At 48.4% G+C, this 141873-nt stretch overlaps 4 protein-coding genes and 1 long non-coding RNA gene across 7 annotated transcripts in view; 2 read left to right on the top strand and 3 right to left on the bottom strand.

Moving 5' to 3' along the window:
- Nucleotides 1-5462: 5462 nt before the first annotated feature.
- On the bottom strand, nt 5463-36012 carry MNT (MAX network transcriptional repressor). Its single transcript, XM_058854361.1, has 6 exons — nt 35861-36012; nt 24937-25501; nt 22764-22805; nt 21968-22079; nt 8304-8496; nt 5463-6788 (listed from the first exon to the last, which is right to left on the bottom strand). Exons 1-6 carry the CDS (start codon nt 35931-35933, stop codon nt 6082-6084), a joined length of 1692 nt encoding a protein of 563 aa, XP_058710344.1. The 5' UTR covers nt 35934-36012; the 3' UTR covers nt 5463-6081.
- Nucleotides 36013-61951: 25939 nt separating this feature from the next.
- On the top strand, nt 61952-64929 carry LOC131587027 (uncharacterized). Its single transcript, XR_009279292.1, has 3 exons — nt 61952-62005; nt 63272-64220; nt 64328-64929. It is a non-coding gene; the product is annotated as an uncharacterized LOC131587027 (long non-coding RNA).
- A 7629-nt stretch (nt 64930-72558) lies between these two features.
- PAFAH1B1 (platelet activating factor acetylhydrolase 1b regulatory subunit 1) lies at nt 72559-98892 on the top strand. Its single transcript, XM_058854474.1, has 11 exons — nt 72559-72717; nt 86798-87006; nt 87423-87507; nt 88994-89068; nt 89927-90133; nt 90454-90622; nt 91507-91609; nt 92315-92543; nt 93937-94038; nt 94650-94806; nt 95368-98892. Exons 2-11 carry the CDS (start codon nt 86975-86977, stop codon nt 95439-95441), a joined length of 1233 nt encoding a protein of 410 aa, XP_058710457.1. The 5' UTR covers nt 72559-72717; nt 86798-86974; the 3' UTR covers nt 95442-98892.
- Nucleotides 98893-100534: 1642 nt separating this feature from the next.
- On the bottom strand, nt 100535-134163 carry CLUH (clustered mitochondria homolog). Of its 3 annotated transcripts, none has more exons than XM_058854472.1 (26): nt 133629-134163; nt 122525-122721; nt 120834-121005; nt 120529-120672; nt 120220-120347; nt 119433-119587; nt 118504-118629; nt 117486-117633; nt 116675-116767; nt 115734-116428; nt 114994-115211; nt 114461-114565; nt 112685-112785; nt 111162-111314; nt 110490-110552; nt 109637-109881; nt 108774-108858; nt 108167-108320; nt 107716-107855; nt 107525-107605; nt 106825-106950; nt 106272-106393; nt 104966-105059; nt 104073-104207; nt 102995-103068; nt 100535-102440 (listed from the first exon to the last, which is right to left on the bottom strand). In XM_058854472.1, exons 1-26 carry the CDS (start codon nt 134146-134148, stop codon nt 102272-102274), a joined length of 4443 nt encoding a protein of 1480 aa, XP_058710455.1. In that variant the 5' UTR covers nt 134149-134163; the 3' UTR covers nt 100535-102271. The 3 variants fall into 3 exon arrangements, with proteins under 3 accessions (XP_058710455.1, XP_058710456.1, XP_058710454.1); XM_058854473.1 differs by lacking the exon at nt 133629-134163 and adding an exon at nt 132753-132892; XM_058854471.1 differs by lacking the exon at nt 133629-134163 and adding an exon at nt 127061-128300.
- Nucleotides 134164-140991: 6828 nt separating this feature from the next.
- The window catches only part of CCDC92B (coiled-coil domain containing 92B), a 4477-nt gene continuing 3595 nt past the window's right edge, over nt 140992-141873 (bottom strand). Inside the window, exon 3 of the mRNA XM_058854737.1 lies at nt 140992-141647. Coding sequence (XP_058710720.1) covers nt 140992-141647 — 656 coding nt within the window. The remainder of the gene's footprint in view (nt 141648-141873) is intronic.

Here is a 141873-nt window from a genome sequence, read left to right as displayed (position 1 = left end):
AAGGCATTGCTTTTGGAACTGGGAAATCACAAAGTGAGGGATCTGCATGCAAAGCATAGGGAAGCAAATGCAGAAACCTGTTTCCGATTTCAGTGCATGTTTATTTCAGTTTTATATTTATTTCAGGCAAGTGCTTATTACATGGATATCATTCATGTTGGATACCTAAATTCTGGAGCATGAAGAGCCAGTATTGTACAGCTGAATAGTAAAAATACAATATGTACAAAATTAGTTGCTTTTTCACATAGCAGATGTATCCAAACACATAAAAATCTTTACAGTCTAGAGTTTGTCAATATTCAGTATTTCAGTAAATTGGTAACACAGTGACACGTCCTCACTGTAAACACAGACCGCACCTGCCCAGGTGAGCGTGACATGGGGGTCCTGTGAGGTGCAGGGGAGGGATGGGGGCTCCAGGCCAGCGACGGCAGCGACTGGGCTCAGTCAGCAGCTCCAGTGACGCATTCCTAACACGGGGAGCACAGCCAGCTAAAGTAAATAAATGCTTTAGGCAGGAGGGAGGGAGGTCACATGCAGTGACAGAGCAGGGGGTCCCTACTCCCACCACGGCTCCTCACCCAGCAATGCCCAGGCTGGGACCTGACCAGAAGCCAATACATCATTGGGTGGTTGCAGTCAGTCCCTGATTTCTCGCTCTGCCAAGCCCCACCACACTTTTGGCTCAGGGTGTTAAGGCGTATCCATAAGGCATTTGCACCGGGATCCCGCGGGCAGCACGCGGCCAGCGCGGCTCCGGCCGGAGCGTTCCCGACAGCCGGCACAGGCAGCACCGCAGCCAGCGCGGGCCTGTGCCTGCCACAGCAACACAGCCTCGGGGAGGATGGGCCTGCCTGCCAGCCAGCCAGGGAAAATCTCACAACAGAGATGCGCTGGGAGCCCGGGGCATTTCACTGGTGAGCCGTGGTGGCTTCTGCACCAGCGCTCCGTCACACTCAAATTCCTATTCACAGCACAAGGAATGTGGTGAGTCAATGGGCTTCATCCAGAGCTAGAGCAGAACCAGCCATGCTGTCCTGATGAGAAGCACCATGACATCCCACAGCCCATTCCCACCAAATCCCAGCATGGAACAGCCCTGTCCCACACTGACAGTGCAGGGACAGAGGCGAGTGGGGCCTTCCTTCGCTGTTCAGCAGCCCCAGGCAAGGAGTGAGCCAGCCTGAGAACAGCCAAACACAACCTCTGCCAAGACTGCACCCACCCAGTGCTGGGCTAGGGCTGGTGTTTTAATAGTTCAAGTTTGGATTATCAAGTTCTGTATAAAGGGACAGAAAGAAGCCATGACTGAGTCTATCCACAGCCTATTTTCCTTAACACTAAACATCCACTTCTAACAACTGATGTTTCACTCAAGGAGGAAATAACCTAAAGATAAGTGTTATAATCCATTTTAATCTGTCCCAAACGATAACAAGGGATGTAAAACAGGCCAGAAGTATGAGGGTTTTCCTCTCCACACGCCCATAGCTTTTAGAATCAAAATAAGACTGGAATGAACAACTGTTCAGAAAAAAACATGCCAAGTCTCAGAGGAGCCTCACCTGTGAGTGCTCAGAGCTGCTCACCTCCACACCAGCTCCATGAGCCTTCTGCAGCAGCCACGTATCTAACTAAGCTAATTAAGCAAGTGCCTGAACACCAAGACAGGCTGAGCCAAAGTCCTGTTCAGGTAAACAGAGGTCAACTGGTTCATCTGGCTAAGGCTGTTCACCCCACTGGGACACTGGATTCCCATCACAGAAAGCAAAAGGGCCAAACAAGCATGTCATCACATGGGGAAAAGGACACTTTCCCCCCCGACCCCTGGCACATAGGAGGTCTCCAGAGCCCCTTGTACCCACCCAACCTGGAACAGTTCTCTTTTTTCTTTAAATGCAAAAAACGCCCTCAGGATGCAAACCAGTCCAAAGAGACACAGGCTACATACAAAAACCAGACACAATAAGCCTTGCATTGCATGTCTACAAGAATCTACCAGGCGTGCGCACAGACAACCACACCGACACCGACACAGCAGCGACACCTCACCTCCACCTAAACCACCCAAAGGCATTTTTTTTGTTTCTTTTGTTACAGAAGGCCACTCTGAAATAAAACAAAGGAAAAAAAGACAAGGAGCCCAAGAGCAGCAGCAGCAGCCAGCTCAGTGGGATGAGGAATGCTCCGGCCATGCTGTGGATGCCTGGAGAGCAGAGGCCTCTGCAAAGGGCTGTTCCCTCTGTCCAGTTCTGCTCAAAAAACCAAAACCCAGCTGTGCCAGTGGCCAGGGGCCCAGTGGTGGCACTGGAGCCCTTCTGGCCGTCGGCACTCAACACTCAACCCCAGCACGGACAGACAGATGGACACACACACGTACGTGCTGAACAACCTCGACAGCAGCAGTTTGGCTCCAGCCCTCATTTCCCCACATGAAATGTGGGTGACCAGCTGCCCCCACGTGCCCCCAGGGACACACAGCCCCGCTGCCTCTCAGATCTCACGCAAGCAACTGCAGAGAACGTGGGAAATCAGATCACTTCCCTTCCTAAGATAAACTATACAGATCTGACTAATTTTTACTGGTGAGGTCAGGAATACATTCCTGTATCTGAAGTGTCAGCATTAAGAGCTCTTTTCAGGATCATTTTAAAGTAGCAGTTTGGGTTCTTTGCCCTCTGCCTGCACCTCTCTGGCAGAGGAGCTGGAAGTGGCTTTGGCAGGCGCCAGGGCTGCTGCGGGCAGGCTCAGCCCAGCATGAGGTTTCCCAGGGCACCAAGCCATGCTGGGGGTCTGTGCCCACACATCTGCCCAGCTGCAAACACCTCTGGCCGTGCTGGCTGAGCTCCAAGCACAGGTCCAGCTCCTGAGCAGCACTTGGCTGTCGGCAGCAGGACATGGAGCGTGCGGGCTGCAAGGGCACCTGCCCTCAGCAGAACCATCTCCACTGACCAACAGGCTCTGAGCCAGGTGTGACAGGACAGAAAATCCTCACAAACTACCATTTGCTATTCTATTGTTTTTCTATTATTTCTGTGGCATGGTTACAATAACTAATATTATTCAACAACAGAAGAGATTTCTTGTAAACTTCATATTTATTGATTTTTTTGGGGGGGGGACGACAAATCAGATCTTATGAATCCCCAAGTGTACATATATATTTATATATAGCTTTCTCCATAGGGAAAACATATATCAAAGGAGGAGAGACATTCCTAAAGTGCCCCTTGTCATACAGTACTGAATGGGATTTCTAAGAGCATCAGTGTAAATCCAAAGTTTCTGAGCAGGAATAACAGAGGTGGAAAAGGAAGGGCTGTGGCTGCTCTTCTTCCCACAGAACAGAGAGAAGTTCGCTGACTTTAAAAAACCGAAAAAAAAATCCCAAAGAAATGTTTCTGGTAGCCCTGAAAAAGGCAGACAATAACAGGGGTACACACAACATTTAGAGCAGCTCCCAGGCTAGCCAAGGGGGATGTTCCTAATGGGGAGACCAACATCCATGAAGCGAATCGGACAGACAGACAGCATGGCACAACTCCAAGGAGAAAGAAAAACTGGCCAAGACTGGGCAAGGCAGGGCCACCCTTGGATCTAAACCATACGGGAGCAGAAGATGAGGTCAGCAGCACCCCTGTCCTTACAGCACAGGCCAATAACCCAGCAGAAAGCTCATCTACCTGAGGCTCAGCCAATGCTCCTGCCCTCAGCCCATTCTCAACCTGGCCCCTCCCTCAATGAGGAGAATTCATTATTTTGTGAGTTGGAACAGTAAGAAAAGGCAGAAACACATGACCTCCCTCTCCTGACGCTGCTGCATACTCCTGAGGAGGGAGGTGACCTGGTTGCACACACTCAGAGCTCAGGAGTTTCTGATGAGAAGCTGACCTGATACCCAACCCTGTCTCAAATCCTGGCTCACAACAGCCTCCTTGGGAAAGGACCTGCAGGGACAAAGGACAACCAAGTCTTGGCAATCCTGGGAATCCCCCAGTGTTAACAGTGCACTAAATGAGAATAAACAATCTGCTTAAATGGGGTTTTAGGAAAAGAAATCCTTCAAGGTTTATCCATTCTGCAGAAGCTGTGCTGGCAGTACAGCCAAGAGCTTTCTGAACTCAAGGATGCATGAAAGAAAAATAGAACAAGTGGTAACTGGGGCTTTATAAACAGACTTCACACAATTCCCAGCAACACCTGCTCAAAAGGCACAATCACCCCCGACCTCCGAAGTAATTTCTGCTGCCTCCAGACCAGTTTTAAGTGGGGACAGTATGGAACAGGCAGATGTTCTCAATTACACCCCTGACACTCTTCACACCAGTCCTCAACAGGCTTATTAAGTTGTGCTAGAGTTAACAGGTGTTTTGGGCAGAGTATGGACGCTGTTTTCCTGCAGGACACCTCAGCCCCACACTGGATGCAGCCTGTAGCATGGTGAGGTGCTCAGCCACCCCCTCCTCCTCTCCCACAGCTCCTGGGTAGATGTGGGACCGTCCTCCCATCCTGCCCTAGGAGAATGGCTGCTGGCTACAGCAGCATTTTGCCTGCAGTAAGGACTGTGGAATACTTGTTTTAAAAAGAGAGGAAGACAGAATGGAGATCATTCACAGCAGTTACTACACACACAGTGCAAGGACCAGAACATTCAGCGAGCAGCACAACAGCATTCCTCCTCTCCTGGCTCTCTGGGATTTGCCACTGATCTCAGACAGGTCTGCCCCAACCACTGGGAAGGAGAACAGGAGGGTCCTGAGGGATGAGGGTTCTTTGGTGCACATCTCACTGTCAGACACAAGCTCTCACACTGATCTTCCTGCAGCAAACCCTTATCCTGCATAAGAAGAGACTGCTTCCTTGCCAAAGGGAACAAAGCTGCTTGAACTACCTGCACTCTGGAAGGGAACCACATCCCCTTTTATCCCTTTCCAAACCCACTGGCTCCCACACCAAAGCGTGCTCAGGACAGAACAAACTAACAAACATTAACCCATGCAGCAAATCTACCTCATTTCTCTTGGTCTTCTCGTCCCAGGTTCCATTCACCAGGCCACAGAAATGCCCTGCAAGCTGCCAGCACAATGTGCCTCTGCCAAACAACAAACCCAAGAAACCTGGGGTGGCTTGGACCGGCAGGAGGGACCCTGACCGGGGCCATGCCACGCACAGAGATCTGCAAAACCAATTATTGCATCAGTAAACCAAGCCAGACAAAATACAAATGCCCCCGAAAACATCCAAACAAAGCACTGCCAATCATTAAAATAATAAAAACCAGTATTTTTTTTGACATAACTATAAAAAATCAAGTAATTTATAAAATGGCAACAAACCAAGTCTGGTTGTGTATTCTTTTTCCTTTTATTAGACAGGACAGAGAATTTCCTTAAAATCCCATAACAAGTCACAGTGATTTTAGATGGTTTTTGAAATGTAATATATTGATGGGAAATACCTTTAATATGGTTTGACTCGTGGTTTGTTGTTGGGTTTTTTTTTGTCACTGTACTCTGGTCCACCAAACCATCTATCCTATAGTTTCTTATTTAGAGAGGACACTCTGTCTTCTTCCTCCAAAAATTAATTTTGTCTCATAATCCTGCAAAATAATCAACCTTACAAAAGGCCTTCAAATGTTATATTTATATATATATGTATATACATATATATATACACACACATACACACATATATATAAATATAGACTTCTATGATTTTTTTCCCATTCTACGCAATGTCTCAATAAAGAGATCAGCAATTTTTATTCTACAAAGAAGCAACACATAAGAGGGCAAAATTAAAGTCTTAAGAACATCATATCCATAGTTCACTCATTACACATAAAAGGAAAAAAAATCACCATGAACAACTGTCTTTGAAGTTTCTCAGATGAGCGGCTCTGAGCGCGGAGCGGCCCCGTCCCGGCGGCAGGCAGGCACCGGGCGGCTGGGACAGCCCAGCCCCACCACTCCCGGCATTCCCGTGCTTCCTCCCGCCGAGCCGCACGTGGTTGGAATGTATGGAGTTTCCTTAGGAAAGGTTCCCAACAAAGACCTCGCCACTGGACCGTCCCCTCTAGGCCAGTTTCAGCGTGCTCACCGGGAATGACGGCATGGTCACCATAGTCACTGGGTTTAGGACCGTCTGCCCGACCAGCTGCGGGTGATGGACAACTTGGGTTCCCACGGCTGGCTTGGCCATCACGGCCGGCTGGCCCAGGCTCGTGGTGCCGTTCACTTGCTGGTGCGAGATGGTGTGAGCGATGTGGCTCACAACGGGCTGGCTGACGGCCACGGGCTGGGGGTAGATGGGCAGCTGTGGGCCCAGGTGGGCCATGTGGTTGATGGTGGCTGGGTGCACAGTGATGTGGCCGATGGGCTGAGCAGCAGTGGTGAGTTGCACGGGGCTGGATGTAGAAGGTGCAATGTGAGCAATGTGCTTGGTCTGTGGACCCTGAATGACGTGGTTGACAGTCTGGATGACCGAGGCGTGGGTGGTGGCCGTGTGGGCGATAACAGTCGATTGCACGGTCGAGGCCGCCACGATGTGAGTCTGTGCAGGAACGATCGCCTGCGGCGGAACCAGTGCTTGTGTCTGGAGGGAGGGCTGGGCATGGGGCTTCTGCTGGATGGACACGTGTGGGGGCAGGACCGTGGGGAGGGGGGGAGCAGCACTGGGGGGGACGGCTTTCAGCAGCTCTGGGTGCTGGCGCTGGGTGAGTTTTGGTAATGAGTTCACTGGCCTGTCATCTTCCATATCTTCATCCATGTTGTCTTCACCCTCTGCAAAACATGAAAGGAAGAAACTCCCATAAAAAAGCAAGCAGAGCGTGAACTGGTCCAATGAGCCTCCCTAAAAGGCAGTATTGGCAGAAGAGTCGTGCAGGAGGCATCACTGAGCTACAGGCTGGTGGCACAGTGGCACGGCACAGCATGATGGCACGGCACAGCCCTCTCCTTGCTGCCTGTGGGCCAAGGACGTGGAGCCAGGCAGGTGTGAGAGCTCAAAGACCCAGCTACAGCAGGGTGCTCCCAACAGGCTGAGAGGTCTCACTGGGCAGGCAAGGGGAGCACCATGAGCAGAGGCTGACAGAATGCACTTGGCTGAGCTGAAGTGGGATCCTTCTGGGAAAAAGAACAGCGTTTCGTTTCCTGGCCAGTTGTTCCACCAATCAGCACCACTCCTTCTGCTCCCAGAGAAGGAAAGAAATAGCCATGGAGAAACATGGCAGCAAGTCTCTCATCTGGACTCTCAATGGACCCTTGTCCAGTCCAGGAATTAAGGAAGCAAAACAGGAACATACTAGCCCTGAGATCAGGAAGACAAGCCCAGCATCCTGCACTGCCTGTTCTAGTGCCAGCCATACAGCAAAGAATAAAAATCTCAGAAGACACAGAAGCAGCAGGAACACCAGAGACACTTCCCCTTCACTAGCTCTGGGCAGCAGCAGGTTGATGTGGCTGCTTTAACCAGAGGACACTGCAGAGGGAACAGCTGGCACTTCCAACGACAAAGCAATGCTACTCCCAACTTCCATCAGGCTATACCTGGAGCCTGCTCCTACGATCAGAGGTGATGAGCCTGAAAAAACTCAGGTTTTCCCTTCCCAGAACCTGCAATATCATCTGCCTGGCTTGCCAAGAGCAAATGCTAACTTGAAGGAACTGCTGTGAATGTTATGCACTGTTATAGCCTCCATGTCTCTGGAAAGCTCTATGTCCACAGACTGCCTATTCTTCCTGCTGCAGATCCCTGGTGTGGAAAGAAGCACACACTCTCCTATCTCACAGAAACTTCTCACTAGAACCACACGTCAGGTATCCATTAGTGTCATTTCATCTGCACTGTGGATCCTCCTCACGCAATGTGAAGACTCATTAAGTTGTTCACACACTCAGGTGATTCTCCCTACACCAAAACCTTCTTCTGTATGTGCTGAACACCCTCCCACATCCACACAAATACACCAGAATGCCCACTTCTAACGAGGAGGGCTGCAGAGCTGTGCAAGGAAAAAGCTAAGTTTGGAAAGCAGGGATTTATCTCCACAATGAGGTTGGATGTGCAAACCCACACTTTGTATCTACTCGACATCGATGCACAAGTTTCAGTTTACTTCACATGAGCAGCAGTGTGTTATTAACAACATCAATTATTACAAACACTCCAAAACCTTTTACTTTATTCTGAATGTAAAGAAACCCTGATGCCGCTAAATGAAGATCCCCACCACCCCAGTGTAGCTGTGTCAATGACCTTCTGTGATGATTACAAAAAAAGAGAAAAATTATGAGTACCTGATGCTGTCGAGGTAGATGCCTGGTCATCCTCTGGCTGAACTGTCTGTCGAATAATTCTGTCAATCTCCAAGACATCCATCCACTGGCTCAACTCGTTCTTCAGCTCTGCCAGGCGCTGCTGGGTAGCGATCTTCTCTCTCGCCAGCCGCTCCATCTCGTGCTCGTATTCCTTTTCCTTCCTCTTTAAAGTCTAAAGTCAGAGAAAAGAAAAATAAATATAATGAGAACAAAGACAAGAATAATCTACACTAATCTGGTCACTCCCATGTCCACAGCTCATTATTTTATATTGTCAGTTATGCTGGTGTAATATGTGTTCAGCTATATTTATACCTTCCAAATTGGGGCAGAAAGGGAAGGACAAGATCTGGCACATAATGTATTGTTCTAGTTGAAGGCTTTCTACTTTCTGAGGGAAAACTGATAAACCCCCAAAACTGAAATGCTCAGAAGGAAAGAAAAAGCCTAAGCGCTGATGAGCTTCTGAGCAACACACAACACACCCCACACCAAGAGCTCCTGACCTAGGGAGGATCCACATTACCATGGTGGATGGTAGAACCAACCACCCCCTGCATCACAGGGAAACTCCGAGGTCAAACAGGAAGGAAGGGAGCACGTTGTCCTCTCCTGCTAATGCCCCCTTGGCGCTGGGAACCGCCACATCCCATCCAGGTCAGGGGAGCTGCTGCATCGGTCAGCACAATACACAGAAATACCCTACACTGGCCAGCACTACTGCTGGGAAATACAAACCACACACACCTGAGGGGGATCAACTATTCCAAGGCCTGTTCTATGAGTTTTTAAGGCAGTGTAGCACTGCACACTGCACTGGGAGACTTGGTCCCCCAGCCCAGGGCCACATTTACTGCATGCAAAAAAGAGAAAAAATCAGGTGAAATCTGTAAAAATACATACAGACTGTCCATTTTCTGAAGTTAAGTTTCACCACTGGGAATTTAAATCCCACACGCTTCTGAAAATACCAGCCACACAGAGCCCACAAAGATACTCCTATTCTCTCGCTGCTGGCAAGCACTGAGCTCAAAAGCAAACCCCACACCTGGCAGAGGACCAGGCTCATGGTTTGCTTAACACATCTCTTTATTTCTCTCTCAGGTTCTCCAGAATGAGTACAATCAGAGCCTGTCCTCACACCTTTCAATAGTTCTGATGGTGTTGTAGCTCTCAGGTTTGCTGGGAAGGACCTTAAAGCCTGTTCAGCCAGCCTTTAATGCAGCCTAAGGCAACAAAGATTAGGGAGCTCCTGCCACTACCTTTGTCCTGGTAATAACAATAAAGGAAATATTTTTAAAAGAGCCAAACAATGTGTGTTAGCAGGGCACAACCACTGCAGGGTGACAATGGAGACAGCTCATCTCTCCCCAGATCAGCTAAAAGCTCCTCAAAACAGAGGGTTTTCAAACAAAGGGGGCAGTTCTTTCTCTCCTGCTGTTGCTCAAGCCAAAGCAGGCAGCAGATAGACCAACACCACAATCCCACTGCTCTGTCCTGGGCAAGCCCAGCAGACCTACAGTCACTGCAGGGAGGCAGCCATGGGGACAGCCAGGAAGGATGGCTGGGGACCCCTGGAATCCTGGCTCTGCACCAGTCCTGACCTGTAGCCCAGGGATTCCCACGAGGCTGAGGCCCAAATCCACAGGCTGGTTTTAAAGTCTCTTTTCTATCGAGTGCAGCCAAAGCATTTGACCTGACCCAGAAAAGTCATGTGCTGTGTGTGCTCTGATCCCCTTGCAAAGGGTCATGGTGGGACGAGCCATGCAGGGGAAGGTGAAGGTGACCAGGAAGGTGCATGCTCCTGGATCAGGTTTCAGCATGCGAGACTTGCATGTAACTTGTCTGAATGTCTTCTGCTCACCATGTCATCAGGAAAGGCAAGCAGAAGAAAGGCTGAGCTAAACCTGCTGTGCAAACATGAGCCCAGCCCCTCTCTGCAGCATCTCCCCAAAGCTGCTCTCCACGCAGTGCACGAGAGGACAGAACAGGAACAGCTCTCCAGGAGGAGCAGGCGCCAAGTCCCCGCAGCAGCCTCCGCACCCGCAGTGGGCACAGCACACGCATATTCAAGTAGATTTGGCTTCATTCCCTGCTCTGAGAGTACACTCCCAGCACTGGGGGAAAGCACTACCACCAAGTATGAGCAGGGCAGCTGGTAATTAGTTACAAACTTTTAATTACTGGGAAGGCAGGCAAACCCTTAGCAAGCACCAAGAGGAGTCTCCCAGCCAGGAGAGCCAGGGAGTTCACTATGTCACTCTGCAGGCACTCCACAGGCTCTGGGACGTGGCACTGGTCCAAGCTCAGCCCTGTGGGCTCTGCCTCCCTCAGTGCCAGCACTCTCAGCCCTTGACTGGGTGCCAGCTCCCGGCAGCCCCTCACTGGATCTGCATCTCCTCCCAGCCCCAGCATGGCTGGGCATTCTCCAAGGGGAGCTGCTGGGGAGGCTGGAGCAGCAGATGGACTGGAGGCACCGGTAATCTTTCAAAACCTATTCTTGGTAAAGACAGGTCTCCAGGCTGAGCCGCTCTGGCATAATAATGAACTGGGTGGGATTAACTGGAGCCCTCTTCCCTCTCCTTTGAGCTCCCCTCCAAGGGCTGCCCCACTCTGCAGGTATGCGTGGGTGCGGTGCCCCCAGGCTCCGCAGGGACTTCGAGTGTGCCCTGCACTGGGAGCTAAGCCTGGGACTTGCAGAAACGAGCACTCTTCGACGGACAGGGAGTAGGGACCCTTTGTGGCTCTCACCACGGCAGCCGGTGTGGATGGAGCAGCCACGCATCTCCCCGCGTGCCCCCCGACCATGGCACTGGCACCTCAGGGACACACAGCTCTCCGGCATCCACCTCCCGACAGATCATTTTCTGCAAATCATCCTGCCCACATCAGGTGCCAGGATTTCCCATCAGTCAACAGAAAGTCCAGTGACAGCCAGCCCTTAGTCATTGGGACTGTGGTCACTGACCTGCCCCTGCACATCAAAACCTTTAGATATACCCACTGATCCCCAGGATGTTCTCCTAAAACAGCAGTTTTTGTCAGCACTATCACCATGGATCTCATGCAATAAAAAACCAAACAATATAAAGTAATATTTAACACACAGACACTTTTCCCCAAAGCCAAGCCTTTGCAATTTTCCAGCAGAATGGGCATGTAATGGTAGCACTGAAAAGGGCAGAGGGGACCTTAAAACTACAAGTAACATAGTAATTGAGAATTAAATTTTTATAAAAAAAAATTCATACCGATGCCCAACGACCTTTCCTTTTAGTTGTGAAATTTCATTAAGGCAGAGGCCTGGGGTAGGGTTAGGAGCTGCCACCTGACCCACCTCCACAGCCACTGGCAAGGACCATGGCAAGGGTTCACATCTGGTGCTGGCACCTTGGATGACAGCTGCTTGCCAAGATCCTGAAGGACACACGTATAACCTGGCTCATGAAATACTGATCCTGTTTCTCCACAGCAGAAAAATCATTGAAGTTACTTGCATTCCTGTTTTCCCACTTCCTCAGGGAAAAGCCAGGCTGGGCTGGCCCAAGGAAGGCCAGGCACACCCCTCGAGCTCTGCTCTGTTTGCAGAGGGCAGCCCAAAGCTGGGGGTGGCACCTTACTGAGCCCACCCCATCCCACACTGCTCTCTGCAAGCATCAGGCTCCAGCACAGACCCTCCTTCTTACGTCTGTGTCTCCATCATTGTAACATTTCTTTTTTTCATGCTAAGCAGTTGGGAACCCTGGTTGCCCAGGCAACTGTTACACTGCAGTGTGAGGAACCTACAGGAGCTACGACTTCAGAACTCTTTTATGTTTTGCTCTTAAAAAAAATTGCACATGAGCATCACTTAAAAGAGTAGATCCTGGCCCAGCTAAAGTGGAAGCTCAGCTACCCTAGGAAGAAATCATGGATTTCCTCACACTCTTGTGAATCCATCTATGGTTTTTGATGCTTGGGAAGTATTGCAAATCAGCTCCTGGCTCTGATGAAACACCAGAACACTCTCAGCTCTGCTGAGCTGAAGCTGAGTGAGCCCTCTGCAGCAGAGCAAGGGCCTGTTCCTCCCCTGCCAGGCAGGGGCTGCTCCCTGTGCAGGTGGAAGCAGTGACAAGGACACAAGGGCAATGGTGAGTCCCTTCATCTTTTATTTAAACACCAGCAAACAAATTAAAATCCACATGTGGGTTTGCTTTTGCTCTCTTGGAGTATCTGATTTTCCTCCTTTACCTGTCAGCTCCTTGGCAGCCTTTATCGACCTGGAGTTTTGAAGCGAGACCAGACAGCTGCAGTGACAGCAAAGGCCTGACAATTCCAGTGGTAACTCTTCCCCACTTTGTGCCCACTATCCTGGCTGCTTTGGAGCCACTATTTGGTCCTTGTGTGCATCTCCCTGCTATTATTTGGTAAACAAACCATACACCAATTCCTGCTCTCCTTGTGTAGCAACAGTCATTTGTCACTGCAAAGAATTTTCCATTTTATAGTTGTCTGTAATTAAATTGCTCATTCTCATGTCAAGACTGGAAATAATGCCCCCAACGCCTTCCCTACGCCTGCCTCAGGAATCTTGCCAGCCCTGCGGCTGGCATTAGTGAGGTTTGAAAGGCCTTATTACACTGCTCCCCTCATAAACATTTTATTAGCAGTTTAAAAACACACTTTCAATTATGAGCTTTTCTAAAGTATATTTCAGCTCTTTTCTTCTCTTGCATGGCATTTGCTGATTGAAAAGACCTCATCAATGAGCAATCAGGAGAGCGATTTGCAATTTTGAGCCAGGTTCTTTAACTTTCTGCTCTGGGGATCACAGCTGGTGCCAGAGAGTGGGACATGCTGAGCCAGGGGGGTCCTGAGCTGCCACTGACCTGCAGGGCCTCCGGAACAGGCCAGACCAGCTGGTCAGGCTCTTCACTGCTGCACAGAACTTTGATTCCTATATGTAAGGATCCTATGTGTAATATCCTAGGAAAAGGATCTTATTCTCGCTGGGACTGCCATGGTGCAGGAGATTCACAGCAGGAGCAAGATTCCACCAGCCTGACTCCAAAATGTTCCAGCCAGGACCAGAGGGGTGCTGGGGAACAAGCTATCCCCACAGAGCCCCAAACAGAACCCAAATAACCCCAGCTGCCAAAATGCCACTGGCCAAGGCACCACGCTCACCTGTAGGATTTGGAGATTTTCCATCACTTCTATCAATTCTGGGCATTCCTACTTCAAATGGTGCTGAACTGTCTACGTTCCTCAGCTGCCACAAGCAGTTTGTCCACAGCACAGCACCGACACCAACCACACTCCCCAAGCTCACCCAAGCTGCTGTGATGCAGCAGGGCCTGCAGAGGGAAGGCGAGGAGCCAGTTCTCCCATCTCCAACCAGTGTCCCCAGCCTCTGCAGCCAGTTCTCCCATCTCCAACCAGTGTCCCCAGCCTCTGCAGCCAGTTCTCCCATCTCCAACCAGTGTCCCCAGCCTCTGCAGCCACTGCCAAGGTGACAGCCCTGCCAGACTCTGCCCTGCCCCTGCCCGCAGACCCAGGCCCACCCCCGTCGATGCCAACCAGCCCCTCTGTCTGCAAGAAGCAGCCGTGTGTGAACCCCGGCTGGTTGCCAGGGGAACCAAAGCCATGGTTTCCATGGCAACTGCTTCATTCTGCCAGCTTTCGGAGATGAGATCCCGCAGCGATGCCGGATGTGCTGGCCTGGTACCACCAACAGCAAAATACAGGTGGGGCACAAGGGCACCACCACAGCCTGACGTCACCGCTGTGCTGCAGCCACGCTGGCACTGCCACCACCCACAGCCACACAGCCTGTGCCACAGGAGCCTCTGCTCAGCACAGGACCACAGTCTCGCCTTCCCAAACACAAACTTTTTAACCCAAAGCCCAAAGACACTAACAGACCGTGCTCAGCACCAGGAGAATGGGGCGAGGGTCTCACCATGCCCAGTTCCCAGGGGCCTGCGAGAGGGGACAGCCTGTGTGCAAATGGCAAGGAGGCACAGGACAAGGTCTTCAGGCTCCCAGTGTTCACGCCCCAGCTTCAGCCTCCCAAGATCTCAAACTTCACACCAGGATCAAAAGGTACACCTGCAAGGTGAAGCAGAGACTGCCCCTCGCTCCCCATCAGTGTGACCCGTGCACCAGCAGCCAGGCCATGGGTGCTTGCCAGCAGCCTCGTGACCCAGCTCTCCCACGTGCTCCAGCCCGAGCGAGGACAGCAGCCAAGGAGCACTGCTGGCTGGGGAGGTGACCTCACTCTCACACAGGCTTGGGGGAAGGAGCCTGTCTGTGTTGCACTGCATGGGCTGCAACACATCACACAGGCTGCAATACATCATACAGGCTGCACTGCATGGGCTGCACTGTACCACACAGGCTGCACAGCACTTTTTGGGCAGGTCCCAGTGGGGTGGGCACCATTCACCACTGCTCAACCTGGCTGCCAGGGTAGGGATGAACTTCTAGACAGAAATACTTGCCAGAATAAGAAATCTGCCTGGAGCAGAGCAATCATGGAAAATGAGAACGTGCATTGGTATTTACATTTATCATTTCACATTGATAAGTGCACTTCAGGCTCCTGATAAAAAAAGACACCAGGCCATAATCTGTGATCAAAACTAGGGCTGGAACGTGGCTGTTTTCACCAACCTGTCAGAGTCAGCCTCCTGAAGCACCATGTGCTGGACAAAGTACAAACAGTCACTGGGGCAGAGGGGAGGAACAATCCAAATCAGGAAGACAAAAACTTAAATTCAAAAAAAATAAACAGTGAGCAAACAAAAAAAAAACCAACAAAAATTAAACAAAACAAAACAACAGCAAAAGACCCAAACAAACTCAAAAACAAACAAACAAAAAAAGATAGCAAACAACTGGAACCCACAGTACAACAAAGCAGGGAAAAGCTGAGCCATGCCCAGGCCAGTCACTGACCCCATGCTGGTTGCCATCAGGTAAGCAGATCTGGTTTAATTCCTTGATATGACTCACAAGGACACAAGAAATTCAATTTCAAAATAATTGAAGTATGACTTACAATCACTTGGTGTAAAGTTTAGTCACGTCTTTTGCTTTTCCTATTTTTATTTTTTAACCAGTCTCTGTTGTTAAGGAAACAAATGAGACATTTCTTACAATTCCAGTGGATTCCAGTGAATTCCACAGAAGACCCTGTGGTGTGTTTGTTACTTAGAAAATGATCCCAAACAAATTAAAATAACTTGCAAAATTAAAATTTCTGATTGTTTACTCTCAAATTTAATTCTGCAGCACTTAAATTTAAAAAAAAATTGAAATGAAAAAAATATTGCAGGAAATATGCTTTTGAGATTGTGTCATCATTTTCTGCAAACAGAAATGAAGCATGCTGAATCTCAAGAAGGGATTACTATTAACAACATGACTGCTGGATGCAGGACCCCAAAGCTCTTCTCCAGCCTTTGTGATGACGCATGGACAGCAGCTCCAGAGGGCAAGAGGCAGATTTATGCCTTGGAGCCACAGCCAGAGTTGTCTGCTGGGGATGAGAAGATTTCCAAGCAGACACATTATCCCTGCATCCACTTGCTGCAGTGCTTCCGTGTTTTCCTTACAGGCGTCTCAGAGCAGCTGCTGCAGGAGCCAAGGCAGAGTTCTGGACGGGTCCTGGGTGCAGCCTTCCCTCTGTTCCCATTCCTACACTAGGGCTCAGCCAACAGGCACAAGGCACAGGTAAGCTGCATGCCTGAAGGGACCCTGTGCAGGGAGCAGGGAAGTGAGGCCTTCTCTTGGAAGAGGACACCTCCCAAAACAGTTCTGGCAGATGGTGGCAGCCCCAAGAGCCAAGGGCTCTGACAGAACCACTCCCTCACACCACAGCAGCAGGTCTGAGGTCCTGGTGACTCAGGGAATGGTGGCATCCTCCTGCACCACCTCTCCTTCCTGTTTCCCCATCATCTAAGGAGATCAGTGCCACTTACATCCCAGCAGCTCCACCCATGGCCCACAGAGCACATCTGGGTCACCAGAGGACTTCTCTCCATCCATCTCCCTCATTGTCAGGGCCATGGTGGCAGCGGGAGGACACAAAACCCAGCTGTTAAACACACACCGACTCCAGCACCTGTGTGAGGACATGAGGCAGAACTGGGTGGAAACCTCAGTCTGTGCTGGAGGGCCTGGGTGTGCACTGCTGCTGGCACAGCAGCCCTGGCACTCACACTGCCCCTGCTGCTCACCAGGTTGGGCCAGGGCTGGAGCTCCTCTTCTGGCCTGAGTGGCTGCCTTTGCTTTGTTTGGGGCTTTTGCGGTGCTTCAAAGGCAGGCGACTTCTGCGGTGTCACACATAAAATAGAGCCCACACAACCAAGCTGTAATTAGCACTACTCTCATTAGGGCCCATCACTCTCCCCTCCCATGCCAGCTCTGACAGCAGGTGGCAACCAGAACAAGCAACAGCCCCCAAACACACAGCAGCATTCCCAAACCCTGTGCCATAACCCACTGACAGGCTGGTTTGGTTTTTACAACCCTGAGTGCTTCCTCAAACTACTACTTAGATGACAGCAGTGGAGCAGGTGTGGATTCTCTGACAATTACAAACACATTGACAGATTTACAGCTCCATTCACCCTTTCCAAACTCTCATGTACAAGTAATGAGTGAGATACTTTAAAAAAAACCAAACACCATCCCTCTTGGCAATGGTTAAGAAATACCTCCAATCACTCAACAAGGTCCAAATGCTGGACATTTTTAATCACTATTACAGGACATACTTTGTGGCCAAGCCTGCAAATAAAAATGCCCTGATGGCTCCCTGGATGAGCCTCCCTGCAGACAGGTCCTGCTGCAGCTGGAGGAACAGCAGGGAATTAAACACTGTTTTTCTGAAGGTCTTCTTTCTCATCACTTTCTGAAATCTACAGATGACACCACATTGCATGACCATAGCCTATGGATGCTGGAGGCCTTCATTACTGGCACTGAGACTCAGGCTAATTAGACAAGATAGAATCAGTAGATCAGGTCAGGTAAACAACATGAAGCAGCACAGCTTGGCATGTGAATGGTGCTCACATGAGGGAGGCACGGCAGGTACTGATGGACCCAACTCTTACCAGAAGAGTTTTACAAAAGGTGAGTATATTCACCTGATAGCTGGCAAAGAATAAGAAAGTAACAGTTACAGCCATCCTCATCAAGGTGGGGAACCTAACAGAATTCAACAGCACGGTTTGGTTTATGCGTTTTGATCAATAATCCAGTCACAACAGTGACTGATTGTAAATAAGTTCTGGTCTCTAACCACAACCATTGTCAGACCTGTGGGTTTGTGTCTGCAGTCCAGCACCTCCAGCACCAGGATGTGTCAAGGCTGCAGGGCCCTCTGCACCCATCAACATCCAAATCTCAAATCAAGCACTGCTATGGGATCCAAAAATCCACTGTTCTTGTTCTGGTCCTCTACATGCAGACAGGGATGATTGTGCTCAGGCACCAGTGAAATGACCAATAGATAAACTAAAAGACAAAGAGATACTGTGAATCTTAAAAGGAAAATTTAATCAACATAAAACTGGTATCTGGTCTGTCCATATGTCCACAAGATCAGCTTAAAAAGGGCTTCACAAAGGATTTTTACATGCACTACTTAGGCATCCTTGGATAGTACTTTGGATTCGTTCTACCCTGAAGGGCGTCAAATCTGTTAATTATTGTTGGCATGAATAGGAAACAATATCATTCTTAAGTGCACAACTGTTACTTCAGGCAGTTTGAGAAGCCAAGGGATAGGAGGCAAGGATAAACAATTTAAGCATCAAAAATGATTGGCAGTAGTGGTGAATACAGGTAAATCATAAGGAAATTTCACCCTTGTTGCCCCTTCCCAAGGTAGTAATGACCAATTTGCCATACTATAAATCCTCAGTTCAGCACAGCTATGTTTTGTCTCTAACACCACAAGCAGGGCTGCCAGAGGACTTCTGTGAACTTGCAAGCAAAGTCTGTTCCAGAAACAGCCAAAACTGCTCTGTAGGACCACAGAGCTGCCACCACAGCAGTCCCCAGTGCCTCTGCCATACCCAAGCAGCAAGTCCAGGGGTTGGGATCACAGTAATGCCTTGCTTCCACACCTTCCAAAGACATTTACTCTTTGCCTTTTGCATGCCCTGGGAAGCTCAGCTGCATCTCTGATTTTGAAAGCACATTGTTATTTAGTCAGCATTTCAGGTGTACTGGGGAAACTGGCCAACAAGCAGGACCTGCAGCACAGCCCAAGACTGATGGGTTGGGTTGGCTGTGTGCCAGATGTCCCAGTGTTACCTGGTGAGCAAATCACCTGGGTGTCATCTGACACTAAATGTACAATAGAAAATAACTCCTGAAATGGGAGGGCATTCAGGTGCCACAGCGACAGGCACAGTTTGAGAACAGAGTAGCAGCTTTGCTTAAGGGCTTCAGCTAGCTTCCAAAAAAGATGATTCCATTTCCTACAGGGAAGGAATCCTCCAGAGAGAATCAAATCCAGCCCAGCTGCATGGGCTGCGAGCCATGTCTGCCTTGTGCCAGGGCTCCCTGCTGCCCCTTCCCCGGCACAGGCAGGGTGCAGAGGGGCTCTGGGGAGGACAGGCCTGTCCTCTACCTGGGGACACTGCTCAGGAGCAAGCCAGGGGACATGGCTCTGCTCTCTCAAAGCAAACAGCATTTTATTCTCACTGTGTTTTTTTCCACATCGCTCCATGCATCTTACAAACTTCCCAGAGGTCTCCAGCACTTTCACTCAGGTTTTGTAGTCAGGAAAGTGAAGAACAAGAGCCAAGGCAGCCCATGTAACAAACAGACTTGGTTGGAGATGTGTGCTGGGGTCTGGAGCCTGGTCTGCTGCTGGACCTGCTGGGACACCCTCCTCAGCTGAGAGCTGCAGCACAACAGCCCACACTGCCTCAAGCTGAATCACCAGCTAAAGAGATTATTAACTTCCAGCTGCGTTGGGCCCCATTTCCTTTGTGCAACCGTGTGCTTAATTGCAAATTCTAATTTACTGCTGCAGAGCACAAGCCCAGGTCCAAGGATAAATTAAAATGACGGCTGTATGGGAAGTTCAGAATTTAACTTTCTAACTTACCTGATTTGATGCAGATACAAATATTTAAATCTAGCCAAGGAAACAAACAGCCTGTTTCTAAGAAGTTCCAGCTGGGAAGGGGGTAAAGAAGGATTTAGTAGGAAGAGAGGCTGCAACAATCAGCGTACTGTCACAGTCCCTGCAGGAGCAGAACAGCCGCTGTGCAGAGCTTTGGCCAGCGCTGTGCTCCTCCCCTGAGAAGCTCATTTGGATTTGAGTTTTTTTGGCTTTTTTTTCCCCTTTAGTGAAAAACTACTCTGCTATCCTGAAAGTAAGAGCTATTACTTTGAAATCTCTTTTGTAGAATTTCCCTGCTCTCTTTTGAAGGGAAACACCGAGCCTGTGAGTGAAACACACGGAGCCCGGCACATGATCAGTGGCCATCCTCACACTGATAGATGTTATTTTTGTTGAAACAGATCAAACCTAAATTCAAACTGCAGTAAAAAAAAAAATTTAAAAGTCGATTTTTGTTTCTGAATGCTGAAATTTCAAATCAGATTTCTAATAATCTGGGTTTTTTTCATACAAATACACAGGGCTCAAGTTTTTAGCACAATTGAATCCTGTGACTGAGTCACAGACTCTGGCGCTGCCAAGGGAAACAGCGCTCAGGATACTCCCTGAGCAGCTGCCAGAGAGGATGAGGAGGAGAAGGCAAGGAGGTTACACAACGTCACAGGCTGTGCCGTGTCACTGCCATGGGGCAGCGAGCCAGCCCTGCGCGGGCTCTGGGTCAGCGCCAGCACCGGCTCAGCCCCGCCGCGCCAGCGAGGCCTTGTGCTCGCCATGTGCTCCCCACACACATGTGGGTAAACGCTGCTGCGACCCAAGGTCACCCTGACCTCCTCCTCTGCCATGCCAGGCCAGCACCCACTGCAGGCCAGCTGACCAGCCACTCCTCCTGCTGCTGACCGATGAACAGCCATGGACAGCACCCTGACCCACAGACAGCCATGGACAGCACCCTGACCCACAGACAGCCATGGACAGCACCCTGACCCACAGACAGCAACAAACAGCACCCTGACCCACAGACAGCCATGGACAGCACCCTGACCCACAGACAGCCATAAACAGCACCCTGACCCACCGACAGCCATGGACAGCACCCTGACCCACAGACAGCAACAAACAGCACCCTGACCCACAGACAGCAACAAACAGCACCCTGACCCACAGACAGCAACAAACAGCACACTGACCCACAGACAGCCATAAACAGCACACTGACCCACAGACAGCCATAAACAGCACACTGACCCACAGACAGCCATAAACAGCACCCTGACCCACAGACAGCCACAGACAGCACCCTGACCCACAGACAGCAACAAACAGCACCCTGACCCACAGACAGCCATAAACAGCACACTGACCCACAGACAGCACCCTGACCCACGGATAGCCACAAACACCACTGACCCACAGACAGCCACAAACAGCATACTGACCCACAGACAGCACCCTAACCCATGGACAGCACCCTGACCCACGGACAGCCACAGGCAGGATTGCACCCCCCAGACTGGCCATCAGAGAGGTTCCTCCTGCAAACCACAACATCAGCCTGACAAAATCCAACGAAAGGCTCAGATCTTCTCTAAAGCCCATCAGGCTTTGATACAACCACACATCCAAAAACCACTTTTTTGAGCAACACGGAGAGTGGCTGGGTACAGTCAGCCCAAATCAAAGTCTCTCTGAGGGAAGTTGTTGGTGAAAACCAAGAGAAGGGCTGAACTGATCTAACTCTAAGGCATTACTGATTCTCCAAAACAAAGCTGAAGTGAGTAATCAATGTCCAGCCCTCCTAAACACCAGAGTGAAATGGTGTTTGAGAGTGACTGATGAAAAATGGGAAGTGAGAAAAAATTATGTTTTACTGTGGACAAGTCCACTGTGATCAATCCTCAGCATCATTTATTCAAATCAAAATATACAAGACATACATGCAGCAACTCTTTCAGTTTCCAGATGAATTTTAACTGCATTACGTGCTACTGATTTCACATTCACAGGGGACATGTAAAACTGTTTCTTTTGTGCCAACATTAACTACTTTCACAAACATTAAACAAGCAAACAGTAACACTTATTTCCCTCCAGCTATAAACACAACTGATTTTACCTGTGCTTTCTCCCAGACTCACTCCTGGTGGTGCCCCATCCACCTGCAGCTTCATGCTGCAACCTCAGATCCAGGCTTTCCTTGCCTCCAAGCAAATGACTTGCACTCACATGTCCATCTCATTAAAACTTTGAGATATACCCTATCTCTACAGAAATCTGTCTTTTGGTTAAGCAAACAGAAAACGTCCCCAAACCATACATATTAAAATTCACTTGAGCCCAAAAGGAGCAACTGAAGTTCACCCAGCCTGGATCTCTAAAATCATCTGAATTATCAGCTCCCTGCCATGACCACTGCTGGTAAGGATGATTTGTGGTTAGCTTGGAACCTCTAGAAGAGGAATTTCTCTCCCATTTTCCTCTGCACTGCCACGTCAGCCGTGGTCTCTGCACATACCTGGATGTATCGCAAGGCACTCCTGAGGACACTGAGGTTTGAGGTCTTCTTGTCATCTACGTTGGGGATGTTGCGCTTTAACGTCTCAAAGCACTCTTTCAAATGTGCACGTCTAAAGAAAACAGAGGTGGGTTGTCAGCTGCCAGGAGACACACCAGAAACCAATTCCACCAGAGGGGAGAGCTTAACTGGGGCCTCAATCCAGCAAAGCACCTGCACCTGTGCATAGCAGCCCCCAGCACAGCACGCTCACGGCTCAGCCAGCTCACCCCAGCAGAGACTGTGCCTGGGGTCTATCCTACTAGGAACGCTGTGCAGCCTTAAACAAAATATCTCATCTCACTGGACTGGTGCTTTCACTGTCACCATACTTCCAATTTAGCTAGTCAGGCTTATAGGAGTCTTGGGTCAGAAACTGATGTTTATTCTGTATTCGCATTATACACTGACCCCTGATTTGGGGTATTTTACTCCTTTTAAATCAAAAGAGAGTCATGCTGTTATGCACTGTTATTGCTTTTCAGGATCAGGGCTTTGCAGGGTGGTTGGGATGCAATGATGCAGTTAAACAGAACATATTGGGAAGCAAGAAATGCAGAACTGAGCTATAAGAATGCCAAGCAATACTGCAAGATTCACTAAAAGTCACTAAGCATTTTATTCAGGTTATCTGTTTAAAAAACAAGAAAACAAACAAACAAAAACCCGCCAAAGCCAAACAAATATTGACAGACAATAGGCAAAAAAAAGAGGGGAATTACAATTAAAAAACCCAAACCCCTGGCTTTCTACGCACCTGTTCTTCTCCAATTTATTATGTACTTCCCTGGTCCCAACCCTGTAACCCAAACAGAACAAAAATCAGCTCAGTGTCAGGTTGAAAACTCCTGCCTTGCACCTGTGCTTGCAGCAGTGTCTATATGTCAAGATGCAAAAGCAGCAGAGGTGTTCAGATATCACTGGTTTAACATTAAGTACATATGCATTTCTGCATATCCTGTTTCAAGACAAACTCCACACTTTACATGTGCATCAGATGAACTAAGCATTGTGGGCATAATGCACAGAAGATACAAATAGGTGTGATGTGTGTGTATATATGCAGACACAGCTACTACCAACAACAGCGAAAGACAGAGAGTATGAATTTTAAGTATTTGTTCAGACCCAGAGAGCCCAGATTCTGACCTGGGTCTGATCTATGCTTACATTCCAGTGGGAAAAGGTTTGTGCAGTTCCAAATTCAAGTGTATGGGATTGGGCCGACACTTCCAACTGCTTTGGGTTTTTACCGCGCATGAAACAACACAGCTGAGGATAAACATGGAATGAAGCAATACAGGAATTCTCCAGTCACTGCTCAAGGAAAACCCAGAGTGAGTTTCTGGTTTTGAGGTTTGAGTCCACCCACTCCCTGAATCAGACATATATTTTTAGGAAAAGCCCAACAAATACATGTTATCTCAGTATTTCTGTTACAACAGTGATAAGGTACATTAGCACATGTGGAGATCTCAAGTATCTTTCATATACTGTGCAAAGTAATTATTTGCCTTTGACTGAAAATACAGAACAGTGAGGTAATCATATTTAATAAATTGTCACAAATATTTGACAGCATTTTCCCATGAAACACAGGCTGAAAAAGACATCTTTTCTGTGCTTATGGAGCAATTCTGGGGGGACACAGAGGTGATGCTGTGCTCCACACTGGCACCACAGCCCCCCAGCTTCCAGGGGCCAAGCTCAGCCTGACAGCACAGCAGCAGTTTGTGGGTACACTCACAACCACCCCACAGCCCAGGCAGCCAAACCTGTGCAGCCTGCCCCAGTACCTCGGTGCCAGCAGAAACCTCCACAGCTCCCTGAACCCACACAATGTCAGTGACAGGGTCTCTTGATTAGTGCGCAGACTGACAGACCCTTCCTGCAGCAGACAGGCTCTGAAGATCCCAATCTTACTAGAGGAATTACACTGGCATTTTACCAAAGCCTTTATCTTCACAAACTCCTATCTGCATTACTTTTGCTGTTTCTTTCTATGCATCTTGGGATCGCTACATCCCAATGGACACTATGAACCTTTTTTCTGTTCACTGTACATCTCCTCCAGCCCCCATGGGATTCACACACCGTCTCCAACACCAGTGCCAAGAGACATCCCCCTGCTGCAGGCAGCCAGAATAGGCAGAGGCCTAGACAGCAAAGCCAGGAGGGAAGACTGAACAGATCCAGGTCACTTATGCTGCAGGAAAACTGAGGGGCCAAAGAAAACAGGTAAAACTGCAGTGAAGAAGGGAATGGTTTGTTCTCCCAGTCCACAAGCAGTAATACCAGACTCCCTGTTGGGATACTGTGGTCTGTAAACAACTACCTACAGAGAAGGCAAGGTCTCCAGCAGCCAAAGTCCTTAAGAACAAGCCAAACACTAACCTGGAGGAACATCAGAGCCGTAAGTCCTGTCAGAGCATGAGGGCAGACCAAATAGCCTTCAGCCCCTTCCAGATGCAAGATTCTGAGCAAGCAGGAGGCCCTTAGCACTTACAGCACTGAGAAACTGAAACAACAACTAGGGTGATCTCTGTCCTCAGAATAACATCTCCCAGATCCCATTCCAGTTTTCAAGAAAGCTCCCACAAGCAGCAGTGCACTTTGATTTCCCTGACCAGTATAAGCAGAGATCTTTTGCCGAATATAACAAGATACCACTTGAGATCAGACAGGCAGTGCTGGGACTTGCTTCCTAACACAGTATTGGCCAAGAAAAAAAAAAAATTATACAGAATTTTACAGTGTGGAGCAAGGGAGGAAAATAAAAACCTGTCAAACTAAAAAACCTCCACAGCCATTAAATATCCATAGGTCTCAATGTTTCTGATCTGATAACACTTTGCACGAGCAGCATCCGCTCTGGAGAGATGCAGCTTTGCTTGGTCCCTCCTGGACACATCCCCACACAGTGCACTCACCCTCCAATTCTCTTCTTGAGCTCGATGGGTTTCATGTCGTCTGCCGGCGCCAGCTTGAGAGCACCGAGCGGCGCAGGCGCAGCTGCCGGGTGCTGCAGGGGCTGGATGGGCTGTGGGACCACATGGTGCTGGGAGATGGCCAGCACCGGTGCCGTGTAGTGCTGCAGCTGCTTGGGGCTGCCCGCCGGCGGGGTCGCGGCTTTCCCGTCCGGCAGGTGTGGGCCCGGTGGCCGCTGGATCACTGGTGCCACCGACGGCGCCTCCTTGGGCACCCCGGGACTGCTCACCAGGGGCTGGTGGCGTTGCACAAGCGGTGGCGACAGGGCGGTCTGGGCTGCTTGCTGGGGGGAACTGGTGACAACAGGGATGGGAATGACTGAAATGGGAGCTGCCAGGGGTGGGGGTGGCAGGGGCACCGGGCCCGGCGGGGAGATGGGCACCAGCAGTTCGCTCCGGGGCTCCTCTGGGGATAGGGCGCTGTTGGCCCGGGGCACGCTGGCCTTGCCTGCCTTCTTCTGCTCCTGCTCCCTCTCCAGGCAGAGCTTCTCATGCTTCTCATTCTCCTCTGAAAGAGAAACACGCACAGTGAGCAATGGCACTTCCCTGACCTTCCCTGGGTGCAGCCAACAACCAGCACAGGGCAGGATCCTTAAGTTAAAATACCCTGGTTTTATACTCTCCTGAGTAAATCCCAGCTCAGTGGACACTGCACTGATACAAACGCATCAGGGCACCTCTTTACTGCTGTGGATTTTAATCAAATTCTTACACTTGGCTTTGATGTGTGTACGTTCCTATATGTTTTTAGAACACCACACAGAGTAAATGAAATCTGTGTGGCCGGACTAGCAAAATAAACCTCATCAAACGCAATCCAGGTCTCTGGCTTTAATTGCGTGAAAATGGCACAAACAGAATTTATTTATACAAGTCCTGTGGCGCCAGTGGCCCTGGCATCTAGACATCGTGCAGCCTTAATCAAATATCTCCAAACCCACCATCGGTAAGGCTCAGCAGTTCCTGCTCCTGACAACCTCTCAGAAGCCGCAACGAAAAGTGGTGCAGCAACCTCTTCACAGTAACATACAAATATTTGGAAAATAAAGCCTTATTTTATCAAGGGAGGGATGCAGACAGTTGGGTGTTCTGTATTATATAGTCACCAATATCAGGTAATTCAGAGGAAGCTCTAAGAAACATTCCAACCAAGCCTCTCCCAGGAGAAGCTTGGGCTCAACTGAAACACTGAAGTCAGAATGTGTATTTAGAAAATTAGAGAGAAGAGCACGTATACTGCCACCTGGAATTACCAGGTTATCCTGGTAATACCCCAGCGATCTTCAAGAGAATCTGTATGGAACATAACAAGTGGAACAAGGGCAAAGGGCCCCACCAAGCACAGAGCTGCTCAGCCCTTGCCATCCCCGAGGGGCCCTGACACTACTGGCATACTTTCTAACCCATCTCTTGATTTTGAGGAGCGTAGTGCAAAAACTACAAAGAGCAACAAAGGGAACAAAACTTTTATTCCAGATTCTGAATGCCCTTTGGTACGTGTGACTGCACAGCAACACCGACCCAGATTCAGCTGACACAATTTCCTGAAGTTCAGCTGCAGCAACAGCCCAAACACACCCCAACCTCCCTCAGGAGCGCAGGAGCCAGCTCAAGCAGCCAGCTGCCAAGGTAAACACTGTCCTGAGCCCACACATGGAGAACCCACCCTCTGGATCAAGCTCTAGCACTGGGGCTGCAGCCCCAGTCTCTGACCCTGCAGCACTCACAAAAGCACCACATGAAATTCTGTCATGAGGAAGGATTTCACATCCATACAGCCCTCTTCCCAGGGCTGCCCGAGACTCAAATCCAAAGTTTTCATTCAACTTCTGCAGCACAATTAGGGGGTGAGTGAGCAAAAGATCTGATTCCAGAACAGGAGGGAGGTTGCTTAAACAGCAGCTGAACCTTAAAGCTGCATTTCTCTGTATCTTCTCAAAATATTTCAGGGTATTATCAACAGTTTCTTAAAGAAAGAAGTGAAGCAGCACAGGGTGACAAAACCTCCAGCAGGAATCCCCTGATGCAAACACAAATCTTAGCTACTGACAATTTTGGAGTGGTTCAGTTGAACAACATTAATAACTAATAAAGAAAAGCCCTTTGTCTGCAGATCTTTTGCTCCACTTTGCTGCTGGTTTGCAGCCAGAGCTAGTGCAATGGCCCTGGCACAGGGTGCAGGAGGAAACCCAGCCCCGAGGACCTGCTGACTCACGGTGTTCCCTGAGCACGTCCAGCCTCAGGGACAGAGAGCACGGCCAGAGGCTGACCAGCACCGCCTTCCCAGGCACACACCACACCAAAGCCCACACAGCTTCCATCCAGGCTTCACACTGCACTGAGACTGAGAGGAGGGAACAGCAAAGGAGTCATTAATGGGAAGCCCCGGCAGTGCCAGGGTCTGGTGAGGACAGCAGGACCTGCCCAAGCTGCTGGAGGTGGCACTGCCACAGTGGAGCAGAGCATCCAGCCAGGACACCCGAGATGTGCACCTGCGGGAGCAGGAGTGGCATGGAACTCTACCATCAGCAACACTCATCAGGAGAGGGAGAGAACAGGGAAGCAAGGTTAGAGCAGGCATTACTGATCAGAAGTATTTATATAAATGTCTCTGGAAGCAGGTGCAGCCCTCAGGTTGCTGACAACCTGCCAGCAAGGCCTTTGGTGTTGCTCCCTTGAGCTAAAGAGTTTATTTCAAGGCTCACTGAAGAGCCACTCTCCTCTTGGGTCTGACTTACCTACAGGTGGAAAGGATCCATGCTCTCAGCCCCAGGAAAAGGACTGGAGGGCCCTGAGCCACCTCTTTGGACAGAAACTCTTCCACTGGGTGGTGAAGATCTGTCTCCTGCTTGCTTTGCACTCACACCCTGCACACAAACCAAAGACATCCTTTGAAGAAAGTCCCCCAAGCTCTATGTTTTCCCATATGAAAGAAGCTCACCCGTGTTTGGTCACATACAGTTCAAGGACGGGTGATCAGCACGCTGTGTGCTCAGACGTGCCAGACGCATGCAAGGCTCATTCCTTCCCTTGTGGCACACTCAGCACAGGAGCTCCTGCAAGCCCATACACAGAAAGCAGCCAAGGCTCAGGGCATCTCCTTGGGCAAGAGGATAACTGAATCCAGAGGCGCACCTCAAAATTACGTGTAATTTCCACTCACTCTTCACACTCTTATCGAGGGGACTGAAGATAGAACAAACCATGAGAGTGAACCAGTCCTGAGAACCCCGGGGGGTCTGAACCACAGCCCAAGCATGAGGGGTCCTGGAATCCCACCCTGCCCACACCACTCTGCTTGCCAGCAGGTTCACATGGCAAGAGCAGGCACCCCAGGTCCCTGGCCATGCCACCTGGGCAGTGACAGCAACACCGGCTGCCATGGGACAATAGCAAATCCTGTCCTGGGAGGACACAGAAACAGGGTCTGCACCCCTGTCCGGCAGTCTGGTGCTATTTTAGGGCCTTGATGGTCCAGGAGTACACAGTACCAGGCACTCTTTGTTACCTAATAATCTGCTGCATTTAAATATATCTTGTCCCTTTTGCCTGCCCTGGAAATGCCACCCATCTGTCACAGGCACTGCTGCCAGCACCACCCAGGAAGCAGCGGGCAGAGCTGCATACACCCTCAGGCTGGCAGCGTGGGCCTGCAGCAGCCAGGACATGACCGGAGCTGCCAGAACCATGCTGGAGGAGCAGGCCTTAAGGGACCTCAGTGCCCTTTGAGTGCTCCTACCTTTCACTAGAAACACTGTCAGTAAGAAGAGTTTATCAAGAGTATGTGCCTTTGCATAGCCAAGCATCCTACCTCTGTGTGTGCTCAGTGGAGAACATCTCTAACTCCAGGAACAGTGAGGCAGTTCTGTGCTGTCATTTTCTGAATGGTCTGAAGTGCTTTTCTGAATCATTCAACACTTCTGGGAGCTTATCCTGCATACCTAGAACTGCTACATCCCTGGAGAGGAGTGCCCCAGGTCTCACACCGGATATGCAGGAGTGTCACCCTAAGGAGTCACTCCAGGCACCTACCAGGAAAGTGCTGGGTACAGAGTCTCCAGGTATTTACTATTCCCAAGGCTGCCCTGGAGGGGGGCAGTCATGCCAAGAAGAAGGGCAGGCTGGAGCCTGGAGGTTGGTTTCTGCTTCTGCAGGTCCCTGGCTCTGCAGGGGAGAACCAGGAAGGGGGATGTAAGAACAGTCAGCAGAACTGGAGCCCAGCAAAGCTCAGCATCAGCCAAGCAAGCTCTGAGTCACAGCAAATGCTGCTGACACCAGAGGCTGCAGCACATAGCCACAGGCACTTCCAGCCCCTTGGAACAAGCTTGCGGGACTGAGAATCCTTTGAAATCAGGAACCTTTTCTGACTCCTGAATTTTGGCTGACAACAGCACAAGCCCCACTTTTCTCTCCCATCTTAGCTAAAACTTCAGTTTGGCATCCACCCCTTGGCACCATTGTTTCCTCACCAGCAACGCAGCTTCCCAAAGCCCTCAGGGCTCCTGCCATGCCCTCAGCAGAGAGCTGGCTTCCAGGCATGCTGCCACTTCCACACACTGCTGCTCTCAGTGCTGTGTCCAGACTGCAGCCTGAAACCAAACCGTGTCCCCTCCTCCTCACACGCACTGGGCCTTACCAACACCTCACAGACCAATTCAACTGTATTTTAGGAGCGCACTGTTTAGAAGTTCACAATACACTCCAGAGGACCAAGAGCTAAGCCAGTCTACCTGGGGTCAGTTTCAGGGGTTCAGAGACCCCTACCCCCACCTGACACTGTCCCTGCTGGGTGACCTTGCCGCACTGCCACTGCTGTCACATGCTCACAGCTAATGTGCAGATTGGGTCACCATTCACTGCTAACAACCACAATACTCACATCTCCACCTTCTCAGCCAGAGGATGATACCTGTATATCATATCTCTAAAGGCAAAGGAAAATCAGCTGTTATGTGAGCTACTCCTCCTTAACACCAACCAGTACAGACCATTAGTGAAACCAGTGACCTTGGTATCCAAACCTGAAATCAGTTAAGAAAAATGACAAGGTGATCCTCGTGCCTGATAAGATCTAGGGAGCACACACTTTATTAGTACTTTATGGAAACACATGGTTTACAAGGAAACATTTACTTTCAACAAAACCATCACAGCTTCTGGAACACAGTAGGGAAAGACCCTCAAGAAATCTTGAAGTAGTTCATCTTCTAAGCCCCAAAGAAGAATCAGTGATAACAAAATTAATACCTGGCAGACATTTCTAAAAACAGCTTCTCCAGTCTCTACAGATAATTTACACTATGCTTTAATAAGCTATTCCAGTACTTAAATTAAATCCTGAATCAGCTCCAGAGTAATTTTAGCTGCATTTTAGTTACAACCAACTCTTTGTGGACAGAAGAAAGAAAGAAAGGATGAGGATTTAGCAGCACTACAAAGGAAAACAGATCAAAACTGCTAAAAAAATAAAACCATCATGAAGAGCCTCATGTCTGCAGAAACCCCAGGACCATCACATTGCCAGGATGCTGAGCATGCCACTGCCATGGCTGCAGCAGCACAGCCTGGCGGGCTGGAGGGATGTACAACTCCAGTTGTAACTTTTTGTGGAATTTGGGATAAAGTACAGGAAAGCACTGGCTCTGACAGGCCAAGTGGGCACCAACAGCACATGCTGACTCTGCCCTACCATCCAAGGACCTTCACCTGGGCGACCAAGCAGGTGAGATGTCCTAGACAAGACAGGCCTGTTCTTTTCCACCAGGCATTGGCATCTGGGAGACAGAGAGACAAAGTAATGCACTCTGACAGAAAGCATGTATTTCTGTCAGCTCAACAGCTTCTGTGTCACAGTTCAGAGCAAAAAGTGGCAGGACCCAACCCACCTGCTCCCACGCACATGAGGACACTACTGTCCCTGCTTCTGGCCCAGAGACAGAGGAACATGATGTGCCTAAAACATACAGGTTGGAAAAGAACAATAAGCATGAATTAACTTAATAAACATTATTATAAACAAACAGTATTATAAATAATATACATAAACTATGTATCCTTAAAACAGACCAAAAAGGCCGCAGATGCGCCCTCAGAAGAAACTGAGACCCGACTGCATCCATTGATGGCAAGTGCTCTGGAAGCTGCTTTGTGTCATGTGTTACAGCTCACATGTTACACAGCCTGCACAGTGTGTGTGTTACACAGCCTGCACAGTGTGTGTTACACAGCCTGCACACACAGTGTGTGTTACACAGCCTGCACAGTGTGTGTTATACAGCCTGCACACACAGTGTGTGTTACACAGCCTGCACAGTGTGTGTGTTACACAGCCTGCACAGTGTGTTACACAGCCAGCACACAGTGTGTTACACAGCCTGCAGTGTGTGTTACACAGCCTGCACACACAGTGTGTGTGTTACATAGCCTGTACACAGTGTGTGTTACACAGCCTGCACAGTGTGTGTGTTATACAGCCAGCACACAGTGTGTGTGTTACACAGCCTGCACAGTGTGTGTGTTATACAGCCAGCACACACAGTGTGTGTTACACAGCCTGTACACAGTGTGTGTTACACAGCCTGCACAGTGTGTGTGTTACACATCCTGCACAGTGTGTGTGTTACACAGCCAGCACACACAGTGTGTGTTACACAGCCTGTACACAGTGTGTGTTACACAGCCTGCACAGTGTGTGTTACACAGCCTGCACAGTGTGTGTGTTACACAGCCTGCACAGTGTGTGTGTTACATAGCCTGCACAGTGTGTGTTACACAGCCTGCACAGTGTGTGTTATACAGCCTGCACACAGTGTGTTACACAGCCAGCACACACAGTGTGTGTTACACAGCCTGCACAGTGTGTGTTACACAGCCTGTACACAGTGTGTGTTACACAGCCTGTACACAGTGTGTGTTACACAGCCTGCACAGTGTGTGTGTTACACAGCCAGCACACACAGTGTGTGTTACACAGCCTGTACACAGTGTGTGTTACACAGCCTGCACAGTGTGTGTTATACAGCCTGCACACAGTGTGTTACACAGCCAGCACACACAGTGTGTGTTACACAGCCTGCACACACAGTGTGTGTTACACAGCCAGCACACACAGTGTGTGTTACACAGCCTGCACACACAGTGTGTGTTACACAGCCTGCACAGTGTGTGTGTTACACAGCCTGCACACACAGTGTGTGTTACACAGCCAGCACACACAGTGTGTGTTACACAGCCTGCACACAGTGTGTTACACAGCCAGCACACACAGTGTGTGTTACACAGCCAGCACACACAGTGTGTGTTACACGGCCTGCACACACAGTGTGTGTTACACAGCCTGCACAGTGTGTGTTACACAGCCTGCACAGTGTGTGTGTTACACAGCCTGCACACACAGTGTGTGTTACACAGCCTGCACACACAGTGTGTTACACAACCAGCACACACAGTGTGTGTTACACAACCAGCACACACAGTGTGTGTTACACAGCCTGCACAGTGTGTGTTACACAGCCTGCACAGTGTGTGTGTTACACAGCCTGCACACACAGTGTGTGTTACACAGCCTGCACACACAGTGTGTTACACAACCAGCACACACAGTGTGTGTTACACAACCAGCACACACAGTGTGTGTTACACAGCCTGCACAGTGTGTGTTACACAGCCTGCACACACAGTGTGTGTGTTACACAGCTTGCACACACAGTGTGTGTGTGTTACACAGCCTGCACACACAGTGTGTGTTACACAGCCTGCACAGTGTGCTATACAGTCTGTACACACAGTGTGTGTGTTATACAGCATGCACACACACTCATGCTGCCTGTTACACAGCCTGCAAGGGAGCACAGACAGGTGAAATGAGTTCAGTGAATCATGGCAAAACTGGATCTGGCAGATAACAGCCAGCCTCTTAGGTAAGCATGTTTGCTCCAGGTAACATTCCTCAATCCTGTGATGAGAACAAGGGTTCACTACTGCACCTTCATCCCAGGGCTGCACCAGGAGTTGTTTCTACAGGCTGCTCACTCTAGCCAGCTTTCTTCTGAAGGAAATGAATGGAAATGTGCAATTACCATTTAGAACCCTAATTCCATATTTGAAAAAGAGAGAAGAATCAAGGGTATCTCCCCATCAAAACAGGGAGTCACCACCATCACCTGAACTGGCTGCATCAATATCCCTGAAATCCCATGACAATTATCCTTGCCACCCCCAAAATTCAGACATTGCTGTGTCACAGAGCAAGGCTCTTCCTAAAGTCAAAGTCTAATTGTCAGAATAAGCATGTCACTATGGCACTGTTGTCCTTGGAACTGCAGTGCAGTTCTCCTGTACCTGGAAGCCTCTGGAAATAGATAAACTCACACAGTGTGTTGGGAGGTGCTTTAACCACCCTGAAAGAAACCCAGGCAGGCGTGCTGCCTATAGAAGCCAGTGGGGCCAAGGCTGAGGCCACACACCCCCGGAGATGCTCAGGACCTGTGTGTCCAGCCTCGTGAGGCAGAAGCCAGAGGCGGACAAAAAGCCCTACAAAGTTTCTGGAGATGCATTCCAACATTATACTGATGAGATCTGTTGAAAGACAACAGTGAGAGACCACACTGAGCACAGCACTGAGACACTGCCCAGCCAAGGATGCTGGGTCTGAGCAGGCTCTCCCCCTCACCTACTGGCACAAGGAAGGTGGCCCCAACACCAAAGGAAACGTTTTTGGCTACCACACATGGTTATCACTGCCAGGCAATTAAGCATTCCCAAATGGCAGGCAGGTGAGAGGGAAAAGCCCAGAACTGTGCTTCCTGCAGGGTCACTGCCTGCAGCACTCAGGAAAGGAATGGTGTGAATGAACTGTGCAGCATCGAGAGAGCAGCAAACACAAGCTGGACAGTCACAGATGAGTATATATGGAAAAAACCCTAAGAAAACAAGTATCAGTTACTTTCAATTATAAAGAAATTTGTTTTTCTTAGATCATGAAACATTCTTGGATTAACCTAAATTCAAAGAAACCAGCACTCTCTAATTCAAGTCATATGTCTCTGGAGCTTGCACATAACAGAGAAGGAACCCCAGGCTATGGGTCTGTGCCCATGTAAATGAGTGTTTACATGCCTGGGAGGCACATGCTTACAGCAAAAGGGTTACAGCAGCAGCAGGCACTGCTGTCAGCTGCAGACTCAGCAGCCCTTAGATGAGTTCAGTATATATTTTTTAATGCTGTTCCCAAAATGGATTGATTTTTCAGGCCATACTGAACCCCTGGAGTTCCACAGTGTAATAGTGTAGCACAGACCCTAACACTTTTCAGAACACAAGATTTCAGGGGGCAGAAGAGGAAGAAGGCAAGGCAAGGAAGCCAACCCAGTCCTTACTCATTACTCCCCAGTTTTTCCCAGTTGTTCCTCTGTTTGTGCTCTCCTCTGACATCTTCCTGCCACCCAAAGGTCACTGCAGTGCTCCTCCCTCCCGTGCCACAGTCTTCCTGGTGTTCAGACTTCCCTGAAGTGGCCACGTTTGCACTGACGCTGCTGGTCCTGCCACCAGCCCAGCCCTTACGTGTCTGTGCAGCACACACGCTGACTGTGCCCCCCAGCAGCACCCGGAGCCCGGGGCACGCTCATGGCAGCAGCTCCGCCTGCAGCGGCCTTTGTGTAACACCACATCCCCACACATCCCTGTGAGCTGCTCCCGCAGCTGAGAAACCTGCATAAAGTCTTGTCTTTGCTGTGTTACCCTGCCCATATACCCTGCTCAGCAGTAATTCCTGCCTCAGAAGTTGTCCAGTACAACAAGCCAGGCCCCTCCTGCTCCTCTGTGACCCAGATCGCAGCCGGTCGGACCCATTCACGAGATGCTCCCAACAGCGCGGGGCAGGCGGGTGGCAGTGGAAGTTATGTCCCGGCAGCAGGGGACAAACCAACAGCCTGTAGAGGTCGAGCCCCGGGTGTTTTACTGCTGTACACTGAGCACAGCCGCCACCTGTAAGGCCGGAGCGGGTACCAGCGCAGGGCTGACGGTGCCAAGGGGACTGTTCCGGCTGGGAAACAGCACCGGAGCTGTCACCCACCCGGCGGTGAGCGCGGACCGGGCGGCCCCTGCCGTCTGCAAATCCTGGGGTGTGCTCCGGGCTCGGGAATCCTCCCGGCCCTGCGCGGCCCCTCATCAGCGCATCCCCCGTCTGCTGCGTGACTCATCACCGACACAATGGGCGGCGGCACAAAGCGCCTCTCCCGCGGCTCCGCCCGAGTCTCCGCGCCGGGGCCGCCACGGGAGCGGGGCCTGCGCCGCTGTCCTGCAGCTAGGCCCGGGCGGCAGCCCCTCCGCGCCCGGCGCTGCTGCGCGGCCCCCGGGGCACGGATCGCCGCTGCCGGAGGGCCGGAACCGCCGCACCGCCAGGGCGGCGCGGGGGGAGCGGGGCCAGCGGGCGAGGGGCGGCTCCGCCGGGGGCACCGCGGGGCTCCCCCGTCCCTTCCCGGCGCCCCGGGCGGGCCCCGCAGCCCTGGAGGGGCCCGCGCGGGGCGGGGCCGCGCGCACGTGGTGGCGGGCGGGGCCGAGCGAGTGACGCGCCAGGCCCCGCCCTCCCGCCGGCCGGGGACACGCAGCGCGCGGGGCGGGGGCGGGAGCGGGGCCCGCCGGGGCAGCCCCGCCCGCACTGAGCCCCCGTCGCGCTGTCCCCGAATCCCCCCCGTGCCCTGACACTGCCCCGCCCGGCCCGAGCTTCCCCGGGCCGGATCCCGCCGGCAGCGCAAAGCCCGCGCCGCTGCACCCCCCCAACGCTTCCTGGTGCCACTGCCCGCGTAGCCCCCGGCCAGCCGGGGCTGTCAGGCGCGGCCCCGCGAGGCGCGGGCGGCTGGTCACTCACCACGTGCGGTCTGCTGCTGCTGCGCCTGCCACTCCAGGAACCGCGCCGCCTCCAGCAGCGTCTCGATGCTCATGGCGCGGGCCCGGCCGCCGCCGCCGCCGCCGCCGCCGCCCGGAGCGCGGGCCCGCCCCGCCCGCGCCGCCCCGGGCTCGCCCCGCCGGCCGCAGCGCTGGCGACAAGATGGCGGGTGGCAACAGAAACACAACAGGCGGGCGCTGGCGCGGCCCCGCTACTACGCGGCGGGCGGCGCCAAGACGTGGAGTGGAGTTAGGGGCGCCGCCCGGACGGGACGGGGCGCGGCGGGACGCGGCGGCCGGCCCGGGCTGGGGACGCGCGGACTCGGCCCCGCAGCGCCGCCGGTGGCGCGGGACGGGCGCCGCCCGGGCCGGGGACGCGCGGACTCGGCCGCGGAGAGCCGCCGGTAGCGCGGGGCGGGCAGGCCCCGGGACGGGCAATGGGCGCGAGACGCGGCGGCAGCTACTCCGGTCCGGCGATGGCGTAATCCGGGCGCCGCGTTTTGCGGGCGGCGCTCCCCCCGCAGTGCGCTCGCGGCCCGGGGCGCGCTGTCAGCGCGCGCGGACCAATGGGCGCGCAGCACAACACGCGTGCTGCCCTCCACATGGGCGCCCCGCGCCGCCGCGCGCCTTAAAGGGGCCGCGCTCGCCGCACCCCGCGCACGTGCGGGCCTGGCGCCTCCGGCGGGTCTTCCCCGGGCCAGCACCGACAGCACCGACAGCACCGACAGCACCGACAACACCGACAACACCGACAGCACCGTGCCGAACGCGTGGCCCGGGGCAGCGGCCGCTGCGCGATCCGGGCCCCGCCCGGCACGGCGCGTCCGCGGGATGGACTCGGCCCCGCTGTGCCCCCGCAGGGCTCCCAAGTTTGGCCCATCCTTGCAGAAACTTCCCGAGCTGTCCCGGGCACGGGCTGCGGCTCCGTGCGGCCGAGGGCGCTGTCGTGTCCTACCCCGGGGACTGCGTCGGGAAGGGAAAAGTCGAACCCTTTTTATGGATAACAGCAGGGAAAAAGGGGAGCCCGTTGGAAACGGTCAGCACACGCAGTGCCTGCTTCCCGGGAAACACCTCACACTGCCGCTGCCTACGCTCAACTTGAGCAACGTTTTCCTTTATACGGCCCCTTTGTCAGTAGCTTGCAAAACTAAGTTGAACTTCAATTATCCACAAGGAAATTTTCCAGTCTAAGTATCTACCTCTGATTGACTTCTGGTTTTTGGAAAATAGACTGGTTAGAAAAAACAGTGCTTCTCATGGAAGGAATGAGATTGAAAAACCCACAGATTTTCATTTGAGAATTTTCATTCAACCTAGAAACATTAAGGAATTTACCAACTGGAAACTACCCTGAGGAATGGCCACTGAAGGGGGCAAGCCCAAATCCTTGTGAGATGGCCTGTACTGGTTTGTGGAGCTTGGGGCTGACTCTAAAGGTGCTTCTGTTTCCCACCACCCATGCTGGGCAGTCAGGACGATATCTCGTCCTTGTTCAGCGTGTGACTGGCGACCTCATGCACTGCACGTTCATCTGATCCTCCTCTGCAGATGCAAGGAGTCATTTCCTCTTGGGCTTTGCCATGAACTCATCCCTGCGTTATCAGAATTCCTCACAACAATAATGAGGGTAGTGTCATCATGCATGAGCAGAAGATGTAGACAACTATGAGCAGAAGAGGTAGCTAAAATGGAGATGTAAATGAAGTCTGGCCAAAAGAACTCACCTGGGGTGCCTTTGGGCATGTGTAGCTCATGGAGGGACAAGCTCATTTCTCATGGAACTTTTCAGCTGCTTTCCAATCATCTCTGCAAACTGCCTCACCAGCTCCTCCCAGCTCCCGCAATGAATGAAGTTTACCACCAGGAATGCGTTCCATCAGCCAGCCCAGTTCCCCAGAGCAGCCACCCGGGCTGTGTGCTGAGCTCACAGCAGCAGGAGCATCACTGAGCGTCACACAATGCACGTGGCCTTAGGGAGCTCAGTAAGAGCTACTCTAGGGCTGACTGAATCTGACTTCTCTGAGTTCTTCCCTTTGTAGCCTGGACATATTCAGGTGTATTTTGCATGTGTTATGTGTGACTGTATATGTCAGATTCAAAAACCGTGTTGTCTGATGCCAGCAGAGGAGCTGAGGATGGCCCAACACCTGGCAAACATAGGTGCATGCTGCAGGACTGTCACTCCACAGGGCTTAGACTGCTCAGCTGGCACTTCAAAACGCTGGACATCCTGACAACAAGGTGCTTTGGACTTCTGTCAGAGGGGAGCACACAGCTGGGACAAGCGCTTTGCAGTCCAAGCTTCTGGTGTCAGCTGCAGTGTTGCAGAGCAGATCTGTGTATGCAAGTGCAAGGTGCAGTGGCCGCAGGTTCCATCTCCAAGCAGCTCTCTCTGTGATCCTACAAACCATTGGGGTTTACAGTGCTCTTCTAGACAGACTTGGTTTGAAGAAGGAATTGCTATTCTGCCATCAGACTTGCTGTACGAACTGCACCTCCTACCCCAAGCCCTGCCTGCAGTGCTACAGCCCAGAGACCTGCTGGCCCTGCACCCTGCAAGGGCTGCACACCCTGGGGTTTTAGTGGGTGAGACAAAAGTCCCAAACAAGACAACAAATTGAGTCGTTAGAGGAGGTTATGAAGCATGGTAGAGGCAGGGCTCTGACTCACTGAGGGTGCTTGATTGAACACAGCTTTTGAAAGAAATGTTTTCAGGTGCCATACAATAGTTTAGTCCTGTGCTGGGTTAATTCTAAAACATTCCTCCTTCTGCCTGCTCACATCTTTTGCAACACTAATCTCCAAGGAGAGTTGTTTGTTTTGAAACCTTGAGCTCTGTGGGCTCTTGATTGCTAAGCTGGCTCCTAGCTTTGGCAGTTCACAGTGGAAATCAGTGTCATTAAACATTCATATCTGAGCAATGTTTCCTGATTAAATTTATTTATTGCAAATTTTTGGACCTGGCTGATGGAGAAGCTTGGGTACACATCTAGAATCCATCGACTGTATATTCCTCTGCCTCTGGAGGGCTTCATGGAAGGGATTTTGCTGAATCATTTGACACTGTTACTGGGGACAGGGATAAACCAGAATACTTACATTACCGGAATATGTTATCTGAGTTGACTTTGTGAACACTTTAGGGACAGTGTTTAAAACTTTGCATATGTGTTAGAAGTACCAAGAGGTCCAATTACTACCCCATTATATTCCACAGTTGGGAAGAGCAGGCACTGGGCTACCTCCACAGCCCTGCCAGACGCAGACCTCAGGGGCTCAGGACACCAAGAGGCAGAGTGGCTTGGTCTGAAGTCAGAGCTGTCCTTCCCCTCAGGCTGCCCAGCCTCGAGGAATCTGCTCGGGGTTATGCTGGTTCTCCTCACCTGGGCTACTCCTGACAACGACCCATGGACAGGAATCTCTTCTTGAGAAAGAGATTCACTCCTGAGCAGGTGGCACTGCAGGTGGCACTGCTGGAGCTGCCACACCCAGCCCTGCACTGGGTACAGGGGCCTATTCAGTTTCCATCTGTGGTTTTAAAACTTTCAGTCGAACCCTTTGACTGATTTTTTTTTATCTTCTCTAAATATTAGATGTAACTTATGAGAATTTAGACCTGGAGTTGTCGCTCCATTGGGAATGGCGAGAGGCACAACACAGACTATTGTGGGTTGAACAGGAGAGAGCCTAAGGTTTATTACCTCAGATCTTCTTTTATAGACCGATATGCAAAAGTACAGAAAGTTAAAACTCTTATTGGTTAGTGAACTAACACATCACCATCATTGGTCAGTGGGATACACCACACCTCGACCTTCTCTTGCAAGAAAACAAGAAACTGACAAACAGCATCTGCAAGGCTGTCTCACCTATCTCTGAGGATTATTTAATTCCTCCTTGTGATTTCCCAGGCCACTTTCTCAGGTGAGACTGAGAAAGTTATGTGGCCTGCTATTCCACAGGCACTGTGCTCCCTGCTTTTGCTCAGTTAGCATCCATACGGAGTCACTGGATATATGACTGCCTAACGCTTTGTCTCCTGCTTAAATACTTTGTTGCTCAGGGCCTAAATTACGACTGAACATAAATGATTAAATGAATGTTAATTCTCCCTTTTCAGGCTTCACACTAAATAAGAAATCCCCCCAACTGTGCTGACATGAAAGCAGGAGTTTATCTCAATATTTTCATTCTGAAATTCAAGCACTGAATGCAGAAAAATCCACAAGGGTGAAAATAATTAGTGCTGTTTCTTACTGAATCATTCTGACTTTCTCTGTAATCCTTTTATTTAGGGTTTTAATGATGAATAAATTCTTATTGTAAATATTTAATCATGGAGAGTGGTTAAGCAGGACATGTGTGATGAACAGGTCTCACACAGATCTGCTGATATGGCTGAAAACATTCCTCCCACAGCAGCACAACATCCACCCTGGGACAGCGCTGACACCGGATTCATGGGGTCTCAGACACTCCCCACTCCTGCTTTAATGTAGTAATCCCCATACTGGTCCAGGAACTTCAGCACTACAAAAGGACAGTTTATATTACGCCAATAATATGTAATTCATAATATTTCTACTATAATAGCACACGCTGCTACAGATGAACTCAGGGGATCCCAAACTCTTGTTGGGCTCTCAGAGCTCACACCCGGGGCTGGCTTTTCCTGGCACGCTGCTGCATCCTGTGGTTTTCATTTGTGCAATCCAGGTTTGAGCTCCAGATGGGGCTGGTGTGGAAACACAGGGCAGTATCAGCTGTGCAGTTCTCTCAGCAGGTAAGAACCTGACCTTGTGCGGTTTGCAACAGCACAGGGAAACTGCAGCAAGCATGGGCTGCCCTCAGCTGCAGAACACGCTGCTGAGCTGCTGAGGAATGGGGGAGGGAAAGGTCCATCCAAAGTCCATAGGCTGCAGGCTGAGGTCTCCCAGGTCTGGAGCAATGGCTGACGGAGTCACAAACACCAAACACATCACCACAGTCTGCTGCAAATATGGTCTGTGACTAAAATACCAATGTATTTGTTTGGAATGATAGAATTTAATGTACAGAATACACAGAGAAACAATACTTCTCTCCTAAGAATTGGAATGGCCACTGCAAGGCTTGGAGTCACTTTTTGACTGCATTAAAAGCCGTGCCAAGTGATGCAAGTGGAGACGACAGCTACCGAGCGGTTTTGACCCGACCGTGTTCTCTGCGTAAATGAACGGCCGCGACAGGGCTGGGTGCGCTGAGAGCCCGGGGTGGCACTGGGTGCGCTCGGGGCAGGGCTGGGAGAATCCAGGGTAGCGCTGACACCCCCGGGATAGGGCTGACACCCCCGGGACAGGGCTGACAGCCCCGGGACAGGGCTGACAGCCCCGGGACAGCGCTGACACACCCGGGACAGGGCTGACAGCCCCGGGACAGCGCTGACACCCCCGGGACAGCGCTGACACCCCCGGGACAGCGCTGACAGCCCCGGGACAGCGCTGACACCCCCGGGACAGGGCTGACAGCCCCGGGACAGGGCTGACAGCCCCGGGACAGCGCTGACACGCCCGGGACAGCGCTGACACACCCGGGACAGGGCTGGGCTCCCGTTCCCGAGCCGGTGTCCGGGGCTGCCGCTCTCCAGCTCCGGGCCCGGGGCTTCCTGGCACTCCCGGCAGCCGCCGGCAGAGGGAGCCCCGCGCAGCCGCATCCCGGCACCGATCCCGCACCGGCCCCGGCACCGATCCCGCAGCGGTCCCGCAGCAGTTCCCCAGGGTCAGCCGTCTGATGGATGGAGCTGCTGTATTTAAGGAAGATTATTGCAGGGCTGCCGAATAGCGGCATTCGGAGGCGCCTGGAGCAGCGTTTGGCAGCGCCAGGCTGCTCTCCAGGGAGGCTGTGACCTCCGAGGGATGCAGGAACTGGGCTACAGAAAATAGGAGGGAAAATATTTGCTGCTCCCTGCAAGTTCTTTTAAATTGAAGACTCGGCAAAAGAACACTTAACAGACGTTTCTTGCCTTTGATGACTTAACCAAAGCTGACCCAGTGCAAGGGGAAAATGGACACGTTCTGCTCTGTTTGCTACAGTCAGTAAAGATGTAGAATATTAAAAATAAAATGAAGTTGTTAGAAAAATTACAAACCTATCACGAGTGTCTGAGCATGGCTTAAAACCACACAGGAGTGTAGTAAGCTCTTCAGAGGCAGTCTCTGCACAAGGACAGTACAAACACCAGCTAAATTCTGTGCTAATATCCACTTTTATTTTTAAATGTATTCTACAATATACATGTGAAAAATAGAAGTGCTTGAATGGCATGAGCCAATTCAATTTGATAAAAGGTCTGAAAAAGGGTTTTATTTAGATTTATGATAAACAGCTTCATGGTTCATAAAAAGACAATTTTCCTTTAGGTGTTTCTGTGCACTCATGCTTGTATCAAACAATTGGATATCATAATATTCCATGTAAAATGGAATGATAGCAAAAGCATGTTTTAAGGAACAGTAGCTCTAAAAATCCTGATTTGTGCTTGCAGTGGGACAACATTCCTGGACACTTTAAAATAAAATCTCAGGAACAAAATTATGTTAGAAATTACCTGCCTTTTTAAAAGCAGATACTAAGATGTAAGAGAGTTGATAGTTTGGCTGTATCCTACCACAGTCGTCTGTGTCTCTGGGAAGGGCTGGGGCCCTCACAGCCACAGTCTGGTTTAGGAGGCAACATGCACATAAATTATTCAGCACTCTCAAATCTAAAAATCAATGCTATATGCTGTGTAATCCAGCTTAATGTAACAGCCAGAAAACCCATTTATGAGCAATTTTAGAATAGGTTTTTCCACAAAACCTCAAGGCTGCAATAGCAACAGGGAACAAGAGGCAGGAGGCTCTGCCCCTCCATGTAACACACAGGTACCCATGTACCATTCTGCAGGTGACAGCAGAGGGCTGCCTGCATCCTGACCTCCCCTCACAGGGTAACAAACAAGGAGCTCTATGTCAAACGGTGACAAAGTCTTTTACCCTGTTCTTTCTCCCTGGAGTAGCAGTTCTGCTGCAGCTGCAGCCCTCACACACCTTGGAGTCATTCAGAGGCCTGGGGGCTGCACCTCCATGACCAGCATCGGTCGCAGCTGCGACAAACAGACACCAACAGTAAATTCATTTACATTCCCTCCAGTACCAAGCACTCTATCAGGCCTTCAATAATTAATACTCTAGCTTATGATGTACCTTTCACCCCAGGACCTCAAAGCACTCTGCAGTGCGTGAGGATGGATTTTTATTTTGCTGGAATAAATAGGGTAGAGAAAGATTAACTGATTGACCAAGGTCATGCTGCGTTAACATTTTATTTCTGCTCTAGCCTTTAACTAGATAGCTACGGTGACCTTGGAAAGCTGGAAGAAAACTGCATTTTAAAACTAACAATGTGAGGATAATCTCCCCTAAAGTGTACCATATGTTTGTGATTAGGCAAAAGAAAAAGCATCAGAAGAATTGCCGGTCGTGCGAGTGTTTGCAGTGTTCTCTAGGGTATAATAGCTGGGAATGTCAGTGGAGCCTGAGGGAAGTGGATGCAAAGCTCCCCTCCATCTCAAGGAAAAATGGCTGCTCAGCATCCCTGGGCTCTGCTGGAAAATAGAGCTTGGTTATCCAGGAGTTTCTCAATTAGAACAGCTGAGGTGATGAGGTGCTGAGGAACCAACATGTTCTGCTCTGGCTGGCTCCGTGCTCTGCACGTGCGTCCACTCTTCCCGCTGAGCTGTGCCCTTGCCAGCTCTGATTTCCCCTACAGGAACCAACTCCAGCAACATCTCCTTTGGGCCTCTCTGGTAATTTTATCCCATTGGCACTCATAAGCTTACCGAAGGTGTGTGCTTATGGCACAGACATAAGCTGGGCTGTTATCCTCTTGTAATGAAGATAAACTTAACTCCTTGCCAATGTACTCTCAAGGGGATGAGAATGTTGTCACATTGGATTGTCTTTTCTTGTGGCCCTAAATTGATGCTGTGAAGTCACACCAGTCACAAACTCTGACCAGAAGCCCTCAGACAAGAGCTCTGGGCTTCAAGAAAGGAGCACTTGACTTGGCACAGAAAGAAAACAATCTTTTTTCTTCACGGCTCCCCCAGAAGTGAGTCAGTAGGCCTGACGAACAGAAAACACAAGTTGCCATAGAAACTCGCATGCTTTCCACCAGGCGGAGAAACAATGTAGGCCAATATTTCTGCTTAGCTGGCTCCTGCCCTGGCTGCTCCTGCCCGCTGCAGCCCGGGGCTCCATCAGTAACTTGCAGTTATTTTGCCCCCAACTGCACCAGGCCCTTTCTCCACCACCTCGGGAATGCACACGCAAGGACAGGGACAGCACAGCTGCTGAGCCAGCACCAGGCTAACAAAAGGAAGACTGTCCACTTCCATTCTATTTTTACTGTATTTATTTGTGACTCACTTCTAAGGGAAAAACCCCCCTAAACACAGCAGACCTTTGAAACTGCGTTTGAGCACAGGCTACTGTAAATCCAGTACCCAGTTTTGCCCACTGGATAGAATTTGCCAGGTTCTTGGAGCCCAGGATAACACAGCCATGAAACAGCAGACAGCTGAGCCCATGCCAGCCCTATGCCCTGTGCCAAGCACTGGTTCCATCTGGGGCAGTTAAAGGAATGTGACCAAAATGATGGAGAAAGCCTTCTCCTCTGGAATAGAGCCATAACCCAGACACCAGCATGGAGAGGATATTTGTCAGTTCAGCTCAGTGGTCTCCAGAAAATGTACAATCAGGTTTAATAATTTAATAATTTAAACTAGCTGCCAGTGGTTAATGAATGGGCTCAGGATTGCGACAGCTGGAGAGACAGGTGGTGAGTGGTAACACCTCTTTTCTGAAAGGGCTTTTGGTTTGAGGGCAGAAGGGAGCATCTCAGTTTGGAAGTGATCTATGTTGTTTGGGCAGTGATTTGACTGTTTGGTTTAATATCATTTCAAATCTCTCCAGGTAAAGAGAGTTTAACGCAATTATCTACTGATTGTGAATTAAGACATACCCATAACACCCAAATTCCTATAATACATTTACTTTAAGACATCCTAGCAGGAAAAGGTTTCTTTCTGCTGTAAAATATTGAGTGAAAGAAAAATAGAGAATGAATGGAACTGTTTTACTCTTTAAAAAATGGCAATAGAGGGCAGTCCAGCCATACTCCTCCCTGGCTGCTGGAGTCCAGCAGCCCCACCATGCCCAGCAGCTTCTCAGAGCTGCCAGGGCTTGTGAAGAGCTCCAGAGGGCATGAGGAACCTGCTTCCAGAGTGACACCTGGCTTTATTCCTGGATCTGCTGTGGCCTTGGGAAAGGGACTCCACACCCTTATTGTTTGAAGAACACAACTCGTTTGAGGCTGTTTGTTTTTTTCTACCTTGAAAGCCTGTTTTCCTTGACAAAATCTGCCTGTTTCAGTGGTGACACTAATGTCCCCCCATTTTTTAATAGTTACTGCAACATAGCTAGCTAATAATCACTGGGTTTATTTTACATACCTGCTTTGGGAGAGCAAGGGTCAGTAAAACTTATTTTACAGCTAAAAGTCACTTCATTTTAACAAAAGTAGAACAAAATTCAGGAGAAACTTTGAGATGTTTTCACAGGGGAAGCAAGAGTCTAATTCTGTGGCTGCCACTGCTGGATTCAGTATGTGGGGCACTTCCCGCTGGGAAGGAATGAGTAAGATAGTGTAGAGTTAAAAAAATAAAAGTCCTAAACTTACTAGAAAATGAGAACTTGAGACTGTGTTAAAAGTCAACAATAATTTCTAGGTCAAAAGTTTGCAAACACGAAACCTAACTCTGCAAACAGGATCATTTGGTGAGCTGCTGCTCACAGGGAAACTCACAATTGCCTTCAGTCCCTTGTGTGTTGGCTGAAGCCATTCTGACACTCAGCCTTAGAAGTGGAGTTTGTCCTTTGGAAACTATAAAAAAGTCTTTAAAAATATGCAAATCATGCAGAATTACAGCTGGAAAATCCTTCATTCAGAAGAAAAGCCAACCCTTCTCTTAGTGGATCTAAAATGCAGGAGGAAGATGATCCCTGAGCCCATCAGCTCCAGCTGAGCACAGCCAGGACTGCAACCTCGAGGGCTAAAGCCATGGCTGAGCCTGCTCCTGAAACTGAGGCAGACCTAGATTATTTCACTGCTTCCCACTATGGCCCAAGAAAAAAGAAGTTTAGGGTAAGAAGTGAACATCCTCTCTCCATCTTGATCTCTCTGCCTATGACAATGTATTACTTCTCACTGAAATAACCTATGAAGTTCAAAGATTTTTGTTTGACTAGAATTCAGTTTTTGTAAGAGCAGATGTAGAAAGTAGATGCAGAATGTAGGCACACTGGATTTGTACCTACATTGAAAGAAACAGTCTGAAAGAAGAAATTTTCTGTTCAGGAATAAGTAGTAGGTAACCAACTTCCCAGTATGTTGAATCTTAATGTTTCTCTCCATACTGAAGATACCGGAGCTCCTGTGTACAGAGGTTTACATGTTGAAAGGAAGAGAGTTAATTGGTGAGTGATCAAAGATTTCTGCCTGGTAATTTACAATCATTCCAGGGCAGGATTCCTGTGGAGAGAAAAAGCAGGCATGAGTAGGATGCTAAATGATGGAAAGGTCCTATGGAGGCAGATATATATTCACCCAAATCTGTAAAAATGCAACAATCTCCTAAGAATTATAAATCTGCTTTTCTGCAGAGGACCCCCAGGGTCAGCACTGTACATCCTCTGTACCACAAAAATGGAGAATAATCAAGACTTCTCCCTCCTTTCTGTGCTTCCAGTGCCAGCCATTGTGTTACCTCTTCTTTCCATGCCTGAGTTTTTGAGCCCCTCTGCTTGCCAGTACCAGGTGAATGATTTTAATAGATGAGTTGCATGAGTGAAACTACTTGCATACAGCAACCTGCAAAAGAATGACTCCCCGAGCCCACCACTGCCATCAGAGCCCTCTTAACCCTAGACACACACTGCCATGGTCACCAGCCTCCACAAGGATGGAAACACTGCTCCTTGGAAAGCACTTGGCGATTTTAATCCTGCAGATGCTCATTACTCACCACAGTTACTTTTACAGAAGTGACGAAACTAATGAAGATTGGTGATTAAAGGAAATTCTTCACACTTGAAGGATCAGATAAACAGTGCAGATATCAGTGTCCCTTGCTGGAAGGTGATTTCCACCCAGCTGGTGCTCCCACATCGAATGGGGAGGAGGGAAGGCTGCTGCCAGCAGCTGGTGAGCTGCAGGATTCAGCTCTGGATAATTCTGCAGGCCTGACCCTAAGGGCGAGCTTCTACATCCCATTCCATTTGGGACAAAAAGTGATAGACGGCATCTTCACAGCTCTAAGACTCCACATGTACATCTGTACGGCAGGGAGAGCAGCAGCTGCTGCCTTCACTGAGCGCTGTGAGCTGGGTCATGCGAGCACGGCCGGCGCTGGGATGGAACCACGAACGAACTCCCGCTTCTCTCAGGTCAGGTAACGAGGAGCCACCTCTGCTCAGCCCTGGGCTGAACAATGCTGGGCCTCTCCAAACACTCGCACAGCCTCTGCCAGGTGTGAGCCCACACCCTGCCCGAGCAGGCAGGTACGGGGCTGTCACTCCTCCGCGTTCCCCGCACAGAGATTTGCCCGCGGTCAGAGCCCGGAGCGTCCCAAACCTGGGTTTTCCTGCATCGCCTCCCTGCATGGCCAGCCCCTGCTCTCTATTCCCACACCATGCTGAAAGCAGATGTCTCGTCTGCTGCATGCCTGCTGGATTTAACTGTCCGTGTTCTGTGTACCAAATTGTCTTTACACTATAAAGAATTGAAAAGAAATGTTTTATACTACTGGAAGGTGTGCTGTGCTAGTGATTTCAACTGGTTTTTACAACCCCTGATAATTTTTTTCTCCCACTTTCTCACAATTTGAAAGCTCAATTAATTTTGAGCTACAACTCTGTCTATCATTTCAACCACATGTGGCAGAGTGAGAACTCATGCGAGATAATGGTTAATTTTTGGTATCTTCTGCTGCCTAATGACAGGTGTGCTGTCCTAAATAATTAGCTTTCAAAAAGGGATCCCCTTAACCCTTCTCTGAAACTGAGTAGTGATCTCGGTTTTACTTCATTAAGCTCTTGACAACTCAATGTACTCACATCTGTTACTGTTTGGTAGTTTGATTCCAAGAACACAAATTGCTTCAAGAACTGGCAACAAATTCATTCAAGCTCATGATGCAGATCAAAATCCATCTGTTTACTAATCAAAAGCCATATTTTAATCGTAGTACAGCAGTGGTGTCAGCAATATCCCAACTTAGACCTTCTCTCTGCCCTAAACGTGATAGGTAGAATTCCTCCTGTAAGATGCATTTATTTTAATTGGATGTTTAAATGCATCCAGGAATTCTGGAGTCTGATATTCCAGCCCTTGCCTACAGGATTTGATCAATGTGCTTGCCCTGAACAATGTTATCACACATTTTGTACCTACAGGCTGAACCTGAAAGTCTGTTACATCAGTCACTTCTGATATGATTCTAAATTAGAACAAGAGAGGAAAACAATGTGATGAATCAAAATTTAACTTGGGTTTCCAATTATTTGTTTTATGGACTAAAATCCTTTGCCTACCACAGCCATGATAAATCTCACTAATGTCTATGAAAGTCCACCTGTGCTCAGGTGTCTAGGAGAGATGAACTGAGGAACTGCAGCTTCATAATTCCCAAAATATGGAGAATAGCCCATGCTCTATCTGGCCAAACCCCACAAGCTCCAGCCATATGACACCACCACAGCATTGGCTGGGCCTGGACCTTGGCAGAGGAGCTGCTGCTTTGGAGCCTCCTCAGGTGCAGCGCTGGTAAGAGCAGTCCTGCTGAATGGCCACGGGCATGGGAGCGGCTCTTGGGAGAAGCACGGCCCTCCCGGGAGCCAGGGACCCTGCAGGGCTGTCAGCTCTGCCTCCACAAGGGAGAACACACATCAACCATGAGTACCTCAGTGAGCAAATCTTTCCATTGAGCTCTTGCAGGTTGTGGTGCTAGCTGGAATTTTGCTAAAGCCTCTCTAGAGCTCTCTGGGTGCAATGACTTGCAGCAGTGATGCCACCAGTGAATTCCTGACGCAGTGAAAATCCAAGAAATTTTGATGCTAATTATAGATTTCACCCATTATTTTCTCTACTATATGGTAAATCAGTGAGATCTCAGTTTATTCCTATGTGGAACGAAATGCCTAAGGGATTTTACAAGCTGGTTAACCCATGACCACTACATTAAGGCTCCAAAACAAATGTAGCCCATTTGCTCAGGGATGACAGATTAATAAATTGTTCCACCTCATTATCCCTGTAATTCCTGATGGCATCACTTGGAGGAAGTCTGGCAAATGACACCGGCCGAAGGTCAGTGCTCCTTTTTCAAAAACCTTATAAACCTTATAAGATTATAAACCTTAATACAAACATAAATGATTCAGTGGATTTATGAAAAGGCAGTAGAAGTCCTAGGTCAGGTTCAAACCATGCTTACCAGTGTAAGGATAGAGCCCATGCTGTGGAGCCCTGTGCTGGTGTGAGCACATTTCTGACTCTTCTTGTGGTGCCTGTCCCTGGCTGTGCTGGTGCTGCCCCAGGCTGGTGGCCAGGGAGCAGGTCCTGCTCCTGGGCTGCTCCAGAGCCACAACACCAACGGGCTGGCTCCCAAGTCCTTCCTCTGGCTGGAACGTCAATTCAAAATATTAGAGAGGATGAACAGGAGCTTAGATAGAGTTCTGCAATGCCAAAGCCATGAATCAGGATGAGGACTTTCTCGAGCCAAGCTCTAAATAGTGCCTCATTTTAAGCTTCTGTGCTTTGCAATGTCCCTAATAATCTTCCAGCCTGCAGGGTCAGATTTGCAAGTTTCTGTCAACAACTGCAAAAATGAATAAAATATTTAAAGTAACAAAACTCATGCCTGCAGGGGTGAAGGAAAAGGTGAATATTATGGAAGATGTGATGAAATTATGAGACCTGGAAGCTATGAAATGTAACTTTTAATGTACAAAGATGGGACCAGCTACAAACATGCAGAGGTTTGTATATTGATTAGTCTTGGCAGGGAAGCTCATAAACCCAGAAGGAAATAGGAGGAAAGTTGTGGCTCAAAATAATTCCTCTTGATGGTGACAGCCATGCATTTTCTATGTAAGCATGTGTAAACTTACTGGATAATATGTAGACTAGAGCAGGCCGGAAAAAACTACATCCCTAAGCAAAAATACTCCTTTTAGGAATTTCTTCAACATCTGTGGAAATAGGTGAAGATCTCCTAACCTGTAGAGTGAACAATTTGAAAAGGGTTATGAAGAGAGCTGAATCCCACAGTGTGAACAGAGCAGCACAGCCAGATCCTGAGCAGCACATGGGCTTCCAGGCCAGCATTATGCATGGAACTGGAAAAGCTTTTTGCTTCCAGAGGAACAAATAAAAACTATACAAACACATGAGTCAAGACTGTCTCATGTACTAAACTTGACAAGGAGCACAAAATAATCTTAAACCAGCCAAAAACAGTGTGTGAGGAATTCCCCTTATCAAGGGAAGCCATATTGGTGAAGTAGGGCAGAGGTCTAGGATGCTCTGATGGGTATAAAAAAGGAAGGAAATGTGAAAAAGGAGACTTTACTTAGATAAAAAAATTGCTGAAAAGTTCCTGTCAGGATATAAACCAAAGCTGTTCTTTGTCATGCACACATGGAGATCTGTGAACTCAGACAGTTGAGGCAGGAGCTTTGGTCTCCCACCCTGTCCCAACAGGGTTTGGATACAGGGAATCTGGTCCTGGCTGTGTAGGCAGCATTGCTTGTGGATGGAGCTGCTGGGGTGACTGCAGCAGCCTATTACCCAGTTATAGTCTGGTTTGCTACTACAGAATGGATGAAATTGATAAAAAATTAAAAGTTCCTGTGAGTAAAGATGCCAAGCAGAAACAAACATGAATTTTGTTTGGCAGCAAACAGCAAACACTCTGTCACTAAAGCACCTGGCATTTAAAATGTTGATGTTTGTATCTTTGAATATTTTAAGCAGGAAGAACTGTTCTGGAGAAAGGATTATAGTAGGGAAGGAACTATAACCATCAGCCTCAGCCATATTAGATTAATTCATAATGTCACTTCACTGACAAATTACTCATATTTCACCTCTCTTTTTTCTAAAGGTCTTTAATTCTCCCTCTGCAAAGGAATGTTATTTTTGCTGTTCAATTACATTTCAACTATTCAATCAGACTCAGCTCTATATAAATCTATATAAACATATGGATCCTTGTTTCAGATTCCCTTGCTCAGCTTTTACTTCATGAAGAGAAGAGCTGTGTGCCAAGGTCACAACTGATTAATCTTGACCCATGAACCTTGAAGAATAAAATCTTACTATAAATGTATTACTCTACATAGTAGAAGCAAATGTACTCTGTATCCATGACAAATAATGAACTCATTTTTCTGGCTTTACTCTTTAGTTGCCAATTAAGCACTTAAATACAAGGGCTGTTAATTCTTTTGATAAATGATGTGCCTACAAAAACAATGAAATCCTTTGACTTTTGAGCACATGTGATGAAGGTGTCTTCTCATCAGGTATTTTGGGAATAGATGCATTACCAATGCTTGTGGATGCTCGGGATGGAGCTGCCACAGCCACACTACACCCCTGTGACACAGACAGTATTTACAAGTGTATGTGTTTAAGACATCTAGTGATATTGTGGCAATATTTCTGTATTACTGGCACTATGAATATTTTAACATATATTTTTGGTATGTTTGTTAGAAATTGGGCCAAAAGACAGAGGCAAGTGGAGTTATTTTTAAAAAAAAAAAAGTTAGCTAAATGGATACTGCTATGGAAATTGAATTATACAGTAAATAAAAACAAATAAATAAAACCAAAACTTTGAGAGGAAAACCAACAAAAAAGACAACATCTACATTCAGGTCAGCCTTACAAAGCACGTTTCTCATTGTGCCTGCAGTTCACTGACAGGCTCTTAGAAGAAAATGAAGTACAGTGCAGAACAGGCCTCATAGCACTGGCACTTTTATGTTAATCAGGAAACAGCAAAGTCAAAACAAATTTACCAGCACTTCTTCTTACTGCAACCAGGACATCTCCAGTTGTGATAATGAAATTAGCTGTGCTCGATGGACACTATGGAATCATTTCCACAGTACATTAAGACAGGTTCACATGGGTGTTTGCAGCAGGTGATTCCATATTGCTCACAGATCCGAGGCCCCATGCAAGCAAAAACACGGTAAATCTATTTTTATCTTTAATCATTCATTTGGAAGCACTGACGGGCACACTAGGGACTCCTGTCTAAAATTAGTTCTGTTCATGCTGGAAGCAACCATTTATTCTATCGGGCTATTTGTATGCTTAGTGTCAGAAGACTTCTGGGAGCTGTTCCTGGTTTTGTGTGAGTTTTCTCTGAAATACCCTAGTTTGTTCCTGGAACGTGGCATTGCTGTTGTAATTACCATCCTAAAGCTCTATGAATTGTATGTCACTAAGACCTCTGTTAACTGTCAGAGCACAAACAAAACACAAATGTCTCTCTGGAAGCTGAGCAGTAAGAGAGGAGGATTGTCGCCCTGAAAACTCAGCTTTTTGAGCTTGCTGACATGGTTTTCTAAAGACTTTCCCAGGACAGTAACTATAAACATAGATATGTGTACATTCTTTCTGTTACACGTCTTGTGATGGACATCTCTCATGGCCAGTGCAGTGAGAAAGTGTTATCCTGACCATCCAATCCCTGGCCGTGGTCAGAAGCCTCTAAATCCTGGGAGGAAAAACAAACTCTCTCTTCTCTTCACCACACCTCGACCTGTGTCCGCGTGATCTGTTCATCTTCAGCGGTAACAGAGGATGGCTGCAGTTTGCCATCAGGAGGGGTGCAGCAGCCATCCCAAAGAGCAGTGAATGATCCTCCCCCTGTGACATGCCCATGGCCCAGGGGTCTGCCTGTGCAATGGTAGCTCCAGGGGCTGCCTTTGGGACCGGGGCCAGTAGCAAATAACATCTTAGTAATAAACAAATTCTGTGATCTGCGTTCATATACTCTGATCAGATGTTTTAGGAGCACAGAGAAACCCCAGCCCTGTTTATGATACTGCATTACCAGTTCTAGTCAGCTCTTCTGTTTTGGTTTTCTTTTCTTCTGAAGGCTTTAGGAGGACTCAGGGGCACATGAAACAGTATTTCCACATCTTTGCTGCTGCTGCAGCCCTGCTTGTTCCCCAGTGCCCAGGCAGCTCTCATAACAGCCATCAGCTTTGTTCATGCCTGAAGACCTTACAGCGTCAGTGAGACTTGTTTACAGAGATAAAAGGGGGTTTTAGAACCAGGAGACAATCTATGGCTAAAGCCACCACCACCACAGGAGAACTCACAACAATCCCTCGTGCAGATGCTGCAGCTCTTCCCAAGAGAACAAGTGGCAAGGTGGAATGGGTTTGGCTGTCACACAAGTCTTTAGAGTGGCATATTACATATTCCCTCTAAAGTCCATGTGATTGAAGTCACTATGACTGATCCCTTCGGCCGCTCCATTCGGAGCGATTGTTCCCGTGCTTGGGTCGCTCAGCCACTGGATGTCACTGTTAGGCTGAACACATAAACGCAAACGGCATTTGTTTGGCATTAGAAAATGTTTAGAGACATGAAATTATGTTTAAACATCATCGGGATGAAACCGAATGCACTGCAGGGGGATCGTTTCTCTAGATGCTGAAAGCATTTGCTCAGGTCTCACACTTGTGACAAATTTATAGTGTAAGAAGTGGCTGATTTAATAAGGGTTCTTTCCTCTCTTTTGGTGACTCATTCATGAAGCTGATAGCAACTGGTGTGCTCTGAGTTCTACTCGTCTCCTGGCAGCAATTCGTGTCCTGAGCCATTCGGTGATTGCCAAGCAGAGCCCGGCTTCTGCCCGGCTCCCCCGGGCCAGCCCTGGCTGAGTGTTCCTGGGATGAAGAGCCCATCCCGGCCCGGCTCCCTGTCTCCCTCACATGGACAGCCCGGCACAGCATTCCAGAGTCAGCTGCCTCAAGCACAGACACCTTGAGAGCTTCATTTCCAAGTCTGGTTCTCTCTGTTTAAACTGTCCAGAGTCCCAGTGACACGAAACATTCAGAACAGGAGCTTTTACGATACCCTCTTGAGTTAGGAGAGGAGAAAGGGAAACTTTTATTACTTTTCTCCTAAAATCTTCAAGTATCAAATAACAAAGTACCAAAAGTAAAGATAATCTCATATTCTTCTTTGTAGGGTTAAACCTAGAAGAGCCATTTCTTCAAAGGGTTAGAAAAGATGCTTTGGCCAAGTGACTGTAGGGTGTGAGCACAGCCTGCCAGAATGAGCATAACATCAGGGAACACGTACAAGGTAATGGAGAATCCATCCTTGGAGAAGGCAAAGAGTGTAAAATGAACATGGAAAATACGGAAAATAATAGTAATAAAAGCAATAATGATAATAAATAATCCAGCTCTATGCTAAATGCTCCTTGTGCTGCAGGAAAGCCTCAGCACCCAGGAAGCCCCTCACAGCAGCTCCAAGCAGTCGATGCCACCTCTGCAAAGCCTGGCGTGCTCAGCCTTGTCACTACTGTGAGCCACGTCTGGCTGCTCCTGATGGTCACTGACAGACAACAAGAACAGGCCTCCTTCAAACACAAATATTTGAAGAAAAGTCATCTGAAGCAATTTTACAAATAAGGATGACTGAATTGTTTTACAATTATTTTAAATAATTATTTAAAATAATGACATTGCTCTGAACCAATACTGTAATTTTAACACAGATATAATCACTGTCAATGACATTAAGAGCTTGTCTACAGACAAATTGCATTGCTCTGGTTATAATGGGATTGTTGAAGCTCAGCAAATCCCCAAATCCAGGTATGGCTGAAATCACAGAAAAGGAAGCCAAAGAAGTATACCAAACCCCTTGACCTTTTTAGGCTTACATTGGCATGGCTTTTTCAGGCAAAAGAACTCCTAACTAACCAAAAAGATTGAATTTGAACAGAAGCAAGTGATACACCATCCTGAAACATGGAACTATGATGGAAGCAATGCTGAAATTTTCATACATTTAAGCTTGAACAGATCTAGAAGTCCTGGCTACTGAAGTTAATGATGAAATTCCCCCTTACTTTAGTGAGAACAGCAGAGCTCAGAGCAGTAACTGCTTGTACCAGCCTCCAAAGCTGAAAACTAGAAATGAGAAGTGGCCTAAATATTCAAAAATTACTTAGTGACTGTTAGTGAGTCTATTTTTGAGTGGGTAACTGCAGACTCCTCAAAGAAACTTGATCACCAGAGGTGAAGCTTTAACACGGCAGCACCTTTTAATGGATTTCAGTTTGAGGCACATTGAACCACTAATCACTTCAGTGAAAAATTGGGTCAGAGTTAGCCCCATCTTCCCCAAAGTGCTGCAAAAGTATATTTAAGTGTATGCATTTATATATAATTTTGTATTCTGCTTAGAAGACATGGCAAAGTATAGTGCTGAAATCCTTTTCGATGATGTTTACTAAGGGACAGCAATAAAAACACCATCCACAGGGCCTTTTTTTGCTAAGTCCTCTTTCAGCCCTGTTCTCAATAGATAATAAAATCTGTATTTATTAGGGAGTCCAAACCCCCTCTACAATTCCTAATGCAATAGCCAGAGACAGTGATATTTTGTACCTGTTAATTAGCAGGTTACGTGAAGTAAGCAAATGCTTTGATATGTTATTTATGGTTGCACAGACCTGTAAATAAGAAAAATGGGATAAATAAAGGTGTATTATTTTCCACTGATACTTCCAAAGTGCTTCATTGTGTTTTACCATAAGTTCCTATTTGTAGGCTTAAACCAAGGGCAGTTAGTGAACGGCCCCTTGGTCAGCGTGGCTCTGTGGACAGTGCTGGCCATGGAGCCCAGGCTGGCTGGGAGCACAAGCTGTGCTCTTGTGTTGCTTAAGCAGCAGCCTGTTAGGGTTCCATTTCACGTGTTGTTCATCACTAATGCCTAAAGGTGACACGCTCCCTAAACAGGCCTGCTGCAAACAATACCAGATAAGACATAAAAGACATATTGGATTACCCAGTCCATGTCTCCAAATGCAACAGAAATGAATGCCAAGTGCTGTGGGGTTTGTCACTTGCAGCATGCAGCAGCCTTTCCATTATGCATTGTCTGATCCTTTGCCAGACTTTTTCAGGAAAACCAAGTGCTAGGATGAATGGGAAGAGTTTGTCTGGAGGTGACACTGTGGGAGCTGGGAAGGAGGAGGCTGCTGTTCCATTCCTCACTTGCCCTAATGCCCTAACTGGCCCTTCCTTCCTTGTTCTACCCATCTGTCAGATAGTGAAGCTTCCTGCCCGTGCAAGTCTCACAGATAACAATATCACTGTTATTATATTTATTAATTAATCTTAATGCTATAAGTAAATCCAGGACCTCAGAAATGGATTGGTATTTCCCAGATGATAAGAGCTCTTAAAATTATGAGGATTATTGCTGTTCCAGGACTGCTGCAGAAATCATTTGGTGCCAAGAAGGCATTCTGCAGTGGAGGAGAGCTGTTACAAATAACTGCTGTTACAAATAATAGTGTCCTAATTCCCAGTGCAAATATGTTGGTAACAGCTCTACTGACAGTTGGGCTGGGAGAACACTGAAGCAAACCCAACTAGATGAGTTTAATTTCCTTTTGGTTTGGAATTACTCTTTACAGTGCCACTACACAAGTCCACGTGTTGACTTTGAGCTGCCAGCTCCTCAGGGCAAGGTTTAAATTAAGTACTCTTTTTCTTTTTTCTTTCTTTTTTTTTTTAAATCAGGAAACTATATTAATTTCAAGCTTTGTAATCTGCTCCAACCTACTGTTCAAAAATAACAAACAAAAGAATACCCAAAGCTACATCCCCTTTCCCAGCCTCCTATTTAATCAGCCTTGTGGCATATTGGAAAACAGAGCATTTAGTTCCACTTCATTATTATGGGGGTAAAAAGAAAATCTTACAGTCAGGCTTAAAGCATTCAAATACCTGAAGTCATATCCTAATCCGCACAGCACATGGGAATAAAACAGACAGGCAATTTTTGTTTCCTTGGGGCAACACCGTTCATGGTGTCTGGCAGGGGCTCTTTCTCTCATCAGCTCTTTCTGAGCACACTGCCAGGCGTGTCCATCAGGTAATGGGTATGTGGGTGTCATGGGGGGCAACAGAGGGACTGGAGCAAGAAAAGCTGAAATTAGATGTACACAGAGCTTAACATCTAGTTTACACTGAAATTAGCTTGAATCTAGCAGTGCTGTAGTGAAAGCCACCTGCAATCAAAGCAGTTTTACCCTTAATATGTTTTTCAAAATCCTACCTATTGCCTATCCAAGGGCCTGCCCATGGCACAATTTGGGATCACAGGAAAAGAGAGGGCCAGGAGAGGGACGTTATTTTAACCTGGAGAAGACTCTCATCCTCTTGTGGTAGGAATCCCCACAAAACTCTGTGGTGTCGCTGACATTTAGGAACAGGATTCCATGATCCCTGGGATGGCAGCTGACTTGATGACAGCTCAGTTACAGACAGTCATTCTAATTGTCTGGTCCTTCAGCAGGTTCTCAACTGGCATCTGAGAATGTGAAGTCACTGATAAACAAGCCCCATATTACATAAATGACAAAGTGATAATAATCTTTGAAATGATCTGATCATTTGGGTTTCGTTCTTTCACACATTGTTCTCCAACATTCTGAAAAAAATGCATCCCGAATGTAAATACTGTAAAGCCTGATGATGCTGGTAAAAAACATCAATAGAGATTGAAGAATTAATTAAGATAGAAAAACATTATCTGGGGAATGCCCTACCTAGAACTTTCAGTTTTGAAGTATTTGGAGCTGACCATAAATTTCTCTATCTTTTCTCTCTGACCAGGCACTGCCTTCATCAATATGACTGTATTAGTTCCTGCCTTTAGAAAGTGAAAATACCCTTCTGCTGGTCCAAAATGATGGAGCTATTCTAAAAGCAATCATGTTAGAATATAAAGAAGAGGCACAGAGTCATCATTTCTTTATATTTTACAAACATTTAAAGTCAAAACAAGACAAGGAAGCATTTCTGAACCTAGCCACCAATCAAAAGCTTCTCGTTTTAAGTTGTTTTTCAAAATAAATAATTTTCAGGGACTGAAATTGCCCAGCGAGTTCATTGTGTACTGGCCAGAGATTACAGACATGCTTGGGTTGCTGGTGTAGCTGTGGATCAGGCCCCGGTAGAGGCAGAGCCGGTGCACACTGGGGCTCCTGTGTGAGCAGGTCAGTCGGGGATTACTGTGCCCGCTACTGGGCACCTGGCCCAAAAGCTTGGTCTAATGTAGCCTTTTGTCTCTGCAGGTTCCTATCCTGTCTCAAGTTTCCTCGAGAACCTCTCCTCCCTGCGGTGCGCGGCCGAAGGGGCTGATGAACTTCGGGGGCCGGCACGGGCGGGCTGGGCTGGACTGGGCTGGACTGGGCTGGGCTGGGCTGGGCTGGGCTGGGCTGGGCTGGGCTGGGCTGGACTGTGCTGGGATGGGCTGGGCTGGGCTGGGCTGGGCTGGGCTGGGCTGGGCTGGGCTGGGCTGGGCTGGACTGTGCTGGGCTGGGCTGGGCTGGGCTGGGATGGGATGGGCTGGGATGGGATGGGATGGGCTGGGATGGGATGGGCTGGGATGGGATGGGATGGGATGGGATGGGATGGGATGGGATGGGATGGGATGGGATGGGATGGGATGGGATGGGATGGGATGGGATGGGATGGGATGGGATGGGATGGGATGGGATGGGATGGGATGGGATGGGCTGGGCTGGCCTGGACTGGGCTGGGCTGGCTGAGGAGCCACAAGCTGCTCTCCGCAGCCCTGTGTGTGTGCAGGGCACAGAGGGACACGCTGGCTGCGGGGCTGCTACGCGAGGAGAGCCTCATTTAAAATCCAGACACGTAAGCACGGCAGAAAGCCCACCTCCGTGGGATGGCCTGCGAGGGATGCAAAGGGCAGAGATGCCACAGACACGCTCCTCGCAGCGTGGCTGTGCCTATCGCAGCTGCGGCGGAGACGGGGAGGAGGGCGGGTGGGGAAAGGCGCCCGGCCGGCACCGCGCTCGGGGATGGGCACACCGGCATCTGCCGCTGCCCGGGCCTCCCACCTTGCCCACACCGTTTATCCAGCAGCTGGGGGATTTACTCCACCACCACCAGCTCCTAGTCGCTTCTCTTCAGAGCTCATTACGAGGAGTAATTAAATGGTCGTAACGTCCGCAGCCTTAGCCCTATTTAGTAGATAAAGTGGATAATTGAGCACTGTTAGCTCCGTTTTGCCATGGAAACTGGTGAGAGAGGCTAACACAAGGTCACAGGGCCATTCTGAGTCAAATCAGGATCACAGCACATCAGTTACTGCCCCCTTTATCCAAAAATGCTGGGATACTTCGTTGACTTTAAGATGTTATGGATCAAAGCGGCTATTCCTGTCTCATCACTGAGAAATCTAACACAAAGAAGTATTACATGATTTAACAGATAGAGTATTTGAGAACTTGAAATGAGCACTGGAATGTCGTATTCCATCTGCCAAAGGAGATGCCACCCTCTCTTTTAAACACTCTGCTTGTGTAGCTAATTGTCTCATATGCATATTCTTGTACTCATATATAGCAAATCAGTGAGATGTGACCAATCTGATACCTGGCCAGTGAATTTTAAATGTCGTTATTTGTAGCTGCCCAGGTAGAATCACAAGCCCCTGCCATCATTCTGTCAGTGTGTCATGTGTGTAACTGCAGAGACAACTCTGAGATGTTGGCCAGGCCTCTCCCCTGAGAGAACCTTCCCTGTGCTGACCGTGAGTCATGGGGCTGAACCACTGCATCCTGCAGGCTATAAATAGCTCCATTCCTATAAACTATTATCTCACTTGCAGCCAGTACATTTGCTTGATTCTGAAATGTTTATCTTGCCCTAACTGCCAGCCTAAAGGTAGAATGTTATTTTCAGCCTATGAGAAGCTTAAAGAGAGATAAATTTAAAATTTAACTCCCCTTTCCTTTATTTTTTTTTAATACCCTGGTACTTATGCAAGATGCTACAAATGGAAGACTTCTATGTCAGAGTAAAACTGACAAATTTTCTCTGCTTACATGTCTCAACCTGGTTTCTAGGGATTGGAAAATACTTCAGAAATTTTTGGCTTTGCTCATATGGCAGACCAGTAAGGCTTGAGAAGAGACTACATGCACTGCCTCCAGAGAGCCACTACTGTGACAGTGACTGTCCCAACAAACAGCATCATTTGAACAACAACCTCACTGGGCCATTCCATCTTCCAAATCCTGACTGTCCTTCAAAGCTTTCTCGGAAAATCCATTATTATACCCACATGATCACAGTAAACTTTGAATTTTATACCTCCATTTAAAGCTATGGAAAATTTGTGGCAGATGTAAAGGGTGGGAAAAGCAGACCCATCAAATAATGTGTAAATAATGAAGCACATCTTGCATAATCTACTGAGATGAAAAAAAAACATTAAAGGGCAATTGCCTTTACTGAATGTTGAATTAGTGTGAAAAGCAGAATTTTAAAACTGTCCTTATGTCTAAATTCTTGAAGGAGAACTACGTGGAGCATTATTTTGTGCCCAGTGATTCAGGTATAATCAGGCGTGTTCCACCTGTGCCACGATCCCAGTACCAGACACGGGCTAACATTGCCTAAATTGGATCAGTGCTCCAATGCGGTTTTGAAGTTAAATGACCTTGGTAGCTCCTCTCTTGTGTGGAGAGACTCACTGCTCACAGCATAGCATAGCTCTGCTCTGAGCCATGGAGAAAATGCTGGAAAGGGATAACACTGAGACAACCAAAAGATTTAGACAGCTTTACTGCTTAAAAACCACCCCAAAACCAACCAACCAAAACTACTCAAAGCAAAGTCTTGAGAAGCCCAAGCTTTCTAGAGAAATGGAAAGCAGCTGGAGCTGCCATAGGGACCGGACTGGCAGTGTGGTGATGCTCCCTGTCCCCATCGCAGAGGCGCCTCCTCGCTTGGCTCCAAACCAGTGTCATTGTTAATTGGATGCTGAGTGATGGATCTGGCCACCTGGCACCCTGTCTGGCTCCGAGTTCATGATCAACTCACTTGGCAGACTGAGTGGGGAACTGGCCACCTGGCTAATATGGGGGCTACAGACCCTGCCGACGACCACTGCCCTGCTCAGACATTCTCTGACTGTGAATACCAACAGCAACTTCTCTCTTTTGCTGTGTTCACCTCTCCCATCACAACTGGTGTGCTCACAGCCAAACACCCAGCTCATGACACCCTCCTCTCTTTCATTCCCTCTGTCTGCCAGGATGGATAAACACAGAATCCTGCCTTAATTGATAAATGAGAATAAAATGAGCTACTTGCCCTCTCCCCAATTTCCTTGAATTATTCCAAGTTCCCTACCCCCACTCCATCCTGTCTTGCTTCTCACCATCATCCTCAACACTCAACTGATTAAAATGTGTATTAGCTGTTCAGTTGCACAACAATTTTTTGAATGGTGCAGTTTGTTCAGTATTTTTCTAATTAGTAAAAAATACTGATAAATTAGGAATAACATCAAAACAATGAACTGCACAAAAATGCTGTGCAGACTCATGCCTGAAGGCAAGATTCTCCACTTGCCTTGCACCCTGTTCTATTATTAGCACTTGCAAAATCATAGTGAGAAAGGCCACAATTTTGATTTTATTTTTTTACATTCATTTTGCATATATGTAAATTACTCCACAAGAAGCAAGACAAGTGAAAATGAAGAATGAAGTGTACAAAAATAAATCAGTACAAATGTAAATGTTTGTGTCACTCAGTGAAACAACCCAAATTCCATGAAAATTTATTTTACTACAAGATTTAAAGGACTCACTGAAAGTCCTCACATTTTTTTCTTCATTTCCAGCATACCATAAGGAGGCTCCACAGTGGTTTTAAGCTGGTCTGGGGATACAGTAAGTAGTTAATGTCAAGCTCTCACATCCTTTACACATCTTCTAAAAAAAATGTACTTCACTAATCAAATCTTTCCACAGAAATATGACCACTGGTTGGAGCCGGGCTGTATTCATTGGTGTTACTTACTTCTTTAAACCAAAGATTCATTTGTACCTTGAAGGACCTGCTCCAAGTGAATTCAGGGGGGCTTTCCATAAGCTTATAGAAGGTAGAAGAAAGAATTTTAGATATTAAGGCAAGCATGAATGTTAAACTAATCAAGTTGCTGTCTTTACATTATTTTTAACCTTTCTTCAGCTGGACAACTGATTTTCCTGCATCCATGCTGGAGAAGATTTCAGGAAACTCTTACTGCTTTTTAGGGAGCCCTTACCAGCATGAGCATCATCTCTGACTACCTCTGAGCAGCATTTACTATCCTTTACCGTCCTTTACCTGGTGTGCCCCTACCAATCAAATTACTGACAATCTTCACACAAATTTATGGGTGAGTCAGGAACACACATGCCAAACCACAACCACCACCAGCCACTGAAGGAACTTCCCTGCCCTCCAGAGGCTTCTTCCCACAGAGCAGCATCATTCCCCCCTGCAGTAACCACTGCAGTTGTCTCTCAGGTCACTCCAATGCTCCCTTGGGACATTACATTGCTGTGCACCTGGCTCTTAGTGCACCTGCTGACCTCCCTGCATTTCCAGCACCTTCCATGTAGTGTTGGTACCTGCTCCTGGGGACAGTGGCCTGCCACTGCTGGACTACAGAGCCCTCACTGTTAAAGTGACACCAGAAAGGTTCCCGCTTGCTTATTTGATTCCATTCTGGCTTTACAACCACACTTAGCTCCACTTTGCTCCCCCTTATGTCTCAGAGTTCACATAAACACTGGATGGCTAATATTACAAAAAGAAAAAATTGAGCCATTTTAGTTGATTTTCAGTTTCAGGTCTCTAAATGTTGGACTATAAGAGGCTCCCTTATGCTTCCTGACTGTGTCCGAGCTTGAATTTAGGTAGGAGCTCACTGGTACAGACTCCTACATGCACGTTCAGTGAACTCCGCTCTCTCTGAGCTCAGTGCTTTCCATTTTCTGACTGGTGATGCATCCCCCCAGGAAGGACCCACATCATTTTTTAATCTTCAGTGGATAATGGGCTGCTGAACATGTATGATTGCCATTTCCTAGTGTGACATTTAGCACTGCTGGTGTTTCATTTTCCCCATCTCAGATGTCAGTAAAACACTTGTTGCTGTTTGCTAACAGGCTTTGAAGACTTCCAGCTTGGAACAAGGCTGATGGAAGCTGTGGGGCAAGGGATTTATGCAAAACCTCAGCATCTGGCATTATCTTTGGAGAGTATGTGCCCTCTCTCTATTACAGCAGTCCCTGCTGACATTGACCCCAGCTGGAGCTGAGTGCTTGTAAGTCACTCAGTTTTAGTGTCCTGTAAAACACTGTTTTCCCTTAACAGGTCTGGCAGCCCCAGAATAGCTCTGTGCACTTTAATTCATACAGCTTTGAAAGTTATGACAGATAATACTATCAAAGTCTGTTTCTAGAACATAGGGATTAACTTGCCTCATTAAAATGTACACTTTATGCAGAGCAGGACTACCTGAAGAAAACTGTTTTAGCCAGTCCAAAGATACTATGTTCTGTGAGCACTAGGATGATCCCTAGTTGTCCTCTACTTCCCTGTATTCAGATTTTAACAATCTTTTTTTAGATGACTACATAGATATCATAGCACTGAGCACTTTTAAAAACCTAAAATAGACTACATTAGGTTAAAATTCTAGGTAGTAAAGGAACTCGAGAGGAGAGAAACATAATTAACTTGGAGCATGGAAATATTCCCTTGTGGGAAAACCACCCTGAATTAAAAAAGGTGGTTTGTACAAGGTACCTAATGGTGGACCCAGAACCTGTCAGGTTACACACTGAATCTCTCAGGCTGAAAGTAGAAATGCTTTTGGTTTCTTTTCCCCAGAGAATTTGTTCGTAGCCATTTGAAAGTTACTTGATTTCTTGGTTATACCTTTTTCAGTGTTTGGTCTTTTTCTGTCAAGAAAATTAAAAGCTGTGTTGCTGAAATTGCCTACAGTTATCTCTTTGTATTCAAAGAATGCTTCTGAAAGCTCTGCTGGCAAACAGAGCCCAGCTCTGCTCACTTGAAAATAAAAGGTGAAGGTCTCCTGAGCAGATGGACAAGGTAGGAGATGGAGTTTTTCCCAAATTAGTCAATTTTTACTCCTCATAACTTACTTTTTCTTTTCAACTCACTACAGTAACTCTAATTTCTTCCTACTTCTGCAACAGAAGCTCTGTGATCTACAGGAACTGTAAACACAACTGCTCCAGAACCGAGCTCCTACTCTGGCATTCACCAGCAGTGGACAGGCCTGTTCCTACAGACATGCAGGTGGCACAAAGGCAAGTTTTTCAGAACTGTCTGTTGAGTTATTATGGCTGAAAATTTTACAGTCCAGACTCTCATAGTAGTTATTACTGTCTTAACATAATTCAATTGCTTTCTAACAGCCTCACCTAACTCCATTATTCTGGCACATTGTCAATCAGTTGCCCTCTGCAACACTGTCTGGTTTGGTTGTGTTTTTAGTTGTTTTTTTTTTTTTTTCTTTTTTTTGATTATGGTTACATTGAGAACTTAAAAGAAAACAAAGGGTATTTCTTTTAACTGTGCTATGTACCATCAGGCTGATTAATTCTAAGTCATGAGAAAAAAGAATCCTAGGAAATATTGCTATGGCCAAAAATAACCTTGCAAACTCAAGCTCCTTATTTATGCAGTTCTCAGTTTTTATGGACAGGTCAGCATCTCTGGCTGCATTACATCACCTTCCACGGGTCCTTAAAAGAGGCAAACTGGTTGGTTGGTAGATTTTTGAAAAATCACAGAATAGCTGTTGCGGATTATGTGTCCTTCTTTTAGTTCTGGCTCACCTGTGGAATTTTTACCCATTAGTTGCTGGAAAACCCTGACTGCGGGTGCTTGGTGGGTGCTTGAGAAACGCAAAGAGTTCAGCTGGGCCCAATGGGAAAGGGGGGCAGGAAAAGGGGAGGGTGAAGACAGTTTAGCGGCTTCTTCTGCTTCAGAGAAGGACACTTTGCTGGGAGCTGTTGCTGCGGAGAGAAGGGAATTCGCCATCACCCCGACGGAGCTGCTGCTTCTTCTCCTTCCTTTCTTCCTTGGTGGCCTCGCACCCCCTGTCCTGCCGGGACGTGTGGCAGTGCCAGGCACCGCCACGGAGCTGCTGATCCACCTCATCCACCAGCCCAGGATCTCAGCTCATCCCTGCTGTTCCAGCTGAGTGTTTCTCAGAGCCCTGCAGGAGCACCGGGACTGACTGCCCGCCCGAGGGGGTTTGTGAAACAAAGCCTCTCCTCCATCCCTTCCCGTCTCACTGAGAAGGCTGTCACGGGGTCCCTGGTTCTGTTTTCTTGCTAACGCTGTAGTTATTGTTGTTTGTGTGCCTCATTATACACACTAGTAACGAACTGTTATTCCTATCCCCAGATCTCTGCCTGAGAGCCTCTTGATTTCAAAATTATAATAATTTGGAGGGAGGGGGTCTACATTTTCATTCCAAGGGAGGCTCCTGCCCTCCCTAGCAGACACCTGTCTTCCAAAACCGAGACAGTAGCTCTGCAAATACAACATATTGGAAGACTGTACGGATCAGATGTGTTAGACAGAGTTCATATCAAAAGATCTGCTTTATCAGTATGTCAAAAATGTTATGAGATATTTTGTATTGTCTTGTGCCATAAGATGAGAAAATGGTTCTAATCCAATCTCTCCTTCTCAGATCCTGCTTAATAATGAAGAAGATGCCTTAGGAGATAAAGCAGTAAATACAGATAATGCAATGAAGCCTGAAAATGGGGACACAGAAAACTCTCCAGGCCAAATGGAAATCTACTGAGACTTTGTAAATGAAGCAACGAGAAGTTTGTTCCTATATTTCTAAGAATTAGTAAATCATTCTCAATTAGAAATCCTTCTTAATTTCAAATACAGATTGTCATTTTTTATTAACACCATTTCTAACCAAGGATATCATCATGGATTAAAATGAGAACAAACTTAACCTCACAACTGTAATTTTAATAATTCAATTCTGACATCTTGTTCGTAGTTAAGAGTTGTGGATTGCTCCTGCCTAAGTCAGAGGGACTACTGGTGTAAAATAAAGGGTAAACATTGTGAAAATCATGTCCTGTCATCTTCAGAGCCCACTCTCCCAGTCAATAGAAAATTTATTGAACTATGAAACTATTCTCTAAAACATTCTATTACATAACTATAATCTCCTTAAAGTGCAGCACTAACTGGCACCAGCGGAAGTCTTGCCTGCAAACTCTTATGTCACGGTTGGATGATGATTCTTTACCTTCAGGTAAAGTTCCATTTCCTTTTTCATAGAGAGCTCTTAAAACCACAGAACTCAGTCTTTTACCAATTTTTAGGTAATACGCATTAGTTTAATGAAATTTGTTTAGAATTTCCTATTTGGAATGAATACAGAAAGTCCAGTAGAGAGTCAGGGACAATTGATCCTTTCTGAAGCAATTTTAATTAAGTGCATTTTTTAACCTGGCCAAAAATGTCACATCCTAAAATGTATCTTTTTCTAATGATATATATAAACATAATAAGGTCACTGAGGGCACTAAATGATGCTTAGAACAAATAACAGAAGTATACCAAATGTCTGAGAGAGCTTTTCAGCCAACAGAGTGTGGAGACATATCCACTGTTCTCTATAAACATTGCAGACCAGTTGGATGATTAATTCCATCATAGTCATCAAGAGCTTTACCAATGGTTTGGGCAAAGATTTTTCTCCAGTACTTGATAATATTACTTTTATGGTGACATTTACTGAAGCACAGATATAAACAGACTTCATAAACATGAATGCTGGCATTGGAAATGTTTTAGCAAGTATTCAAGAGACATGAAATGATTTTCCCCAAAGGAGTTCTTGAGAGGACAAAGCACAGGACATCACAGTGTATCAGTGTTAAGAATTTGTAACTTATCCAAAAATGGACAGATATTCCTTCTTCCTTCCCTTTCACTCCCTCTTGGGACTCACAGTTGCACCCAGAAGGGATTGACTGCAGCAGCGTTCCTGTCCATGTACCACTGAGCAGACCCTTTCACTGCCTCTGTCCTCCAGAGTTCCCCAAGCTGCATTTCCATTTCCTCGGGCAGCAGCTGCAGCCCCCCAGAGCCACAGCAAGCTCTGTCCCACGCTATGTCTTTGTCTTTGCTATCTGACAAAAATTGTAAATCTCTGGGATTTTCTTCCATTTACAATTTCCAGTACACTTACTAGAAAATACCTACTGCAACAGGTGATGTCTCTAAGTTGTCCTCTTTCAGAACCATTTAAGATAATATTCATTACAACTGTTCTCCAGAGGGAAGCCAGTGGTAAAAGGCAAGCTAAGGTTCCTGTTTCCTGGTGCCATGTGCCATGAGGAGCAGCCATGCAGTGTTTCATCATCAGCCAGCACCACACTGAATCACAGCATCACTAACGTGTGTAATTGCTTGCAGAAAAGTTCAGTTTAAGAATGTGCCAAACATATAATTTCATCAGGGCGTGTGAGTATCCAGCATAGGTTGGTGGTGGTGCATTCTTATGGCCATGATTCACACAGCATTTGAGCCACCTACCTCCTCCTCATCAGGAAGCTGCAATATTCTGTTCTGTTGGAAAGAAACCTGGACTAGCTTTTTTAGAAGTTTATGGGGCTCTCAGCACACATCTATTTCAGCCTCTCAGCCCTCCAGTTAGACCAGTAATATTCATGATGTTGCTGAGAAACAAGAGTGTCTAATCTAATAGACAACTTACATTTTCTAGTAATAACTAATATTCTAAAATGTAAAAAAAATAAAGCTTCGGTATGGCATTTACATTTCCGAATAACTCTACTTGTTGTAAAATGTTGCTGGTTTTAATGGGGGGATATACTGTCAGTTTATTATTTATGTCAGGTTTGTCAGCTAAACAGATTGTAGGTTAGGAAAAGAGCACTCATTTTGCTGTAAGAGGAAATATTTCTGCTCAGGATTATACTGTTGTTTAGAAGACAACATCTTCCCAGTGGGTACTGAGAAGTACAAGGCTCCCTGCATACCTCCGCCTGTAGTGGCAAATCTCCGGTGCAGCATCTGCATAACTTCAGCAGCAAGTCCATCACCCCGCGGGACACGCAGCACCTCGGGCCGGCTCGGCCCGCCCCCGCCGCACCTGCGGAGCACGGGCAGCGGCTGTGTCCCCGCGATGTGACACGAGTGCACGCAGCGGCTGCAATCGTCCCTTCGGCACAGCCCCAGCTACCGTCCCTGGGTGCCGCGTCCATTCCCCACATCTATCAAGGAATCCCACAATGAATATTTCTCCAATATTCACGGATTGAGTAAATAAAGATAACTTGTTCCATAAAGTTGTGTTTGGAATGCTGCAGCGCCCATGGAGCAGAGGCCACACTTCCCCGATGTTTTACAGTATCTTGAACAACAGATCTGTACTGTAAAAGCAGAATTTAAAGAGCAAGTTGGAATGGATAAGGGATGCTGAGGTACAGCAAGGCTTGTGCTAGAGTCCATCAAACGGCTGAATTGCAGCTGAACTGCAGATGTGCAGCACATCTGGGAGAGCCAGGAGCAATGCATCTGATCCCAAATACCTGCACGGACCTTTGCAGCAGTTTTCTATGTAAATCAGGTACTAATGCCCAAATTATTCTGGTTAGCTACAGGAGTTTATGATGACCTAATCTGCATGTTCAGCTGCAGCATTAACATGAGAACTATGTGCAGCTTCTGCAGGCAAAAGTGCATGCCCCAATTATATTAAAAGGTGGATGTTTTATTATCTCTGCACTACTTTACCATCCTTTTAACTGGATTCTGCAGGTTACTGGCCTTCACTGTAACCCAGAAAAACATTTTGAAGATATAAGAAATAATTCATTAAAACTATTGAATAAAAGTTTTTAAGTAAGCATATTTATCCTTGAATAATATAATTCTCACAAATTTTAAAATTCTGGAAACAGAAAACATATTTTTGTTTGACAATAAACACCTACAATTAAAACTCCTATGTTAAAAAATGTAACAAAGTTATTATAGGCAACATTTTCACAGTCTCACAGAAAAAGGATACTTTTAACATCCCACTCACTTCATGGGGACAGAGAAGGTGAATGTGAGGCTGAGCAGACACCCATTACAAGCTCACAAAAACACAGAGGAACCAGCAGATAACCTGGGACTAGCAAGGGAGCCAGGCCCATGGCGGCCAGGGAACACTGCACCTCCAGGGTGAGCAGTCAGATGTGGATAAGGGCCTGTCAGGGGACACCAGTGGAAACACAACTGATAAGTGGCTGAAATGCTACTTGTACCTGGACTTTCATCCTTTGGCTCTAGGAAAAGAATAAACACATGAGTTTAAAGAAGGAACCGTGTGAAAGCAGTATCATCAGAATAGTATTGGACTGTCAAAGACTATCAAATCAAGATACAAAATCACAACATCATCAACAGTAGATGAAACTCTTTATAAACTCTATGTGATCAGCAGTCCAGGTGAGATGCAGAATGGAATAAAAACAGGCATGGCCACTTCTAGCAGTAAAACAGAAACAAAGAGGAATACTTGCTGAAAATTTACTTTTCATTTCCTTCATACTAAATTAGAAAACGGGCTCACTTCAGTGAAAAATTTTACTGCAACAAGAGAAGACTTTGCATAGGGCCAAGGCTCCCCACACAGGAACCTCAGAGACAGGATTTGTTTATCTTCTTTTTAATGCTATTGAGAATGTCACGTAGAGTGGGACACACAGACTGTCCTCTTCATTATGTTTATAATGTTACATTTATAACGTAGAGGAAAGGCCACGTGAACATTGGGAGTGGGATTTCTGAAACTTTTGCACCTATAAAAACAATGAAGTGGAAAATTTGCATTTCTAGTGTCTTGCTTGAGCCACAGAGAAGTCACTATTCGCTAGTGAATGAAAAGAAGAAAAAATGCTCATTTCTTGTGATTTATCCCAATGACAGGGTTAATGACACAGGTAGACATGCCCATTGACTCATTAAATTGAATTGCAAGACACAGCTAGAAGTTAATTTCCTTTGGTATGTGCTTAGGCACCTTGTAATGACAGTATTTGTGTCACTGGAATTCAGTCCCGACCTAAAACTGCACTGATCTTTCAGTTCAAATCTGTGGAGGCATTTTCATGCAACTCTTTCTCTTCCAGAGCTCTGTGGCTGTAACAGCTCACATCTTTTGTAGGTCAGGCACCGCGACGGACGTGAAACGTGTACATGACTTGGTTGCAGTGGTACACTCACTGCAGGTGCTTTGCTACACAAATATGTACATGTGTAGAATATTAATGACAACTTTCATTCACAGGCAACATATGAATTATCAATGAATCCAGTTTCTGTGTTTAGCAGGAAGCGTGTGGTAAGGGCTGATGGAATGCTTGGAATCATAATCTTGGCTGTAGTAGCTATTGCTGTGTGTGCCACCCCAGATGGCAAAAACTCCCCTGAAGAAGACTGGCTCACACTGCAGCAGAGCTGTGCAAGCTGCAAACACTACCTTTAAGAACATTTTGAGGGGAAAAGTGAAGTTGATATCAGAAGGAGTTGTGGATGTGGATCTGCCTGTCCCCACTGAGGCGCATGGTCTGTGTTTGCTGTTATCAAGGTACATGGTGGCAATCAAGGAAATGATCAAGAAAAATGGGCTCTGAGACTCCTCATGGTTCAGCCATGCTGGCAGCTGGGACTTCTTTCCCATTCTAATATCAAGTAATGATATTATAAGGAAGCCCAGCTGTAAAAGGAGAATAAAATACCAGTGTCCTAAAAATCCCTGGAAAATTCATTAATCTCTGCCAATCAGATTTGGGTAGATGCTAATTATCCCTTGAATACACACTCCAAAATACTTGAAATATTAGAATTTTGAGGCTGTCAAAGCAGTTTTGCCTGCTTTACAAGTAGATGGAAGGAAAGCCAAGCTAAGTTGGGAAACCATTTGAAAGTCTTCCCCTAAATTTCAATCCCCTGTGTTTCTTATGTTATCTATGAAATAACCTTGACAAGTGCCTGTGTGGTGCATGGGGTTTGCACAGCCCTGTCTTGTCTATTGCTGTATAAAAGAAACAAGAGCAAGGGAGGGGCCAAAGCCCAGCACAGGCACAGCTGACACCAGCAGCCTCAGGTGCTCTGGGTACAAACACAGAGGTCCTTTATGTAACTGTTACATTAGTAATCTTCACTGCTACTCGCAGGAGTAACAGATAAGACTGTACAGCTTTAGATTACGAAATTTTCAGTGTCACTTAGTTTCTTTCAGTTTTTGCTATCTAGATAATTTTCCACGTGGAATTACCTCTTCACTTAGGTCAGCACTTCAGAGAGCTGCGTGGCCCCACTCTCAGTGCCGAGCTGCCAGCGCTGGAGGTGGCTGTCGTCACTGTCCCTGGGGCTGCAGGGCTCTGGGATTCCAGGCCAGCAACAGGTTCCCTGGCCAGGTCTCTGCCAGCGCAGCTGCAGTGTCACCGTGCTGGGCTGCGCACAGCTCCTGGGCACGCACCGGTGTCAGGACACCGCGACCGCTGGGGGTTACAGGGCCTCAGAACAACAAAGTGATGGGAGAACTCTGCTGGACAGAGTTGCTTGGCTGTGTTGGTCACACAGGAACTGGGACACGCCGTGCCAAGACTCTGCTGTGTCACCTCTTGTGACCGCATGGGTTAAAGCAGCAGTAGGCTGTGCCTCAGTTTACCATCAGGAACTACCATTTTGAGATACTAAACAATGGACATTTTGAGATTTAACTGAATGGGATTTGTAGATTGTGTGAACATTCAGTTCCCGGTGCAAAGTGCGAATGTTTCTACACTGACCCTGTGAAGGTGCACTGGGAGATGCACAGGGGAGCCCTCAGAGCTCCCGCCACACGGAGGTGATGGACACAAAAGATCTGAACGTTTCTCTCAACTCTGCTGACTCCAGATCTGCGGAGCAAGGTCACTCACTAAAACAGAGCTGTCCCGGGAGGGCATTCCTGGGAAGGGACACTCGCCCGGTGCCTGCGGAAGGCCTGGGGCGATGAGGCGTGCCGGGGGCGATGAGGCGTACCGGTGGCCTCGTCTTCCCGGTGCTCGTTGACACCCAGAGTGCCCAGTGCCGGCATGCCCGATGCCAGCGCTGCTGTGCCCGGTGTTTTCCCGGTGTGCCTGACCTTCGTGGCCCGCGCCCGGGACTCCCGGTGTGTCTCCGGTAAGTACCCGGCACTCCCGGCACTCCCGGTTCTCCCGGTGCGCCCCGGCCGCCCCCTCAGGCGAGCGGCCGCGCAGTGCACGCCGGGAGGCGCGCGCGGCACGCTGGGACACGCTCCCGCGCCTCGGCCGCCCAAGATGGCGGCGGGCGGCCGTCCCCGCCCCCGGCCGCGCATGCGCAGCGCCGCGGCGGCCGCGCCGCTCCCGCCCTCCCTCCCGGCGGCCGCGGCGCCTCTGACAGCGCGGAGCGAGCGGAGCGTCCCCGAGCGCCGGGACCGCGTACCGGGACCCCCGTACCGGGACCGCAACCCCGCACCGGGACCCTGACCCCGCACCGGGACGCCGCGCCGGTGAGTGGGACAGGCGGGTGGCGCCGGCCTCGCGCAGCACAGCGAAGCGGCGGCGCTGGCGGGGCTCGGTAAGGCCGGGGCCCGCCGCCCCCCCGGCCCGCGGGTTGTCCCGGCCCAGGGCCCGAGCCGCTTTCCTCTCCGCTCTCCCCCTCCTCTCCCGCTCCCCGCCCTCGCCCCGCTCCCCCCCTTCTCTCCTCGCTCTCAAAATGGCGGCCGCGCCCGTTGGTGAGGAGGGACCGGGCGGGGCGGGGGGCGGCGGGGGGGCCGGGCCGGTGTTCTCCCCCCGCCTCTGTGTGTGGGGGCTCTGGTGGCCGGGGCGCGGCTCCCGCGCTCCCCGCGGCCCCCGGCCCTGCTCCCGCGGTGACTCTGCAGGAAAACAGGGCCCGACGGGAGCGGCGGGGCGGACGCGGAGCCGCCGCCGGGCCCGTGTCCCCCCCCCTCCCCCCCCCCGCGGGCCGCGCCGCTCCGTCCGTGACTTAGCAAATACCGGGAGGAGGCGATGGACCAGGGTAAATAGCGATAAAATAGCATTCAGGAACGATGGGCCCGGTGTGTGCTCAGAGCATCCCTCCCCGGTTCCTGCCGGGGCTTTCCCCTGTCACCCTCTCCTCGGCCAGGGCCGGGCGTCGGGCGATGGCCCAAATCGCCAGCGCGGCCGAGGCACCGAAAACAAGGCGAGAATTAATAATCCAGGGAAAGGAGTAGGTGTTGTTTCAGAATTTGTTTCGCATCCCCAGTTTTCCTGCAGTGCTCAGCAGGGCAGCAACGATAGGAGGTGGCTCAGACCTTCAGAACCAGCTGCAGTAAAACGGGGGAGGGAGGTCTAATCTCTCCTTCTGGGGGTCGTATCACTGCCTGGATGGCTGCAGGTGCACAGGATTCTCGTGAAAACCTTATAATATTGCTAAAATTCTTTATTAATTGGTACGAGGTTTTGTTTCGGCAGGAGGTTATAGGCAGGCAGAGCTTTTGATAGAAGCTGGGGGGTAGGAGTGGTGCCTCCCTTGAAAAGTTTGGGGTTTGTTCAGTTCTGTGGGCGTGAGATATTTTTTTTGTTGTTGTTGTTTTTGGTTTATTTCTTTAAGGTGGATGCAATTAAACTTGACCTTTAATACCAATAATAATGTGACACCTTCCCTTTCTTTGCCATGGTATCACTCGAACCATTTCTTCGCCGATAGTGGTGCAGCAGTGGGCTTGGTTGGTGCAGGTCAAGTCCTTTCATAATGAATTGCCTACTAAGGATGGGGGAAGGTTAATCTAAGCCATATTAAAAATCTCTAATAAACACCGTTTTTATATAATTAATGTTTGGGCATATTGACCTGGCTAAATGATGTATTTTTGTGGTGATTCTTTTAAGTGTATGTTCCTATGACAGTATTGTTCATGGCATTAGGAGGTGATGGTTAAAGAACCTCCGTTCAGTGATGATCATTTTGTAAATGATTGTGCAGCATTTGGCTGCTTTTCGGGAGAGGGAGGGTCTGCTGTCAGAATGTTATTTGCCCTTAGAGTAATTTTGTCGAATAGGAAAATTATATTGGGGAACTAAACAAAGAAAATATTTTTAAACTGTAAGATGCGTTGCAAATATCCGGCTTGTTCTTGGGCATCTCGTTTTTGTGTGTTTCTGTTGCTGTTCCCATGTTTGTGGATGCTGTGAGCAGCCATTGAGCAGGCAAGAGACTGGGTGGAGTAAGGAGGCAAAGCTGCGAAATGGCTCGATTACCCTTTCAGAGCTTTTTTTTTCCTCCCTTTGCGGGGTGGAGGAATACTAATTGCCGTAACAATGAAGTCTCTTCTTTAGGGAAGAATCTAATGGTGCAGGAAGCTTCGGAAATGAAACAAATCTCACATTCTGTTCTGAGGCTGATTTTTCTGCAGGGTGGATTTTGATTTGTCTGGCAGCGAGAAGTGACCAGTCACTGTTGCAAAGCCGGATTTTTTTTGTCTGATAACCGCTTCAATTTATCCACTTAGATATGCACTTGTTGAATTGATTTTATTTACACTTTAGATAAGAATTACAATTTTTGTGCGGGTGTTTTACACACAGGATTCTCTGGAATCTAGAGAAGCCTCTGTATTGTGGCTTCGTGCTGTTATTTGTTCATGGAACTTCTTGGTTAGAGCGGATTATGGGTGGGCACACAGAAAAGGACAATCCCTGGTTTCTCTGGTGACCACAGTGGAGTGGCTGCTGTCAGTGTACAGACTGGATTGCATTGCCCTTCGTCATGTGCCAAGTCCTTGTAAAATGACATCTCAGGATTTTGGAAGTCCCTCTGAGCACTGTATCTCTGCAAGAGCATTGCTGTCCCCCTTGGGTACTACTGCTTAAAGTTGTGTAGGAAAAGCATTTGAACAAAGGATTTGGGGAATACAACAGGGATTGGAGGAAGCATCTAGGAAGGACTGCCTGTGGAATTGCTCTCCTGTTCCACATGTGCTTCATGGCATTCCCGTCTGATTTTGGTGCTGATTGGAGCAAGTACAGCATTGAACATGGATGGTTCTGAAGCAGGCTGAGGTTTTGCTTTTTCATGGGGATCTCAGTTCTGGAGTGTAGTTGGTGATAGGAGATGGGTACACAAGAAAGAGACTGGTTTCTCTTAGTATGCCCAAAATTAAAATAAGGGGCAGTGGTTTCTGCATTATTTCTAGTTCATTCACTTGGAGTAGATGTTCCAGGATTCAGTGGCTGCATGAGCTAAATACCTGAGTCTAATGCACATCCAGGCTAAGGCCAATGAAGAACCCAGTAAAACATTCTCCATCTTAACAGCTTTTGTTGATTTTTGCCCTTGAAATGATGGCAGTCACTTTTTCTACAGGATTAATTGTTCATTTAGGTTCTACAGAAGCAAAAGGCATCGGCAGTTCCTTTCTGGCTGCTCATGGGCTCTGTCTTGCCTGTCCTGCTGACTCCTGTGCCCTGTCCTAGCTCCCGCACGCCTCCCAGCCTGGGAGCTCCGGTTGTGTCTTTGCTCTCAACTTGCTGTCTATCCAACTTGCTATGGATGGGACAGCTCCAAAATCAACATCTGCTGACTGCCTTATCCAGCACTCCAAGTTTGTCTTCCATGAAAAACTCAGTAGCCAGTGTCCATCATTAATCACAATGTATTTATACTTCTTGTGGAGTATTCTGGGAAAACAATAGGCCCCTCTGCCTCAGGGTAGCTCAGGTATAGACTGCATATGTTAGTAAGTTTTTTTACAGCCCTCTGTAGCTGCCCTGTATTCTTGAACTAGAGGGGTTGGAATTGCCATAATAGGAAGGAGAGTGACATTGGAATAGTTTGGTTTAGGTCAACCTCTCTTCTACTTTGGTGAACTTCAGGCCCATTTTCTAAACTAAAGGCAAAGACTGGCAGAGCAGCTGAAGCGTCCATGAAGTGGGCACTGAAATACTTTTCAGACTGAAAATAAGAACTGTGTAGGCCTAAATTCAGGAAATCAAGAGGACAATAGAAATCCGTAATGATTATTAATAGATAATAATTTCAGATTTCCTATAGGGTGTGGAGGAGTTTCCAGCCTCTAACATGTAATTTGTGATGGCAACTGAAGATCTTTCCCAAGGGTCAGAGCCATGTGTGTTGATAGAATGCTGCTGGGATTCTCCCGTGAGGTTTGTTGCAGAGAAGTCGTTAAATTATGCACTGTCCATACTTTCATATCTGTCAGTGACGTTACAACTGGCTCCTCTTTCTCCCTTTTATAAAAGAGCTTGAGTATCATTGGCAGGACAACCTTACTACTAAAAATGTATTGCATTGGTGAAGGCTTGCCTGGGTTCAGGGGCTTTCTCAGGAGCTACTTTATTACCTGACACAATGGAAATGGGGCTCCTAATGTGGCTTATGAGGGTTTTATTCACGGGTGATGTTGCTTGATCTTTTGATCTGCCTGCCAGAGTAGGCTGCATTTCAAGTTTTTAAAAGTAGACATTCACACTAAGATACAATCCTGACCTGTTTAAAATCAATTTTCAAGTACATAAAGCTGTTTCCTCAGAATTCTTGCTCTGAATTCTGTCCCTGCTAGGGGAGTATGAATGGCTGTGCTCTGTGGGCAGTATTGTGCCACCACTGAGGTGCAGAGGTGTGGTGTGAGCTGTAGCTTTGTCAGCTCAGCTTAATGGTGGGGTCCTGAACCTAGGTCAGGTTAAATGTCTGGTTTTCATGTATTACAGTTATTTTAAAACAAAACTTTTCTTCATTCCTGCTATGTTCTAAGACCTGCTGATGAACAGTACATATTAAAAGCATTAATGATTAATTAATCCTGGTGAGAACCAGGATTTTGTCTGATGAAGAACAAAATTCCAGTTTTACCCTGGAGATGCCAGCTGCTGCTGGCATTAGCCCAACAGATGTGTATTGCTAACCTGTATCTTATCTCAGTTGTTTAAAGAAGGGCGTTTTTCTCTCAGAAGAGGCAGGACGTGGTTGAGGCAATGTTTGTCTCATTCATAATGTTTAAAAGCTTATTCTGTTTTCTTTTTTATTGAGCTCCTGCTCTGTCCTTAAGGGATTAGATAGGTGTGATTTAGACTCTCTCGCTTTTAGTTCACTGTCTTGGAAGCCACCTATCATTTCACTTCCTACTGGCATCTACTGTCAGGAAATTTCAAAGAAAAATATTACTTAGGGAGTAAGTGTATGCTGAACTCCATTTCCTTGAGACTATAAACATACAGTACTTTCAGAACTAATGCTGTGCACAGCATTGTCACACTGGCCAGTACCAAGAGCACTGATGCATGTATAACTATATAAAAAAATAAACATTATTAATTCAAAGTACCTGCTAGTTAATACATTTGGAATTTATTTTCGCCATTTCCTTCTTAATGGCATTGCTTCTGAGTGAGCTCTGCAGCTTGGCTTGGCTGCTTGTGGACTTTGGATAAGGATTTTGATTAAATGAATGTAATAAATACACCTTTGTGGTTGTGATTCTGTTGATTCTGGAAGACTTACCTGATAATTTTTACTCGTAACCACTTGCTGCCTTGAGAAGGTGTTTCCAGAGATGGGACCATCCGTGGTTGAGGTTTGTACGTGGTGCAGCAGTGTCTGTCCTGTAATTTCCTTGGATCCGTTGTTAAGTAGGTCCCTGCTGAGGGAGCTGGTCGAAGGCTGTTCAGAGGCACCTCTTGTTCTGGGGCTGGTTGGTGACTCAGCTGTCACACCTCTTGTGAGGTAGGTGACAGGCTCTGTGGGGTGGTGCTGTACTGGTTTGCATCTGGGATAGCGCAGGGGCATTCATGACTGAGATTATTTATACTTTGCCTCTTGTATCTTTGTTAATTGTTCCTGTTGTGCTCCACAAACCCTAAGTTCTTTTGGTTTAATTAGACAGACAAGCGTTCCCTCCCCACCGCCTCCTGAGATTGCCTCTGCCTTGTTTTTCTGCTTAATACTAAAGCAGAGGTGTTAAGTTTATCCTTCTTTAAGACTAGGGGAAATCAGCTGAAAGCATCTAGGCTGTTTGCTGCAGATAAATGACTGTTTCTTCCATTAAGAAACAACATTGGCAGCTTGTCTTGTGCTGAATTCACCTGCTTTTTGGGGTGAAGAAAGAAATTGGATAAGCAATTTGGTTTGTTTAAATGCTCATATCTTTGCAATCTATTAAGAGGATGATGTCATTAATGAGTGTTTGTATGTATTTTAAACAGATGGTGTCTGTTAAATCTGTAATGGTAGAAGTTTCTGGTTCTCTCACCTTCAGCTCTGTTTTAGAGGCAAGAGGGTAGTAGGTGAATGTTGGTGATAGGAAAGACAAGATACCTTCTACCAGAACCCTGATGTCATTATTTTTGGTACTAGCTTTGTGGAAGGTTGAACACTGTTCCCTGCAATAGAATAAGATGTTATAGATGACAATTACGATGAACTTTTTGGTTTTGTGTCCGTTCCGTTCCCCGCCTCCCCGAGCAAGTGAAGCCATTTTTGGTCAACAAGCTTTGAAAATGGCTAAAGGACCAACAGTGTTGTCATGATTGAATAGTGGAAGTTCTGTCTAAGTTCCTGTTTGGATTTCTTTGTAGTTTACCCCTTTCCCTGTTTCTAAAGTTTTAACATAAGCATTCCTTTAAGTTCCCTTCTGGATATTTTTCTGTATAAATTTAGTCAATTCACAGTTGTTTTTGTTAATACCACATTTCCAGTATAACAGGCAGTTTAATGATTGAATGATTTAAATTTGGATATTGTCCTGTGACCTCCTTTACAGTTACAAATCTGCTACTTAATTTTTCAAGCCAGAGAAGTATGGGAGGAAGAACTGAGAAGAACAAAGTTTGAATCCAGTGCATGCCTGTTGACAGACATATCTAAGTGCAGCACTCTTCTCCTGGTGGTCTAGAATTGCTATCCCAAAATATGTATGTGTTATTTGACCTAGCAGTAATGATACTGAAAAATACCCTGCTGGAGTCATTCAGCTGACCCTGATGTGTTTTGCTCTGAGCAAGTGTTGAGTAGCAGCGTGTAATATCGAGCCCCATAACACTAGCCCTGCTTGGTGTCCTACCGCTGTCACAACACCCGAGCAGCAGTGTGCAGAGTGCCGTGTCAAAAACCTCTTCACACATGTTAAAAGCTTTATTTTCTTCCTGTTGTTGGTAGATAAATTTACCTGCATTTTCACACAGAGTTGGACGTGGAGGTTAGAGGAAGGATGTTTTCCTTTGTTTTCCACCAAAGCCTACACACAGACCTCAGGCTGGAGCTCTGACCTGGAGGGAGCTCAAAGGTTCTAAAATGAGATGATGTGACAGTGCTCAAGATGTTTCTTCTGAGAATTACTTGTATCATGCTTCTATCAGAATTGCAAAACTGAAGTGATATATGGAGAAAAAATGTCAAGAGCGAATTAATTTAAAGTCTTCTTGGAAAAAAAACCCCATATTTTCCAAGCAAATTTGGTCCAGATTCCTCAAAGTCATTTAGTGTTGGTGCTTGGGAAGGTAACAAGGCCAGAAATGTTTTTCATTGTTTTGCAGTCCTAAAGGTGGGTAGTGACTACCAGTGATGTGTTAAAAACTTAGCTTGAAATAATATGAGAAAGCAGATGGGCATAGGAGTTGATTTCAAAATGCACAGGCCTTTCTTCAGGCAGCATGCTGCATGGAGCAGCCAACCTGCTCCTGGTTTATAGCATCTTGATGACATTCCTTAGCTTTATTTTTCAGCTGTAATTGCAACCTGCATTCCATGTCTTTGGAACATAGGCACTATATCTGATCTGCTACAGATTGCTTTCTAGTTCCCCATGGATTTGGTGTTGAATTATTTTCAGAACTAAACTACTGTATCAGGTTTTTAGCAAAAGCTATAGAAGTAAGTGAAATAGAGAAGAAAACAGGCATAAAATTTTTCACTTTTTTTCATGTTAAAAATATATTTCCTTTGGTAAGTCTGTAACTGAACTGAAACAGAAAATGTTTTTTGTGAATTATTACGAACACTGCACAGAATGCTGTACTCTGGATACTACATTGATGTATCAAGCAAAGTGTTGATCGACAGGCATTCTGAGACTTCCCTTAATTGCAGAATAACAGGCTTACTAAACATATGAATTAAAAATAAGGCTCAGAGTTGTAATTCAGATCAGATTTGCTTCTTGTTTTGTTTTTCCCAAATCAAATAGCTGTTGGAGCTCGCTTTGTCGTAATCCCTCAGCCAGCTTTACTGATGTAGGCTGAAAAGTGGAAAAAAGATTAACCCAGCTCATAAATGAGTAGCTTTCTCATATTCTTCGACTCATCCCTGCCGGCTTAGCAGGTGATGGATTCCGGCATTTTCAAGGATAAGGTCTGCTTGCCGCTCTAAGAGCAGCTGCGTGGCTGTGCCTGGGTGATTCTACTGTGGATGAGCTTTCCTGCAGTAGTGGGGGGAGGCAAGATGGAGGAGGGAGAGGAACTGGATTATTTAACTTGTTACTGTTTTTCTTTCCTACCAACAGATAGAGATGTACCTAGGAACCCTTTTCAGGTCCTAATAGTTATGCCCATGGATATTACTTCACTTCTGTGGAATCTGGTTCTGAGTACATTTGTGTAAAGAGTTGTCCTATTCTGTGGCTTGAACCTGATAAAGTAGCTGTTTGCTTATGGGCTTTAAAACAGAATCAGACCCATTAAAAATTAATTTAAATTAAAAGGAAGTTTTCTTATATACTTGGTAGAATTTAGCAACATAATCCAGATATGTAAGAGAGCAATTCATGTGGCATAGTTCTTCCATAAGGGCTGAAGCTCTAATTGCCTGGGAATACTCCCAAATAATCACTTTAAGTTCTCTTGTTAATGTTATGAAACAGGATACACTGTCAGAAAACCTTGCAAGGACCTCCTGTGCCAGCCATGTAGCAAGAGACAATGCAACAAGAGTTTTTCCTTTATTAATGCACAAATGGATCCTTTCAGCTTTAAAGAATTGTGGAATTTAATTCTGATTATATCAATTCAGTTACTCTTTTTGGTGGCCTTTGGTTTTCATATGCGACTGGCCTTTCACAAGGATTGTAAAATTAGCTGAAGAGAGGGAGCTAACTGAAATAGGATTTTGGGTATATTAACAAGTCAGAAGTAAACTCCAGGAGTTTTCTTTGAGGTAGAAAAACCTTTTAAGAATGACAGAATGTGTTAGAGAAACCACTTGAAAGTTGGTAGCATGTAGCTGGACACTCCGAAATGTTTTAAGTTTTATACAGGTTATTGACATTTTAAATGATAAATTAAGATTTAAATTTGAACCTAAATGTGAGTAATGGAAAACTCTTAATTGATTTCACAGTGTGAACCCAGTTTTGTGTTCTTGATGCTGGTGGTAGCTCATGTGCCTTTTCAACACCCAAATGCTTTGTATGAGGTGTGCCTGAGCTGGCAATCTGGGAATGGGAAAGTGAGGTCTAATTTTGTTTCCTTCAATAAATGTTCTTGTAGAATATAATTAAAAATGTTGTCATAAAAATATGGAAAAAATGGTCTTGTAGGTGAATTAACTTAAGTATTAGAATTCTGAAAAAAAAGGGCAAAAATGTAGAATTCCTGAAGCACAGCAGTGCTGAGGTAAAGCTTTGTTGAGCTTTCAGAGCTGCACTCTGCTAGTCTGTTCTGTATCTGCTGATGCTTTAGCTCTGTAATTGTTGCCATGTATCTCTTCTAATTTTTAATATAATGAGCTACAGTTACATGTTTAGTGTACCAAGCTTGTGTTTTTGTGGAGAAGACTGTTTATGGAGCCTAAGCAACGGTCATAAAAACTCCAGAAATTGAATTAATTTACTGATAAGTTCCTGGAGGAGCCATGGACATATATTTGGGATATGCACTACCAGATGAGGTTGCTGGACAGCAGCAGCAGCAGAGTGAACCTGGGGTGGTCGTGCTGGTGTGTGGAACAGTTCACTGCTGCTGCCAGTGTCGTGAACCAAGCAATGAAATTGAAGCTGATTTTTTGGTCTTCTTACACCTCACTGTGGTAGCAGAGCACTGCCAGTGACAGAGGCACTGGCACAGCTGGATTTGCTGTGCCTCACTCCTGGGAGAGGGGAGCTCACTGCTGGTGAGAGGGATCACAGCTCAACTGGGAGTGACTTCTACTGTGACTTTCTGAACAGCAGAAATGGGCACTGTTAGTCAGTTGAGCCATTTTAGGGGTTTGTTTATGGTTTTGGTCCTTAAAAGTGTTTATGACACACTTAATAGGAGCAAACAAAGGCAGTGGAGAACCTTGAACCAAACTTACTGACAGAATCCTGTGGAACACGCTGAGGTTTGTTGTGATGGTGGAGTTTGGTACCTCAGGATACACTTCTGAAAATGTGGATTTAGAAGGGCTTAGGTATATAACCCAGATTTTAGTACTGTTTAACATCCAGTATACTCTGCTAAACAAAATCATAATGAACTCTGAAGAAATTTACAGACTAGATGGGATTTATTTTTTGTATGTACAGAATGGGCACTAGAAATTTTAATTCCCATAATTTTGCTCTTGCTTGATGCTGGTTCTGGTAAATATTTTTGTCAGGGTGAGACTAAAATGCTGGTGAATCAATTTGATTTCATAGTCTATTTCTCAGTTTTATTTGGAGAATACTTATAGAAAATATTTAAGTGTCTCTTGAAGGAAATATCAACGCAGTCATAGAAATACCTCCAAGCCAAGGTGTATCATTTATTGGCATGACATACCATGAGCTGAGGGGAATCTCTTGCCTGAGAGTGATTATTTTTTCCCTACCTCATTGCTGTGACTGAATGTGTAGCTACTTGGATACCTCCTGTAGAGCTGTGTCAGCTAACAAATGGAGCTGAACTTGTTTCATTTTGCTGTTGGTGCATTTATGAATCATTTGCAGGTCTCTCATTGAGTTATTGTGAAGTTCTCCAGTAATCTAGGAAGCACTTGAAGCACACTGATACCCATCAGTGGAAGAATTCGGTGTTCGAAGGCAGGAAGCAGCAGGGTGTATTGAATCCTCAGGCACCCCGGGGAGGAGCGTGTTCCTGTCGGTGCCAGGTGGTGCCCGCTGCCAGCGTGGCGTGGGGCTGGCAGGGCGCCCTGCTCGTGGCCAGCTGCCCAAGGGGTGTGTGCTGCCCAGGTGGCACTGGCTCTGCAACTGAGCATGTCCTCAGTGTGGTGAAGCTCAGGAATCTCTGAGGGGCGATGGTCAGACATGAAGAAACAGAGGGTCCCATTTATTTTATTTTATTTTTTCAAATGAGAAGGTCGGATGAATCTGCACTGTACCGTTTTCACCTTCCCTTACAGGAGAGGATTCTTCTGCTTTTCAGGTATTCCTGCTCAGTTTGTTGCTCTTCATCAATAATTCTCTGTGCTTTAGAAGCTTGTGCAGGGAAAAATTCTGGCCTGTGATGATTCTTGGCTGTCTCTTTTTAAATTAATTTCTTTTTAAAGATTATGCTTTAGTATTCCACTCCCTCGTCCTACAGCACCGAAGGATTGAAGTAGGTCTGCTATCCTTACTGCTCTGACGCTTCTACCAGTCCTCAGTATAAAAGCTGAACTGTATCTGGGTAGAAAGGTGGGCAGCTGGGATGAGGTGCAGCTGCCTGCTAAGGATCTGCTGCTGTTAGTGAAGCTGAGCAGTATGTTTTGTAAGGAAGGGTTTGTGTCATTCTAGAAAACCGGGCAGGATTTGTGTTGCTAGGAGGAGTGAGAGGTGCCCATTGCATGTGTCGTACCTGTGCCAGTGCCAGGCGTTCTGCCAGCTCCCAATTTCAAAAGGCTTACAGAGACACCTGATCTTACACCTGTAGCCCTCTGTTACTGTCCTTATGCAGAGGTTTGCCACTTGGTGCTTTTGTATATGCAGACTATTGATAGGGAATCAGATAGGTTTTAAGTTAGAAACTACGACTTTGAGGAGTGTAAATAGGTATTAGTAAAAGGCACATGCTTGTTCGCACTTAATTAGTAGCTGTTACTCCATGGGTGGCTAAGTTCAGTTTCCTGTATTTAATAGTGGACAAAGTAAAATTCTTGTGCAAAGACACCTTTTCCTTCAAAAGAAGATCTAACTCTTGTCATGACACTACCTTAAGATGCTGATACAAGGTGGCCCGTGTCGGTTGCTTTTGTTCCCCAGGGTTCCCCCAGAGCCCCAGCTGCCTCTCCTGGCTGAGCTGTTTGGGGGTAACACAGTGGTGGCTGATAGGTGATGGTGGAGGACTGGTTAGTCTTGCTTTGCTGAAGCCTCTATGTCATAAAGTCTGCTCCAGCTGAAAGAAAGGTAGTGCACATAGTGGCACAGGTGTGTAATTAATGGTGGTCCTTTTGGGCTTTTTGGGTTTGGACACTTGCTTGAGTGGGTTGTTTGTGTGTGGGGTTTTTTGTTTATTTTGGTTTTTGTTTGCAGTGGGCTTTGTTTGTTTTTGTTTTGTTCTGTTTTCCTCTATGAAGGAGGCAGTCCTAAAAATACTTTGCCTTCTATTCAGGTGGCTTTGTAGTTAAAAGTCAAGAATGCTGAGCAAGGTGCTTGGAACAGACCCTTTCTGGAGGAGCGAGATGCTGTAGATCAGTTGGTTCGTGCCTTTGTCTCGGCTGTAATTTGCTAATAGCAGGAGTAGCTGTTTTGCCCTGTAGCTGTTGGAATTTATCTAGTTCTAGGATCTGTTTCTCACTAACAATTCAGAGTTAGATTGTGGAGCAGCCCAGGTGTTGGGAAGTGGATATAGGATATGGAGAAGCTTGGGGTTACTTTACATTTGACAGGGAAAAGGCATTTCTAAATAGGTGAGATGTGAAGGATGGCCTTACAAACACAATTGCTGTAATTTTTAGGCAAGTGCTATAATTGCTTCTCCTGGATGCCACAACAAAATTGATGAGATATTGGGATTTTTAGTGGAGTCAGTACGCTGGCACTGGATTTGCTAGGCATTCACTGCCTAGTGGGGGTTCATAATACAAACCCCGCGTTCAGGTTTTCCCCTGGCAGCCCTAGGGGCAGGTTTTGGACGTTTTGCGTGCGTTGTGCTGCCGTGTGTTGGGCAGTGCCGTGCCCGATCCGCTGCCCCGCCGTGCCCGAGCCCGGCTCAGCAGCGGCTGTCCCGCGGCGCGCCCTCTGCAGGGCGCCTCTCAGCACTGCAGCACCTTACTGATAACTGAATTTCCCTTCATTTGCGTGTGGTACTCTGCTTTGTACTGAGCACTGGACATCTCTTGACACCCAGCTGTCTCTTTACCTGGCATGAATTAGGTATGGGATAAGAGGAAGTGAAATGCTTGCTTCTGTTCCCTGAAAGGATGCAGCCTGTGCTGTTAGTTTTCAGCTCGATTGTTTCTGAAATAGCTGTTGGGGAAGTGGTTAGACTGATTAAATGCGGCATTGCCTGTTCAGAGTGTTCCTATCCTAACTGGCTTGCAGGGCAGTATTATGGTGTGCAGCATTTAACATGGAAGATCCACCTGCAGGGTGGAAACAAACAACTTGCAGCTTAAGCTCATTTTGAAGCAGACAGGCAGGGCCTAGATAGGTTTAGAAAGAAGCCTCTGATCCCCTGTGATGAATAAGTAGCCATTAATGATACCAGCTTAGTATTTTCCTTACTTTTTTCATAGCAGGCTATTGTTTAAAGGAGGCTCCTTACTGAAATTTTTATTGAGCTGTGATACTGAAGTCAGTGTACCTGTGTGTCTAGGGAGGGGCAGAGGTGAGGCAGCAGGAGCATGCAGTCCTCAAGCAGTTGGTCAGAAGTTTACAAACCCACCTGCTGTCTCTGAGCCTGTGTGTGTTGCCTCAGTTTATCTCAGTGCTGAAGGCAGGTTGGTCGGTCAGACTTGCTGAGCAGCCTGAATGAATGACGAGTTCTGTACAGAACCTGCCAGGTGTGCAAGAAGTGCCATTTCAGCACTTCCCATGGTCATGGTGCTCACAAGGTCCCTGCAGTGCAGAAGGCAAAGGCGGTGCTGTCAATGTGGGTTTGGTGATGTCACTGTGCCAGAGGTTGAAGCTGCCCAGTTGAAACAGGTTGTGCACTGGGAATGCTGCAGTTCATGTTTCTGAATCAAAGGATACTAAGGAGCTGTGTTTTGGAAAAGCACAACTCCACTGACTTGAACTATCTTGAGCATGTTAGATTTCAGCCATATCCTGAATTGGCTGGCACTGCCAGAGGTGTTGTGATCTCCACTCCACTGCCTGAGCCCATCTGCAGTAATGGGCCCATGGCAGCTCTTCCCATGTTAATGGTGCCACTCAGATAAGATTGGAGGACTGTTCAAAAATTTGCTGTGCCCTAAATGTGGGCAACAGCAGGTATTAACTCTAGGTAAACTACATTAACACATGACTGAAAAGAAAACAAGTATTACCTCTTACTCAAAGGTTCTTTGGACCTTCCTCAGCTGGTGGTACTGGAGTGGGAAAAGTCATTTGTGTGCTACAGTTGTGTAGCACTGAAGCTGCAAGGCCCCCATGCTGGGGTAGAGCCAGAGTCTTTAAAGAAGCTGTTTGGGTAAATCTTAAGGAAACTGCCTGAGGAATGCTTGTTTCAGGGAAACAAATGAACTCTCTTTCCTTGTAGATGGATTGAATCTTCTGTGTTGAATGCCTCTGGATTTCCTATTGGATTTCACATTTGGAGAAATACTTGTGATTTAAGCCACTGTGGCAGACTGAATTGTGGATCCTGGGTTCCCAAGACTTTAGCTCTTGAGGAGAAGCCACTGCTCGATCACGTTAACCTGACATCTCAGTCACGATGGTGCTGTCACAAAGGCAACGAGATGAACTGTAAGGGATTATTATTTTTAAGTTTGCCTTGCATTTTCATTAAACTTCAATTATTAGCATTTGTTTCCAAATAGATTTTAGAGTGTCTCTGTTCACATGCCCTTTAAGTACTATGTATTGTGGTTTGGATCTCTCTATTCTTTATTTTTGATAGAACTGCTGGTATTTGAAACTAGAATTGGAAAATGACGAAGATATAATTTCAAAGATGGTTTAAAAATGGATTCTTCAATTTTCAGTAAGCCCATTGCAATATAAGCTGCAATTTGTGAATTCTACATTTATCTTGAGTAAATCCTGGAAATTTTTTGCTATTTTGCTTTGGAATGTAGACAAGGATCTGATCAGAATGTGCTATGTTGTGATGACAATCTTTCTCTGACTCCTTAAATTGTATTTAAAATGTTGTTTTGTAGAAATCGAGCGATAGCAGATTACCTCCGTTCCAATGGCTACGAGGAGGCATATTCGGTTTTTAAAAAGGAAGCTGAATTAGATGTGGTGAGTTCAAACAAGATTTTTATCTATATTTTAATTTATAAGTCTGTCAGTTTTATGGCATCTGCATCTGTTCTGAACCTCTGCATCTGTTACCTACGTGATAGCTCAGACAGTTTCAGAACTGGAGGTAATGAGCTCACACAGCTTATTGCCTTGCTAGAAAAGGGAAAAATATCATTGGGTGAGTTGATCATTTCTAAGCAAATTTATGACCAGATTTGAAATGGTCTGAGACTGTGCAACTTTGGAGGCTGACTTCACTGGGAATCTTTGAGAAACAGGAAGACAAAACTGAATTATTTTTGTCCTCTGCTTTACCAGAGCCAATGTTGGAAGATTCTTTTCAGATTTGAGTTGGGTCAGGAATTAAGTCATTGCCTGAGTCTGTTGCACACCTCTTGGGTAACTGTGTAGGGAGGGCAGGCTGAAACAGTTGGTAGAAGTTCATCATCCAGTAAGGCCAGATTGGACAGACTTGGAGCAGCCTGGCCTAGTGGAAGGTGTTCCCCTCTGGCACGGGGTGGAACAATAATGAGATTCAAGGTCCCTTCCAGCCCAAACCAGTCTGTGATTCTGTGACTCTGTGACCAGCTCTGGTAAGCAGCTCTGTTTGCTTAGACTGTACAGATGCCAATGACTCAGACCAGTCATTTCTTGCAACTTCATTCTGTTGATTTGCCTTTGTCACAGATGATTTGGTATCATTTCTAACTTTGCCACCTATTAGCATAGGAAGTGTGCATTTCATATGGCTACAGCTGGATTGAGTAGTAAACCTATGTGTGCTGGATAAATCCTTGCCTTTTCTGTATTACATATCTTGCATTGTTCTTTTTCCAAAATGCTTGAAGTTTGACTTAATTTCTCCAATTTGCTACTAGTATTGCATAAATAAGTAGAAATGACAAATTGAAGTACCATACTTATAATTGAAAATTCTAATATTATTCCCCTATCTGCCTTATCTATCAACCTAATTTAGTCTCCTCTTCCCAAAGCTTAGGAAAGCAATATAAATAGGTTAGATGGTCCTGAGGGAAAGAGAAAATGCAGTTGCTAAAAGTTTCACGACTTTTATGCAAGAAAATCTGAATTAGAGCGGGCTATACTAAAATGGAAAAAAAAAGGTAAAGGCTGAAATTATTTGAGTAAATTTGAAGGATTGATGTGTAGCTCTACAAAGAGAGATTTAATTTTTGTATGGATTAGCCATGCAGATAACCCCAGCTTTTACCAGTGCCCCCCTATAGTAGTAGATTAATTTCTGTCTCTGACCAAGGTAGCCAGTCCTCAGAGCTTTTATCTTCCATGGAGTAAGCCATGGCATGGTTATTTTCTGATGTTTATCTTCATCTCATTTAGGATTATTGTAGCATGAGACTGTAATTTTGTCATGGAAAGAAAATGCAGCATTTAGTTACTTCTGTGTCTCTGATATTTGTTTTTCTGTGTTGCTTTTCTTCCTCTTTCTTTAAATGCTTCTCAGAATGAAGAGTTAGATAAGAAGTATGCTGGACTTCTGGAAAAAAAATGGACATCTGTTATAAGATTACAAAAGAAGGTAAGTAGGTATCTGCTGGATGTACATGTATAAAAAGTTAGCACAGAAAGCATTCAGCACTGAACAGGCGTGTGCAGTCCTGAAGCTGGAGAGGCAAGAGGTGCCTTGAGGCAGTTGGTGAGTAGGGAGGTGGAATTGCTGTGTGCAGAGGGTCAGGCTGGACTAGAACAGAGGAAAAATCAGTGCTGCCTCTTGTCTTTGGCCATGGCCCTAGAGGGAAGGAGCCATTAGCTCCAGTGCATTCCAGTGGGGAATTGTGCTGCAAGTGGAGAGTACAAAACTCTTTCTAGTCATGCTTCAGTGGCTCAAGAGTGTATTAAAAGCAAAAAAACCCCTAAAATCATTGTGTTAACAGTGAAGTCCAATCCCTTGTGCAGGTTAATACAGCGAGGGTTTATTAGCCCTCCAGTGTTTCTGTTGTTGGTTAATGTGTGTGCTAGCTCCAACAGGACACAGGATTCCTGCCACAGTAGCATTCCTTTGTGTTAGCACAACCTTCTTTGGTAGTTTGGCACGATAGTAATTCAGATGTATTTGTACAGTGTGTGAGTAAAGGGGTTTTTGTAGAACTTTTTTTTCCTGTGAAAATACTTGGTAATTTGAAAAGACTAAATTAGTAATGATTAAATTATTAAGAATTAGTTATAAATTATTAAAGCATAAACTATAAATTATTAATTCAGGTTTGATGTTTAAAACCAGTGCTACTGAGTGTTGGTAATCAGTTTTGGTCCATGCAATCTTTGCTTTACTCTGAGTTTTGGAGTCAGTTGTTATTTGGATTACTAATGCAGGAAGGTGAATTAGATCTTGTATAAAACTGGAGATGAAAAGTCTCTTTAAAATTCATACACTTAGGTAATGGAATTAGAATCGAAGCTGAATGAAGCAAAAGAAGAATTTACATCAGGTGGACCTCTTGGTCAGAAACGAGACCCTAAGGAGTGGATTCCTCGTCCTCCAGAGAAGTATGCATTGAGTGGGCACAGGAGTCCTGTCACTCGAGTCATTTTCCATCCAGTTTTCAGTGTTATGGTCTCTGCTTCAGAGGATGCCACAATAAAGGTATGTGTGTTGCTCCAGACAACTGGCTGTGGAATAGGTGACATCAATACAGTGAAACTTGTTGTCTTGCTGGGTTTATTATGCTTAAAGTTAGCTGAAAAGCAGTTTTCAATATGCATTAATTCAGTTAATTTGTAAGTAACAAAATCACATAGCAGTAGAGAAAAATAAATGTCTCTTTAAGCTTTTTAGGGCTGTCTGTCTCTTGCTTGATTAATTATTGAACAAGATGCCAGACTGGCCTGCAGAGTGCAAATATGGGGCTGGAGAATACAAAGAGTAACGGGCTGCTGCCAACAGGTTGTTTGTTCCCTTGTCAGGTGTGGGATTATGAGACAGGAGACTTTGAGCGCACCCTGAAGGGGCACACAGACTCTGTGCAAGATATTTCCTTTGACCACACTGGCAAACTCTTGGCCTCCTGTTCTGCTGATATGACCATTAAGCTATGGGATTTCCAGGGCTTTGAGTGCATCAGAACTATGCATGGTAAGGTATAAAGGGATTGATTTAGCAGTCTGTGAAGTGAAGAGTTGGTTTTGGTTTTTTTTTAAATCCAGGAAAACTGCTGATGTGGAAAGGGGTCATAGACCAGAGTATTTTCCAAAGAAAAAGGGGGGATATAATTTGATGTTTTGAGTGCTCTGTAAATAGGTGATACAAGCACTGTTTATGGAATGAAATAGCATCTTAAATCTACTGTGCATGATGGTGTGGGAAGCATCCCACATAATGGTGCTGAGGGATTTAGAGGGATTTTAGCTTTAAATATTAAGTGCTTGCTAGACAATAAAACTGCCTTCAAATCAGTGAAAGATTCCTTCCTTCAGCCCTCTGTGTTCCAGCTGCAGGGCTACTGGAAGGGAGGAATCAGTGCCAGAGGAGTTGTGGCTGCTCCATGCAGGGTCTGGCTGCATATGTTCAATCACATGGGAATGCTGCCTTTGCACTGGGTTTGAAAAGCCATAGGAAAAATGAGAGAGTACAACAAACACAGCTATAAGATTCTAATATTGACAGCAAATGTTTTCTATAGTCTTATGTAAGAGCTTTTTTCTTGCTTTTAGGATCATCTTTTAGAAGTGGTATGTAGAAATACAGACTGTTTGAGACTTAAAAAAATAAACACCCACCCCTAGATACACACAAGTAAACAGAAAGCACCTTTAAGGATGCTCAGTGTCTGGGTTGTGTGGGTTCGAAAAATGTGGATGATTATTTCATAAAACCTCAAGTTTACATGTAAAGATTAATCCATAAAACACACACTGCTGCTGTACCTACTTGACCAAGATAAAAAAAACCGGCAAGTCCTGTGTGCTCTGTGAAAACCCTGCCAGCGCCACTTAAGAAAGGTTTTATTTTGTTTTTAGGTCATGATCATAATGTTTCTTCAGTAGCCATCATGCCCAATGGAGATCATATAGTTTCTGCCTCAAGGGATAAAACTATCAAAATGTGGGAAGTCCAGACAGGGTAAGTGCACTTGTGAGCAAACAGCACCAGAACAAAAGTGAGGAGAAGCCACTGTGTGTAGAAATGGGACACAGGAGTCTGAGTGTCAGCAGGCACTATTTAAATTGAGAAATTATGCGCCGTTTAGAGTACTTCACTGAAGGATTCTGCCACAATCATTAGGCAGAGGAGTTTAGATGTTAGTACTGACCAATTAAAGCTAACTGCTTTTGTCTTTCTGGAAGCTATGAGGGTAGATCTCTAGCTCATGACCAATTAGGAAATAAATTCACTGGTTAACCGTGAGTTTAAAGAGTGTGTCTGTTACTTTTCTGGAAACAGATCAAGGTGCGTCCTGATTTTTTTTTTTGTCTTCTTGCTTGTTTCATTTATCAGTTGTTTCTCTAATACTTAAATGACCTGTAACTCTCTAGCTGTTCTTAAAATACCTGTTTAATGCAACTAGTAATGTCAGCCTCATTTTCCGCTAAGTTTCCTGCTTTTTACCTTAACAAGTTTTGGTAGCTCTTAGCTGTCACTGCTTTCTCATGTCAGTGTCCATTCCACAAACCGTTTATGGCGTGCTCCATCATCTGCCAGGATAAACATATCTGTGCTAAAATATTTTATCTTAACCACTGAGACGTTAAGTGTCGTCAGATTTCCAAGGCATGTGCAGTGGGTTGTTGCACTGGTGTTTGAGTGATGCTGTGGTTTTTTGCACAGTTACTGCGTGAAGACTTTCACGGGGCACAGAGAATGGGTGCGCATGGTGCGGCCCAACCAGGATGGCACCTTGATTGCCAGCTGCTCCAATGACCAGACGGTGCGTGTGTGGGTGGTAGCGACAAAGGAGTGCAAAGCTGAGCTCCGAGAGCACGAGCATGTGGTAGAGTGCATTTCCTGGGCTCCCGAGAGCTCCTACTCCACCATATCAGAAGCTACAGGATCAGAGGTAACATTCGCGGGCTGTTACACAAGCACGCACTGGGAGAACTTTGTCCGTGCTCTGTGTAGCACTACAGCCACTGAGCTTTGGGCTCAGAGGGCCTGGCAGCTACAGCAGGTGTATGAGTACTTTTGTCCAAGTATCTTGGTGTGCAGCTGAGCCCTGTCTTGGCTTCCCAGGATCCAGCTTTTGTGTTTAGAACCTATCTTTGCAGTAGTGAAAGTGAACTTTGGGGAGATGCTCTGTTCAAGGAGGGGTGAGAGTGGGACCCCCTGTCTTGTATTGCAGCAAAGAAATGTGTTAAGCAGCTTCTCTGGCAGAATGTGAAGATTGTATGGATGCTTAGCAACTGGAAGGTAGAGGGAGGGAAGGAGCCAGTCAAGAAGGCAGAATGAAGCTGCCTTGGGTGCAGTGTGCACCAAGGAATCAAACACCAGCTGCTGTGTTTTACTGTACAGCTACTGATGTGAGAAAGCATTCCTTAACTAATATGAATCCCAGTTTGTGTGATCACAGATACCTCTTCTAGTGAGCCTCAAGAAAGGCTTGCTAAAGGCCAGAAGAAATTTCGTTCTAAATATGTGAAACTGTAGAAGAAGGATCTAGAAATTAACCCCAGTTTCTAGTCAAATCCCCCACCCGGCATTGCTGTTTTGCTGTCCACTTCCAAAGGCTGATGGACAGACACCCCAGGGGAAAAGTAGCCACACTGAACACGGGGACTTGCTTAGTGATGGTTTTTACAGGTTATTTCAGTCAAATTTTACTTGACTCTGTAAAAGATCCTTATAATATTTTAATTATCAGTAATTAAAACAGAAGTCCGTGTGTCCCTTCCTGCGGCCGTGCAGGCTCTGCAGAGGTGCCTCCCTTGCCCCCTGCTGGTGAGATCGGGCACAGCCCGCAGGGGAGCACCGTCCCTTCGTGCCTGGGGCCGGTGATAGCTTGGCTGGTGGTCACACCGTGCACGGACACACACACAAATCACTTCAGAATAGAAGGCTTTCAGAAATTCCTAACCCTTCATTGCATTTTATGAAGAATGTAAACACAGAGGTGTGTGTGAGCTGTATCCTCGTTTGTCCTGAGATGTGGCACTTGAGCTGCGTCTGCTGTTAACAGAGGATGTCTTGCAGTAGGCAAGTGCGTATTCAAAGCGTTGCTTGGCTTGTAGAATCAGCAGGACGAACAACCATTTCTTTTAAAAAAATTGTGTAATTCTCCTAGCATTAGTACCAGTTCCTGTGACCCAGCTTTGTCAGTGTGGGTTTACTTGCTGTAAGCTGTTGTATGATGTGATTTTGGTACTAAGCAATATCACTGGGAAGGGATCTGCTTCATTCCTCCTCTTCTCACTTCCATTCTATGTATACCATAACTTAACCATAATTTTCTGTAGACTAAGAAGAGTGGCAAGCCTGGGCCTTTTCTGCTGTCTGGATCCAGAGACAAGACCATTAAGATGTGGGATATTAGCACTGGCATGTGCCTTATGACACTTGTAAGTCCATCGGTGTTTTTCCTGGCAGTCATAGCTGCATAGTTTTAATGAAATGTATTCTCTTGCATGTCATGTTTTCAAGAGAAGCCAGAGTTACAATAATGCAAATGCTGGAAATACAGTTTTAATGGCTTCTGTGGTTCAGATCTTGTTGTTGTTAAGAAATGCTATCTCCAAAACCATAGTGTGAATGCAGTACTGTGATGAGTAGATTGGTTTGTTTTCAGAAATGCTGGTAATGATCTGAATTTTGTCTTTTGTGAAGTATCGTGTTGTTGCCACATGTGGGACTTCCTGCAGGCCATAGCCTGCTGTTCCCAGCTCAGATTCTGGCTGGACTGGGTGGTGGTGCTGGGGGTGGAGACCAGAATTGGTGCAGATCACATGAGGACTGCTGTTTCTTTGCCTTCAAGTACAGGAACTTGCATTGTTGGGAGAACGGATGGGGGTGTAATAATAGAAACTGGAGATAAGATGTGAGATCTGAGAGGTTTCAGGAGTTCAGTGGTATCCTTGTGGGGCCAGGCAGGCGTCCCTCAGTGTGCCATAGTGTGAGGTGTGGGCTGCTCAGCTCTCAGCCTGCTGACTGATCTCTCCTTGTGCCCATCAAGGTGGGCCATGATAACTGGGTACGTGGAGTCCTGTTCCATTCTGGGGGAAAGTTTATTTTGAGCTGTGCTGATGACAAGACTCTTCGTGTCTGGGACTTCAAGAACAAGCGATGCATGAAAACCCTCAACGCGCACGAACACTTTGTTACCTCGTTGGGTACGTATTGCTCCCCATGCCAGAGCTGCTGCTTCCCCACTGGCTGCAGCTGAGCACTAGGCTGGCTTTCACCTCGGGGCTCTAGTGGTTACTTGTGCTCTCTCTGTGTAGAAGAAATGGACTAGAAATTAACTCCCAATTTTTAGTCAAACCCCCTACCCATGTGAGTTGTAGAGGTGGAGTGTGGTGGATTTTTCCACTTCTGCTGCCAGTGTTGCACATGGATAAGGATATTAACTGACAGGGAGTTATGGAACCTGTCACTAGAACCTGCCGGCACCTGGGGAGGGCTCTAGGGTCAGAGCTTGCCCAGCAGAAGGAAAAGAAGGGTGTGCACAACAGTCAGAAAAGATTTACTTTGCATTCCTGGACATTCCTGGTTGGTGTTACCAGATCTTGGTAACAGCTTGATACAATTTTGCTACAAAAGTACAGCCAGAAGCTTTGAAATTTAGCCTTTGAGCTGCTAGAATTATTTTGAAAAAGCAGTGCCATTCAGTGAGAGTAGGAAATGCTGAAGTTCTGGGTTCATTGGTAATGTGAGCTTTTGTCTCCTGGCAGATTTCCACAAGACAGCCCCGTACGTGGTGACTGGGAGTGTAGATCAAACAGTAAAAGTGTGGGAGTGCCGCTGATGGAGTTCACAGTGACCCCTTTTCCTCTGGATGCACTCAGATACCATGGTTACCCATTGAGCTCTGTTTAAATAAATATTGTCCTTTCATGTAAATTATTCTGGATGTAGATTGAGCTTATTAAATGTTACACACAAAGTATTCATGCATGGTGAATCCAAATTGTATACTGTAAATTTACATACGTTGTCTAGAAGTACCATAGGTTTAAGAACATGGGCTGGCATTGGTCACATCAGACCTGAGAAGGCAGAAGTGGGATGATTGGAATAGGGCACTTAACTGAATAGTTGACAGTGTCGTTATGTCGGATAATTATACCTGTTTTTCTTTCTGCTGTCTGTTGGTGCCTGAGTTGGTGACCTCATTTGGGAAAAGTTTTGTAGGGCTCTTTCAGAAATGTGTATCTATGTAACATCACTTAAGTGTGCTTAATAAATCTTCTCTAAGAATACTAGATAATAAGGCTGCATTCAGAATCTTCTGAACCTTACATGTAATTAATGGAAATTAATTAAACTCTGGAATATTTGTCATGAAACATTTGCCAAATCAACAGAAAACACTTGTTTTGGCCTCCTATCACGCAAGGGTTGGTATATTTATAGAACTGACTGTAAACCTGAAATAAGACAACAAATCTTAGTCGCAGCTGATGTGATAAATGTATTTATTTTTTATTTGGTCATTCAATGGTTAAGCTGTGCTGTTAAACTAAGTTTAAATGGTTTTTTGTTTGGTTTTTTTATTATACTAGACGAACTTCCAGGAGGAGTTGTCCATCCCACTAGAGTTTAGTGATCCAGTTTCCAGTAGAGCTTCCTCTCCCAAATGACTGCCATGGTCCAACTTGCTGTTTGCTTTCCATGTTTGTTAGAGATGTGCAATTCCTATTACACAGCAGGATCAAAGGACACTTCCCTCATTCACTGGCAGGAAATTGGGGGTATACAAAAGTTTCTTGGTTTCCTTAGTGCCTCCTTGGACAATGAGGTGATCCTCACCTTGGCAGTGTGGCTCCAGTAAAAACGTCCTGGGGTTTGCAGGTGGAGAAAAACCTTGGGCTGCAGCACTGAAATGCTTTAAAGGAAGCACTAAGTATCTTGAGAATCAGCTGACAATGGCAGGTCAGATCCATGCAGGCTTCTGAAAGACAGATGCCATGAACAAAGCCCTCACCCATCTGTGGGAATTATGCTAAACATTAAAACCAAACCCAATCCCATATCAGCAAAACCAGCCCAGCTCACTTATTAGTATTTATGTTGTTTGGTGTACACAATTTTTAATTTGCATATCCCTAAAGTTACATATTTTGATCTGAAATGAGTGAAAATATTATAAATTAATATTTTAATCAGCATTTTTGTGACAGATTCCATTGTGGATAACCAAGAATTGTAATACTTACCAAACTAACCAGGTCTTTTTAAAAATCAACTTTAAAATTGACAATACAATGAAGTACAAGCCTGATGTTTTAACAGATGAATTTGTGCTTTATTTTATTTCTCTGGTTTAATCCATGGCTTTTAAAATGTCCCTTTTAAAGCTGAGAGTCTCTGACCAGCATAGGGTGGGTTGGAGGGCGAACACACTGCACTGGTGAGGGGGAAACTCCCACAGTCAGCCCAGAAGGGCCCGTTGTTCTGTGGGCAGAGCTGGATTGGGGTGTGGGATCCTCTGGGAAGCGGTGGAGAAAGTGGAGTTCTGATGTGGGGGTTTTCAGAGCCAGTTTAAGATCCAGGCTAATCTCTTAAATCCAGTGATTTCTGTCATTCTCAGTGTGTGTTGCTACATAAGCATGCACTAATAAAGTCTGTTTTGTTTGTTAGCTGCTTGGACTGGAAAAAATTGCTGCTTTTTGTCCTATTGGAGAATTCCAGATACAGAAGTAGTGCATCTTAAATCCCTCCATGCATCTGCAACTGGAAAGTAATAACATCTGTTTAATTCCTGGTAGGACCTAGAAACTTTATTTAAATCTAAAGTAAACCACCCTCATGTACATAACTCAAACCTGAATGAGAAATTAAAGGTACCTGTGATGTGGAAGTCGTCTACTGCATTTTTTCCCTGTAGCAAAGAAGCATTTACCAGGACACCCAGGCCCAGTGCTGGCAGCAGCGTCACTGCTGTGTGAGGCTCAACACTGCTGCTGTGCAGAGTGAGCCTTCTGGGGCAGCAGGGAATGATCTCAGGGATGGTCCCGACTGGACCAAAGCTGAAGCCCTGGTTGGAGGGGAGCCACACCACAGGCATGGGAGTGAGTGGGACACTGTGGGACATGCTGTGGAACTGGCCCCACTGTTACTGTCAGCTTTTGCTGTGCCTTTGCTGTGATCAGAACTGCAACAGTGAGGTTACTGTGTTGATAATGGACTAAATGCTTCCCAGGGGGCGAGAGGTTCACTGGTGCTTTGGCACTTGCTGACTAAAGCTGGCAGCATGTGTCAGGACCCAGCTCTGGCCTGTTACCAGAGCCACTGCAGATCCCTGGCTTAGCCTAGCCTGGGCCATGCCACACGGGCCAAAAAGTGCAACATTTTTGTGGTTTAGGTAGAAGCTAGAAGTTGATGTTTTGTACCATCTTGCACTTTAGAAGGTGAAACAAACCCATCCTGCTTTTGTGTGTGGTGTGACCAATGTGTGCCCGGGGCACTGAGGAAAGGAAAACAACCCTTGGTTGGGGTAGTGAGTGGGGACTGTGGGCATGGGGTCCCTGCCTCTCCTCTGCCTCTTCCTGTCCATGTGAACTGCCTGAGAAATCAATCTTAGACAGCTCCTGACTCCCCTGAGAGCTGTTTAAAGGGAAAAATATTTTGTTTTTGTAGACAGTGGTGGCTTGGTAATCCTTTAATGATTTGAATATTGCAAATGCTGAGTTGAGTGAAGGAGAAGCGCCCTTGGAGTGAGCTGTTGTGTCCAGCTGTATATAACGTCCGTGTATTAAATCAATACCGAGAGTCCTGTAGCAAGAGCACGTGCATAGAGGGGTGGGATGGACGGGGGGGAGTGGGGGGGGTCGCGTTGGATTTGCAAGTCACAACTGGCATTAACTGGCCTTTTTATCTTTCCACTGTGTCATATAAGTAGCTGCTTTCCTGTCCTGCCTGTCCCTCAGGCTTCCCCGAGTTCATTCTGAAGAGAAGTTAGCAAAATCCTCACGCTTTAGAGTCGATCCCGACATCGACGTGAAGGCAAATGTCAGATGTTTGTTCGAGTGCTGTTAGAGGTTGCAATTGGAGAGAACAGTTCCCAGGCTGTAGGAGTTAACTGAAGCTATTGACACAAAACAAAATCGGTAAAGGAATGTATATAATACTGCTCTGTGTTTTACAGTAAGATTTGTTGCTCTCAGACTGTGTAAAACAAAATTTATTCATGTTTTCTGCATATTAAAAAAATCTTATTGTACCAATTGGTAAACTATTAAATGCATATAAAACTAGATGTGGTTTTGTTTCCTTGGATGCAAGAATTAAAACTATTTTGCAAAAAGCTATTGGTGTTTCACCCTCAGATTTTGCTCCTACCTGCTTTGCCCTTCCTCTGATTTTAATTTAACTTGTGCTCACCTGAGGCTACAGGAAGTGGTTTTGAGCTGGTTCATAGCAGCTGGAGTAGTGAGAGGTTTTGTTGGTTGCTCTGGTGCAATGAAGTGCTACAGGAAATGCTCTGGTGGGCTAAGCTAGTCTCACAGGTGGGCAGGAGAGCCTTTTGCCTGCACCTGGCACAGGCCAGCCCTTGGTGGGTGTGGTTTGGTTGGATTTTCCCCTTATCTTGACCCTCTGTCTGTACAGGAACCGCCTTTCACTGCTCCTTGCTCAGTGCTGGAGCTGTTGAGGGCGGTGGCCAAGTGTGTTCATGGATCCTCGGAGTAACTGCTCTTGGCTTTGAGGCAGCACGGGGGAGCTGGGTACCTGGAAAGCTGAAGGCACTGAGTGGTTCTGGCAACATCTGTTCTGCTAATAGGGTCTTGTGCCTGTGTGTGCTTTGGTTTAATTTCTCCCTGTGACTTGGCCCTAATTGTCTCTGGTACTGTTTAGAGATGGGTCAGCAGCCAGAACTGGAATGGGCACATCTTCATAATGGAAGAGCACAGATGTGCTCAGATGTACTCATGAGCTTGATGTGGGGAAAGAACGAAAGGGTACTCCCACCAGCTGAGGTCTAGTGGGAGCAGCTGGTTGGGTGGTATGTTGCAGTGGGAAAAGACATGGAATGGACATTTGGAGGAGACCCACTTGCATTTAGGAAAAAAACCAGAGCCAATGTGTGAATAGGCTATCCCATACCGGGGGACAGGGTGGCACAGAGGTGCTTTTTGGGGTGAGGGTTGAAAGGAAAGCCTCCTATGTCCACAATCAGCGAGTTTGTCACAGGGAGCGAAAGGCAGGTTCAGGTGTGAGTTGCCAAGAACAGTTAAATTTTACCTCCCTCCTTAGCTCGGTAAGCTGTTGCTTGTGCAGCAACTGCTGCGCTGGCAGCTGCTCTGTAGGTGTGAAATTGGTTTGGATCAGCTCTCTCCAGTCCCAATACAGCACTGCTGGGCACTGAAACATTTTTCAGTGGACGGGTTGAGTTAGCTGCCTGCCTCCAGCCCAGCTGTGTCCCAGGGCCCATTTGAATCAGTTTTTATACTTTTGTTTAAGAACTTGTGAACAGAGTAATGAGAACCCCTAGAACCCGAAAGAGATAGTGAGGTTCAGCCAGATGTTGGTAAATGCAGTTATTTGCCAGCCTGCATTGCCCTTGGAGCTGCTTAGCTGTGGAACCTCAGTAGCCAGGACTTGTATCCTTCAGCTTCATTTCACATGGGTATAGCATCCCCAAGGCTATGTCCCTGCTCCCACACCTCCCCTGGGATGAGAGGGCAAAGTGACTCCTGCCCCCAAGCACAAATGGATTCTGACAGCAGAGGTTATGGTCCTGCCCCCTCTGGGCTAGGGTTGTGACTCTGGTACTGATTTACAGGTTTCAAAGCCTCCAGGTCAGCTGATGCTGTTGTCTCAGCCCTGCTCCTACTCAAAGAACAGGAGTGGTGGGTGCAACACCTGCACCCAACAGTAAAGAACCAAAAAAGTACCTGCAAGAGTTTAAAAAGCTTTTAATGGACTGTAAGACACTAGTAAAAGAAAAATCTTGTAGGAAAGATGCACTGTAGTAATTTATTGATTGCTTTCCAGGAAATGCAGAATTTTTCTAATAGGAGCAAGTTCGTTTGCAGTGAAGACTGTTTTGTTGCCTCCAACACCTCAGAGGCTGCTCCCTCCTTCCCCCCCACCCTGCCCCGAGTTACAAATACCTGGAGGGTCAGACAGGAAACGGAGGGTACAGAGCACAGGGACAGCACTTGGCTCCAAGGGTCAGTAAAAGAAGCAGCGCGGATTAGCATGGGTACGGTTCAGGACATACAACGCGAGGGAGGGAGAGGCTGGGTGCCGGCAGCGCAGGGCTGCGGCCAGCCCACCGTTCTTCTACAGCTTGATCTGCTTGGAAAACAGGACATTCAACTCTGTCGGCATCCCAGGGCCTGCAGCAGCCACATCTTACCTGCTTGAGGACAGTGACAACCCACAGGATGTGCGTGGGAGGGGACAGGAGGATTTCTTAGTGACACTTGCCATTCAGTACCGTCCATTGCCAGCAATGGCAGCTCCCAGTGCCAGGCCCAAAACCAGCATGCAAAAACACCTGAGACAAAGGTATTTGCCAGAGGTTTCAGTGCTACAGGAACTTAAGTTTTTATTTAAACCCCTTCCCCAAAACCTGTTACTTTCCGGTTGTGATTCTGTCAGGTTCAGGGCCCTCAGCTCTGTGTCAACAGCTGCTATTGCACATGACACCAGATCTCCACTTCTAAATTCTCCTCCACTTTCTCCTGCCCTTAAATAGGGCTGAGATTGCCTCCTCACGCCCCTTAGCTCAGCCCTCATTTAACAGCATTCCCAGCTCTCCGAGGCACTGGGGTTTCCACTGCAATGGAAATTTGTGCGCTTTTTTAAAGATCAAGCCCTCACTCTTTGGATACAGTATCCCAAGTTACTCAGCTGCAAGCAGAGCAGAGGTGGAACAGTGAATATCATATATATATATCTATATATATATATATCTATATATATATATCTATCTATATCTTTACCTTGAAAATCAGAATGTGAATGTTACAAAACCCCACTGAATTGCCAAACTGCCAACCAAACATAGAAAAAAATGGTTAAAGGAATCCCATGGCTATATCCTGATGTAGAAAATGCTGTACATCCCCCACTTCCACATGTCACAAGCTTCAGTCACCTCAGTAACACAAATATGGCTGTTCTCAGCACAATCTTGAATAGTGACTGGGGGAAATCAATCTTTTGGCTTGGAATCCACGTTTTACAAGAACGTGGAGCAGTGATGGGGCTGGTTCTTTACTGGTTTAGCAAAGCAGTGTCCTTAGTCAACATAAAAATGACCTGAGAAATGTTACATTCCTCCAGACAGTTCATTTGGAATTCATATGTACAAAATAGAAATAACTGCTGCGCACACACATGACACGGACACACACACACGGCAGGAGGGCCCCGCGCGCCAGGACGGGTCTGTGCTGCCTCCGGCCACTTCCCCTCGCGTGGCAGACACAAGCTTGGGCAGACAGATTACATTGCTCAGATTAGTTCTTTGCATTGTGTATTAATTGTACCAGTGCAATAACATTGTCAAAAAGGAGGAGCTGCTCCAAGGGCAGCTAAGGCCCTGGGCCAGATTCAGAAAAGGGTGGTTTAAACTTTTTTTTTTTTTTTTTTTTTTTTTTTTTTTTTTTTTTAGCGAGGTACACATTAAGCAGAGCTCTGTGTTAAGGGGATGGCAGTGGAAGGCATGCTTGGCTCAGCCTCTTTCTCCTCCACAGCTTTGTCCTCTGCTTCCAGCTGTTCCCCACTTTTCATGCTTTCCTGGAGCTGCTGGCGTCGCTGCACCTCGGCTTTAAGGTTCTCCAAGTCTTTTTGGCTGAAGGGGAAAGTAGCAAGGGGAGCAGACATTAGACTGGCCATGGGAATGGTGAAGCACCACGACAAGGTCATGTTCAACAGGGGGAACACTCCTTGCACCTCCCTCCCTCACAGCTCAGCCATGGCTGAGCAGGGCTAGGGCCCAGTTTGCTGGCTAGGTTTGAACAAAGAGGCACCAGGATCTGCTCCCTCAGTGGGGCTAGGGCAGAGCAGAATGTTCATCTTGCTGATGGCAAGGCAGCCTCCAGCTGCTGATGCGGCATTTTTACCACCAGTGATTATTTACAGCCTTAGAAGAACAGTCCTGGCTCAAGTCATGTATTTCCACCATCATCCCAATCAAATTTTCAACTAGCAGTAATAAAAGACAATTCATAATTAAAAAAACAATCTAAGAGTCCTGCTGTTTACAGTGATCTTGATGCTAATCAAGGCCTGAATTGGGATCTTGGCTAAAACAAACAAATCCTGGGGAGCTGGTTTCTGCTCTCTTGCAAATGAAGACAATACAGACTTGATTTTTAAGGGCATAACCCATAAGAATCACTGTACCTTAGTGGAATGAAGAGAATTCCATTGATAATGTTCAGCTGCTCCAGGACACTGGCCATACTGGGAGCTGTGAACTACATTGCAAGAGAAAAGTTTTAGGAGTCAGAACCTACTCTGGAACTGCTTAGCACATCCCATTACCAAAAGTTGAGAAAATGGCATAATTTACATTATCTACCTCTGTATATCCATAAACTGGAAAGCACCATCTAGAGATTCCCACCAGTCCCTGTGGGACCTCCTGCTGAACCCTGCAGGACTTCAGGTAAATACATCATGGTGCCAGTTCCAAAATGTGTTGGGTTGTCTACCCTCCTTCAAGTCTTTTAACAAGGGTAAACCCTTTAGTGCTATTTTTATGGGTTTGAGCCTCTTCACTGCCCACAATTCCCTGGACTTTTATTTGATTCAAGGTCCTTGTGCTCCCTTCATTGCCATGAACTCCTCAGGTCTGCTGCCAGTTCTCCACAGGGAGAAGAAAACCGACACACAGAGCACTGTCACACTCTGTCCTCCCTGCAGCTGGAGCCCTCTTTCCCAATCTGCTGGGGTACAGTCTGCCAGGGAGAGCACCAATGGCTCAGGCCAGGTACTCAGCCAGGCACCTGGAAGCAGGCAGGAGCAGCTGGGTTTGGCCCAGGAGGGCCATTCATTGCTGCTCCATGTAAGGTAAGACAGCCCCTCTGTGCTCCCTGCCCAGCCGCCCCAACCACATCCCTGGAAGGAGAACAAAGCATCTCACAAAGGATGACAGCATTTTTGAGGATGAGGAAACTGAAGTATTTCTGGGTTGAGCAACCTGCTGCCTGGCAGTGAGTCAGCAGCAGGGCAGGGTTGTGTGCAGATGTGCCAGGCTGGCACCCCAGGAGCCGTTCCTGTACCCCGCTGCTTCCCCAGGCATCCTGCAATGCTGTGCTCCATCTACACAGTTGACACCACACTGTCTGAGCCACTGCCCCAGCAAGGGCTTCTGCCTGGGAAGGGACAACCGCTACCCCCTCCTCTCAGCCCATGCCCCTCAGGAGCAGCTGGACACAACGTGCTGCTGGCACAGCACGATCCCAGCGCTGCGGGTCACCTTCAGTGGCATGATGTTGGCATTGGAGCCATTCTTGTAGATCTCATTCATTGTGCGCTGCAGAGCGACCGCTTGCTGCGTCAAATATTTCAAGTACTCGGAGCTCTCTTTGGTCTTTTCATGGTGTTCACCGAGCTGATGGGAAATGGGAAAAAAAAAAGGGTTCAACATCACAAGTGAGAACAAGACCCAACCCAGGGAACACACCCGGGTGCTGCCAGCTCAGTGTCCCTACAGGAACTCAGCAAAATGGATGTTAACTGCCTTGGCATACAAAAAACAGTAAAACAGTTCCTCTGGGAGCCTTCTTATCAACATTTCACATTTTCATCAAGTGGGAACATATCTGCTGGTTGAGCAGCATTCCCTGCACTGGACTCTTCTTACAGGAGCAGCATCCTAGCATCCCCCCACCTGGACCAGTATTCCAGCATTCCCCACACTGGGCTGTGCCCTCAGCTGAGTCACCGCGTGCAGACGTGCTCAGACAGCCCCAGGCTGGGGCAGGAGTTTCACTGAACAGCAGCCAGGCTGAGAGCTCACTACCAAACCAGTCTGGAGCTGTTATTTGAAGACAAAAGATGGGAAGAAGAAACCAGTTTTTTTCAAGCCCCACCAGAACATGGGACCATGCTACAACAGAAGTGCTTGTCCAGCCATGGGAAGAGCACGGACACATTTGCAGGAAGCTGAGCAAAGACTCCTGGCATAGCAGTGGGCAGTTACTGCACAAGGCAGGCAATTCTGCACTGGCCCTACAAGGACTCCTTGGCATCTGCTGTTTGTAAGAAAGGCCTTCTCAAAGCCCAGGCTGGGCACTGGTTTGCAGTGGAACTGCTCAGTTCTGGCCCTGCAGTGACAGCTCGCGAGTGCACCATGGGACCACACATCACCTGATTCTTGTAGATGGTGTAGCCTTCCTTTTCATGCTGCAGAGCCGACCGGAATTCTGCTTTGCTCTCGTACACTCGGGCAACCAAGTGGTGGCTGAGAGAAGGAAAAGGGTTGTCACTTCTCTGAAGAAGAAACATTTGTGTTGCAGTGAGTGTGACTGTGCCATCACACTGTCTGGGCTGAAAGTCTTAACATGAGCATGAAAGGAGACTGAATGCAGCACCGTGGGAGTTACTTATTCCCACCCAGCTGAGGATTCAAATACTACACTCATTAAGGTTGGATTTTAGTTGGAATGCTGAGAAGTGACCTACAGGGGTAAAGACTGAGCTGGGCATCTTTTGTCCTGCATCCAGAAAAGCTGAAGGCCACAGCAGTGAACCAAAGGGAGAGGTGCATCCATGGGAATACCCTGGGTTTGGATTTACTAACTGGAGAGGAAGGCTGCAGCCCTAAGCCCTCAGGCCTGAGTTCTCTGGGCTCTCGCCAGCTGGGAGAGCTGACTTGCCTTGGACTGTTGGCCTTGGTGCTTCTGGAATGAAAAAGAAATTGCTGCGTTTGGCAGTGTTTCTCTGTGGGAGGGCACGGGTGTCTCCAGGTATCCCAGTGCCACTAAGGGACAGCTGAAGACGCTCTGGGGCCTGAACATTCATCAGCCACTGGAGAACAAGGCAGGCTTTGCAGGTGTTTAATCAGCTTGATTTGCAGCCTGATGGCAAACAGATGGCTGCAATGTGGCAGCAAGAACTGGGAGTGGGCCATGCCTGGCTAACAGAGCCAGTTCTGCACTGAAGTCAGAGGGCATCCAGCACTGCAGCAGTGGGCACTGGGAGCAGATCCTACAGGTGTCACCACTCCCAGCTCCCCTGGGAACACACAGAAGCCTTTTTATTCAAATACAGGACTTTATGGCAAAGGACAAAAGCACATTAAATGATTCTCAAAGATCCCTCCCTGAGGGCTGGAAGAATTAAACATGAGCATTTAATGCACTGTCCCTGCCTCCCAGTGCAATTCCCTTACAGGCTCTCCAACCTTTACTCCCCACACACATTTTTCTACCGAGATTCCACAGGTCATCTTGATAGATTTTTTGAGCAAGCAGCATCACAGCAGATCCCACAATTAACGTTCAGAACAGCTCTCCATCCTTTGAAATAACAAACTTGGGTCCTGCCCCATGACCTTGGCTTGGGGACAAGACTGAATATCCAGTTCTCAAGCCCAGCCGCTCCCATGCAAGTGCTGGGTGACTGTGCTCGCTCTGACAGCAGTGACCCAGCCCAGCACCCCACCCTGCCTCACCTCAGAGCAACCTTCAGAGACTTGGAGCCGTGATACTTGGAGCTGATGGCCAACGCGTTCTCCAGGAACCGGAGGGACAGGTCATACTCCATGACCCCATGGAGCACCAGGCCAATGTTGTTCTGTACAGAGAAGCCAAGCAGGCATTAGGAAAGACACTGACACTACAGTTCCTGCTCTGTGAGCAGCGGGACCCCACAGGTGTGTCACTGCCAGAAGGGCTGCAGGCCCTGCAGCAGTAACATGTGACAGGGACGTCAATAAACTTTTTTACGTTCTTGTTCCACTGGCATAAACTGGAGCTTTCCTAAGGATTAGGAAGGTGCTCAAACCCCACCTGCAGAATCCCAGTGCACAGCTCAGCACAGAGGCTGACCCTCCCAAGTGAAAGGGTTAAACTCATTTTTTTCCTTCATCTGATGGTACCACTCAGTAACAACCCAGGGAGGAAAAGCACTGCCTAAACATTTGTTTTTAATGGCCATCATGTGGGCATCTTAAAGGCCAAGAGGTTTCTCAGAGATTAGGAACCTGAAGACTCTTAATTACTTACATCTAAGAGTGCCATTTCTGGATGATCCTCCCCAAATACCAACAGCATGAGGTAGCGTGCACGGTACAGCAGGTTCAGTGCTGTCGAGAGCTGGCTGTTTGCAAAGCAGTACAGAGCCAGGTGCATCTAGGACAAGAGAAGGGACCCAGCATGAATGTAAAGGAAACTAATCTCTCCTTTCCACTCTTCAGCTGCACATGAATAAAAAGTCTTCCTCACTGATTAAAGAAGGCTTCAGCCACTTCGAAAAGTCCAGTCTACTGGCTGATGCACAGCCCCACTGAGGTGTCCCTGAGGAAGCTGTGTGGTTTATTTCAGTTTCTTTTAACACCCCTTGTGAAATATTTCCAACCTGACTTGCATATGGATGTCATACTCTGACTGTGTTTTGGGAGAGATTCTATCCTCTGTTTTTGACATAAGCCCAGGGCCAAAGCCAGGAGAATTAATACATCTAAATAAAGATGCAGCAGACAAACACTGGAAACCTAGGTTAAGCAGGACAAATAATGAACATGCAGGACACACTCAGCTTTTCACTTTGCAGGATCATAAGAGATGATGAAGTGGAGAATTCTGGAAAGAAAGCTGCAGAAGAGAGGAAAATGCAACTGTTTTCCAGCTGCAGACATGAACTAAGGCTCCCAGACTGCAGGCAGACCCCTGAGGTGGTGCTGCTCCCCCAGCTCTCCATACTCACATATTCTTGGATGGTGTTGGGGTGTTCGATGCCCAGGACCCTCTCGCTCATTAGCACCGCTTTCTGCTGATTGCTTAAGGCCTGAAGAGAGCAGAACACAACCCCGGGCAAGTCACACCACGCTGTGAGCTTGAGCAAGCGTGGCAAAGGAATGACAGCACTGAGGAGATCCCCGCAGAGCCCCTGCTTACCTCTGAGTAATCTCCCATGATATAGTTGAGCCGAGCTAGCAGCCTCAGGCAGGCACAGATTTCTACATGCATAGCACCATACACATTGTTGAACAGGTTTAAGGCTTCATTGATGAGCTCACAGCCCTCCTTCAAGAAACCTGAAAAGAAGGTACACACACACACATATATATATATATATAACTCCCAACACTGCTGGAGACAAGAAGTGAGACCAGAAGTGGGATAAACAGACACTTGTCACTGCCCTGGGGGAAGGGTACCACTGCCCTGACCCATTCTTGCTCATTGCTGGTGGCTTTACAGCAGGAGTGTTCCAGATAGTCTGGGAGACCAGGATTCTCTACCAAATTGGGGTTGGCAGGGGTGTCCTGGTGGCCATGCCCCACACACCCTACTCCTCCCATTATCAGTGATCATCCTGAGAGGCAGAGGCACACGGGGGCTGTACCTTGCTGAACTTTTGCTTGCCCACTCTGGAAGAAGTGGAAAGCATCGGAGGCCTTGGGGTTCACATGCTTCACTACAGGGAAGATGTTAAGAATATCCTCTTCTGTGAAAGTGGGCTTGTGCCTGTTGTCAAAGTTGTACTCCTTCAGCAGGATCTGGAGGGACCAAAAAGAGCGGAGAGCACAGTTACCACTTCCATAGGCACTTGGCAAGAAAAATTGCAAAATTCTAAATGTGGATTCACAGTCAAAACTCCTGTACCACGACCTGGGACAGAACTCCTCAAGGTGGCCAGATGTAGGTGTGCACCACCACCTGTGCATGCCAAAATGGCACCCTGGTGACAACACTGAACCCGTGACAGGAGAGCTCATACAGTTATACTCCCACAGCCCACAGAGGAGCGGGAACCCTAGCTGTTCTTCCAAGTTTACCCTATGAGGGAACTGGATTAGAAATCTCATTCTCAGAGCTGGGACCCGTATTCCAACATGAACACCACAAAGACCTTTTGGGGCTCATGCTGTGCCTCCAAAACACATTGCACTTGCTCTTCATGTTCCTCAGTACAGAACATAATGGCAAGGGACGGAGGATGTGGATCTTACCTGGACTCCAGTTTTGAGGGAGATTTCACGGAGCAGGGTGATTTTCTGTAGATTATACACTTCAGCTGCTTGGTCAGCATTCTCACTGCAGAAAGCACACACAAGCTTCAGCTCTCAGGGGAGTTTCTGCTCAAGGACATCACTCCACTGTGGGAACCTGAGGCACAGGTCCCTGTACAGCCAGGTGCTAACTCAAACCAAAGACTAACTGCAGAGTTTGCCCAAGGTCTGTGAAAGCCTACAGGGCACAGCAGTGCTTTCAGAGAAATCCTACATGTGTTCCCAAAGCCCACTGCAGTGTTTGGGCTGAGTATCTTCAGCTCTTGGTGAGGAGTGAGCAGTCCCTGACATGAGGGCATGATCACTGTCCAACTACCAGAAGTTGGTTTATCCAACTAGCCATGGCTTTTCTTTTGGGCCATTTCATTGGTGCTTCCCGTTTAGCACTCACAACGTGCCCCTTCCTTATTCCCCCATCTCTGCTCACATACAGGAGCAGCTGTCCTTTTTTTGGAACAGAAGCTTCCTTCAGCCTAAGTAATTGTTGACAGACAAGTATCTTCTGACTATACTATTTCTGCTTCTCACCTTCTGATCCCCTCTGTCCCCTTAGGAAAAGCTTCCCTTCCTCCCCTGCTTTTCATGGCTGCCTTTGCATCATAGGTTTCATCTAATTCAAAATTTCACTTCCCCCTTCCTACTCTTTGCCCAATTTCTTTCCATTAAAGATCTGTGTAAGTCCTGCAAGGGTACAAATTTTATTCAAAAAGAAAACAAATCAAAAAGGGAGGTCCTGTTAAAGAGCAAGAGCTACAGAAGTTTGGTGAATCCAGGGACAAGCCAGGGTCACTTGCTCCACTTACCATTCAAGACTGAAATCAAAATAGTTCTTTGCTTCTGAACAAATATTCTTCCATAGTTCCTGAGGGGTCATGCTGGCCCACGCAGTGTTATCAGCATTTCCAAGGTTCCTGTTTTTCCTTTTCTTATTCTTCTTCTTGGAGACCAGCTCATCAGCTGGAAGATGGGCAATGGGATTTGGGAAGGAGCTCAGAAAACAATTGAGGAAGTGGCTGATGGCGGCAGATAAACCTGACAGCTCCACACCCTACAGTGAGACACCAGAGTCAGTCCACAAGAGGGACAAGAAGCCAGTGTTTACAAGTGGCAGATGGACAGACAGAGTGATGTCAATGTAGGATTACGTATATGCCTATATGTGTGTGTATATATATATATGTAATGTGTGGTTACATTTTGGGCTGCTACCTGGGACAGAGAAAGCAAAGAAGACTTTGGCACTGGAACGAAGCCAGGTGTATTGCTAGGCTGTGTGTGAACAGCTACAAGGACATGTAGTGTTGAGCCAATTAAAAATGTTTCTTAGAAGGGAAAAACAACACTGTTTAAGAGGAAAAGGTATTACAAGGAAAACAAGCTGTGATTTCACTTTTAAAAGCCTCCAACATCATGAGTGAAAGATCTGGGGAGGAAAAACACGAATGATTGCTCTCCGAGAAAGCTTTCTTCAAGTGGGAACTTGCTTTGCATTACATACAGGCCTGTACCTATTTCAGTGCTAATGAGCTTGTAGTTCTCATTGCCACGCAACCCCCAGGAACTGCCTAATGAGAGGAGAACCCCAAACAGCTCTGTTTGTGGAAAAAAGTCATTAGGGAGGACACATGGAGCAAGAGGTCAGATTGCTGGTCATACCTGGAGGTATGTCTTGAAGATGTGTTTGGCTGATCGAGTGATCAATTCGCTGATTCCAATTTTCTGCCCAAAGGAATAAAGAACAGACTGTGAGTCCATTGGCAAGAAAATGGAATAATACACTGGGCTTTTGAAATGGTCTTTTAGCAAGATCTGCAGAAGATACACTATTCTCCCTGCAGCACAGAACAGCAAAAGCATTTGACAGCCCTCCCGGAGCCAGTGAGGAGCCCCTGGCACCTCTGTGCTTGGTGCCCACAAGCCAGCACAGCAGTATGGCTCAGCGCAGCTGCAGCAGTGCTTCAGGGGCTGCCACAGCCCAGCCTCTGCCTGCTTCTGGGCAGCCACACTCACAACACTTCAGAGTTTGATCCAAAGCCCAGATGTGTCTTAGAGGCTTGAAAAATGCATGGCTGAAAATCCAACTGTGTTACTCTATTACAGTTGGGAATCCCTGAAGCAATCCTCTACCCAAAAGATACTCGCAGTTCCTAACATTATGAAAGCCATTGAGGATTTGGGAAAAAACCTCCCCAGCTACCACTTAGCAGTCCTCCTCCCTCCCCCACTATTTTTGAAGCTGTTTATTTTTACACAGAGAGATCAACTGGCCAAGTGGGAATCTCCTCGGGACAAACTATGCCAGAGTGATTTGAACTGCCTGATGCTTACAAAGATGTGATCCAGCTGTGCACGGCCAGGGGTCTTGGTGATGAAGTTGATCACTTTGCCCAGGTAACGCATGTTGATACCCCTCTGGTGCATGGCCTCAGCCAAGGTCGCCCCATCCATCGGGAGCACCGTGTGATCCAGGCAGTCCTTGACCTGCAGGGTATGTACAGACTTTGGTTACTGAGGACAAACATGAAGGAAAGAACTTCCACTTAAACACACCAGGAGGCAGGACAGGTGTTCCCTAATGCCACTGCAGATACCTCATTACCTGGGGCTGAGGGTCACCCTGGAAGCAGGCTCTGACCCCAAATAAGACTCTTTTGCTGGGTAACACAGGGACCACCAGGCAGGGGGGGACATCTGCAGTAGCCAGCCCAGTCTGGGCCAGCTCCTTGCCCCTGGGGCCAGTTTCACTCAGTCTCAGCAGGGAAGGAGCAGTACTACACTCTCAGAGGCAGAGGCAAAACAACTCCTGCTTCTGCAAGTAGCAGGCTGACCCTTTTTTAAGGGCCTCAGAGTCACTAACTATTTACCATTTCCAATTAAAAGAGACGTGCAGCTGTGCACACATAGCTGATAAGGACAAAGGGCACTTGCATGTTAAGTTGTGTTGCAGTGCTGATAAACAGTTGTTTAATTCACGTCATGGAGTAACACCAGCTCCTCTCTGATATGCACAGGACTACCTGCTACAGCAGCTGGTCTGCAACCTGCTCTCACACAGGCCTGTGCAGCGTTTTGGGTTTATATAGGAGCATCAAAGACCTTGTAATCAACAATCACTGAGCACTTTTCTGACTCACTCAGCATCTTTTTTGTTTAAAGACTGAATAGCTGGTTCTGAAGGTTGTGCTGACTATAGAATAGTGGATTTAGAGTTCAGAAGAAACTTTCCAACAAGGAAAACCCTCTCCTACAAAAGATCCACAACTCTTGGAGTAAAGCTCATGAGTTTTCCCCTGCCAGTTCCAGTGCCTGCTCTGACAGCTGCATTAGCCATCAATTCAGCAAGTGTCCCAGGAAAGGAGGAACTGGGATTTCTTATCTGGCCAGGTAACATCCATGCTTGGTAACATCCAAAATGCCTAAGACTTAGAGAAGGAGTTTTTAATGACTGCTATTAGTAAAAACAATTTCCCAGTTCACTTCAAATTATTAGTCACTGACTGAGTCACAGCCAGGGTCAGCTAAAACAATAAGCTGTGATGGATGCCCAGGGCTAGGGAGGATGGCTTATGTGGTCTCTATTGACCCAAACTCTTCGCAATAGCTTTAATTACCAGTGCCAAAAATTTTTTGTTGGATTGAGGTGATAAAGTTGTGTCATGATGTAAGATGGGAAATGGAAAACCCCTCATGCCCTGTATGCAATGCTCATGCTGTTCCCTGTGGTCCCCCATCAGTGCCAGAGCCTGCAGCTGCTCAGGTGAAGCTGGTGTCCCATAGGTCACCAGCGCCACTTCTTGCTCAGAGCAGCCAAGCCCTGAGGGCAGCCTCACTGCTGGCTTTGGGTTCCTTACCAAGCCTGGGATCTGGCACGACAGCAGGAACGCAGCAGCATCCTTCAGCAGCTGCTTCTGGTCCTGTACCTCCTCTTTGCTTGATTCGGGGAAGCGAACACCTGGGAGAGGAAAAGAGAAAAAACATCAACCACAGCCACTCACAGAAACAAGTTCCTATACACAAAGTACATAGTAAGAGCAGGTAAAAAGTTAAGAGTAATTGTCTCCCTGGAATTAAAGATGCTTGAAAAACTTATCTCAAACTATACACGTTTCGATGGGAAGAGCATTGGCTGCTGTGTTCAGGCAGGGGCTGGGCTGTTCAAACTCAATGGTTTGGCCATTCCCCTGCAATGTGCCTGCCCCAGTATTCACTCCCAGAAACACTCTGTGAGCTTCTCAATTTCCCAATAAAAAATATTGCTCCAAGTAATGGAAATTCATGTGTGATGCCTGTGCCTGAAGTGTGTATGTGAAAGGGCACTGTGACTGCTAGCTGAAACGTTACTAAAACAAACCTAGCCCTTTACTGAGGTGCCAACATCAGTCATTCAACTACAAGTGTTATTTTTTGTGTAAACTACTACATGAGTGTTACCTCAGTCTCTCAATTCTTCTTTGCCTTCTTTGGGCTCTGTTCTCTGTGGATATGACTTTCTATATTCTCTCAGCCTCCTCTGGGCTGAATTCTCTGTGAATACAGTTCTCTATAGTCTCCCAGCCTCCTCTGGGCTGAATTCTCTTTAAGATACAATTTTCTCTTACTCTCCAGCCTCCTCTGGGCTGACTTCTCTGTAGATACAGTCTTTCTTTAATTCCCCAGCCTCCTCTGGGCTGAATTCTCCTGGGATCCTCCCTCGTGGGGAGTTCCCCTTATCTCCATCTTCGTCACTCGAAGAAAGCCCCCGGACTCATTAGGTTTAGATTTCTCGGGTTTATTAAAGGATTTTTACAGAACTTGGCAGGTCCATCCAGACTAACTGCACAAGCTTAAATCGCCACGGCCTGGCCCATCTTGTTTTAATGATACAAAATGGCCCCGAACTACGCGGCCTTTTCACTCTTATACTAATTTCTATCCTATTAACTACTGACACGTATATTGTTATCATACCTTAACAAATAAGTTTTCTATATCTACTAACGTAATTAAAAGTGCGACTAACTCTAAACTAATTACATTCTGTGCTTTTATAAACTGCAGAAGCATGGAGAAGAAGGAAGAAGAAGGACTAAAAACTACACCCTTTTTCCTCCATCTTTACTCCATGTGTGGAACCCTCTTAAAACTTATACTTTCACCTCTGTGTTAAAAAAAACTTTTTCTACTTTTTATTTAATCTCTTACAAGCTCTGGCTTATTCAGGGATATTTGGAAGCCTTTTTATCAATATTATATACAATTGATGTATTTTTCAGAGAATTACACAAGCAGAGAAATATTCCTGCATTTCTAGACTCCTACACATGAGGATCAAATTTGATTTTTTTCCTCCCTTTTCTTCTTTTGACATGGTCTCACAGCTGGGATGCTTGGAGAATCCCAGAAGGATTCTTGGCAGCAGCCCGCAGCCGTCCCGTGAGTGCGCACCGCTCCCCGCCTGCAATTGGCAGCTCCAGTGTGTGGAATGCATTGCTGCTTCCTCTCTCTGCACTCTGCTTCACAGAGGGCCCTGCACCATGCCCAGCCAAACAAAAGCCAGCAAGAGCCTTGGCTAGAGAACAGTTTTTGTCTGCAGCTGCCTGGACACAGCTGCCCTCTGAAGGGCTGGTCCCAGCTCTGGGTACACGTACCTGGTGAGAAAATATCTGGGTTAAACCGAATATCAAATGATGTGTCACTAATGGAGCCTACAGCCTTGCAAGCATTCCGAATCACTTCTCTGCTTTTGGGATCCACTGGAGCAGGAAGAAAAACAGAATACAAATGAATGTGGAGTTCAGGAAATTACACACCTAGCTATTAAATTAAGTTTTGTTACTAAAAACAGCAATGATGGCACATTCTGAAGAAATCCATTATAAAAACAATCAATTGTAAAGGAGAATGGCTGCAAAGTCTGAATAAGAGCACATAAGATGACCCAAAATCCCCACAGACATCCTCACCTCCAAGCACAGGCACTCAGAAATCCAAGCTTGGGGTTCCCCAAGGTGCCTGTGCACTGCTGGCCTCCTGCCTGGCCCCGTAACTCCCCTGCACTCCACAGGCCAGCCAGTGCTTGTCCTGTTTAACCACCAATCATCCCCACCACCCCCAGCCTGGAGCTGCTCCAGCAGTGACAGCCCACCAGGCCTGCATGGAGCTGGTGCTGAGGATGAAATACCTGTTCCATCGTCAGATGCGATGGTCTCGGCGAGCTCCTTCACCTGATCAAGTCCAGTCACGCTATTGTCTATTTTGCCATCCTCTGACTCAGGCCGCTCGCTGTCTGCGGCACCGTTCTCTGCAGAGGCACCGTTCTCCAGCGCAACTGAGCTCTCCTGCTTGTTGGCTTTCTGCTGCATCAGCTGCAGCGCAGCCAGCTTCATGAATAAGAGATACCTGCAGCAAAGGGAAAGGAAAATTCAGCACAACAGAATCCCAGAGCACCACATGTTTGGAATGTGTCCCACTCCCTGTGCTCTCCTGCCTTGCCAGCACCAAGTGACCCAAATGTCCTACGACAAGCACACAGGATTTTTTCCAGCACCTAGAAACGGAAGTAATATTCAGGACATTGGGAAAGCCTTAGTAAGAAGCATAAATCCTTCCCATTCCCTAGCCATCAAGTGGAAAGGATACCTGCAAGGGAGGAAGAACTTCTAAATGTTTTGACAGGAATCAACAGTAACAGATCTGGAGACTAAAACACAAACCATCTCTTTCCCTGGCTCCCTGTCCAAATCCCTACTATTCTCACCTCTTGTTAATTAAGTTCCTATAACTACATTTACACAGCCAAGCAATGGCACAATTAGCTGCTCACTTCTGGGAGCTCTGCTAGGATGTTCCTAGGAGAGCGCAGCAGGGTCATGACTTGAACCATGACCAGCTGCAATGGAGGAAGCAGGGAGCTCTGCTCACCTGTGTTCTACAAAGGCATCAACAAGTTCTTGCCGCAGGCAGCAAAGCTTGTGTCTGTGCTGCTTGGGGAACCCCATTTTCTTACACTCCTCTGGCATTTCCTCCCCTTCAACAGGCAGGAAGTTTAGATCTGGAGGGAAAGTGCGTAGCAGGTCCAGGATGTAGTGACGCCCATCATTGCCAATAATGCCTTTGCACTCTACTGAGGAGCACAGCTCCACCTCCTCATTCTTGTCATTGAGAACTTTGTGCTTCTGGATCTTCAGTGGCCTGCTGGTCTTCTCCAGTAGCTCCAGGTACTTGGGGTGTGACACAACTGTCTTGCCAAAGTCTATTGACCCATAGATGACACTCTGTTCCTGCTCCCGCTCCAAGATGCCAGGAATAATAGACTGAGCTGTCACTCTGTAACCTCTGTAATCCACCACAACAGTTCCCAGTGTGTACAGCCCTTCCACATCCACAGCATTGTAGGTCCGCACACCATTGAGATCATTGGTAGGAGCTACATAAGCAGCAACGTCTCCACCAAAGTCCTTGTAGTGGTCACGGACGTCAAAGCCCAGGCTGAAGAAAATGTTGTTCCAGATGAACATCTGCATCTTGGTCTCCTCGCTGGGGTTGATGGCCATGACATTGCCATCGATGACAGCCATAGCACCTCGTGTTGCTGCTGCAGTGAAGTCACTGTGAACCTGGAGAGAAAGCGGGGTCAGGATGGGCCCCCACGCTCCCAGCACCCCACCTCCCAGCTCTCAAAGCTCCCTGCAAACTGTTCCTTTGCTCCTCTCTCCTCCCAACAGCCTTCCAGCAGGCAGGCAGGTCTGCTGGCTTTTACTGATGTGAGCCTGGCTAGTGGCTTCTATACAAGCCCCAGGAGCCAGAACACAGGCAGCAGAGAAGGGGCTGTGTGAGGAGCTGCCTGCATATCCCAAAGTTACCTTGAAAATGGCTCGTTCTCTCAGCAGCCTCTCAGGCAGGTTCTTGCGTGGCAGCTCTCGTGTAGTCTGCAGCTCCTCATTCCAGTCTCTGGTCTGAAAGAGGGAGGGAAAGCCTCGTGGGATGCAATGCATTGTGTGGGAAGGGGCTGGCAAGGCAGCATTCCCGCTTCACAAGGTGTTTTGGGAGAGAAGGGAGAGGAAGGGGTAAGAATTCAGGCTGCTGTGGAGCTTGGAAGAAGTGACTTCACAGCAGGAACAAACACACCTCGAGAGTGGACTTTATTCAACAGCAGTTTGGGACAATCTTGCATCAGCCCAGCCAGTGCAGGGCAGTGTTACTGAAGGGGCAGCATGGTGCAGGTGTCATTAGCCAGTGCTGTGGTCACACTGCAGGCACATGCTGCCCATGGCCAGCCATTGCTGCCCTGCACCACTTTGTGTTAGAAAGCTGCAGCTGAAGCATTTGGAGCAGTCTGCTCAGAGACACAAGAGCCATTCCAGGCCTGACTGGCATGAGGGAGTGGTCTGCCTCCTGTGCAGTGGCATTCTTCAGAGAAGGGACATGGAATTTAGAAACATCCGAGCAGAAGCTGCTCCTGTCAGTTGCTTCTGTGCTCATGGAGCTGCAGCGTGAGCAGCACAGCCCCTGTAGTCAAGGGCCCTGTGAAGAACAAGGACTCCTGCAAGCTTTCTCTTGATTACCAAAACCCTCCCACAAATAACAAAGGTTACTTTTTGGTAGTTAACTTATTCTCAGCATAGCTGGCAGCAAAACTCTTGCCAGTGTCATCATGCAAAGCAAGACCAGTACCTGTCCAGGTATGTGCTCCTCATATCCCAGTCTAGAAGTATAGGCATCCTCTGCCCGGACACAGTCCATGGCGTGCTCTGCTTGTGGAGCTGTCCAGCTGTACACTTGGAAAGGAGTGGCTATCCTCTCAAAGGGGTGTCTCTGAACCCTAGTTTGGGAGAAACAGCAATAAAAGGAAGAATCCTTTCTATTCCAAGAGAATTTTGGAACCAAGCTTTCACACTGGTCCTTACAGGCCAAGATGTAACAGCAGCCCACAATGCAAACCCAGGCACTCCTGAAGGTCTCTTGTGTAATCTGTCTGCTCTGAGCAGGGGCTGAGGCTCATCTGTAGCTACTTCTGGCCCAAGAAGCAGTACAGTAAAAATTAAAATTACAGTACAGTAATTTTTAAATGGCCAGATAGTCACAGTGGTGGCTGGAGGCCACTGCTAATTTCAGCCCTTGTCTAGTGTCACTTTCATCTCCTTAATGAAGCAGGAGCAGAGCACCCAAAAGCCACACAATGTGTCTGTCAATCCACACCCTGCTGAGCCCAGGCAGTTCATTAAGTGACTCTGAAGAATGACAGGCTTTTGCACAGGACCCACCATCCTGGAGCAGAACAAATGGTCCCTGCAGCAAGGATGGGAGAATCAAACAATGCCTTGTTGTTGTGTTATTATTATAGGAGCTAGAGAAAATTACAGAAAATTAACATGCACAGACATGTTTAAAATAACCAACCTCTCTCCACCATAAGCCTACACAAAGCCCTCTTGTGTTACTCTCACTGATATTTATGCTTCAGTCTCTTTTGTGGATGGGGAAAATCCTCAGGGTGCTGCCCTGTTGTTCAGTCAGGTGCTCTGTGGTTCTTGCAGCTTCCACTCACGTGTCCCAACCACCCACCACTACATAAGCTCAGAGAGGCAGGCACTGCAATCCCCACCGCACCTCTAGCTCCCCAGAACCAGCTGAGCCTCCCCACCTTCATACTGGACTTCTCAAGGAACTAGAGAGGAAGAAGCACTGCTACCGTTTCTTCTGAAGAGCAGAGAAGTTTTTTTTGAAGGTAGGGCTGATCTGGTTAAGTAGTTCCACCAAGGAATGACTGAGAAAACTGGGGTTTGCAGGTTTGGGATTGAAGTTGTATGCAGTAGACCTGCAAAAGAAAAAAAAAAGAAACAGTCACAAGCCATTGTCATATCTGTGACTTTCCACACCCGAGGAACATGACTGAGAGCTCTTCACACATGCACAGTACCAAAGGCTGCACCAGTGCTCTTGCCTGCAAAATGGGAGACAGTAGGGCAAAAAGGCAGAGGGATAGCAAGGACCTTACCCAATCTCCCCACATGAAACAGCCAGTAACCCTGTACCTGGCCCTGATGGTGTTTTAATTTAGACCTTCTTCAGCCATCTCCAGGATCAGGAGAGGCTTCTATTTTTATAGCTGGGAAGGACTGATTTTACAGAACTTCCCAAACACACCAAAGGTGCCTTAACAGAGAACCTCCTCAGCACAGCTGCTCCAACAGGCACAGCCACAACAGCCTCTCACAGCTATCATTAAAAAAACAAAAAATTATTTGTAGTCAAATCTGTACCCAGCTCAGGGATTTCTGACAGGCTGTGCTTTCGCTTTAGGGCTAAATGAGATAGTTGCAATAGTCAGGAAGGAATTTCCTCCCAACTCAAAATGCTCTAAATAGCTGATGACATTATGGGATGTTTAAACTTTCCCTAAAGCACCAGGCATTTAGCCACTGTGGAGAAGCGGTACCAGGCATAACTAAACAGCCCAATCCAGTATAGCAACTCCCACAAACCCATGTGAGCAGCAAATTAAAACAGGCCGTTTCTGCCAAAGAAAAAAAATAAAAAAAAGAGCTGCAACTGTTTGTTTGTGAGTTATTTTCCAGTTGGCTGCTGCAGGGCAGGACAGGAAGCACCTCAGTTACTCACTGATTCAAGTAAAATCCCCGGGTGGAGGCAGTGATACTGACGTGCCGATCCTCCACCGTGATGACGTACAAATACATGAGGTCCCCGTGCATCTTTCGGTTACCAGGTGGGGGGTTCCAGCCACTCATCGTCAATACCTTTAGGCACTGCAAAGGCTACAGGAGAACACAACAGAAGCAACTCCTGTCAGCAGAAATTAGTGTCTTTGAGTTAGAGTAATTTGATATATATGCCAGATCCCTTTTACCTGCTGCCCTTGCTTGATTCCAGACACAGAGCTTACAAACACACCTGGTGTCCAGAGCAGCTTCCTGAGCCCTCCGCAGTCCAGTAGTTTGCCTTTCACACCGTGAGACACGGGTGAAAACAGATACCCTGGGACTTTGGGCTGCACAGGGTATGAATTTCTTGCTGTACTTGTTTCCAAATGGCAGCTTCTAAACCAGAATCTGAGTGGGAGGGCACAGGAAGGCTAGGAGCAATCGGTAGTGACCTGCAGATCCTGTCTCCAGGACTTCACAGAGGAATGCTGCTTTCCCTTCTCTGCCACCCATCCCAGCAAGCCTGGCCCTTCCACACTCTGCATATGTCCAGACTCCATATCCAGTGTTTTGCACACCAGTTCCTGGACTTTACTCTTTTGGCTAAGCAGTGCTATCCCAGCACTTGTTAAGCACCAAGCAGAGCAAATCCCAAAGTCTACTTCAGCTCAGCTTTCAATCCCTGACCACCAGTTTGTTGTGAGGAATGTGCCAACAGCTGTTTCAATGACACAGGAGAACTCTACCTTCCAGTCTCTGTTCTGGGGCTGAAGGGCACACAGGGGCCTCTCTTTGCTACCTGGCAGGATATGTTCAGGAGGGGTGCAGTCAATTTGTTCCATTTCGGTACCTTTCTTCTTCCGTTTTCCACTGTCTAGAACAGACAGAGACAAAGACAGTTCTGGAAAGTGCAGCATTCCCTCCTCCAGTCATTCAAGGAGGGATGTCGAAGTGCTGCAAATACTCTCTGCACTCCTAAATGACACAGGACATCTGATTGTTATTGTGTTTAACCAAGCAACTGACTACACCAGAGAAGTCTTTTTGACCCGTACCTCCCAGGTCTCCTTCAGTGAAGACACTCAGGAAGGACAATGAGTTACAGTCCACACCATTGAAAGCATCTGATGGGTCAAGACTCTTCAGAAGGTCCCGAATGTGGCGCACGTGTATCCTGGCTTCTCGCACTGTGTATGGCTCTGATGGGAAAAAAGTGGGGAAAGAAACTGGAATTAGACAGTTGCTTACTCCTTTAGCACACAGGCCTCAAAATGGAACCACAGGAGAGAGATGACAGCTGGGCAAAATCACTCCCTAAGAAAACCCCCACTCATTCCCTCCCAAGTCTGAAGGAACTTGCCTTCCACCACTTTCAGCAGTGAGCCCTCCTGCAGTCCTTCAATTGTCTTCAGCTCAGCGAAGTTATCCAGGACGTTGCCATCCAGCTGCAAGGAGAAGCAGGTCCGATGGCAGGTATCCTCCCGGTCCATCAAAACTTGATGGATTTCTTGTACCATCTCTTGAGGAGAAACCTTAAGAAGGTAAGAACCCAGACAATTATTGTTTACCCTCCCACTTGCTCTTGCCAAACCCTGCCCCTCAGCTACATTATCAAAAACCTCTCAGACCTCTTTCTCCAGGCTTGGAAAGGCAGACTCTACCTCCCTTCCCAGGAAGATCACTTCTGCTCCTGCTGGAAGGGCACTGTCACCTCTGGCAGGGTCAGCGACCTGAGTTCCACCCCATGGGCTTGGCACCCAGAGATATAACAGCCAGGCACTGCACCAAGCACTTAGCATGGGACAGAGGTGACAGAGGGCAGTGAAGGGATAGAAAGTGGTGGGGAAAACAGGGGGCTCTTCCCTTCACATTCACACATTAGTGGTGAGACCGTGAATGGTGGACATGGAAAACAGCCCAGTTCCTCCTCCCGATAGGTGTCTGTGCCAGTGCCACACCTCAACAGGGCTTGGGGGAGGCCAGACCCACCCTGAGCACCAGGGCTGCTCCCCTGCCTCCTGCTCTGCTCCAGCACCACTGACACTGCTGGGAAACCCAGAGGACTCAGGGTAGTTTACATAAGCTGCTGTAAACAACACAGCCTGCTATTATTAGCCTATTAAAACTAACAGCCAGGGGGATTTAGAGGAGACAAAAAGCCAGTCTGAGACGCAGCTATTTCCACAGGGGATGGGATTTTGCTGCACTCTCTGCCAGTCTTTAGGAGGTAAGATCTTTCCATTGTGTTTAGATTCCAGATGCCTCTCCCCAGAATTAGAGATACTTCAAATAGTATTTGGTGAAGTATCAAGTTAAATGGGACTATGAACCAGGCCTGTCAGAGCCCATCCTGACCCATCCTGTGTCACCGTCCACATGACATGAGGCAGAGCTCTCCATGCAGAGGGAAGTGGAGACTGCATCATTCCCTTCTGTCTTCAGGCCAGTGCTTGAGCTCCCTGAGCTGTTAGCATCTGTCACTGTATACCAAACCCAGGCTGGCCTGAAGCAGCATCATGTCATAACTGCTGAGCAAGCAAGGGATTTTCCCTTCCTCACCAGGCCCAGAAATCATGTTTTCACAACACTTCTTTAAAGAACAGCCCAGAAGTGGGAAGGCCATTTTCCCTGTGCTCAGCTCCATACCCAAGCCCCTCTGTGATGGACAAAGAGCTACACCTCAGTGAGTTCTCCTTCCCCTTGCTCCACACCTGGAATCCAGAATGAAACACCCTCCCTGTCCCTGCAATGCCCAGGTGGGCCTGGGCTAGGAAGCCTCTTGCCCACGTCTCTTTTTCCTTCATTTCTCTCAAGGCACCAGCCAGACATCCTCCTGCACCCTCCATCCTTTGCTGCCTCCTTCCCCACTTAGTCCTGGTCAGAAGATAGGTCAGGGAGCTGTGAGCAGCCTGAAGGTACTGTCCAGACTGTGGGGGCTAGCAGGGGCCTTCCCTGGCACTGCCTCCTTCCCTGCCTGCCTGGCTGAAAGGATCTGGTTCAAATACTCCCCCAGCACCTCTGTTCCCTTCCCCAGCTGGCGAGGGCAGGTACCTGCAGGGAAAAGGGCTCTATCCCTGGTGCACAGATCTTGACAGTAAATCCCGTGTCCTGTATGACGATGACCTCCTGGTCGTTCCCATCTTCTCCTGGGTCAGCCTCCTCAAGGCCATTCTGCTTGGCATCCTTCTCACCCTTGAGGCTGTCATGTGGGCCGCTGCCATTCATCAGTGCCACGCCAGATGGGTGCTCTGGGCAGGAAGACAGGGTTGAGACAAGGTCCTTGCCAGGCTGCAGAGACTGGCTTGGACACTAGAAAGCCTGAGCCAATCAAGGGCTAAAAGGCAGGAAGAGTTTTATTCTGCACTTGCTCTTTACTAGACAGAGGTGTGCCAGGCCCTTCCCTCCCTTTCCTCATAGCATAATTAAGGTGCTGTCGCTCACCTGCAGTGTTTGCATCTTCCACAAACCATGTACAGAGAGGGGAGGGAAGGAGAGCAGGAAGGATGGGTCAGTGTACACTACACTGAGCTGTCTTAAGAAGCCTCTTAATTAAAAAAAAAAGGGTGTGTGGTGCTTTGTGGCCTGGAGGCAGCTGTAACCTCTGCACCAACATGTTAAAGAGCAGAGAGGGAGGCGAGCGGGCCACGGCACCCACTGAGTGTCACATGGGCACCCGGTTCCTCCACAGCACAAACAGCTCTCACGGCCCTGCCCGCATTTGGCCACCCTCCGCATTTCCAAAATACCTCACAGAGATCCCATGGTGCCAGGGCGTGGCTTTGCCTATGCAATTTTATTCAAGAAAACGGTGACAACATTTTAAGTGCTCATTTAGACAGATGTGTCACAGGGCCAGGGAGCTCTGTGCACCCAGATCACCGCTCCAGCGGTTTGTTTTCCTGTCCAATGAAGTGGACAGTGTCAGAGCTGATAAGATATAGGAAGCTGCCAGTCTCCTAGAGGAGGAGCCTACATACTCTGAACAAGGCTGGGGACCCCACTAAAGAGGAGTAAGGGTCTGCCAGGAGAAGTTGAAAGAGTGGGAAGAGCTGCTGATAGCAACTCTGGGAGATGACCCAGAGATGAGAGTACCCCTTGCCCCCAGCCTATCAGGCTGGTGCCCCAAGGGCATCGCACCACCCCACACACCCAGGGCAGTCCGTGCTGGAGAACAACAGGGCTGGGGCGCACTCAGCTGGACCCCCAAGGTCACACCCAGCACTTCCAGCTTGGTGCTCTCAGGCACCCACTTGCAGGCAGCACAGATGGAGATGAGATGCTTTCCCAGACAGCAGAAACAGCCTTTCTGAAAGGCTGCACAGGGTCAGCACAGCTCCAAGCCAGGCTAATGCCTCGAGGTTGCAGCCCTGCAGCCAGCTCCATCTGGCAGGTGTCTCCTCATCCTCACCTCCCAGCAAGGCATCTGTCCCCACTCCAGGGGAAATAGCAGCTCAGCCTCCCTCACCTCACAGACTGGCACTGTGGCTTGAGGACCTACAGCTGTCACACCCAGTTCTTCCCCATCAGCCTCAACTGCTTCTGCAGCCCAGATAAGTCATCCAGCCTTCACCATAACCCAGAAAATGGATGGCAACACCATATCCCCCTGCACATCTCTGGAGCACAACATGAGGCTGCAGCAAAAAGCCCTGCAAAAGCATCCCTGGAGGGTCTTGTCCCCACCCCAGACGATGACTGCCAACAGCAAACCCTCAGAGATGACTGTCAGGGCTGACTTAGGACATGGTGAAAGGGCTAAAAATGCAATGAGAGCACACCCATTCCAAAAGGCAGCAGGTAGCAGAGCTACCTCACGCAGCCTCGGCTGCCTTCAGCAGCTCAGCAGCTGCTGCTCATGCTCCCTGTCACTGTGCATATGTCCCCAGCACTCGCTGCTCATTCTTTTGACAGATGAAGCCATGGGCAAGTCAGGCCTGGCTCTGGCTGTAGCAAGCTGCTGTCATGCTAGAAAGGAGGAAGAAAAGCTCCATGCAAGAGTGCCTCAAGAAATGTGGCTTCAGAAAAACCACACCATGCCCAAAGGGCTGGGGAGAGCCCCATGTCACACCCTACAGCCAGCACAGCCATACTTCTGGGCTCCCTGAACATGTGGGGATCTGGACAGAGTGCAGAGAAGCCACCATGGAAATGCTACACCTGCGGCTACCGGCACTGCAGACAGGAGGACCTGCCAGGCACCCGAGCCAGGCTTGGCCCAGCCCCTGCCCACCCAAGCAGGGCAGGATCACTGAACTTCTGTTCCTGCTGTAGCAGCCAGAAAGGAGGCAAAATTTGGCTGAAAGGAAGGCTGGCACTGCAACCCATGCACATGCCAGTTTGGAGCACAGCAAACACCTTCAGCAGCAAACCGAGACAGGAAAATCTGAACGCAAGGGAAAGTCACCAGCCAGGACCACACTTCTGCTGTTCACTGCTCACTGGTGTAAGATCCCCAAACTACCTAGTGTTTAAGAAATCAGAATACTGTTCCTAGTCTGCAGAAACACAACATGTTCACACCTTCCATCCCTCTATTCCTTACTTGAGTGAAGGCAGGGCCGGCACAGCTCTGCACTTCGCGACAAGAGGCATGTAGTGGCAACGCCTTCGTATCTCCTTATGTTGGAGGATCCAGCTCCAGCCAGCACAGTCTTAAGTTTAGAAATTAAAGTTAAGTCTGGACTGAGAAAGATCTGCTATGCAGCAGCCTAACCCTCAGATGTGAGCCAGGCAAGGCTTTTCAGAGGGGTTCTGTACAGAATGGGTATGTTTCAAGGAAGCACGAGCTGGCCTGGAGGCCGTACTGCTTGCTGGGTGCTGACTCACCTCATGTGCTCCCTGAGGGAATCAGAGTTGCACCCACCTGCCTTAAAGTGGGTCACTGGTTCCTCCCACCCACTGCAGCCTGACTGTGCGGTGGCCTCAGCGGTGCCGGTGCAGAGGGAGGCACATCATGGGGCACTCATGGACTTCACAGCATTTCACAGCATTTCAGCCTACTAGAGACAGTAGGAGGAGGCACAGAACACCTTAAAGACACCTGCAAAGACCTCTCTCCCACTCCTTGCTCTCACTTCAAGCCCCAAACAGGCCGGCAGCTGTGTCTGGCCGCCATGTGCTGCACCCCAGATGGCTCATGGAAGGTGTCTGAGTCACAGGGAAGCAGTTCCACCCGCTCCGGGGGCTAACCTGGCCGCTCCTCCTGCTTACCGCCCCGCTCGCTGCTGCAGACAGAGATCCCTGCCGGGTCACGTCAGCCTCGAGACGCAGGCTTGCGGTCTCGACTGAAGGCTGTGACCTCTGGTCTCCCCTGTCATTCCAAGGGATGTGTCTGTATCCCAGCAAGGACCCTCCTCCTGCACTCGACCTGCAGCTTGTCCCCTCAGCTGTGGCAGAGGCTGCTGAGCTCCGGCCCGTGCCGGCTGGCGGCCGAGCTGTAACACACTGTTCTCATCGCTGCCCTGAGCGCAGCCCAGCAATCCCTGTGCACACACAGAGCACAGCACAGCAGAGCAGAGCACGGCCGGGCACCGGAACAGCGACCCACACTTGCCTGTCTGCGCTCACACCTGGCACAAAGGATCAGACAGAGGATTAGATTTCATCTCTGCGCCTGGACAAGGAGCTCACACGCCAAGGTGACAGGGCCTGCTTTAATCATGCTTCCTATTTACAGCCAGGCACCTGGTGAACCCCGGCACTCGGGACAGCACACACCCAAACCCAAAACCTGCTGGCTGCACACAGCAATAGACAGCACAGATCTTGGGAAGAGTAGTTAATAACTGATTCATGTTCAAACAAATCTTCTAACCAAAGTCAGACGCAAATCCTTTTCGAAGATTATCGGATCCAAAAGTCAGTGACATTACTGTTGCTGGGAGTTAGCCTGGTCTGCACGGACTGCTCTGTCAGTGAGGAGCTTCCTTCCCTACATTTAGTAACTGGAGAAATTGTTAGAGGACAAAACTAAAAATTAAACCCCCTACCTTTCCCAGCACCACCTTTTGGAATGCATTTCCAATTATCAGCTCAAGTGCCATTTTGAGGGGCCAGCTGTCCCCACTGCACTGCAATAATGCACTGGGTGAAGGAAGAGAAGGAACATCCCATCCTCAGCACAGCTGATGGATCAGCTCCACCCATGCAGCTCAGGCCTGTCCTCGACCTGCATGCAGCTGAAGGAAGCCAAAGGCTCCCTGTACTGGTCCCTCACAGCTGCACACTCCCAACCCAAGCTGCTGCAGGCTGGGCTGGGCAGATCTGCTCTGTTCCTTTACAAGGACCATGTTTGCAGTCACAAACAAAAGTGGGATTTGCCTTATGAATTGAGAAAAAGACAAGCAAAATGCCCTTAAGTTTGCTTTGCTGATGCGACAAGGCACAGACAGGTCCCTCTGTGGTACACACCCAGGTGGGATACCTCGCCACCTTCCTCCTTCACCTGTGAAATTAAAACATCACCTCTGCTCCCCTCCTGTCTCCTTTGTGCTCCCCCATCCCACAGGCACACACAGACACCCACCCCCTGAGGGGCAGACAGTGTGGTGGCTCCATGCAGCAGGACAGAGCCCTGGGACTGAGCACCTGGGAGAGGGAGCTTCTTTTTCTTCCTCTTCTTCTGCTTCTGCTGCTTTGAGGGCAGAACCCGTGCCTGGGAATCAGGATCACAGCTTGACCTTATGCTGGGCCAGGCAGTGGGCTCTGTCACAAAACCAGCACTTGTGTCCCAAGCCTTAGGTGACACCTCACCAGGGGAAACAGGCAGCACAACTGCACTTTGAGCTGGCTGGGCTTTCCCCACACTTGATGGCAGAGCAGAGGATGGTGTTGCAGGGCAGGGAGCAGGACCTCTGTGCTTCAGCACGCTGTCTGGAGACACTGAGGCTTTGTGCAGGCGCACGGCCGCTTGCCCCTCGCCCTGGCCAGCAGAATGTGCTCCAGGGCCCGCACCAACGCCAGCTGCTGCCACGTGCTCCTCCCGGCGGCAGGATCTGTGGGCTAAGCCGCTGTCCTCAAGTTTCACACAGCTCTGGCAGGCCTCAAGTGACTGAGCATGATCAACCAGCCCTGCCGGCCTGTCCCCAAGGTCGGCTGGAAGGACAGTCCCTGCATGGGATGCCTCTGTCTGCCGGAGCAGGCCAACTGTGCCAACGCCAGGTCTCAATCCGCTCTTATCACAAACTGTCACCGTTCCTTCTTTGTCCTTGGTCTCAGATAGGTCTTGGATGTATTCGGTGCCCTTCTGCAGGCTTCCAGTCACCACCTCACTGGGGATGATGTCTGGATACAGCCCAGCACACTGGGCAGCTTCTGGCATCTCCGGGAAGACAGCGCAGCTTGTGGGAGGCTTTGGCAAGAGGGGTGACCTCTCATCGGGTGAGCCAGAGCTGCGTGGCTGGAAGAGAAGGTCGGTGACTTGCCTGCAGCAGTTTGCAAAAAGGCCGTTTCCCATGCCTGGCTCATGCAGCACCGGAGCAGAACAGTCAGCTGTGTTTCACACATACACTTAAGTCCCACAAGGCTCACCCCCACACGCAGCCCGTGCCCTCTGCTGTCTTCTCACAGTCAGATGCCTTCTCCGAAGAAAATGCCTACTGGGCCCCAGCGTGGCAGGACCAGCAGCTGACTCCGCGCAGGATCCCAGGTCCCGTGTGCTCACCAGAATTGGATGCTGGGCTTGCAGCAGTTTCCCCAAAGTGCTGCCCGAAGCCCTTCATCCACCGCACGCCTTGGCCCCGTCCCCAGCTGCCACAGGGCCCGCAGCAGCAGCTCCGCTCTGCTGCCCGGCCGTGCCGCACGGAGCCGGGCTCACACGGGTCCCAGAGCTCAGGGGATGCTGGCCGGGGCCGGGGCGGTTAAAAATAGCCTGATCTCGAGTGCCACACCAGTGCAGCTTGGGACGAGTGCTGTGCCAAACCTGAGCAAGTGAGATGCATTGAATTACAAGGCGAGGGCAGTTACTATGGCACGCCTGGGCCCAGCACAGCCATCCATACTAAGCAGACGAGCACAAAGCTTTCAGGCAGTGAACCAGTAAGCAGTTTCTGGATGAATTTTCTCTCTTCTCACACTGCTCTGTATAAAACAAACAAACCACAAAACCACACACACAGTCCCCTAACACCTCTCCTCTCTCCATGCTACTTAAAGAAAATCACGACAAGTGAAGCAGGGATTGTGGAGCTGGAGCCTTCTCTAAGCCCCAGGTGGCCGGGGGAGGCTGTGGCCAGGCAGGCCACTGCTCGCCTCCAGCGTGGCCGTGCCACAGCCGCGGCACCATCCAGGCCTTGCTCCTTCGGCAGAGGACAGGCTGTGGAGTTCTGCAGCCTCACGACCGGGTACCCTTCAGTCCCAGGAGCCAGCATCAACTTTCAGATCACATAAGCATCGTGTTGTGATCTTTAATTTTTGAAGGACTTCAGATCTACTGATAGCTTCAATTCGTCCTCCTTACCAAGAGACCTCTGGGAAGAGGAGGAATCTCCTAGAAGTACTTGGTCAGGTCTCGTGCAGCTGAGCTGCATTTCTTCGACTCCAGCCAAAGCAAGCTCACAGCAGCATGTATGTGTTAGCTCTAACCTGTGAGGGCTGGTGTCAGTACAGCAAATGCAAATTAAATTTTAGCTGAATAATAAATGAAACTAAATGAACAGTTTAATGAATCCAAATAAATTGACTAAATGAATAGGCATTAGCTCTAGAGATGGCCCTAATGAAAACATTTCTGCAGGACATCCTGTCAGGGGAGGTGGGAGACATGAGAAGGTGCCTCCCTGTGGAAACAACAGCTTCCAAGGCAATTCCCACTTTAGGTACAATAAGCACTTCTTCTAATAAGAGCCCACAGTGAAACATTAGAGCTGCTCTACTGCTATCATTAAACTCAAATTGGTTCTAAGACATCTGCAGGCAGAGGTACAAGCTCTGTATTCATTTTTCAGCAGTTTCACACCACTGGCAGTGGCTCAGAGAGAGAGCAGAGCATGGCGAGGCTGCTGCCTGCAGGGCTCTCAGCAGAGCCAAGCCCCTGGACATCCACAGGGTCCCACAGCTGCTGGCTCAGGCACTTACAGGTACTGAAATGCCTGGTGCATTGTGTCTGGCACCCTGAGCTACCCACCCTGCACTCACCACATCTGGGAACTACATTTAAACCCATTTGTAAATTTTCTATCTAGCCAAAACTCTTCAGGAACCTATTCTTGAAACTGGCAGTCTGGGTGACCCTGCTACAATAACATGCAATTCAAACATCACAGAAATCAGGCACAAAGAGCAGGACTAATGCAAAGTGCAAAGATCACCACCAACAAAAACATTAACGGTGTCAGGAAGAGCACATTTCTCAAATTTCAAGAAAGCCAACGGAAGGAATTGTATTTCAGACAGAAACCAAGAATCAGCTGATAATTCTTCAAGTCCCTGCACCTTACTCTTGCACATACTTCAGTTTCAGAAAGCTACTGGGACAGCAAGAGCAGGGAACTAACCTGTTGTTCTCTGGGTAGGGTTTGCAGGGGGATCTGACAGCTGTGATGTCCTCAGCAGCTCAGGCTGCCTTCCCCATGCCCTGTGTGCAGCTGTGCCCACTGCAGCCTCCACCCGGCCCCACTCGGGCCACACGCGGCTCTGGGGACAGGATGGGCGGCTGCTCCCTGCAGCTCTGCAAGAGTGTGCTCCCAGCAGCAGCCCGGGAAAGCTGGAGGAACCCAGAGGAACCCCTCTGCCGGGGACATGGAGTGGCTCTGCACAGTGCCCTGACCCGAGCTGGCAGCACAGCCCACCCCAGCCCCAGCCCAACCTGCAGCTGAGCCTCCAGGTTGTGGAGACTCTGCAGGCTCCAGGGACACCAACAGCAGAGACAGAGCACCCAATGCACGGTGCAGCTTGCTAACAGTCAGGATTCATGGTACCATTCCCAGTCCCATCCAGCCCCAAGGGCAGGAGGCTGGCTAGTGGGGAGCCTGGGAAGCAGGGGTGGTCTCAGGCCAATCTGACCCACTGGAGCTCTGGGCAAGATTCATGATCCTGCAGTTTTATGTAATTGGACATAACTACATACAACTTCTCTGAGCCTGCAGCCTCTTCAACAGCTTGTAGTGGAGACTTTCTCTTCAAAGTGAAAGCCAAACTAAGGAAATGCTTTTTTAGAAAAACATGCCAACCAAAAGCTAATCCCAAAACAGCCTTGATACTATGGCAAAAACCTGACCTACTGCCAGAAGTGACAGCCACTGCCACCACAGGAGGAACCACGCACTGGTTTTCATCTTTGGCACACTGTCCAAGCACTGCCCCAAGGACTGGCATTGCTTCTCAAATGCAACTAAACAATGCATGAACCTCAGACCTGTAAAGCTTCTAGAAATAACAACTTTCCAGCACAGCCAATGGAGCACAATGCAGGAGAGTAAAACAAGTGCTGGGAAGCTGTACCAGGAGAGGGGTGTGCTGCCAAGTTTAGTCATGTACAGACAATGAAGGTAAACACAAGACTCTGTAACACGGCGCTGGTTTTACTGTGCATGAGGCAGTTCTGAGTCTGCAGGTGGATTTATCTCAGTGCATGTTCCTGACCTACTTACTTCCACTTCTCAGCTGGGAAACTCAGGAGCAAGGCTGCTCAGGCAGAGCAGAGAGCTTCCAGTGGGAGCTCAGCAATTATCCCACTGACAGAACTGCCATGAACATGATCCCCTCGGGTTCCCATCCCTCATCCTGCCATACAGATGCTGTGTTATCACACTCCTTTCCTCTTAACCTTGTAGCAGTGATCAGATTTCTCTTGCACAACTTTCCTCCGACTGTCCCCCACAAGCCTGTCAGAGCTTCATATTAAAAACCCCGACTGCCAGCAATTCAGTCCTTTCCAAAACACCAGTGAACCTCCAAGGTTGGGCAACAGACAGCGATAGCAGATCCCCAGATTAAGAATCAGCCTCCTGACCTTGTTGCTAATGCACAGCTACGCTTGTCTCCACAGCAGTTTTCCATTAACACCTGCATTCTCTGCTGCTGTAATGGAATATGTGTCTGAAAGCAGGGGTGGCTGGGGTGCTCAGGGACGGAGGGACTGAGCTAGGAGAAAAGAGATTTGGGCAAGGCAAGTTTGAAAGGCATTTTATGGTAGCTAATGAGAAACTTGTTCAAAGGCAGTGAAGACTGTAGGAATAAAAATAATCCAAGAAACACTGCACACAATGGCTGTCTCTGATCTCACAGCAGCTGATAGGAAAGGTAACTTAACCCAAAACTGCCCCCATGAGAAATCATGACAGGAACCCCAACTGCACATGCTTTTGTGTTTCTGCACTCAGGACAGAGTAATCTCAACAGTTTCTAGGCTGGGGGAAGACAGCAGCAGCCATCAGCCCTCTCATCTGGCACACAGCCCAGCACCTGAGCCTGGGTGCCTGGCACAGCTCAGGGGTGGGTTTCTGCAGCAAGAAGCCCACTGGCAGCCTGCCCACAGCTCCAGGTACTGAGAGATGCCCTCAGACACAGCCAGTGCCTGCCCACACAGGTGCTCTGCAAGCCACACACAGCAGTGGGAACACCAGAGCCCAGGAACCAGGGCCCACGAGGCTGATGCTAAGGTGGCCAGGCTGACCCTACTCCCCGATGAGACATTCCTCTGCTCCTCCCCAGGTCCCACACGAGCAATCCTGCAGTGCCGAAACACACAAAGGACTTTTCCACCTTCCGAGTTCCCTCAGCAATCAATTGTGGCTGGAGAGGCAGGGATTACACTGCGTAACTTTTTAACCCAGCTGCTGGCAGTGCAGGCGGGATACTTGCTTCAAAATCCAGCACGAGTGAGAGGGGAGGCTACCGGCACTAAGCTTCCCACTTTTGAACTGCATCCAGCCCTGCTCCACTACTATATGCCAGTGAACTTTGCTTTAGGTGACAAACTTCAGAAATGTACCTCTATACCATAAAATCAGTGGGAAATGGAAGCAATGCATGGGTCAGTCAGGGATTCACGTGCCTCAGGTCAAAGGCCAGCCACAAGCCATGCTGCTTCTACACCTTTTGCTTATACTTTACAGATCAAAGAAAAGAGCTGAGGCTGAGATGGGTGCACAGGCTTCTAAGTTCTTGAAGATACAAACACCAAACAGAGCAAACCCAGAGCAGGTGGAAGCATCCCAGGGTCGGTGCCAGCCTAAGAGCTCGCACTGAGAACAGCGAGGGCACGGAGCACACTGTCCCTGGCCTGAGCCACTCAGGCTCCAACACACAGCAACAACAGCCAGCACACAACTAGTCAAACCTGCAATTTCCAGCTGAGACGTCGAACAAGGCTCTGCCCTTTCCAGGAAAGCTTTTGCTTGAGTATTTCTATCACGTCAGTGGCGCCCGCAGCCCCAACTTCCAGAAGGACCCAGCCCTCTGCTGCCCACCACGCCCGGGACATGCCCACATGTCCGCCCGTGGGCACCACGCGGTGCCGGGAACCAACTCCGCTCCCGCAGCCCGCGCCGGGAGCGCCCGCGGCCGCCCACGGGCTCCCGGGAACGGCCCCGCGGCCCACGGGAACGGCTCCCGGGAACGGCCCCGCGGGCCGGGCACGGGCGCTCCTGGCCCGGGCCCCCCCGCGGCCGCGCGGTGGAGCGGCCCCATGAAGGTGACCTTCACCGGGCCCGGGGCTCCCTCTCCGCCGGGACGGGCCCGCCCAGGCCCGGGGCGCCGCTTGACCCCGCGGCTCCCCCGGGCCCCGGCCCCGGCTCGGCCCCGCTGCGGCTCGGGAAGGCACCCGAAATCGGGCGGCCCGGCCCCGTGCGGCCTCAGGCCTCGGCAGCCAACGCAGCCGCGGGGTTGCGAGGAGCCTTCCCGAGGCACGGCGGGGGCGCTGGGCCCCAGCACGCCTGTCCCGCAGGAACGGAGCCCCCCGGGCCGTGGGCGCGGGAGCACGGCCCCGCGGCGGGGGGCGCCCGGGTTGTCCCCGGGCGGGACGAGCCGCCCGATTTGCCAGAACTGCCCCGAGTACCCACCGCAGCCCCAGCCCCGCTCCCGCTGACCGCCGGGACCTTTCCGGCGGGCTCCAAGAGCCCCGGCGCCGGAGAGTGAGCGGTGGGTTTGCACCGCTGGGACGGGCATTCTCGGGACGGGCATCCCCGGCGCCGCAGGCCCCGGCCCGGTTCCTTACCGGGGCGCTGCTGCGTGTCGGTGGGCCGGCTGCCGCGGGGTGCCGGGTGCTGCTGCTCGGCGCCCTGCGCGGCCGGCACGGCGGCCGGCGGCATCTCGCCCGCTCGGATGACCATGGGCCCGCGAAGGACAGCGCCGTCCGCCCGCCCCACGTGGTGCGGCCCCGCCGCCGCTACGGCGCCCGCCAGGGCCCAACCCCCGACCGCCCGCAACGCCTTAAAGGGGCCGCGCCCGCCCGGGCCCGGCCCCACGGGTACGACCCAGGGAGAGCCCCCTCCAAAGCCCGGGGAAGCCACCGGCCCCCTGCGTCCTTCCCAGAGCTCGCCGGGATGGCGCCGCGCTGGCCGAGCCGGGAGCGGCCTGTGCCGGCGCCGTAGAGCCCGGCGCGGTGGCACGGGCGGAGCGGGGCTGCCCCGCACGGAGCCCCGGCCGCCCCTGCGGCAGAAGGGAGTGGGGCACGGCTTGGGGCGGAACGGAGCCGCAGCCCCACTGCCCTGCCGTGGGCACGGACACCCTCTCATAGTGCAGGCTGCTCCAAGCCCCGTTGGTACCGAGCAGGTTCCATTTCTTGAAACAGGAGTCTCTGCAGCCGTGGGGGGAAATGTTGGAAAATCTTTAATTGTAGCAAATAATGGTTGATGATAGGTTAAAAAAACCCCACAAAACCCAACCAAAAAACTCCAACCAAAACAAAACTAAAATTCAAACCAAACTTTCTTAAGAAAGGATGTTCTTTAATGTTTGATCTTTGTAACTTTCAAGCCTAATCAAAAAGAAGGGGTATTTAATCCATTAAACGGGTAGCAGCTAAGAAGCAATCTGTAAGTGATGTCCATGTGTTAGAAAAACAACGTTTAGGGCTTGACATGATTCAGTGATCTAAGACCTGTGGGGAAGAGGTTAACATAGCTTGGGAGGAAGGATGTTACCACTAATAATGGACACAAAGAGTGCAGAATTTATGGGCCACAAGGACATTTAGCATGACTCCCAAGATAACGAATAACTAATAAAACTAACACAGTCATTTTGCTGAAATCAGCTCCAAATGGGTAAAAGTTAATTCTGGCGAGTGAGGGGTGGGGTGTCCGTGGCCATCAACCCACAGACCACTGATGCTAGAAATCAACTGACCCAAAAGAAGAGAACAACTAATCAGCATGGGAAGTGGAGAACCATTAACCAATAAAGAATACTAATTAATAAGGAAACTTGTAGCCAATGAACACTAATTCCCTTCTTTGTTAAAATGTATAAATTGTTAAAAGTTTTGATAATTGCCATATACATGGTAGGTGGAACAATCCCCCATGTACCCAGCACTGAATAATGTCAACTTTCTAACCGAATAAACTGACTGAAGAATTTATTTCCTGTTTCTCTGTGTCAGTGTCCAATCTAGCCTTGAATGCTTCCAAGAATGGGGCAGCCACAGCTTCTCTGGGCAACCTGTGCCGGGCTCTCCCCGCCCTCACAAAGAAGAATCTTCCCAATATCCCATCTAACCCTGGCCTCTGGCAGCGGGAAGCCATTCCCCCTTGTCCCCACACTCCAGATCCTGATAATGATCCCTCCATCTACCTGCAGGCCCCTGTAAGAACTGGGGTGTCACTCTGAGGACTCCCCAGAGCTCTGGAAGAGTTCTGGGGGAGTGAGGTAGGAGCCAGTCCTGGAATGGAGACAGAGATGCTTCTGGTTTGTGGCTAGAGGTCCTGCATTCTGGGGTAGGACAGTACCACCCTCTGCAGATTTCAGTCTCTTTATTAAGAAAAAGGCATATTACAACAACTTCTAAAGTACAACTCCATACTCTAGTCTCTGGGTGTTAACACATTTTGAAAAGCACTTGGTTAAAAAGCAAAGTCAACATGAATATCATCCTGGCAAATAATGGTGACATGTAGCAAAATGAACATTCAAATAAAGCAGAGCAGTGTCAAACCTTTGGCATCTGTCCCTCTGCGGCGGCACTCCCCAGCACGAGGCACAGGCGTTTATTGTTCTCACTGAGCTTTGTCAACTCAGCCAAGGACAATATTTTTGCTCCAACAAAACCACAGCTGCTCTGGGACCAGGGAAGCTGAGACCAGAAGTGCCGCTCCCCCATCCCTCTGCCACAGCCCTCCCAGGGGTCTCAGCACAGCTCTGGCCAGGCAGAGGTGATATCCCCACCCCAGTGGGGTGACAGGGACTTTGAAACATACAGACAGTGTTCGTCCCTGCAGGGCCCAGGGGGCTGCAGCTCAGCGCTGTACCCACAGCCCCTGGGCAGAAAGGGTCTACTGCTTCAGACATGCAAAGATTTGGGGCATTCCCAGGGCCTGATAGTCTAATTTCTGCACTAATTGCAACAACAGGAAAGGGGAGCTTTCTTGGAAGCTTCAAGAGGACTAAAATCTATTGGGAAGAGCCAGCAGGCATAACCACACCCTGGCCAGGGAGGACCAGGCACCGTCTGGGTGTGGGTTGGGTGCACCTCACCAGCAGCTTCGCTCCCCTGTTCCTGCCCGAAGGTGCGAGGACAGGGAGGGTGAGATGAAGGGATCAGATGTGGTGGCAGTACCGAGTGTCACCCTCCATGTCCTGCCCAGAGGCACTATCCCTTCATGGGGCTGGGACAGCAGCATCCCTGCAGGGCCAGAGCTGGCAAGGAGGACACAGAAGCAGAAATGGATCCCTGGGGAGCAAAGGGCAGCTCTGACGGTGAGGAGACACGGTGCTTTGATCCTTGTGCTTTAACAGGCTGTGGTGTCTGCTGGCTCCTCCACAGCCGCTGTGCTCATCGATCCTGAGCTCCTCCTGCTCACCCAGCCCAGCACTCCAGCAGTGCTGATCTTATCTACAGATCTTGGATGCCTGCATGAGGCAACCCAGAGGCGTAAGGGAGTTCTCTCCCATCCTGTTGCACTCCCTGTAGGACTTGGCAGCCAGGTGCTGACAGTGCAAGAGGGTGACAAGAGCAGGTGTGCACCAAGGAGTCACCACAGCTAGACTGGCTCATAAGGGCTGCTGGGATGTGAGGGCTGGTGTTCTAGGAAAAAGGAAGGATGGTGTGGCTTCCTTGGGGCAGCAGGAGCTAGTTCACAAGGCTGTACACAAGGACTCTGAAAGGTTCACCTAACCCCCAAAAATGAAAGTCCCTCGTGCTGCTGATTTACCTTCCTAGTGTGGAGAGCTTGGGGAGAACTTGGGAAAAGCAGAGCAATCCCTTCACACTGCTGGCTCCAGCTGCTTCAGGCAGGATGAAGTTTCTAGCTGTGTCACTGCCACCTCTCCTGGGCAGCCAGGAAAAAAACCCCCTCAATCCCTCCAGAGCACCCATCAGCTGAGCCATGAACCTGCCTTTGCTTGCAATTCACAGAAAGCTTCCCCCTGGGAAGCAGCAGGGACTGGCCACAGTTCAGACTGTCTCAGCACAAAGCCATGCAGCAGTGGGAAGGTTGGGAACCTAGTGGGGATGGGAAGGACATGGCCGGGAGTGCTTAAATTAGCCCCAGCAAACACATTCAGAAAATATGGCTTTTTAGTTAACGGGATCAAGAAGGAAAACACCCCATTGCCCGGACTGTCTCTGACACAGTGAATGCAGCGGGTGCATCTTCCCCCATCCACTGCTCACCTCACATCTGCTGCAAGGTGCATTTGAGACATCACTTTCTCAGATAGCATTAGGAATAATAATAATAATAATAATAATAATAATAATAATAATAATAGTAATAGGAAAAGAGATATTAGGAAACCAAACACATGACATCCATAAGCCTCTGCAGAGCTACAGAGTGAAAGGAGGTGCAGAGGAGAGGAGCCCGGCTGTTAGTCTGTAGACAGCTCTCAGCACGTGGTGGTTTACACACACAAGACGTTGTTTAACAACCGAGCGTTATTGCTATGCTTCCATTTCCAGTCTAATCATTAAGCTTTACAAGTCAACATCAAACACTGCCCGTTCCATCCTGAGCACGTTGGGGCTGGCGGTTGCACTCCTGTCTGTGCTGTCAGGTAGGAGCTGTGTGCGCCCTTTGGATTCCCGAGGAGCGCAGAGCACGGACTAAACGCACCCACAGCTCCCTGTTACACCTTTCGGGCTAAGGGCTAGCTTACAGTGCGAGAGGAGAGCCTATGAGAGCTCCCCACTCCAGGAGGGGAGGGCAGGCCCTGCCTGAGCCCCAGTGGCTCTCAGGCTCCCAGTGGCTCCAGCAGCCTTCTCAGTAAAAAATAGGAATACTGTCTTTTTGATTTTTTTTATCATTTTGATCTCTTTGATCATTTTATATAAATACAAAGATTAAAATAGTTTATCTCAACATTATTTCTATTACAATCATACAGTGTTTTCCCTTCAAAACAAGTGCATGTATGTGTGTATATATATATATATATATATATTTATATATATATATATGTAAGTGTATATATAGTATCTCTAGAGCTTCCCTCCCCCCCAGAAAAGCAGCAGTGACTGAAGCAGGTACAGCACGCAGGAGCTGATCCTTCCTGCTCCAAGGCAAATGTGCCCAAGGAAAAGTGCAGGGCTCACCCTGACGACTCATTTCCAAGCACATTACATTGGCATGAAGGGGGGAACTGGGGTGCTCACTCTCCATCCCTCTGGGAACCCCCCAAGAGGCTCTGCCTGCTCAGCCCGGGGCTCCAGACCTGCCCGGCTGCCTGCCTGCACCAGGAGCACCTGGGGTGGGACAGGCATGCAGGACTGGGAATGAGATCAACTCCTTGAGCAAGCTGCTAATTACTGGTGGAGAGGAAAGGGCCCTGCAGCTCAGACAGAACTGCTTCATTTACATACTAGGCACTACGGATGATGATTGCTAGGAAGGTATTTACATAGGAGAAGGATCATACTTCTCCCTCCACTTTCCAATGCTCAGGTCAGTCATAAACACCATGATCTCATGAAGGAGTTTGTAATAAAAATGCAACATACTGTGTCTATCAGGATTGTCTGGGAAGGATGGGAAGCAGCTGTGCACACCACAGCTGCAGCAACAGCCAAGCACACAGGGACAGGCATTGCCTCTTTCATCCTAACAGAGCAGAGACAAATCCGCAAGCAGAACCTCTCAGAACCTGAGAGAAACAGCAATTTCCAGAGGCCAGTCGCACCTCACGGGCATGACACTCCTGGAATTGTGATGCTGGAGCCCTGGGGCTGCTCGTGGACAAACGACACTGGACAAACCTCCCATTGCTGCCCCCGTGGGTGGGTGACAGCAGGGCCCAGCACACCCAGCTCCCCCCGGAGCGGGGGCTTGGCAGAGCCTGACTGGATCACTGTGCCGAGGGAAACAGGCAGTAAGCATTCTGCTGGGGAGCTCAGGACTTTTCTCCCTCATGCACTGTTCCCAGTGCTCAGAGCCCTGCCGGGCATTACCAGAGCCCCCTGTGCTGCCCTCCACCTGCTGAACCTCAACAGACAACCTGGGCATGTGGAGGTCCACAGCCACGGCTGTGAACACCCTGCTGGGGCTTCCTGCAGCCTCCCACGGCTGGCACAGTCTGGGAGGACAGCTGGGGGCTCGTGGGGGCCCTGCACTTCTGAGGTAGCAGCTCCAGATACCTCAGGGACTGCAAAAATTTCCCACTAGAGCTTTTGTGCCCCAGGAGCTGCACACCTTGGCTTGGCTTCAAGGCAGGCTGCTGCAGGAGCACTGTGAGGAGGGCCCTGCCCAGTGTGGCTTTCCTGGGCTCTTTCCCGAACCCAGGGGTGTGTTAGGGACCACGGGAGCAGCTGGGGAGTCCCAACCCGCAGGGGTGCCCTGGGAGAGCAAGAGGGGTCTTGCCCTCTAAAGCCTGATGAGTAACATAACAGCCAAAGGAAAGGTACAAAAAGCAGCTAATTTCTGCCCTGCTAGTGCAGCTCATATGCTTTGGGGTTCGTTTTTACCAAAGAGCTGGCTTGGCGACTGCTGCTGTGAATCTCATAAAGCATTTTAATAGAGTATATAAATATTGAACTACAAAAATAGACAGCTCTGACTGCACGGCACATTGAGGGTGGGTACGGGCTGGCCAAGTCTCCCATCATCTATGAGGGTGATGTCTTTCAAGAGGTTTTAAACTGAATTGGAAGGAAATCAGGTCTGACCTCACCCTGCAGCTCCCTCCTGCCCATGCCAGCCGCAGAGGCAGTGAGGGTCCTGCAGGAGGCTGCTGCCCACCAGCCGGGCAGGGTGCTGGCTGCAGGCAGGGGCCGAGTCCCGGCTAGGCCAGCCAGGCTGGCAGCCCACATGCCAGGGTGAAACTTGCCCTTTGGCTTGCCCTGAGCAGCACAGGTCCGGCAGCACCAGAGCAGAAAGACCTTTGCCCTGCCTGGCCGCCAGAGCCTTCCCCTCTTAATGGTGTTTCACAACACCCAGGGAGGGGATTGTAAAGCTGACAGTTTGGTTGGAAATGGGGCAAGGCAGCTCTGTATGGCTGCTGTGCTGGCAAGGATGGGAGGCAATAGGGGAGGACCGGGGGCTCAGCCCTCAGCAGTAAACCCAGACCTGGCTGTGGATCTGACTGAGAACCAAAATGCTGGTGCCAAGGAGAGCCTTGTGCAAGGGGCACAGGGTGCAGCCCTGCTCCAGCAGCACATGGAGCCCAGCTGCAGTGGCGGAGGAGCCAGGGGGTGTCCAGCAGGACTGCCAATCTCGGCTCTTGTCCAGCTGCCTTGTCCGAGTCCTGCATGCAAACGTGATGAGGAAGAAATCCATGTTGGAGGCAGCCAAACTGCTGCACAGGGGAGTGTGGGATAGGGCCCGGCCAGCACAGCAGCACTGTCCTTGTGGAAGGGGGTCCCTCCATCACCCACAGGATTGACCTCGTTCAGCTGCCTGCATTCTGGAGAACCTTCCTGGTGATGTCCTGGGCCCTCTCCAGTTCCTGGTGCCGGTGATGGTGATGGTCCGGGCTGGAGGCCAGGCTGAGCTCATCCCACAGTGCCAAGCCTTGTGCTGCACAGCCTGGTGCTGCTGCATGCCACCTCCCAGCACCCGGGCCAGGGAAAGCAACCCGGCGCCCACTCTGAGGGCAGCAGCAGCAGGAAGATCTCACTTCAAAATGAGATCTTTCTCTCTTTCTTTCCTTGCAAACTCCGGACAGGCGCTCAGACATATCCCCTTCACAGCGCGGGTGCTGGATGCTCCCCTGTCCCGCAGCATTGCCGGTAACGTCCCCGGCCCAGATATTTCGGGCGGAGGAATCCTCCCTGGCTGCCGGTGGGTGGGAGGTGCGTGCAGGGCTCCGCTTTCGGCTGCCCCTTCCCCTCCATAGGGCACGGGGGAAAGAGCCGGCCGGCGCCCGCCCGCTGCCACCGGGCTCAGGCCTTTCCGGCCGGTCGGGCCACGCCGTCCCCTCGCCGCCTACTCCTGGGCCCGGGGGGCACCGTGGCCACCGGACCCCTGCCTCTTGCTGGGCTCGCCCTTGGCCGACCTGGCCCTGGCCGCCGGCTCCTGCGGGGGCTGCCGGGGGCCCCGCTGGCCCCGGGAGGCCGCGGCGGCGCCGGCCGAGGCGCGGGCCGGGCCGGGGGGCTCCGGCGGCGGGCGCTGCGGGCCGTGGGGCCGCGGCGTGTACAGGAACAGCGCTGGGTCGGGCATGGCGTCGTGCTCCTCCTGCGCGGGGTCCCTGCACCGGGCGCCGTCCCCGGGCGGGCGCCGGGCGGGCGCCCTGTGGCCGCGGCGCCGGGGCCGGGCCTCGGCCGGGGGCTGCTCGGGGGGCGGCCGCCCGCCTGCCCGGGGGCCCGGCAGCCGCTGGGCCGTGGCGTGCAGCTGCAGCGAGAGGTAGGCGGCCGCCTCCGTCTGCTTCTGCAGCTCGGTGTCGAGGATGGTGACGCGGTGGCTCCGGCGCTTCAGCTCCTCCAGGAACCGGCGCTCCTTGCTGCGGAGGCTGGAGCGCAGCGCAGCCACCAGCGTCTCCTTGTGCTGCAACTCCTTGCGCAGCTCCAGGTTGTCCTTCTCCTTCTCCTGCAGCTGGGCCTCCATCGCCCGGCACTTCTCCTCCAGCTCGCGGTCCAGGACATCTGTGGGTCAAGGCACAGAGGGGTCAGGAGGGGGAGCTCGGCCCCACTGCTCCTGGCAGGGCCCCACACACTGCTCCCAACAGGGACACGGCTGCTGACCGCTGCATGCTGCCAGCCTGTCCCAGCAGTGCCATTGAGGCTGCTCGGCTGCTGTTGGGATCCAATACTCCCTGTGAGCTGCCCGGGCATGGGCTCACTGCCAGCACAGGCACAGGAACCCCGGCAC

The sequence above is a fragment of the Poecile atricapillus genome, chromosome 21 (genome assembly GCF_030490865.1).
Source record: "Poecile atricapillus isolate bPoeAtr1 chromosome 21, bPoeAtr1.hap1, whole genome shotgun sequence".
In the NCBI taxonomy this organism is placed as follows: domain Eukaryota; kingdom Metazoa; phylum Chordata; class Aves; order Passeriformes; family Paridae; genus Poecile; species Poecile atricapillus.
Note: the sequence above shows the minus strand (reverse complement) of the source record. Positions and strands in the feature narration are given on the sequence as shown.

What these genes read in the sequence shown, in the direction of transcription:
- MNT (XM_058854361.1), bottom strand. Translation starts at nt 35,933, where the DNA reads ATGAGCATCGAGACGCTGCTGGAGGCGGCGCGGTTCCTGGAGTGGCAG. An exon ending in GTGCCTTGCGATACATCCAG is followed by an intron (nt 8,497 to 21,967) that starts GTATGTGCAGAG and finishes CTCTGACTTTAG; the next exon opens with ACTTTAAAGAGGAAGGAAAA. An exon ending in ATCTACCTCGACAGCATCAG is followed by an intron (nt 6,789 to 8,303) that starts GTACTCATAATT and finishes CATGTTTTGCAG; the next exon opens with AGGGTGAAGACAACATGGAT.
- PAFAH1B1 (XM_058854474.1), top strand. Translation starts at nt 86,975, where the DNA reads ATGGTGCTGTCACAAAGGCAACGAGATGAACT. An exon ending in CAGAGGATGCCACAATAAAG is followed by an intron (nt 90,134 to 90,453) that starts GTATGTGTGTTG and finishes TTCCCTTGTCAG; the next exon opens with GTGTGGGATTATGAGACAGG. An exon ending in GCATGTGCCTTATGACACTT is followed by an intron (nt 94,039 to 94,649) that starts GTAAGTCCATCG and finishes GTGCCCATCAAG; the next exon opens with GTGGGCCATGATAACTGGGT.
- CLUH (XM_058854471.1), bottom strand. Translation starts at nt 127,928, where the DNA reads ATGGGAAACGGCCTTTTTGCAAACTGCTGCAGGCAAGTCACCGACCTT. An exon ending in CACTGAAGGAGACCTGGGAG is followed by an intron (nt 120,348 to 120,528) that starts GTACGGGTCAAA and finishes TGTCTGTTCTAG; the next exon opens with ACAGTGGAAAACGGAAGAAG. An exon ending in GAGAACGAGCCATTTTCAAG is followed by an intron (nt 116,429 to 116,674) that starts GTAACTTTGGGA and finishes CTTTCTCTCCAG; the next exon opens with GTTCACAGTGACTTCACTGC.